The sequence below is a fragment of the Rhinoraja longicauda genome, chromosome 14 (assembly GCF_053455715.1).
Source record: "Rhinoraja longicauda isolate Sanriku21f chromosome 14, sRhiLon1.1, whole genome shotgun sequence".
NCBI classification, from domain to species: domain Eukaryota; kingdom Metazoa; phylum Chordata; class Chondrichthyes; order Rajiformes; family Arhynchobatidae; genus Rhinoraja; species Rhinoraja longicauda.
Window position 1 is genome coordinate 52,676,801 of NC_135966.1, and position 144,179 is coordinate 52,820,979.

The 144,179-nt window shown below is 45.0% G+C and overlaps 1 protein-coding gene across 1 annotated transcript; it reads left to right on the forward strand.

The window, feature by feature from the left end:
- Positions 1-9,229: 9,229 nt before the first annotated feature.
- Positions 9,230-111,208, forward strand: LOC144599790 (serine/threonine-protein kinase 32B-like). The gene is made up of 9 exons (XM_078411025.1): positions 9,230-9,268; positions 12,893-13,041; positions 38,193-38,366; positions 62,127-62,164; positions 79,974-80,063; positions 92,530-92,633; positions 94,908-95,024; positions 108,174-108,296; positions 110,981-111,208. The coding sequence occupies exons 2-9, from the start codon at positions 12,899-12,901 to the stop codon at positions 111,206-111,208; spliced, it is 1,017 nt and encodes a 338-aa protein (XP_078267151.1). The 5' UTR covers positions 9,230-9,268; positions 12,893-12,898.
- The last annotated feature ends 32,971 nt before the right edge of the window (positions 111,209-144,179 follow it).

A 144,179-nucleotide genomic window follows, 5' to 3' on the forward strand; every position in this document is an offset into this window, starting at 1 on the left:
TAAAAAGTACCTTTAAAACCAAGTATTGTAAACAGCCACAAAATCAGTCCGCTGAGTGTTCCCAGCATTTTCTGTTTTGATTCCAAATTTCCAGTGTACAGTAAACTTTTTGCTTTGACTAATTAAATCCATACTAGACATGGGCAGGAAAGTTAAATATAACTAAATCGCAGAGCACAAGTCTTGACTGTTTGCAACTCCAAATTTTGTGTCATTTACAAACTGATAAACTAATCCATCTCCATTGTTGTTTATAAACACAAACGAGCGTCCCAGTATCGATGACTGCGGAGCACCACTGTCCACATGATGTGCGGATAGTTTTCTTTGTAATACTATATCCAATTCTGAAGTAAGATCTTGTGTAATCACACTCTATATTTCAAAACGTTAATGACAAAAATTATTTAACCTTAGAATGTTTTCTATTCTAATTTTCTTGAATAGAATTCCAAAATACTCCCTGATCAAATTGAATGTAAACTTCTTTCAATCAATTTCCATGAATAACATTTTCTTTGACTGAAGCATTGGGCTGTGGAGGTTTGCACAGTTTAGGCTCGTAGAGGCAATATTTTTCATAACATTTTCCAACACACATTTTCCAATCCCATCTCCATTTTGTGACAACGTAGTTTAGTCCATCACACAGATCAAACTCTCCATCATTTACACTTCATGATGTGTCAGAAAAGCTGCCACCTTAATCAAAGACTTGTCCCACCCTGGACATTCCTCCTATGTGCTCTCAGCGGACAAAAGATTCAGAAGCTTGAATGTGCACACCACCAGACTCTGGAATAGCTTCTTTCTCCTTTGCCATTAGGCTTCTAAGCAGCACAATTCTTTTTGATGCTGAATTAGTTATTCTAGAAAGTCAGGGTGAAGAAACATGCTTGAGATGCAAAGTGATCATTAAACTTCAAAGTTGGAAAAACTAAAAATGGATATGTTAAAGAAAAACAGGGACTAGAAATCGGAAACGAAACGATGACTGGTACAGCAGATGACTGCTACAGCAGTTCAATTAGCATCAGTAGACTCTCCACTGACATGCTGAATGTATGTATCCATTCACCATTTTCTATGTTCAACATCTGTCAGCCTTGTTTGGCTTTCAATAACAATACTGTTATGATTTATATCTCCTCACTCACTTTGCATTTCAAGCCATTAATCTTTTTTCGTTTGCATGGAATAACAATATGTTTGTTATTTCTAACTTTGCAATTATTTTCTAGTGAACGCCGGTTAATATAGATTGTCTTCATTTTGTTGCAGAGCATTATCGCATTGTGCGATAACATGTTCCGTCGCATCAAGCGGACCCATAGATGGGTCAAGCGTCATCCGCAATCTGACAGGTATGATTTAAACATATGATTCCTGTTAGCAATTAATTTTTCCATTATACAATACGATATGAAAGAACTTTATTTATCCCAGGAGGGAAATTGATCTGCTAACAGTCATAAAAACACAAAATACATGAAACATGAAATTCAAGTGATGAGTGGGAAGGAATGGGGATGTGCAGGGAGTGGGGGGCAGGGGGGGAAGGTCGAGTCAGTCTCAGTCTACCCTATGACAGAAGGGGGAGGAGTTGTACAGTTTGATAGCCACAAGGAAGAAGGATGTCCTGTGGTGTTCTGTCCTGCCTCTTGGTGGAACCAGTCTGTTGCTGAAGGAACTCCTCAGGTTGACCAGTGTGTCATGGAGGGGGTGGAGCTGTATTGTCCAAGATGTTCCACAGTTTGAGGAACATCCTTCCCTCCAAGATCACCTCCTATGAATCCAACTCCACCCCCAGAACAGAGCCAGCCTTCCTGATGATTTTTTAAATCCTATTGGCTTCCGAGGCCTTCGCCCTGCTGCCCCAAAACAACCGCTAAGTAAATGGCACTGTCTACCACCGATTGGTAGAACATCTGCAGCATCTTACTGCACACTTTGAAGGAGCCGAGCCTTCTCAAAAAGTACAGCCGGCTCTGTCCCTTGTACAGGGCCTCAGCCTACCTGGACCAGTCCAGTTTACTGTCCAGCTATACTCCAAGGTATTTGTACTCCCCGGTAAACTGCACATCCACACTCTTGATGGAGACAGGTGACAGGGGTTTGACTGGATGAAAAGAAAATATATGAATTGCAACTGGGTTTGAAAACTCCCCTTGTATGACAATTTAAATGTAATAAAGGAAAGGATGTTTTCAAAACTAACTTCCCTCAAAGGCATGGACTGTTTTTCAAAACTTTGTACAACAATGATCCCTATCTATATGTAAGCCAGCAACATAAATTGTACAGTCAAATCAAAAGAATTCAACCACTTCTAATGTTAAATGTTTATTAATCCATTTGTGTACTTCAATATTTTCACTGCTTTAATTTATGTAATATCCATCTACATTTGCTTCAGCTTGATCTATTAACATTGCTTAAATGTCTGTGTTAAAGGCAAGTGGATATCAATGAAGAAAAGTATTTATCTCTTAGCAAATGATATTAGCATCTGGCAGCCAAGATATTTTAACAAAGTATTTTGAATGGTGACAATAAATAATATGTGTGTTCTATTGTCTTCATTATATTTGTAACCCTTGAAATCATTGCTTTTTTTTTTGCATTAAATTTGTCAGTGCAGTGAGAAAGATTTTCTGTGGATCGGATGCCACAGTTTATCTCCCTCCCTCCCTCCCTCCCTCCCTCCCTCCCTCCCTCCCTCCCTCCCTCCCTCCCTCCCTCCCTCCCTCCCTCCCTCCCTCCCTCCCTCCCTCCCTCCCTCCCTCCCTCCCTCCCTCCCTCCCTCCCTCCCTCCCTCCCTCCCTCCCTCCCTCCCTCCCTCCCTCCCTCCCTCCCTCCCTCCCTCCCTCCCTCCCTCCCTCCCTCCCTCCCTCCCTCCCTCCCTCCCTCCCTCCCTCCCTCCCTCCCTCCCTCCCTCCCTCCCTCCCTCCCTCCCTCCCTCCCTCCCTCCCTCCCTCCCTCCCTCCCTCCCTCCCTCCCTCCCCCCCTCCCTCCCTTCCTTCCTTCCTTCCTTCCTTCCTTCCCTCCAAAACAATCTTAAGTACTAATCTGGTACAGATATAAGCTCCAATTGTCCTATGTTGCCCTGCCCCTGAAATGTACAGCAATACATTTTTGCAAAGCTGAGACCCAGCCTTGGCATGTTTCTAACAACCTTTAATCATCATATCATATCATATATATACAGCGCGAACACAGGCCTTTTCGGCCCACCAAGTCCGCGCCACCCAGCGATACCCGTACATTAACACTATCCTACACCCACTAGGGACAATTTTTACATTTACCCAGCCAATTAACCTACATACCTGTACGTCTTTGGAGAAGTACGTCTTTAAGGAAGCAAAACTCCCATCGGTTTCCCCTTCTGTCAAGTCAGTAACAATGTTTACATTTGTCTGGTTATCAGAACTCTTAACAGCCTATTTGAATTATTTTAATTCAAAGAAGTTATTAAAAATAGAAAAAAAACAGCATAAACAGAGTAAAGAAAACAAATGTTATATTTTATTTCCAGGATAGGAATCTGTGTTCCATTATTGGGGATTTCCTATTGAGACCTGTTTTGGTTGATTTTGTTCCCCCGAGCTGTGTTGGCGAATTTCAGTCCAATTTGCTAATGCCTCTAATATTTGTTTATAATTAAATATAAACTTCAGCACAATATCTTTTTGTTGGCTCAGCTGATATTCAGGATTTGTGATCCATTGCTGTAGTTCCATCCCAAAAGTTCACCAACTATATTAATAATAACTGGGCTTCTACACAGTAACTACTTTCCCTGTAAAGCTATTTTCCAAAACAAACTGAGCCATGCGTGTTGCCACTGCACCCATTCAATCTGATTTGGCAGGAAAATGGGAAAAAAAAGGTTCTGTTTTGGGTACCTTAAAAGCCGATCTACTAATCACCCTGTAGCATATTTTGGGTGCACTGCTCACTGACAGTACCCTCCTTTACTCCAAGAGCGTTAAGAAGTTAAAATTCAACCATTTTTTTAAAATCAAGAGTTTACATAGAAACATAGAAAGTAGGTGCAGGAAGAGGCCATTTTGCCCTTCGAGCCAGCACCGCCATTCATTGTGATCATGACTTATCATCCACAATCAGGAACCCTGTGCATGCCTTCTCCCCATATCTCTTGATTCCATTAGCCCCTAGACTCTGTCTAACTCTCTATTAAATTTATCCAGTGAATTGGCCTCCACTGCCTTCTGTGACAGAATTCCACAAATTCACAACTCTCTGGGTGAAAAAGTTTCTTCTCACCTCAGTTTTAAATGGCCTCACCTTTATTCTTAGACTGTGGCCCCTGGTTCTGGAATCCCCCATACATTGGGAACATTGTTCCTGTATCTAGCTTGTCCAGTCCTTTTATAAATATTTACGTCTCTATAAAATCCTCTCTCATCCTTCTAAATTCCAGTGAATACAAGCCCAGTCTTTCCAATCTTTCCCTCCATCCCAGGGATTAACCTTGTGAACCTACGCTGCACTGCCTCAATAGCAAGGACGTCCTTCCTCAAATTAGGAGACCAAAACTGCCCACAATGCTCCAGATGTGGTCTCACCAGGCCGCTATACAACTGCAGGAGGACCTCCTTGCTCCTATACTCAAATCCTCTCATTATGAAGGCCAACATGCCATTAACTTTCTTCACTGTCTGCTGTACCTGCACGCTTACTTTCAGTGACTGGTGTACAAGGACACCAAGGTCTTATTGCACTTCCCCTTTCGTAATCCAACACAATTGAGATAATAATCTGCCTGCTTATTTTTGCTGCCAAAGTGGGTAAGCTCACATTTATATGTATTATACTGCATCTACCATGCATCTGCCCACTCACTCAACCTGTCCAAGTCACCCTGCAACCTCCTAACATCCACTTCACAGTTCATACTGCCACCCAGCTTTGTGTCACCTGCAAACATGCTAGTGTTACTTCTAATTCCAGTAGTATGCATAAATGATATGCTTTGAGTAATATTTAAAGATATAATAACAACATTTATTAGTGTAAGCATTTAATTGGTCAAAAACAAATCTGGGTCACATTCACACACCACTTCAGATTTTTATTTTAGTCAATCCTCATTTTAATGCTTCTTCTACATGACTTTGTCATTATATAAGACACCATTCGGACTGTGTGTGCGCCCTAGTGCTGGATACCACTGCACCAATATTCCTAAGAGCAAGAGTTCGAGTTGTTATGAGTTTGTGAGTCTTGACACCATAGTGTTTTGAGAATATGGAAGTGTGCACCTTGAGACGTAGTTGGTGGAAGGTCAAGTGCATTCTCAGGTGCCTTTCTTTTGAGACCCACCAACTTCCAAGAGGTACAGCAGTATTAAATGCTGAAGTGAAGTATGGGCAATCAGTGATGGCATTGCCAGCATAAATATTGACAGAATTAATTATGTAAAATGTTAAAATGACCAAAAATGTGTATATTTTTGTCTTTGAAACGCAGAGAACACGAAGAACGTAGCCAGAGCTGTCTTCCCTGTTATTCGCCTTTACCCAAAATTATTAATGCGGTGGGTAGTGATATATATGCACAAACTTTTAATATCATGCCATTGGAATAACATTCATATCAATTTCTAAACTGATGTTTTCAGTTAATGTTAATGTAATTTATTAATTCTAAACTAATGGTATCAATAATATAACGTAGGTAAAGTTCACAAGTTATAGGAGTAGAATCGGGCCATTTGGCCCATCGAGTCCACTGCCATTCAATCATGGCTGATCTCTGCCTCCTAATCCCATTTTCCTGCCTTCTCTCCATAACCCTTGACAGCTGTTCTAATCAAGAATTTGTTTATCTCTGCCTTAAAAATATCCACTGACTTTTGCAGCCCTCTGTGGCAATGAGTTCCACAGATTAAATACCATTTGACTAACGAAGTTTCTCCTCACTTCTACTTCCTTTCTAAAAGAGCACTCTTTAATTTTGAGGCTATGACCTCTGGTCCAAGCCTCTCCCACCAGTGGAAACATCTTTTCCACATTCACTCTCTCTATGCCTTTCATTATTCTGTAATTCTTATTGTGATCCCCTCAACCTTCTAAACTCCAGCGAGTAGAGGCTGTCAAATGCTCATCACGTGCAAACCCGCTCATTCCTGAATCATTCTTGTAAACCTCCTCTAGACCCTCTTCAGAGCCAGCACATTGCATCTCACCTTATAGAGCCTTATACAGTCTCAGCATTACATGTCTTGCGTAAAGGTTTATAGTTAAGTCTGCCGACAACTCTTTTTCACTTTTATTGATTCGTACTTCGTTCCTTCCATTTCTCATTCCCACTGACTTTTTTTCTCTCGTATACCTGTATTATTTCTTTAAGACAAACTGAAATAAATTATTTAACTTGTCTGCCATTCTCCATCTTTAATTCCCCTGTTTCTGCCTGTGAGGGCCCACACCTGCCATTTTTAGTATTTTCCTCCTGCAGTCCATTTTATGTTCACACCATTCGAGGCACACAGTATGGAAACAGGCCTTTCGGCCCCACCTTATCCATGCCAACCGAGATTTATTCTAGTTCCATTGGCTGACATTTGGCCCAAATCTCTTCAAAACTTTCCTATCCACATGTACCTGTCTGTGCTTTTTAAATGCTGTTATAGTACCTGTTTTAACTATATCCTCTGGCAGCTCCTTCTATATAAGCACCATGTTGACCCTCTGGTTTTTCTTGAATATTGCCCCTCTCACCTGGAATCTATGTCCTCTGGTTCTTAATTTCCCCTACTCTGGGTAAAAGGCTGTGCATCCATCCTATCTAGTCCCCTCATGATTTTGCACACCTTGACTTTATTCCATCTGGCATTTCTTTATCAATTTCTTGTCTCTCCTCTGAGTTCTAAATGCTCCCATTCTTCAGGTCTAAAACTATTTCTGATGACTTATGAGCTTTTTAACACTCCCTTTAATTCCTCATGCCAGCCATGGATAATTCACTTTTTTTTGTTGGGTTTTTGTGCATTAAAATAATTGTCTTTATTGTTCTTGATGTCAGATTAAAGGGAAGATGAAAAGATGGGGGAAGAAAGTGCAGCCTGTTGAAAGATCACTGGACAATGAAGCAGGTAAGGAATTGCATACTTGGGATGGTATTCAACACCTTAAGCAGGTTGAATCAGATGTCGAGTCACAAGATGAATCAACAAAATCAAAACCACCGTGGTAAGTAAACAAAGTGAGTTGCTTAGAAAGTATGAATACTGTTTAGAATCCCTTTGCAATGACTGTTGAAATGTGGGACATGCACTGTTTAAATAAATTGAAGAAGAAGCACTCGAGGAGAAAGAATAGGGTAGAACCAGTGGAAGGAAATGATGAACCTGGCAAACCAATTCCACGCATTGTGCACGGTCAACAAAAATCCTTTTGCCCTGACATATTCATAAGGAAACAGCAATTTATTAGGAACTGAACATAATACTTGAAATGAAGTAGTCACCAAAAAGAACAAATGGATTTGAATTGTGTGCTCAGAGTAAATGAGATAAAACCTTGCAATTGGTGATTAAAATGATAGTTTTATGTGTTAATAAGATTGGCCAATCCAGCTTTACCACTTCCTTTCCCCATCCCCCTCTTTAAAACAATATATTAACCTGACTTCTGTTTGTGTCCATTGAGTAATGTTGGGTGGTTCAAATTCATGCAGAGCATGAAGAACTCCAGTTGTTTTGTGTCTTTGGACCAAATAATAAGGGTGATTAGATAGGGAGGGGGGGAATTCAGACAGGGTGTGATTTCTCAATCCTATTTAATGATCTATATCAGAAAGTGTACGTCATGAATACATTCTCTACCGATACAATAGGAAGAATTAGTATGCGGGTGATTTATGTGTTTGCAAAGACCTAAATAACTGTAGCTTAGCTGAACTTTTTATTTTAAGAATTAAATTTGTGCTGGGGTAGGGGTAAAGAAGGAATGTAGCACTCTAGTGTCCACTAGGTGGCGCTGCATCGGGGAATGCTGCAAGATAGTATTTGGTAATGGAGAATGATCACAAAATAATTAAATGGGTTTTACAAAGGAGTGTGTCACGATGGAACAGCGGTAGACAGGGCCAGAGACCTGGGTTCGATCCTGACTTGTCTGTGTGGAGTTTGTCCGTTCTCCCAGGGCCGTGTGATGGGTTTTCTCCGAGATCTTTGATTCCCTGCCACACTCTAAAGGCGTACAGGTTTGTAGGTTAATTGGTTTGGTATAAATATATAAATTGTCCATTGTGTGTGTTGGATAGTGTTAATGTCCAGCTGGTCGGTGCGGACTTGGTGGGCCGAGGGACCCGTTTCCACGCTGTACAGCTAAACTAAACTACAAGTTAAAAGTACAATGCTTACATATCTGTTGTGCTGCTACAAGTAAGAATTTTTGTCCCGCTGAGTTACTCCAGCATTTTGTGTCTATTTTCACTGTAAACCAGCATCTGCAGTTCCTTCCTACACACCATGCACCTGTGGTGCTGTTGCAAGTAAGACATCCATTGTACCTGCCTCTCACTATCCTAGTGCAGATGACAATAAACTCGACTTGTCTTAACTTGAATGAGCCCGTTCAGTCCACCTAGCCTGTGCTGGTTCTCTGGGCAATCCCATCAATCTCATTCACCCACCAATTTCCATGCAAACGCATGCCCATTTATACCTTCTCCCACCACCCACTTGTGGCAATTTACATTGGACAATTAATCCACTAACCCACACCTCTTTGGGATGTGGGAGGAAACTGGAGAACCCGGAGGGAACCCACCCAGTCACAGGGGGAATGTGCAAACTCCACACAGACAGTGCTGAGATCAGGTTTAAACCAGGGTGGCTGGAGTTGAGATGAGCTGCTCTACCTGGTCCACAATGATGCTGCCAAACTGGTTGGTCTATTCTGGAAGTGTTTGCATTTCTTGTGATCTGTTGTAGGAAGATGCATTATCTTTAAAATAGCAGTTTGACCCACTCCTTGTTTCCAGATGTGTAAGAAACGACTAGTCCTGCAAAACACATGTATCTCCATGGCCCATCAGAAATGACTGGCAAGATCTTTATCTCCAATAAAAAGTTTTTAGTTCATGAAGATGGTGTCTGCATGTGACCACAGCCCATGGTGGGAACAGAAATATTTGCTGATTTATTGTGACCCGGCTTCTTTCTTTCCTTACAGTGAACTTTGACCACTTCCAGATCTTAAGAGCAATTGGCAAGGGCAGCTTTGGGGGGAAGGTAAGTGAACTTTGTAAAATCTTAAGACCATGCCAATATCTACAGAATTATCCATTTGTGCCCTTCAACAGTGTCAGAGAGCTGTTTATGATCTGTTGTTGAGTATTTTTAAGGTTGAGGTCGTTAGACATTTGGACTGCAAGAGAAAGAATTGGTGAACCGAGTGTGAAAATAAGGATGATGGGTTGGTTCAGACCTGATCCCGTTGAATGGGGAGCAGGGGCGAAGGCCTGAATGGCCAGCTGCTGTTCCTGACAGTTTTCTGCTCTTGATGTTGCTTCATTTCTGTTGGCTGTGGTGCATTTTGAATGGGAAAGCCAGCAAATGAATTAGTGGCGATAGACACAAAATGCTGGAGTAACTCAATGGGACAGACAGCATCTCTGGAGAGAAGGAATGGGTGACTTTTCGGGTCGAGATCCTGCTTCAGACTGTGGCTCGAATCTTCACTTCCAGGGGCCCCTAACATTTGCATTATGGATTGATTATGAAGCAGAACGGAAGGTTAATTTCAGCCACATCACATCAGGTCACTTTGATGTGGTAAACTGATATTTAATTGGGTTTCTACTTTGGCAACTAAAATGCCATGATATAAATGTCACAGCAGCTAAACGATTGTTTCCTAACCCTTTAAACTCTACTTTGTGATGCACTAGTATTTCCTGTCTATTGATTTGAAGCCAGTCAGCATGCTGTCAAAGCATGTTAATGCTCTGAGCTTTTGCATTAAGACATGCAATATATCTTGTAATTAGCTTCTGCACCTGAGAGCAAATTGATGTTTGAAGAAGGGCATTTATACCCTGGATGTGAAATGAACTGTGACTTCCGAAAAAGATTAGTTTGTATATTCGCTTTCAACTAAATATCCTACAGAGGTTTCAAATTGATTTGAAACAGCTCCAAAACTTAACAATTTTTTTTTTTCTCTGGTAACTATTTACAAGGTGCGTTATGTTTCATCGAATGATATGGGAGCAATGACACCTTCTGCCATTGTTCAATCTAAAAGACAGTGTCAACATTTAAACGGATGTACGGATAGGATGGATTTAGAGAGATAAGGGCCAAACGTGGACAAATGGGACTAGCCCAGAATGCCAATTTGATTGAAAGTGGGCCAAAGGGCCTGTTTCAATGCTGCATATCTCTATTAATCCATGATTTGAGCAGTGTGGTATCAAAAAGAATGCAAATCCATTCTCCTAGATCTTTGTAAACAACTTTCAGGACTGTAGTCAGGGTAGTAAGAAATGAGATGTACAAATTTCCATATTTTACCTTTGGTTACTTATTGTACTAAATGTAATATTGGCTGTGAACAATAATAGTTAGTCAGTCTCCATTATATCATTTGGAGTTATAGGGATTGTCTAACAGCTCTTTTGAAACACGGTAATAAACACAAAATGTTTCTGGGTGAGTTTTTGAATAAAATGAGAAATTTAGAGTTGCAGAATCATAGGGTCGTACAACACAGAAACAAGCACTTCAGCCCATCATGTACACAGAAAGCTTTTTCCCCATTTAACAACTAATTCTCTGTTATCAAAGTGTAAACTTGTCAATTGTAGATGCTGATAGACACGAAATGCTGGAGCAACTCAGTGACAGCGTCTCTGGATAGAAGGAATGGGTGACGTTTCAGGTCTCGATTCGAAATGCCACCCATACCTTCTAATCAGAGATGATGTCTGTCCTGCTGAGTTACTCCAGCATTTTGTGTCTATCTTCGGTGTAAACCAGCATCTGCAGTTCCTTCCTACACAATTTTAGATGCTGTATGGATTTGTTTTTGGTGCTAACTCATGAGGAATGCCAGTTTAGCTAATCCATGGAAGCATCCTGCCCAAGTTTAGGTAAAGGCAATGGTTAAAATTATTGTTCCAAGAATCTAGAGGCCCTAATGATGGTCACTAACAAAAAACTCAAATCCCTGCAGGACCCTGGGGAGATTAAATCCACTGGATTAAATACTATTGGATGATTTAGTAACTATTGTCATTAAAAAAACCTATCGGTTTTCGAAATACCTTTCCGGGAACAGAATCTTTTATTTTAACCAATTTATCTTACACGTAACTCCAGATGCACAGCAACGTGCTTGACTCTTCAGTATCCTCTGAGAAAGACACCTAGTTGTTTCAATTGCACCTCAATGTAATAACATTTAAATCAGAGGAATACAAAACATTCACTAGATGTGAAGATTATTACCACGGGGCAAGAATTAAGATGGTGGGGCAAATGTACATTTGCCTTGTTGCTCACCCTTGCAGCTTGGATCAACATATATGTTGATATATACAATCCACTCATCTCTCTTCACTCATTGTACCAAAAATCTGTACATTTTCTTATAGTATGGCAATGCTGTGCATGTTTCTTATTTAGTCAAAACACCTGTGAAGTATTTGAGAGCCTTTCGCACAAGACTCAGGTATTTATTGTGGGGTCTGGGTCCTGTGTGTTAGCAGGATCCTAGATTGTCTGACCTCAAATTCTCTGCCTGATGAAAGGATACTTTAAGGAGACTTAAATATGAAGGAGAAGTAAATATGGAATATTAACTAATATTATCCTGATGCAAGGTAATAGTTTCAATTTAATGCAAGAAATTGCACACGATCAGGGAAGATATTTAATTTTAGTCTTTAGACTTTCGAGATACAGCGCGGAAACAGGCCTCTTGGCCCACCGAGTCCACACCGACCAGCGATCACCTCGTACACTTGGTAGTGCACAATGCTAAGAATATAAATAACTCCTTATTCACGATGAATGTGTAAAGGTTATCAAACCCATTTCTTGCATGGAGCATGCAAAATTGCCTTATTTTATCTTACCCCATGTATTTAATTTCTGGAGAGAAGGTTTGGCCAAATGTCACATTCCTTCCAGAAGCAATGAAGGAAATCCCCATGATACTGATCTCACCTCTCCAATTTCTCTCTGGTTTGATTACTTTTAAATAATTTTGTCAGCAGCACATAACTATTTAATCCACAAGCTCTTTAACTTAATGGTTCCTGTTGGGTTGGGTGCAAGCTGGGACATAATTCTGACCCATCTCAACTGGTGAGATATTGATGAAGTTGGATTGGCAATCAAATTCTTGCGCCTAACTAGTTTTACTTTTAAATACCCAATAAACCTTTCCTAATATGTAACTTTTTAAATTAAGTAGTGGTGGCACGGTGGCGCAGTGGTAGAGTTGAAGTCTCCCAGCGCCAGAGATCCAGGTTCGATCCTGTCTACTGGTGCTGTCTGTACAGAGTTTGTACATTCCCCCCATGACCTGCGTGGGTTTTCCCCGGGTGCTCCAGTTTCCTCACACACTCCAAAAATGTACAGGTTTGTAGGTTAATTGGCTTGGTAATATTGTAAATTGTCCCTTGTGTGTAGGATAGCGTTAGTGTGCAGGGATCACTGGTCGGTGTGGACTCAGTGGGCCTAAGGGCCTGTTTCCATGCTGTATCGCTAAACTAAACTAAAGTCAAAGAATTGAAAGTTTTGACTCACCAGATTTTAAGGCAGTCAAACAATTAACATGCATGATTTATTTTTAGTGCATTTATTCATAACCACCTCTCATGTACATGTTTTGTTTATGGTTACTAGGTACACATGGTACAGCATAATGTATCAAAGATGTATGCGTTAAAATACATCAACAAGCACTATTGCATGGAGCATAATAAGGTGTGGAATGTGGTCAATGAGCTGCACGTTATGAAGGGTCTGGAGCACCCCTTTCTTGTAAATCTATGGTGAGTACTTATTGCTTTTAAGGTGTCATCTGCCAAATTTAACTGGAAACTCCTCCATCATGCCATATGGTTTATGCTAAAACTTGGATGTATACCAACTTTTACCCATTTCTATTTTATACATGCTACTTCCGTCCTTTTATTCCATTCATATTCTTTTTCATTTACATCCTAGACATCCTATTTACCCATCTATATTCTATAGATCCAATTTACCTCTACTTACATATCTTAATTATGTAACTTACATTTATTCTAATGCTTAGTGTATTGTACTTTATCCTGATGCAAGGGTTTTGAGCTGAAGTGTCAGCAATTCCTCCCCACCACCACAAATGCTGCTTTACCCTCGCAGTTCCTCCAGCTGAATGTTTGTTGTCCATATTCCAGCATCTGCAGATTCTTGTGTCATCAATTTATTCTATCCTGATAAAATGCTTTTTATGGTTGTTGTCGCCGATCAGCAGGACTCTGACACTTTGCATTCATTTTTCAGACACATTTTATTTACTTGTGTAACAGTCCCAGTTACCTTACTGCTCTGAAATTCTACTCTGAACTGTCAGTTTTCATATAGATTTTGACCCTTGAAATCGTGCGCACTTTCTAATTCCTTATCATCGATCACAATATATTCTCAAAACACTACTAGAAATACAATAACACTAATACAAATATAACTACATGTTATTTAATCATTAATTTGTGTTCAATTTTAGTAAGGATGATTATCAAGAACCTGTAGGAAGGAACTGCAGGTGCTGGTTTAAACCGAAGATAGACACAAAAGGTGGAGTAACAGTGGGTCAGGCAGCATCTCTGGAAAGAAGAAGGGTCTCGACCCAAAATGTCACCCATTCCTTCTCTCCAGAGATGCTGCCTGTCCCTCAGAGTTACTCCAGCTCTTTATGTCCATCTTCAGTTTAAACCAGCATCTGCAGTTCCTTCCTACACAGGTCAAGGGGAGAACGTACAAACTCCGTACAGACAAGCTCCCGTAGCCAGGATCGAACCCGGGTCTATGGCGGCTTCAGGCAGTAATTCTACCATTACGCCACCATGCCGGGTACTTTCATTGCCCACACGACAACCTGCCTCCCTCTACGTTCCTCCCGCAAAGAGCCTCCTCAAATTTATTTATTTATTCCCAAGTCTTTTGTTGCCTTTTAAAAATCCGTCCTCTTGTGTTGATGTTCGGTTTTCCTTGCTATTCCTTTCAAACGTGGTGCTGAATTCTTCACAGTAAAAAAAGGATAATATTAAATAATAGATACTTATTGAAATAATGAAGCGATTCACATGTCAAACAAATGGCTTTGGTGTTGCAGAAACCTGTGATAGTTGCATGAAATGTTCATTGAGATTTATCTCTTGTTGGTGTTGTGTGGAGTTAAGTTGCTACATAGATCCCATAAGATTGTCAACAGCAGCCTTTCTTCAGGCTCTATTGTAATTCAAGACAGACTCACCTTGGAACATACTGAATGATGTATAAACTTCAACACATGATCAGAGAAAACTCCAAATACTACTTACCTGGTCTAATTTAGTCAGTCAAGAAACAGAGTCCTTGCTAATTTTAGTGAGTAGATAGTATTGAGTTTAAAACTTCTCAATTAAAAGAAATAATTTCAGCCCAAAAGTGTCCATTACAGATTCACACCATGGTCTATGTGCAGAAGCTTGCTCCTCTGAAGAAAGGGCTCGACCCAAAACCTTACCTATTCCTTTTCTCCAGACATGCTGTCTGACCATTCTGAGTTACTCCAGGCTTTTGTGTCTATCTTTGCTGAAAGATTATCTGTTAGGAATATAATATAGCACTCAAGACAGCAGTGTTGCTGCCTTACAGCGAATGCAGCGCTGGAGACCCGGGTTTGATCCTGACTACGGGTGCTGTCTGTACGGAGTTTGTACCTTCTCCACGTGATCTGCGTGGGTTTTCTCCGAGATATTCAGTTTCCTCCCACACTCCAAAAGACGTACAGGTTTGTAGGTTAATTGGCTTGGTAAAATGTAAAAATTGTCCCTCGTGGGTGTAGGATAGTGTTAAAAATTGTCCCTAGTGGGTATCGGATACTTCCAATATAGTCCCAGGTGGACTCTTCGGAAGTGATGACAAGATACAAGAAACATTTTGATAGGGTGTTTCTTGACATCAGGATGTTCCAGTGAAGCAATTTTGAAATGTAATCACTGAACTAATGTTGAGATCAACTGGACAATTTGCATTCAACGAGATCCCACAAATAGCAAATGCTCAATTGTAACTGCCCATCGTCATGCCAATTTTACCTTACGGGAATCTGATTTTTAAAACATTCAAATAAATATTGGCAACAGAGAGTTAGATTGCTGTCCCTGATTAGTGAAAAATCTGATTTACATTTCAGATGCTGCTTGAATTATTTTGATGAAAGGCCAGCATTGAAAACATAACTTCACCTTCTTTATAAATGTGCATGGTTCTTGCAGGCCATTTATTCAAAAAGCTTATTTCTTTGCTTTGATTCATCCTTCAATTACTCTGCCAAGAATTGTTTGCAATTTCTATCTTACAACAGACCATTTAATGACTGTCTTCTACAATGCACATAATTGGAAAATAGAAATAAGATACTAGCAAAGTGGAACGATGTTGAATAAGAAACAGACAGGTAGAATGTCAAGTGGCCAAGAGAAAAATAAATATTGCTGAAGATAGAAAAGCTGATGAGATACCGCAGATACTGATTGCCTTTACCATAGGAGAGGGGGTGGAAATGATTAAATCCACGCTTGTCTTTGAAATATATATAATACTAGACCAAGTGGACCTGTTGGGCCCAAACTTCTCCTGCATTGGTGCAGCACCCAGAAATCATGAAAGGTACAAGGAAAAGGAAGCAGAATATGCTAGTTGGCTTGCGAGAAAGAAAAGGAGATTTTAAAGCCAATATTTCCCTATACCTCTTTAACAAAATACATGCAGGATTCAAGGATTTGGATCAATGAAAGGTGAAAGCACATATTGAAGAGCACAAATAACTATTTATGAAAGCAAAATAGAAGTAAAATAGTGAAAAATCTATCAATATAGTAACAGTACAAAATAACATCCCATGCCCCTCTGAGTATTCGTGTCTCCTGGTGGCACTGGCTGGCACCGGCACACACCACGGTCCAAGCTCATCCACTCTCTCTGGGTGAAGCTCTCTTTAATCTCTACTCTAGTGGTGGAAGCATGCACTTATATAATAAGTGTTATCTCTAAGAACAACAGGTGACTCTGTGTCAAGCTAGCTATCCTCCTTGGTACCATTAATAGCATGAGTTATGTGTCCTATCAAGCTGAGCAAGACTCGGATGTCTCTAAGAAAGCAAAGCTTGTCTCCGTGATCTCACTGGGTCCCTTTGAGTTAGCCTAAGCATTCGTCAAAAATATCTACTTGTTTTCCTAATCAAGGTTTGAAATGTGGTGCTGCTAATTTCGCTGACATTTCCACTTTAGCTGACATAGTCTGTTTACCCTTACATAAAAGCCTCCTCCTTCGCCTCCATCCAGGATACCCAGCAGACTTCTCTAACCAACTAATACTTACTTTCCTTCTCTCTCCATCCCTCCCCCATCCTAGTTCCCTGACAAGTTTGACTGTCCTCCTGGTTAAATTTATCTTTGTATGCCTTGTTGTCAACTTCACCCAGCTAACAATGATCTATTCTCCATTTTCCTTGAGCTTTGGCCCCTTTGATCTTTCATTGTCACACCTTGCCCTTCCATATCTCTGTGTCTCCCTCTCCCCTAACTCTCAGTCTGAAGAAGAGTCTCCACCCGAAAAGTCACCCATTCCTTCTATCCAGAGATGTTGCCTGTCCCGTTGAGTTACTCCAGCATTTTGTGTCTATCTTCTATAATAGGCAATTTGCATGATTTACACCCCATCTGCCATTGGCACATTAGCCCCATCGAGCTTGCCATCTCCAAAATGAATTCACCAATGCTTCTTTGACAATACCCCCAAAACCAGCAATGGTTTACAAGTAATTGTAAGCATGTTGGAAATGTATCACAAAATTCTTTCATCAGTGTTGGGTTTCCCAAACTAGGTGCATCTTTTCCTCATGCTTCAAGGAGGAAACTTACCTCCTCAAGGACAATGATGGATACAAACCAATTGGTGTGCCAATGATATCTGCATCCACGTTTCCAGAGAACATTAACACAGGACTGCGATTAACCATTTGCTTCCTCAAAGATATCATATTTTTTACTCTAGGATGGTGTGTAGAAACACTTGAATTATTTATCAATTGGCAAACCCTCAAGGAAGTCCTGTTAGTTGAACTCTTTACATTAATTCCTGTTTGTTCCACACCAATGTGTCTCTCTTGAATATATAGACATAAAATGCTGGAGTAACTCAGCGAGACAGGCTGCATCTCTTGAGAGAAGGAATGGGTGACGGTTTGGGTCGAGACCCTCCTTCTCACACATGTCTCTCTTGAATTATATCTCCTGTTGTTTTTATCTCCCTCATATTACATCTCTCCAGTTGCTCTTAATCAGTTCTCCCTGTATCATTCAAACCTTTCAATCTAGCTCCATACAAGTGTGAATGAAAATAATTCTGATGTCTTGGTAATTGCTCTTAATGGGCAGTCAATCTGCTTTCAGCATTTTTGACAAGACAACAATCAAGTTGTCTTACGTGATCATATTTTATTCTGCTTATCGTGAATTTGACTTAATTAGATCGTGGCGCTCCAGTTGTTTGTAATTAAGCCAACCGAGTAAGAATTCTGCAATCATTGTAGTAGAGTTTTATAGAACCAGAAGATTTGTAAAAGCGAATTCATCATTTGAGCTAAAGATGACTGATGAGATAAATAAAACCGCACAAACCAAATTATTGTGCAATTTCAAAGAAAAATCTATTGTTGCAGGTTTCATCAGTCCCTACAATGTGCCTCAGTCTCAGCTCCAGAAGTGAAACTTCATCTTTGATATATATATATATTTCATTTTCCACAGCCTATCATTGATATTTGAAGGTACAGTTTTGCACTCTGGAGAGACAAATCTGATTGGTAATACTCAAAACTCATATTAATCTGTGGAATTCATTGGCACAGATGGTGGTGGAGACCAAGTCATTGGGTATTTTTAAAGTGGAGATTGATAGGTTCTTGTCCAGGAAAGAACTGCAGATGCTGGTTTACATCGAAGATAGACACAAAATGCTAGAGTAACTCAGCGGGTCAGGCAGCAGCATCTCTGGAGAGAAGGAATGGGTGACGTTTTTGGTCGAGCCACTTCTTCAGACCTTGAATTTTGACCTAGGTTCTTGATTAGTAAGTGTGTCAAAGGGTCAAGAAGGCTGGTAGATTACCTTTTTGTGCTAGCATATTTATTTTCTGAAGATAGTTTTAGTATAGTGGCATTGTGGTATGCAGCATTATAGCTACCATTTATCTGAAATGAAGCTTCCTTTTATTTCAAAGTACAAAGCAAAGCTATTAACTTCTATTTAACCTCTATGGCGGCAAGGTGGCGCAGCGGTAGAGTTGCTGCCTTACAGCGAATGCAACGCCGGAGTCCCAGGTTCGATCCCGACTACGGGTGCTGTCTGTCCAGAGTTTGTATGTTCTCCCCATGACTTGCGTGGGTTTTCTCCGAGATCTTCGGTTTCCTCCCACACTCCAAAGACGTACAGGTACGTAGGTTAATTGGCATGACAAATGTAAATTTGTCCCTAGTGGGTGTAGGAGAGTGTTAATAAATGGGGATCACTGGTTGGTGCGGACCCGGTGGGCCGAAGGGCCTGTTTCCACGCTGTATCCCTAAACTAAACTATTTATAAAATGTTACTCTCAACATTACATCTTTTCTGAATTACATGAAGTCAATGAAAATAAATTTCAGTGAATTTCTACCTAAAATACCACAAACCTGCATTAGTCATAATTCTCATGTTATGAATATTTTTCTCTAACTCTAGGTTCTGGTCACTTCCCGTTTCTTATTCTCACAGGCATGCATCAACACCTTGCACTTTCAATGCAGACAACCCCCCGCATTACAGCCGTTTGGGTTACAAAATCTTACCCTTACAGAATTCACTAATCACTGCCCACCAATTTGAGATACAAACTAAAATTTGCTCACACAGACTTTTTAGTTTAGTTTAGAGATACAGCACCGAAACAGGCCCTTCGGCCCACCGAGTCCGCACCGACCAGCGATCCCCGTGCATTAACACTATCCTACACACACAAGGGACAATGTACGTTTACACCAGGCGAATTGACCCACAAACCTGTACGACTTTGGAGTGTGGGAGGAAACTGAAGATCTCAGAGAAAACCCACACAGGTCACGAGGAGAACGTACAAACTCCGTACGGACAAACACCCATGGTCAGGATCGAACCCGGGTCTCTGGCGCTGCAGGCCAGTAGCTCTACCGCTGCTCCACCTTTACGTGAAGAAATAAATAAATAAACACAAAATTAATTTATTTTTCATGTCACATTTTCTGTCACGTGCAGATAATGTGACTTTGAGTTGTGGACTGTTTTTTTAAGAATGGAGCATCGTTCCTCCCTGTTTCCCAGTAACTTGAAGGCCATCTGTAAAGCTTGCATAAGGTTACATCAAATGGATCTGTGATAATAAAGAGTGAAAATTGTTTTAGTTACTGGAACAATCTTAAACGCGATCGTTTCGCTGAACATCTCCGCTCAGTCCGACTCAACCAACCTGATCTGCCAATGGCTCAGCACTTCAACTCCCCCTCCCATTCCCAATCTGACCTTTCTGTCCTGGGCCTCCTCCATTGTCAGAGTGAGGCCCAGTACAAATTGGAGGAACAGCACCTCATATTTCACTTGGGCAGTTTACAACCCGGCAGTATGAACATTGACTTCTCTAACTTCAGGTAGTCCCTGCTTCCATCTCTATCCCCTCCCCTTCCCAGTTCTCCCACTAGTCTTCCTGTCTCCGATTACATCCTATCTTTGTCCCGCCCCCTCCTCTGACAACAGTCTGAAGAAGGGTCTCGACCCGAAACGTCACCCATTCCTTCTCTCCTAAGATGCTGCAGGAATTCTTTGCCACAGAAGGCCGTAGGGGCCAAGTCAGTGGATATTTTTAAGGCAGATATAGATAAATTCTTGATTAGTACAGGTGTCGGAGGTTATGGGGAGAAGGCAGGAGAATGGGGTTAGGAGGAAGAGATAGATCACAAATGATTGAATGGCGGAGTAAACTTGATGGGCCGAATGGCCTAATTGCATTCCTATCACATGATCTTATGACCTTATGATGATTGGACCACAGTCCCTTCCCCTCCTGTAACTCGGCAAATCAATCTCCCTTGCATGCACTTCAACACTGAAAGTTGATTCTTTTGGAATTTATCTGCACCCACCCCCAGTGCACTTTACTGCTGCTAATTATCCAACTAGCCTGTCCTTTGGATGTGAGAGGAAACTGAAGCACCAGGGGAAGCCCACGCAGTCACGCAGAGAACCTGCCAATTCCAATTAGGATTGAACCTTGCTCTCTGGTTCTGTGAGGCAGCAGCTCTACCAGCTGAGCCTTTGTGTCTTATCCCATATTTTTATAAAACTAATATTCAAAGTCTGAAGAAGATTAAAACACATTTATACTGAGTCTGTGCCTTCCCAGGGCACCATAATCAGCAGCAGGAATTATTCGGCTCTCTAACTGTTCCAAGTGGACCAGCAAATTCATATCAACATTGAATTCTCGAACTTCAGATAGTTCCTCTGTCCCTATCTTTCGCCTCCCCCTTCCCATTTCTCCCACTGTCTTCCTGTCTCGTACTACATCCTATCTTTGTCCCGCCCCCTCCCGGACATCAGTCTGAAGAAGGGTCTCAACCCGAAACGTCACCCATTCCTTCTCTCCTGAGATGCTGCCTGAGATATACCTGGATGAAGGAGGAGGAAGACAGCAGCATAAAACAGCTCAGGGAATAGTGTAACTCATTTCGGATCAATGGTCCAAGCAACAGGAGGAATTAGAGAAGTTTTACAATGAGTCGTGTGGGTAGGAGCTGCAGATGCTGGTTTAAACCGAAGATAGACACAAAAAGCTGGAGTAACTCAGTGGGTCAAGAAGCATCTCTGGAGAAAAGGAATAGGTGACGTTTCAGGTCGAGACCCTTCTTCAGGCTCAAGGGTCAACTGGTGCAGAGAGGATGTGTCCTCGGGTGATGAGGAAAGTGGGATGGAGGTCCCAATGTTGGGGGAGTCCAGAACCAGGGGCCACAGTTTAAATATAAGGGGTAGGCCATTTAGAACGGAGATGAGGAAAAACATTTTCAGTCAGAGAGTTGTGAATCTGTGGAATTCTCTGCCTCAGAAGGCAGTGGAGGCCAATTCTCTGAATGCATTCAAGAGAGAGCTGGATAGAACTCTTAAGGATAGCGGAGTCAGGGGGTATGGGGACAAGGCAGGAACGGGGTACTGATTGAGAATGATCAACCATGATCACATTGAATGGCGGTGCTGGCTCGAAGGACCGAATGGCCTCCTCCTGCACCTATTGTCTATTGTCTATTGTTCTGTTATTCATCTGTGGGATTTGGGCACCACTGTCAACAGCAGCATGTAGACTAGCCTGGGCAAGGACGACACTTTCTGGACAGCAGGCCACTAGTTGTGTGGTTAATGTTATTCATGCCAGATGGAGTCATAGAGTGATACAGTGTGGAAACAGGCCCTTCGGCCCAATTTTCCCACACCGGCCCAATTTGCCCACACCGGCCAACATGTCCCAGCTACTCTAGTCCCACCTGCCTGTGTTTGGTCCATATCCCTCCAAACCTGTCCTATCCATGTACCTGTCTAACAGTTTCTTAAACGATCATTAAACTCTTTCTCAACTACCTCCTCTGGCAGCTCGTTCCATACACTCACCACAGTTTGTGTGAAACAATTACCCCTCAGATTCCTATTAAATCTTTTCCCCTTCACCTTAAACCTATGGCCTCTGGTCCTCAATTCACCCACTCTGGGCAAGAGACTCTGTGCTATTCCTCTCATGATCTATTCCTCTCATGATTTTATACACCTCTATAAGGTCACCCCACATTCTCCTGCATTCCAAGGAATAGAGTCCCAGCCTACTCAACCTCTGCCCCATAGATCTGACCCTCTAGTCCTGGCAACATCCTCGTAAAGATTCCAGGCATTTACTTATATGAATGGAAATGCCCTAATTGCCATGGTGACATTTGAACTCATGTCACTATCAATAATCCATAAATTCAGATGTTGATCCAGCAACAACTTCCACAATACTGGATCCCTATTGCAGAATGGCTGCCAGGGGTGGTGGCAGACAACTGAAGAATGCTAATATGACTGCCATGCTCAAAAAGTGATTGAGGACATGCCCGGCAAATACCTTGCTGGTCAGGTTATCCGATGAAATGGGGGGAGCTTTGTAGAAACAATGATCTGGAAAAAATGTATTAACAGGTAGTTTAAGAATTTGGATTGCAAAGGAGAACCAAGACATATTTGTGAAAGAGCATTTATTCACAAAATGCTGGAGTAACTCAGCAGGTCAGGCAGCATATCGGGAGAGAAGGAATGGGTGACGTTTCGGGTCGAGACCCTTCTTCAGACTGATCCAGCTAGTCTGGGTCAAGATGTGGTCGTAGAGTAGGAGGGCAGGAGAAATCACAGAGGGGGAGCAGCGAGAGAGAGAGCATGTTGCTAAACTCTCGTCGAAGAGAGGAGGAGAACTTCTTCAAAGTGGACATACCTTGAAGAGAAATCGCAGTGGAGCAACAAGTAGTATAAGAAAATAACTGCAGATGAAAGAGCACGCAGGTTGGACTAACCTGATCAATTTTGTTTGGTGAACTAACAGGAAAGGTTAAAGACAGGACTGCATAGATGCGATTTGAATTTCCAGATGGCATTCAACAGTCCCACATAAAAGGCTCTGAAAATTGATGTGCAGAGAATAAACGCCTTCAGCAGATAACAGGGAAAGAGCAATTGAGTGAGCTGAATGAATTGTTTTCCAGCTAGCTTGTCTCCTCAACAGAGAGAGAGAGAGAGAGAGAGAGAGAGAGAGAGAGAGAGAGAGAGAGAGAGAGAGAGAGAGAGAGAGAGAGAGAGAGAGAGAGAGAGAGAGAGAGAGAGAGAGAGAGAGAGAGAGAGAGAGAGAGAGAGAGAGAGAGAGAGAGAGAGAGAGAGAGAGAGAGAGAGAGAGAGAGAGAGAGAGAGAGAGAGAGAGAGAGAGAGAGAGGTCGTGTTTCTCTCTGCTCCGGCGACTGAGAAGTTTTGAAGTAACCTTTCAAGGTTCTTGTCGAAGGAGGAGGAACAGTTGCAGTGAGATTTCATAGTTTGACCGAACGTCGGACTGTGGAAACTTTCCTTTGTTTAAGGATTTCTCCATTTCGTGTGGAATTCCTGAGTTCTTCTGCACCGCGGTGGGAGCAGCCGTGGCTGGCGGATTGCCAAGAGTGCCTGGAGATCGTGGGTAGGAATGATTTCGGTGTCTTTGATATTTATAGCACCGACTCTCTGCCCCAATACCGTTTTGCACAGTGCTGTTGCCTGGGCTTAACGTGAAGAGGGTATCTTTTGCTTCTGTCAGGGCTTTGAAGAGCCTTCCAAAAGCTGCTCTGGATTGTGGAGGTGAGCTTGGGGACTTTCCTTTCTCTGGCTGGAGGAAACTGCTTCTGCTGCTTATTCAGACTGTGACTGTCTGAGGATCGCTTTTGAGCTGAGGTGCTGCTGTCCCTGGAGCTGGGGTGTGCCACTGTCATGAAGGCGGGGGCTCGGCCTAAGGTTCAGAGCTACGCAGTGGCGGCTTCGACGGCGGCTTCGAGGCCACTCGTGGATGAGCCTCATGTTGACTTGGACTGGGATATTTATGGGATCTCGGTTCAAACCGGGTTCGTGTGGAGCAGGGCTGCAATTGCAAAGGGCTTGCATGATCTGTTCAAGAGGGATGTCATTGCCTCTTCCGAGAGTGCAGGAGGGAAGGTTCAGTTGATACTGAAGTCCCGGGAGGATGTGGCCCAAGTGTTGGAGAAGGGGCTCACGGTGGAGGGGGTCCATCTACAGGTGGAACCGTGGGTGTCCAATGTAAAATCGGTTCTCCTACGGAATTGTCCCACGTTTCTCTGGGATGCAAAACTCCTTCCACACTTGGTGAAGATTGGGGAGGTGCGGTCTAAGCTTACTAGGCCTATGCACCCCGGGAATGACCCGTATGAGAAAGGGGTCCTGAGCTTCAAGAGGCGCGTGTTTATGAAGGTGGAAGTGGGGTTGGGTGCCGAGGGGAGCTTCGCTGTGGAGCATAAGGGTCTCTCCAATCGCGTGTATTGGAGCTGGGGAGAGGCACAGTGTCATGCGTGCAAGGAGTTTGGACATCTCCGTAGAGAGTGTCCCAAGAGCCGGGCCGCTGCGAGAAATTCTAACGCAGGGGCCCAGGAATGCAGTGCTGGCCCTTCCGGGGCGGCCCGCCATGCCTCGGTGGCCCGGGGTGGAACTGCTGACTTGGCTGGGGCTGCTAGCTCCGCCTCGGTGACCCAGGACGGCACTGCCAACCCATCAGAGGCTGCAAGTACTGCCTTGGTGACCCGGAGCAGTGAGGGCCCCCGCCCCCTATGCCCTGAACCTGTGGAGGTGGTAGATGGCGAGGCGCAGGGGAAGGGTGAAGGGGGGGAGGGAGGTTGGGAGACGCAGAAGGGGAAGAAAAGTGATAAGGATAAGAAGAAGAATAAGTCCCTCCAAGGGAGTCAATCAAAAGCAGATGGTCTTTTGCCCAGTGGGCCCAGTGAAGTCCAGGACGCACCTGGTGTGGCTCAGCAAGGAGCTGAGGTGAACCGGAAGGGGGCAGGTGGGGGCAAACATGGGAGTAGAAAGGGGGCAGCGGGTGGTGCGGAGGCGGAGGACCCTTCCTCTATGGAGGTCACCGTACCTCCGCAGGCCACCGGGTTAAAAAGAAGGCTGTCGCAAAGCGAGGAAGAGCATGAGCGTGGGCCCAAATTAAGGGGGACGGATATTTCGAGACCTTCCACCCCTGACGAGGTCGGTGACCACGGACTGGTGACTTGTGGGCCGGAGGATGAGCCTCTGGTTCAGGGACCTTTTGCAGGTGTTACCAGATCAGTTACTGGGATCGCCTCCCCTGAAACTGTGTCCTCTGGGTTGGTGGCGGTCCCCTCATCTCAGGGGCCTTCCGAGGGAGTCACCTCATCGGGTAGTGGGGTTGGTGCCCCTGGGAGCGTGTCCCCTGGGTCGGTGGAGGTCCCCTCGTTTCAGAGGCCTTCTGAGGGTGTTGGCACGCCGGTTGATGGGTTTGACTCCCCTGGAAATGTGCCCCCTGGGATGGGGGATGAGCAGAGTCAGCCTGAGGGGGGAGGAGCGGGAGATCAAACGTTCCACTCTGTGCTCTGTATTAGAACCAGCGGAGGTGATGAGGGGTGTGATGCCTCACCGGTTGAGGTAGTAGGGAAGACTCCAAGAACACCAGCTCTTTCAGTGGGTGTTGGTGAGGTGGTGGAGGGTGGAGACTCTCTGGGTGCTGCCAGTGGTGCGGAATCTCTGGGTGCTGTGGGGGGCAGGGCGGTTATGGGTTGTGACCCTCCTCTGGATCTTGTGGGTGCCTGCATACCCGGGACCCCGGGGGTGCCTGCTGTTTTTTCTTCCCCAGGCCCAGATGTGGGGTGTGATGGGAGAGTGCAGGAGCCTAGCCTTTCACCGGACAGCTTGTTGCTGTCAGAGGTATCGGGACCCTCCCTCGGCATTGATCCTGGGGGTGGTGTCATGCCGGAGGAGGGGGAGAGTGATGGGCTCGGCCTGTGCAGTGGGGTGAGTGAGCTTTCAGCAAGCTGTAGTCCCACGGACTCTGACACTGGCCTTGAGCGATGTGCAGAGGAGGCGAGATGGTAGTAGAGCGAGCTTTCGCAGATTTCAGCATTTATCAGTCCTGAGGGAAGGGAAATATGCGGTGTGTTTTCTGCAAGAGATGCACACTGTTGTCAGTGACGATCCCACCTGGCGACTGGAGTGGGAAGGGGGGGTTTACATGAGCCACCTCAGCACAAATTCGAGTGGGGTGGCTTTTCTGTTGGCCCCGACTTTTCAGCCAGAGATCCTGAAGGTACAGGAAGTGGTGCCAGGTCGTTTGTTCTATCTGGCCGTGAGTCTGGATGGCATGCCGTTGCATTTTGTTAACGTGTATGCCCCCAGCAGTGGCACGATGCCGGCCTGCCTACTTCAGGAGGTGACTGCTCTGTTGAGCACTATTGAAAGAGATTTCAACTGCACACTTGAGGTGCGAGATCGTTCTGGTACTCAGTGTGCCCCTGCTGTAGCAAAGAAACTGAGAGGCTTGCTTGATTCCTTTGAGCTAGTGGATGCATGGCGGAACCTCCACCCTGACTCAAACGCATTCTCGCGGAGGTCTGAGGGGGACGGTTCCCGCATTGATCGTATGTATATCTCCGGTGCGTTTGTCTCCCGTGTCTCAGCGGCCTCAATGCGGCTGGTGCCATGCTCAGACCACTGTCTGGTGCGCGTGGACTTCAATCCGGGGCGCACGCGGGCTGGGTCTGCTTACTGGCATTTCAATAACAAGCTGCTGGAGGATTGGTGTTTCCGGGAGTCATTCAGACGGAGTTGGGTGAAGTGGAGAGGGAGGCAGGGGAGCTTTTCTTCACTTAGGCAGTGGTGGGATGTGGGGAAAGCTCACATCCGTCTCTTTTGTAAGGAATATACGTGGGGGTCGACCGGAAGGCGGGACTCAGCGGTTGAGAGGCTCGAGAGGGAGCTATCGGGGGCGGAGTCTCGCCTGGGTCGGATTGGGGAGGACTCCTGTGAATGGGGAGAGTTTCAGGGGAAGAAGGAAGCCTTGAGGAACCTGCTGCTTGAGCGGTCCCGAGGTGCTTACGTGAGGTCGCGGGTCCAAATGCTGCACGATTTGGACCGAGCGTCACCTTTCTTTTTCTCTCTGGAGAAGGGGCGGGGAGCCCGCAAACAGCTCGTAGAGCTGCTCGCGGATGATGGCTCCTCTGTCACAGATCCAGAGAGGATCAGTGCTTTAGTCCGGTCCTTTTATGGGACCCTGTTCTCCGCAGATGATTGCAGCGGGGAGGCTCAGCGGGTCCTGTGGGAGGGTCTACCGACTGTAGATAGGGAAGTGTCCGATCTTCTGGATGACTCCTTATCATTGGAGGAGTTGACACGTGCCCTGTACCAGCTCAGGAGGGGCAAGTCCCCTGGGCTGGATGGGTTGACGGTAGAATTTGTTAGAGCCTTCTGGGATGTCCTGGGGGATGATTACATGAAGGTTCTGGGGGAGAGCCTGGCGACCGGGGAGATGCCCCTCTCGTGGCGCAGGGCGGTCGTTGTCCTGCTGCCCAAGAAGGGCGAACTCCGCCTGTTGAAGAACTGGCGCCCGGTCTCTCTCCTCTGTACAGAGTACAAAGTCTTTGCACGGGCGATGGCAAATCGCCTGGGCTCTGTGCTGTCTCAACTGATTCACCCTGACCAGTCCTATACAGTCCCTGGTCGGTCCATTCAGGATAACATCCACCTGGTTAGGGACCTGATTCATCTATCTCAGGACACTGGTCAGTCAGCTGCCTTTCTGCCTCTTGATCAGGAGAAGGCTTTTGACAGGGTAGATCACGACTACCTACTCGGGACGCTGCAAGCGTTCGGATTTGGACCGCATTTTGTAGCCAGGGTCCGGCTCTTGTACGCTGCAGTGGAGTGTCTTGTGAAGGTTAATGGGGTGTTGTTGGCTCCCATTCATTTTGGGAGGGGGGTTCGTCAAGGGTGCCCCATGTCTGGTCAGTTGTACTCGGTCTGTGTAGAGCCATTCCTGTGTCTTCTTCGGAGGAGGTTGACAGGCCTGGCTCTACCAGGTCCGGGGGTGGAAGTGGTTCTTTCAGCTTATGCCGATGATGTGCTCCTTACGTTCACTGACCCTGGTGACCTGCGGAGGATGCGTGACTGCCAGAGGATTTTCTCGGCTGCATCATCCGCCAGGATTAACTGGAGTAAATGTTCTGGACTATTAGTGGGTCAGTGGCAGGTAGACTCCCTGCCGGAGGAGATGGCGTTGTATGCGTGGAGCACCACGCACCTCCTCTATCTGGGGGTGTACCTGAGTCCCACTGAGGATGCTTGGCCGGCGAACTGGCAGGAGCTGGAGATGAAAGTCGTGGCCCGGCTGGGACGCTGGTCAGGCCTGCTTGGAGTCCTTTCCTTTCTGGGGAGGGTGCTGGTCATAAACCAGCTGGTGGCCTCCATGTTGTGGTACCGGCTGGCTACTCTTGTCCCGCCCTCCATCTTTGCAACGACTTTACAGAAGAAGCTGGTGGACTTCTTCTGGGGAAATAGGAAGCATTGGGTTACCGCAGCAGTCCTGAGTCTCCCGTTGGAGGAGGGCGGCCAGTCCTTGGTATGCGTGCGTTCCCAGGTGGCGGCTCTCCGCCTCAGGACTCTGCGGAGGTATATGTACACGGAGAACCCCCCCAGGTGGCACGCTCTGGCCACGTATTTTTTTCGTCGGGGTTGTTGCCTACGGGGGGTTTCGTGGCTGCCGGTGGCGGGCATCAGTCGACCCGCCTTACGGGGTCTGCCTAGTTTCTATCGGGACGTGCTTAGAGTGAGGAATTTGGTTGTTTTCAGCCGACGTGTTGTTCCACAAAGGGAGGGGGACGTCGTGGCTGCGGGAGCACCCGGTCCTCACCCTGTCATGGCGGGTGTCGAGGAGAGGCGTGCGCCTAGAGTGGTTCTGACTGAGCTTACCCCCGCTCCGTCAGATCTGCTCATCGGGCCTAGGCTCCGGGATTTCTCCCGGGCGCCGGCTCCGCACAACTTGAGCCGCCTTTCCGAGATGCCCAGCGTGCTGTTTCGTGATGCGAAGAGACGCACACTGTACAGAATGCTCCTGCACATTCTACACCTCCTTGTCTTCGTACACCGCCCTGACACATCTTGGCGGTCTGTGTTACCACCTGAAGACGGGGACGGTCCTCAGTGGGGGTCTCTCTATAAGGGAGTCGTTCCCCTTTACATCGGGGACCTGGGGTGGAGAGTGTTGCACAGAGCGGTGGTGTGTAATAAACTATTAAGTCGGTTCACGGGCTCGCCGACCGCCTGTATTTTCTGCGGTGACGAAGAGACCGTGTTCCACGTCTATATGGAGTGTGAGAGGTTACTGCCCCTATACCAATATCTGAAGGGGTTGTTCCTCAAGTTTTGGTTACACTTTAGTCCTACGATTCTAGTGTTTGGACACAAGGCAGGGGGTGGGGGGGTGGGAACTCCCTGTCGGTTTGCTCTTGGGCCTGGCCAAGTTGGCCATTCGCGGGTCCAGGCAGCGGGCGGTCGATGGTCTTGCCAGAGTCGGCTGCCTTCCCCTCTTCCGGGCCTACGTCCGTGTGCGTGTGAACACGCGGAGACCACGGGGACTCTGGAGGCCTTCCAAGGGCGCTGGTCACCGCGGGGGGTTGAGAGCATTGTAAATAATGAAGGCAACATTGTATTATAATGATTACTTGATGATTTGTAACCTCTGAATGTGGTTTTGATGTGATGTATCATGTGAATGTGCTGAATAAAGTCTTTGAAAAGGAAAAAAAAAAGAGAGAGAGAGAGAGAGAGAGAGAGAGAGAGAGAGAGAGAGAGAGAGAGAGAGAGAGAGAGAGAGAGAGAGAGAGAGAGAAAAAGAGAGAGAGACAAAGAGAGAGACAGAGAAAGAACGAGAGATACATCAATTTTTACCTTTCTTTGGTAATTTCCCCCTTCTCTCTCTTCCCCAAGATCACCCCCTCCCCCTTCCCTGGACCTGGCTGACCTTGCACTGACCTTGCACTGACCTCTCCCTTCCCCCTCCCTGCATCCCTTCCAATGGCTCCACAGTTCACAACTTTTCTACCGTCGAGTTTCACAATTTGCATCTCTAGGTTCACACCTGTCTCTTCATATAGAAACAATAAACTGCAGATACTGGTTAATACACAAAAAGCCACAATGTGCTGGAGCAACTCAGGTCAGGCAACATCTCTGGAGAACATGGATATGTGACTATCTGCTCCAGAGATGTTGCCTGACCTGCCGAGTTACTCCAGCACTTTGTGACCTGTCTTTTCATCTCTCACCTTTGTCCAACAATCTGCCTATCAATAAAAACCCTCGCCTTTGATCGCCCATTATTGACCACGCTCTGTCCTGCCTCTCCTTGCTCCCCTGCAATCAGTGTGAAGAAGGATCGAGACTCAAAACCTATCAATGTTCTCTGAAGACGCTGCCTGACCCGCTGAGTTACTCCAGCATTTTTTGTCTTTCAAACTTGTGAGATGTAACTCGGTGCTCACAATCACGATGCCAGAGACAAAGTCGTGGAAACAAGAAATCCGTTTATTCACGAGTCTGCAGAGCCGGGTGCCTCTCCAAACCGAGACACACCGAGACAAAGACAGTGCCTTCTCTTTATACAATACAACTTTGTTGAATCTCCCTCCCCTTTGTTGAATCCCCCTCCCCTTCGGGCTCCTTCCAATCAGAGCACTGAGGAGCACAATCTTCTGAACCGCCCCTGGTACCTCCCAGATCATACATTGCATGTGCATGGTAATTAGCAGTTTCCCCATCAGGGGCATATTTGCAATGTTCATTTACCTCATTGAGCAAGCGCAGTAGTTATCCACATGACTCATTTCAACCCTTTCCTGCCGCTTAGACACTTTCTTAAATTTACGACTGTTTGTGTAGCCTATCTCTGTCCCTGTACCACGTTATCAGTGCCTTAACGAGCGCGGTGGTAGTTTAATCATACTGTCCCTGACGGTTTAATCGTCCTGTCCCTGGTGGTTTAATCATCCTGTCTCTCACAATCCACCCTTTTTCTTTTGCTACGCATCCCCTGATTAAACCCCATTTTCAAACTCCTTTGTCTCCAACTGATGTAGCATTCTCCTAATTTCCTTTCTCTGGGAATCTAGAACCTCCCCTAGTCGCATTATCATGATTTTCTGCACCTCCCCTCTTGTCCCCATTGGCATTGCTACAGCCTGCATCTGACTTATGCTCCTAGTTATAAGCTCCCTAAGACAAGGTATACAACAGGGGATAAAGATCAGCCCAGCCAGTGCACATAAGATCACCTGTGCCACCGTTCTCCACCATGATCCTCCCAGGAGGGAATCCCACCATCCAATGCCCATAATTGAGTTCCACCTTTGTACCGGAACATGCGCCAATTTCCGGATTCCTTCGGATATGTCCATTACTGCCTGTCCGTTATTGTCAATATTCAGGCAACAATTAGAGGTTGAATTTCCCACATACCCCTCCTTCTTCGGCTAGGAGGTAGTCCAGGGCCAATCGATTTTGGTATACTGCTGTTCTCATCTGCGTTTGCTGCTTTGCCAACATCTCTAGTGCGGCAGCCGTCCGATTAGTGATCACCTCCAATACAGCCTGTAAGCGTATTATCCGGTTTAGCATGTACACTGGGGTACAATATCCCCAGGAACCATCCTGAGCCCAGGTGGCTGGCCCATAATATGAAATGATTCGGGCCGGAGGCCACTCATCATCCTCCCAGGTTCCTATCTCCAACTCTCTTTTTCCCTTTGTAGGTCATCAAACACTGGGGTGCCCAGCATTCATCCTCCTCCGGCTGGCAACAAAAAGAATCCCGGCATCACTAACCCAATAAAACACGTTCCACTCCATTTTCCCGGAAGTACTGAGTAGGCCTTATGTCCACAGATCCAGAGTAATCCCTCTGGAGCAGGTCCACTGACCGTGTCCCTCTCCCAGAGGTCCCGTAAAACTGGTAACCCCTGATATGGGTTGTTCCCTGTGCAGTTCCAGACTCGGCTTTCGTTGCCTGTTTTATCTCTGACTGGGGCGATGTTTGTACAATTCCCCCAGTCTTCTTTGGCCAGATACCATTTAGGTTCCTCAGGCCACCAGGTCCGTGTCTGGTTCACCCACAAGGTTAAGATACGTTGACAAGGACTGATGCCTACTTCTTCTCTTCCCTGAGTCCTTGGTCGAGCTATACATTCCGTCCCTATTGGAGCGTCAGTCAAAAGCCATTCCTGAGGCCCTCGATCTCTCCCTTTTGTGATGTTCCACCCAAATAGGTCCCACACTTCGACAGTTGATCCCCTCCAAGGCCATCGAGAACTCATAAGAGGTCCTCCACAAACCCAGCAGTCCTTGACATTCAGCGTCTGAGCAATCCTGGTAGCCAGGTCCACAAAGAGATTCCCTCCCAATTCAGGAATTTCTATCTGCTTCTGTATCTCTTCGTACAAGGATACATGTACTTGAGGTCTCTTAGTTGGGGCTGGTCGGGTTATCCCTTTTGCTCGTAGCCTGTTTATTAAGATTTCCTTTTGCCTGTCTAGATGTTCCTTCCCCAACTGGGACCCCGTCCCCCATTGCCCGGCTTTCCATAAGCAAAGCCATCTCTCTCCTCTGGGGCAGGTGCTACCTATCCTCATTCCTGTGTATCCCAAATTCTGCACTAAGTAGTATTCTACCCCCCCTCCTTACAGCTGGTTCTGGTCCTAAAGGTATAACATGAGTCAGGCGCATCGGAATAATAGGTAAAAGACCTTCTGATTTGTCCGCCATACCTGATGGGGTGGTAACATTTATTACAGCTGTCCATGCATTTACTTACAGTGGCTACCATCATGAGCACCAGTGCCACGCACTGCATTGTAATCTTCTAGTTCAATCGTTCTTTCTCAAAGATCAGAGTCAGTGGTTTCTTCCCTTGCCTTACTGTCCAGTCCTCCTCAGCCGGAGGTTCCACTGGTCCCTTTATTCGTGCTGCGTGTGTCCACCCTTTCTCTTTCGTCTGCACTGCCGTCTCCGTGGTCAACAATACCAAATACGGACCAGTCCAACGGGGTTGCAACTTTTCTTCCTTCCACGATTTCACAAGAACCCAGTCTCCCGCCTTCACAGAATGGATTGGAAAGTCGAGAGGGGGACTCTGTGCCAGCAGCCCCTTGGTTTTTAATTCTGTAATAGAACGAGATACTGCCAGTAGATAGTTCCTTAAGAAAACCACTACCCTCTAGGGTGGGTATTCCTTCTATATTTCCCAAATAAGGTAACCCAAACAACATTTCGTAGGGGGATACTGCTATATCCTTTCGTGGGGCGGTTCGAATTCTAAGCAAGGCTATCGGCAAGCACTTAGTCCAAGGTAATCTAGTTTCCTCCATTAGTTTGGTAATTTGTGTCTTTAGGGTGCCATTCATCCTCTCCACCATTCCCGAACTTTGCGGGTGCCAGGGAATATGCAACTTCCATTTTATCCCTAGGGCATCACAGATGAGCAAATGGCCCTTTGATGCGAAATGGGTTCTTCGATCTGAATCGAGAGATTCGATGATTCCATAACACGGGATTATTTGTTCCAATAGAATTTTGGCTACCGCCTGAGAAGTGGCATTTACTGTGGGAAATGCTTCCACCCAACGGGTAAAGTGATCCACTACCACTAGGAGGTATTTCCATTTCTGTATTCTGGGGAGTTCAGTAAAATCTACCTGTACTCTCTGGAATGGTCTGATGGCTAACTGTTGACCTCCTCCCGGCGTTGCCCTCATCACTTTCTTATTTATCTTCTGACAGATTACACAGCTTGAGACTGCTTGTTTAGCCAGAGTATATATCCCCCTACAAGCATACGTACGTAAAAGAGTATCACATAATGCCTGAGCCCCCCAGTGTGACTGGGAATGTAATCTCCCCAATAATTCTCTGATAACCTCCTTATTTAGCAGTTGCTTCCCATCCGGCGTCCACCATCGTCCATCTTTTGCTATTCTCGCTCCCAACTCATTCATCCTATCTATCTCGAATTGGGAAAACACGGGTATCTTCTCCATCCCTTCCCTGAGAGGTATCAGAGACATCATCTTTACTGTCCCCTGTAGAGCCGCCCGTTTTGCCATTTCGTCCGCGGCTCTGTTTCCCCGGGCCTCTGGAGAATTTACCCTCTGGTGTCCCGCCACATGTACTACTGCTATTTGCTCTGGCTTTGCTAATGATTCCAAGGTTTTTTCAATCAACTGTTCATGTGCTAACTCCTTTCCTCTCGCTGTTATCATTCCCCTTTCCAGATCTTCCCAAAGGTGTGTACTACCCCAAAGGCGTATTTTGAGTCGGTATACACTGTTCCTTCCTTTCCCTCCAATAGTTCCAAAGCTCTCATTAATGCGTATAATTCACAAGATTGGGCTGACCAACTACCAGGCAGCCTGCCGCTTTCAATTTCCTCCATAGTTTCCCCATTCACTATACCGTATCCACTATGTCTTTTTCCATCTATACATCTGGAGGACCCGTTTATAAACCACCGGCTGCCCTCAGCCAGAGGTTGTTCTTCCAAGTCTTCTCTACTTTTTGTCTGTAAATCTATTATTTCACTACAGCAGTGTACTGGGTCTTCTCCCTCATCGCCCTGTGTTTCTGCTGGATACAGGAATTGGGACGGGTTAAGGTTCTTATCCGTAATTATAGTCAAATCGTCCTTTTCCATCAGGATGGCCTCGTACTTTAAAATTCTAGAGTCCGTTAACCATCTGTTGGATTTCTGAGCCAATATTGTTCTCACCGTATGTGGGGTGGAGACCACCAAAACCCCCCCGAAGGTCAATTTCCTGCTCTCCTCTACTAGGACCGCTGTGGCTGCCACTGCCTGTATACAGACAGGCCATCCTCATGACACTGGGTCCAATATTTTTGATAAAAATGCCACGGGCTGCCGGTTTCCCCCCCTCCTTTGAGTCAATACCCCGAAGGCTATCCCATTTTCCGCATTTACAAACAGATGTTGGGCAAGGCGTTTCTCAGCCCCTCTAGGTCTCGGGTCGCCCAAGGAATATACTGGGTTTGTCCTGCCTTTCTCAAAAGTAATGGCATCATTCTCCCCCTCAGCTCCTGTCTCTCGTTCACCATCTCCTGTTGTGGTTCTATCTGTATACTTTCCCACCTCATTCTTCTCTGGGCGTACCCCTGGCTTTCCTTTCTTTTTCTTTCCATATCTTTTTCCATCTCTATCTCTAAGCGCTTTATGGATGCCTCTATTTTCCTTCTACACTCCCTTGTTCTTTCCCCATCACTTTCTAATTCTGCTTCATTCTTACAGTTTTGCCCTCTCTCTGCTGCCTGCTGATTACTCGCCTGTGTTTCTGCATTGCTGCCTCCCTCATACTCCTCATTTGCTGCCTGACGGGTCCTATAAATCTTTCTGTCCCTGAGGTCCCTGAGGTCCTGCAGCCTTTTGATGTCTGATTCTAGTTCCCGTGCTTCTTGCTTCATCCTTTCCTTTTCTCGCTGCCCCCTTCTCTGTCTATATTCCTTTATGTCTTGCTCATCGTTCCAAGTTGTGACTTCTCCCTCTATCTCCACTATTCCCTTTTACCAAAGGGCATTGCTTTGTTCCGTCCTGGCCGGAATAGGGAGGGGGAAACCCCAGGGTCCCTTAGGCTGGGGTACAGAGTTGATTTTTTCTCCTGAAGCTCCTGGCGTTCATGCTGTTTTGGGGGGTTTTCACCCTTGTTTGGGGTGGTACTCTTTTCCTGGTATGCTTTCCTCAGCCTTTCTCCTTTTATTCTAAACAATTTAAGTACGTCCAGTTCTTTTTCTTTTTTCGTTACTCGGGTTTCTGATTTATCCTTAGGCTTATAGTTCTTAATGAACACTCCCATTTCATCACACATATTTATATCAAAATATAAATATATCAAAATTTATATCAAAATTTATATCAAAATTTATATCAAAATTTATATCATTCCGTGGGCCATTTCGTAACCAATTTTTTCGTCCTTTTTTCCCATTTCTCAGAGTGTTTTTTAATATCCTCTTTGGATACGGGGAACTTCCTACTTAGTAGTTCAACTGCAATTATTTTATTCATTGTATTCGTCTTATGTTAGTGCACTTGGTCAGTCAGTTTAAATGCAGTCCTTGTTCTCACTCCGTTCCGTCTCTATAGTCACTATGCTACCTATTACGCTATTTCTATCTTCTATAGTTCTACTATATTCCTTTAATATTTATTCCGAGGCATCGGCAAGTCTGTGATTCCTGCGATTCTTTCAGGATTTATTCTTCGCTTTCCCCTTACAAGCATAACAACTTTCCTCCAGATTAGGGGAAGCTTTTGAATTAACAAACACATTTAGTGCCTGCCGTACCCAATCCTCATCGGAGCCCAGTCGCGGCCACCAGACTGAACTCCCTTTTATTGGTTCCTTTGGCCAATCAAAATAACAGAACTTAATCATAGTCTCCTTATTTTTACCCCCAGTGCCACCTTCTCCCCAGAGTTGCAACATTCGCCCCAACGGACTATCGGGCGGAATGTGAGGACCCTCTTCCCTTGGTCCCTTTTCCTTGGCACATTGTTTATCTCCTGGGTCATTATTCTTAACACATTGATTACCCATCCTCCCTGTCCGACTTCTCCCGTCCAACAGAACCCAATCGCCCGAGTAATACTTAATAGTCACTTTTCTTACCCGGGTCCTGTGCACAGAAATTGCTCGATTGATCCCTTCCTTACTCCGGATTCCCTCTTGTTTCCACGAGTCTCTTGTCCGGATATCACTCGCTCAAACCGCTGATGGCAAGCAAGGAGATCAGAGACTGCTGAAATCAGCAGGGTGCACCTTCTCTTCCTTCCGCGCCTCCGCCAAGCGGCCGAAGTGGCGATCCCGGACGAGCCTCCAAACTTGTGAGATGTAACTCGGTGCTCACAATCACGATGCCAGAGACAAAGTCGTGGAAACAAGAAATCAGTTTATTCACGAGTCTGCAGAGCCGGGTGCCTCTCCAAACCGAGACACACCGAGACACACCGAGACAAAGACAGTGCCTTCTCTTTATACAATACAACTTTGTTGAATCTCCCTCCCCTTTGTTGAATCCCCCTCCCCTTCGGGCTCCTTCCAATCAGAGCACTGAGGTGCACAATCTTCTGAACTGCCCCGGGTACCTCCCAGATCATACATTGCATGTGCATGGTAATTAGCAGTTTCCCCATCAGGGGCGGATTTGCAATATTCATTTACCTCATTGAGCAAGCGCAGTAGTTATCCACATGACTCATTTCAACCCTTTCCTGCCGCTTAGACACTTTCTTAAATTTACGGCTGTTTGTGTAGCCTATCTCTGTCCCTGTACCACGTTATCAGTGCCTTAACAAGCGCGGTGGTAGTTTAATCATCCTGTCCCTGACGGTTTAATCGTCCTGTCCCTGGTGGTTTAATCTTCCTGTCTCTCACAAAACTGAAATTAGCTTTTGCTTATTTAAAAGCAGTCTAATTGGCTCATTAGTTTGGTTGTTGTAGCTGTAGTTCTATTCAAGAGGACTTTTATCTTTGGTTTTGATGGATGCCACATGGGATTAATGCAGAGAACTAGGTCATTCCTTACCGCTGGCTTTCGTATGAACCTCTTCATCAATTCTACCAACAAAATCGTCTCTTTGTTTCTCCCTCGTGCACTGACCTTGTCTTTCTTTGAATGTACTTGAGCTGCTAAACTCAACTCATGGTTTGTGAATTCCACTTTTGAACTACACTCTGGGCAAAGAGGTTTTGCCTGAATTTCGTTGAGAGATATAACATGGAAACAGGCCCTTCAGCCAACCCAGTCCACGCCAAACATTGATCACCAGTTCACACTCATCCTACGTTATTCACTTTCGCATCCACTTCATACACACTCGGAGCAATTTAAAGAGGCCAAGTAACCTACCCAGTAACCAAGGCCAAAACCTGCACGCCTTTGGAATGTGAGAGGAAACCGGAGCACATGGAAGAAACCAACCCGGTCACAGGGAGAATGTGCAAACTCCACACAGACAACACCTGGGGTCAGGATTGAACCTGGGTCTCTGGCGCTGTGAGGCAGTAACTCTACCAGCTGTCCTACTGTGCCACCCATAATTCTCTATTAGCTTAATCTGATTACATTTACAGTGCAGATGTTCATACCTCCATATTGGACCATTTTCTCAGTATTTACTCCCTGAGGTCTTCCCATAAACTTACAGGGCTCTAATCTGTTTTCTGTTCTGCAGATGTCAGTAATCACAGTTTATTCCCAATCTTTCAGGTTTGCGTTCCAAGATGTGGAGGATCTGTGCTTGGTGGTGGACCTTCTTCTGGGTGGAGACCTCCGGTATCACCTACTCCAGAAGGTCCATTTCACGGAGCCAACCGTGCAACTGTACATTTTTGAGTTGGCTCTGGCCCTAGATTATCTGCGGGGCAAGCAGATCATTCACAGGTTAGTCACTCAGGCTGTGGCCGATTATCTTAGTTATAAATGAAGTTCTCCTTTGTTCGGTGCGCTCACCTTTTTAATGTGATGATTTTCACTTTTTATACAATACAATATATCTTTATTCGGAATGCGCTCCCACATGATGCAATAATTTAATTGAATCGTCATTATTATCTGTAGTCAACACGATAGAATGATTGTGTTAGTAACTGGTAAAAATCTAGTTTGCTAAATGACTGATAAGTTACAAGCATTTAAAAGTTACAAGTTAACGAGTTACAAGTTAAAAGCATTGTCCAAAGCAATATATTTTCATGTCACTAATTAAATTACTTTGCTGATTCCACCTTTTCAAAAGTGCATATTATTTGTGCAGTGCCTCAGCATACGCAGGCAAAGGGAAGCAACCTGATCCTGGAAACTATTGTTCACAGTGAAATACACGGGCAGTATTCTACCATTAGGAAATATATATGGTCAAAGGTGATTTCTAAGTTTCAGGTTGATATTTGTGGGCGGCACACTGGCGTAACGGCAGAGCTACTGGCTTGCAGGGCCAGAAACCTGGGTTCGATACTGACTAAGGGTGCTGTCTGTATGGAATTTGTACGTTCTCCCCGTGACCTGCATAGGTTTTCTCCGAGATCTTCGGAATTCCTCCCACACTCCAAAGACGTAGGTTAATTGGCATGGTATAAATGTTTAAAAAAATTATCCCGAGTGTGTGTAGGATAGTGTTAATAATAATAATATATTCCTTTATTTGTCCCACCCTGGGGAAATTTGCAATGTTACAGCAGCAAAGTGGATAGCAGGAGACATTCATTATAAATAAAAATAAAGATAAGGATAAATTGTGATCATTTACTGCGTTATTCCTTTACTGTTACTGTTGACTGGTCTGTTGACCGGTCTGCTGGGAGCAGTGCTGGTTGTGCAGTCTCACAGCAGCGGGAAGAAAGGACCTCCGATATCTCTCCTTCACGCACTTGGGGTGAAGGAGTCTGTCACTGAAGGAGCTACTCAGTGTAGTGACAGTGTCCTGCATGGGGTGGGAGTCGTTGTCCAGCAGCGATGTTATCTTTGCCATTGTCCTCCTCTCTCCCACCACCTGTACTGAGTCAAGGGGGCAACCCAGGACAGAGCTGGCCTTCCTGATCAGCTTGTCCAGTCTCTTCCCCTCCGCTGCTGAGATGCTGCTGCTCCAGCAGACAAACTCCATAGAAAATGGCTGATGCCACCACAGTGTTGTAGAAGGTCCTTAGGAGTGCGGATAACACAAATAATAATGTGTGCGGATGGCTGGTTGGTGTTGACTCGATGGGTCGAAGGGCCTGTTTCCGCACTGTATCTCTAAACTAAGATAATATGGCGAGTCTGGAGGCTCGTTCATTGTTGAAGAAGTTTATTGCGACAGCAATATTTGATCACAAAGTTTACATAATGAGATTACAGACAACCATTAAAACTAACTGTTCTCTTCGAAGAAGTCTCTCAATTCTCTTTTAGGCGCCAAAGCCGCACGTGACCACGCTGTCCAATCAGCGATCTCACTCCCTGGACCAATCCCTACGGTCGCACCCACACGTGACCTCGCTGGCCAATCTGAGGGTTCGACATCTAGGACCACTCTCTATGGTCGCTACAATAAACTAAAAAAAAATTGATAGCTCACCTAATGTCATCCATATCATATAGAAAAAACATGTATATTAATATCGAGATTCATTTGGACATGTTGAAACTTCTCAGTACTACTGTGGCACAGTATTATTTTGATCCATCAGTTTAGAGATATTTGTTTTTATTTCACCTTCAAAACACTGTTGAGATGTGAATCAACATTTACAGAGCCCTTTTAAGTATGACACCTATTGCTGATGGCTAGTATTCAGAAAGATCTGGGTATACTAGGTACAACAAATAATTTGTAGGTCAAACGGAATGTTTACCTTTATTGACAGAGGAAAGGAGTACAACATTTTTAGACATGTACAGGAAGTATATTTTAAAGAAGTGCATCCTTTCTTTTTTAAGAAGCAATTATGTTTGTTTTAGAGGCAGTGGCAAGAGGGTTTAGTAGAGTGATTCACAGGAAGAAAGAGTTGGCATAAGAGGAAAGGCTGAAAAGATTGTGCCTAAGATAGACACAAAAGCTGGAGTAACTCAGCAGGACAGGCAGCATCTCTGGAGAGAAGGAATGGGTGACGTTTCGGGTCGAGACCCTTCTTCTGACCTTTGTACCTAAACTGTCTGTAGTTTAGAAGACCGAGAGGCAATTTACTGAAAACTATAAGATTTTGAAAGGGCATGATGGGGTTGATGCTGTCAAGATATTTCCCAAGGGAACTGAAAACAAGGAGGAATAATTTGGGTTAAAGGCAGGAAAGTGGAGTTGTGGCCAAAGTTCAGAACATCCATGAAATGTCATTGAACTTGCTCAAGGGAGCACGCAATGACCTTCTCCTCCCAGACCTGTTGAAAAGAAGGTGAGAAATGTAGGTCAGCTGGTCCACCATCAGTGGTGGAGAAGATTCATATTACCTGTGTGGTGATAGGACACTTCAAAAAATTTCATGATTCGTCAAAGTTAAAAGAGTTTAATGTAAGGGAGTTTGTGACTATCAATGAATGCAGTGTATTTTGATTTCCAAAAAGCACTTGTTGAAATGCCCTATTTTAATTTAGTTATAGTTTATAGATAGTGCAGAAACAGGCCATTCGGCCCACGGTACGTGCTGACCAGCGATCCCCATTACAATAGCACACACTATACACCTGAGGCAATTTACAATTTTTACCGAAGCAAATTAACCTACAAACCATGTGTGTGGAGTGTGGGACACCTGTGGAAAACCCTTGCAGTCACAGGGAGAACGTACAAACTCTGTACAGACAGCACCCGTAGTCGGGTTCGAACCCGGATCTCTGGTGCTATGAGGCAGCAACTCTACCGCTGCACCACCTTTTATGTAGAATGATGCCACTCCGAATAGACATATGGTATTGAAAATATTTTTTAGTATGGATAGGGCATTGGTTAACTGATTGCAAACTGAGTGTAGAAATAAGTGGACCATTTTCAAGGCAAACTGTAATTTGTGGAAAGCCATAAACTACATTCTAAAACCTATGTTAATGACAAATGAAGGGACTCTATGAGTTGGAGATGATTGTGTCCCCCATCCACTCTTCCCTTGCTTTTCTAAGTGGCAAAAGTTGTAGATCTGCTGTCAAAGGAGCCGGGGATTTGTGGCAGTATAGAAACTACAGCCACATTTTGTTATTAGTGGAGAGGGCAGATGTTCTGTTGTGAGTGCCAGTCTCATTACTGAGGTCAATTTACAAGAATGGGACTTGTAGCCTTAGTTTCACGATTAAGTGAGAGTACTGCCAATGAAGCAAACTACAGTGGAATATTTTCCATTAACTCCGTGTCTCTGAGCAGTGGTAGGAATAGAGGAGCAGGCATCACGTGCAGTTGTTTAAAATAGACAGCACCCCGAGTCAGGATGGAATCCGTGCCTCTGGCGCTGTAAGGCAGCAACTCTACCGTTGCACCACTATGTCACCTACCCGTGTTCTCCAGAGATGCTGCCCGACCCGCTGAGTTACTACAGCACTTTTGTGTCCCAACTTGGATATATTGATGGCAACAGTGTTAATCAGGTGACAAGGGAAACCTAATAGAAGATATTAAAAGGCATGCTAAATCAGAGGCAAAAAATTGTGGTTGGAAGAATCTAACTTTAAAATGTTGACCATTAATTGACCAAGTTTTAAAACCTGACCATGGATCTGCCTTGCAAATTGCTGGTGGCCTTTACTCATCGACCTCCTCATTTATACATCTGCTGGAATACAACAACCACTCTGGTTCGAGTGAATATCACACAATCAGATTTTTGCCGCTTTTTGCAATTAAGTGATTTTATAAGTTTATAATTTGCTATAAACATTGAAAATGCTGGAAAGAGTCAGCATGCCATGAGCATCTGTGGTGGTAGTGAGGCAGAGTTAATATTTCAGGTTTATCTGAAGTTAATCCAACAGTCCTTTACAGAACAGCAACTTCCATTGTGAATAGTAAATTGATTTTATTGTTGGTTTTATCTCACTTTAATCCAGAAATATAATCATCTGATGATTGTGAGCGAGGGTGAAGTAGACATGTTTTGACTAATTATCATCAGGTTTCTTCTTTATGGAAATTCAAAATCATGCATGTGGTTTTACAAAATGCCAGCTGATTGCTGATTCAACCACAATTTAAACGAGTCACACAGGTTAATTGTAAATTTGCTTAACACCTACAACATTGGCATCACTGGAGGATTCTTTACCTCCAGGCCAGTTCTTGTAAGTAAATAATTTCATTTTGCACTCTGTGAGGTTCAGAGATCTTTGTAATTATGAGCTGCTGAGGAGTATCCAAGAACTCCCGGGGTGGCTTCTGACTTCAGTTGCTAGTAAAGCTTCTGGATAGCTCAGAGCAAAATGGTAATAAAATCCTGTCCAGACTTCAACAGCAGGGAGTATTTACTTGCTGCCTGTACATGTATCCTAGTTTCCGAAAGAGCACACACTCGCTCTTGTGTGGGAAGGAACTGCAGATGCTGGTTTACACCATAGATAGACACAAAATACTGGAGTAATTCAGCGGGACAGGCAGCATCTCTGGAGAGAGGGAATAGGTCGAGACCCTTCTTCAGACTGAAGTTAGGGTCAAGACCTGAAACGTCACCCATTCCTCCTGTCCAGAGATACTGCCTGCCCCACTGAGTTACTCCTGCATTTTGTGTCTATATACACTCGTTCTTTATGTGCTCACTGACTTTGGTCACCTCGCTTTGAAAATGTATGTTTCTGTTTTGAAATCCATTCATGGCCTTTCCAACCCCCGTAGGTTCTCCAGTCCACAGCTCCCTGAAATCATTGCATTCCTCTATTGTTTACCTCAAATTGTCTTCCTCTACCATTAACCTTGTATAACACATAACAGAAGGAAGCCATTCAGCCATCAGGCTCATGCTAGCTCCCTGTACAGCAATCCGTTGGATGCTAGAAACATGAAATAAAGTTGAAAATGCTGGAAGCAAACTTGTATTGTTATGTATGGAGAGTCAGAGGCTGAAGGAAGACCTGATAGAAGTTTATCAAATCATGAGAGATATAGATAGGCTCGACAGTCAGAATCTTTTCCCAGTGTTGGAAATGTCACAAACTAGAGGCCGCAGATTTAAGGTGAGTGGGAGAAAGTTTAAAGATGTGCAAGCAGGTTTTTTTCCCGGGAGAGGTTGGGTGCCTGGAACTAACTGCCAGGGGCGGTGGTGTAAGCAGATACAATAATGGTGATGAAGAGTCTTTTAGATAGACACAGGGAATGGAAGAGAATGTGGATTACACTGTAGATTTCTTCATTGGCAGCATTCTCACTTAATTATAAAACTAAGGCTACAAGTCCCATTCTTGTAAATTGACCTCAATAATCTGTCTGTGTTTCAATCTTGTACCATTCTATGTTTTCTGTAATCACTCAATAGACCAAACAGCATCTAGGAGAAGAGAAGCTGATAACATTTCAGGTCAAAACTGTCAGAACTGGGAATGAGAGACTTTCTTTTCCTTCTGAGCACCTTGTTCTCTCTCATTAAAGTCAGAGCCATTCAGCATGGAAACATCACCAGCCCACAATGTCTCCAGTGACCTGGGTTCAGTCGTGGCATTGGGTGCTGTCTGTGTGGAGATTGCACGTTCTCCCTGTGACTCTCCTCTGGTTTTCACCCCACATTCAAAGATGAGCTGGGTAGTAGGTTAATTGGCATCTGTAAAATTGCGCACTATATGTATATGAGTGGTAGAATCTGGAGGGGAGCTAATATGAATGTGGGAAGAATAAAATGGGTTTGAGTAAGATTAGCAAAATAATTGGTGGTTGATAGTTGTCATGGATTTGATAAACCCGAAGAGCGCATTTTCACGCTGGTTCTCTCTAGGACTTTAAGTCCATGACATCCATCAAGCACCCATTTAGTTTAGTTTAGTTTAGTTTAGGTTTTGTTTAGAGATACAACACGGAAACTGGCCCTTCGGCCCACTGAGCCCACACTGACCACTGAACACTTATTCACACGAGTACTATGTTATCCCACTTTTGCATCCACTCCTGACACACCAGTGGCAATTTACAGAGGCCAATTAACCTACACACCTGCTCATTGTTGGGATGTGGAGGGAAACTGGAGCACCGAGAAGAAAGCCACGTGCTCACAGGCTGAACGTGCAAACTCTGCATAGACAGCACCCGAGGTCAGGATCGAACCCGGTTCTCTGGTGCTGTGAAGAAGCAACTCTATCAGCTGCACCACTGTGCCACCCCAAATTTAAACCAGCTCCATTTTCCATCACGAGTCAACCTTCTGTGCATTTGCAATTCATGTGCTTGTCTGAATATTTCATTTATTTGTGCCATTTTTTAATGAGACTGCTATTAAGTTTGGCAAGTCAATATCAGTTTTCAGGATATTCAGGATCACCCTTCCTGCTCCACAGTAAATACTGACACCAAGGATTCAGCATTGTCATCTCACAATCTCAACATTACCCACTGCTTAGTGGCACAAATTGCTCCTGACTGCACCCTTTTTCCATACATTATTGTAAAATCCATTTTGTCCATTGTGAATATCTCGGAGATTTCTTTTCATTTTCTCCTTGTGCAATTCCTATCTCTCAGTCGCCAGTGTCTGCAGAACTTCTTGCCTTTCTTTTCAGCTTTCTGCTCTCCCGTATCTTTTCAGATGTCTGTAACTCTCTAATTCTAGTGACCAGAATCCGTAGTCCCGAGTCGTATCAAAGTGTTCAGTATCGCCACTTATTTTTAAATGTCTTCAACAGCTCTACAAATAAATGAAATATTCAGCAAGCACATGAATTGCAAACGCACAGAAGGTTGACTCGTGATGGAAAATGGAGCTGGTTTAAATATTGGAGTTGCACAGTGGTGCAGCTGATAGAGTTGCTTCTTCACAGCGCCAGAGAACCGGGTTCGATCCTGACCTCGGGTGCTGTCTGTGCAGACTTGCCAAATTTTACAAGATTTGGCAGTTTACCAATGATAGTCTTCATCTAATTATGTGGAACTTTCTCTAATCGGTAGAATTTATTTCAATTTAGAATTTAGTAAAACCATAAGCAATGCATTCACCATTTACTGCTGACACAGCTGGTAGATCTGCCTCCTCACAGTGCTGGAGATCCAGGTTCGATTCTAACCTCAGGTGCTGTCTGGGTTTCCTCCCACATCCCAATGACGTGTGAGTCTGTAGGTTAATTGACCGCTGCAAATTGCCGCTTGTCATAAGGTCAAAAGGAATAGGAGTAGAATTAGGCCATTTGGCCCATCAAGTCTATTCCACCATTCAATCATGGTTGATCTATCTCTCCCTCCTAACTCCATTCTCCTGCCTTCTCACCTGTGTAGGGAATGGATGGAAAAGTGGAAAAATATAGAAATGGGTCATCGATGATCAGCATGGACTTGGTGGGCCGAAGCATCCGTTTCCATGCTGTATCTCTAAACTAAACCTCCTTTAAGGCTCTGGAATGCAGGTCATCAGCCATGGAATTGTAACCACATTTGGTGCCATTAAATTCTCCAACACTATTTTCTCACTGAGACTATTTTCCTTTAGTTCCTTCCCTTTATAAAATTACAGGTCCCTCAACAGTTCTGTAGTAGTGCTTGTGTCTTATTGTGTGAAGGCAGAATCAAGTATTAGTTTACTTGCTCTGCCAATTCCCTGTTTCTCTTTATCAATACTCTCAGTTTTGACTGTAGTGGTCTTATAATCACCTCTAACTTCCTTTTCAATATCTATATCAGTTGAAGCGTTTGCAGACCATTTTTATGCCCCTTCATAACTTTATTCTCATATTCTATTCTTGTTCCCTCAATCAATTTATTTGCTGGAATGTAAGGTACTCCCAATCCTAACACCCTAAGACAGTATAACTCCTATTTGGAACAAATTATTTATTCCGTAAATATTATTTTAATTTTCTCTGCCTCTTCCTGACATGTTTTAGATTTCTTTACTACAATCATTCCGTTGTAATGTCATGGGTGCAGTGGCTGCCATGTCACACCAGGTCAATCTGTTCCTTTTTCTTTACATACAATATATCCTGCCACTGCCATTGTGTGTGGGGTTGTTCTTCATGAATGGCCAATGGAATTCAATGAAGATAAGTGCAGTGTTTCATTTTGGGAGGTCAGGGACCTTCACAGTGTATGGTAGGGCACTGGGGAGTGTTGTAGACCAGAGAGAGTGTTGTAGACCAGAAAGTGGCGTTACAGTTAGACGGGATGGTAAAGAAGGCTTTTGGTACATTGACCTTCAGAATACTGAGTATAGAAGTTGGGACCGAAGATAGACACAAAAAGCTGGAGTAACACAACCGCTCAGATTCCATCTCCGGAGAAAAGGAATAGGTGACGTTTCGGGTCGAGACCCTTTTTCAGACCCATTATGTTACAGTTGTATAGTACGTTGGTGAGGCTGCATTTGGATTATTGTGTTCAGTTTTAGTCACCCTGCTACAGGCAGGATGTGATTAAGCTGGAAAGAGTGCAGAGAAGATTGATGAGGATGTTGCCAGGACTTGGGAGCCTGAGTTATATGGAGAGATTGGGCAGGCTCAATATAGGGGTGTACAATATCATGAGGGGAATAGACAGGGTTAATTGCACAGTCTTATACCCAGGCTAGGGGATTCAAGAACCAGAGGATGTTGGTTTAAGGTGAAAGGGGAAAGACTTCATAGGAACCTGAGGGGCACTTTTCTAACTCATTAGAGGACAGTGGTTTTATGAAATGAGCTGCCAGAGGAGGTAGTTGAGGCAAATACAAATTAAAAAAAAAAAAAGATATTTGAATGGGTTCATGGATAGGAAAGGTTTAGAGTGAAATATCGACAAAATGCAAGCAAATGGGACAAGCTTAGATGGGGCATCTTGGTCAGAACAGACGAGTTGGGCCGAAAGGCTTGTTTCCCCGCTGTGACTTCATTATGCTATTTTAACAAAGCTTGTTTACAGGGCATCACACTCCACCTGTCCTCCCGCTCTATAGTTATAGGCAGGCATTTCACATTTCTCCGGGAAATATAGAAAAATAGGTGCAGGAGTAGGCCATTCGGCCCTTCGAGCCAGCCGCCATTCATTGTGATCATGGCTGATCGTCCCCAATCAATACCCCGTGTCTGCCTTCTCCCTATATCCCTTGATTCCACTAGCCCCTAGAGCTCTAACAAACTCTCTCATATCCATCCAGTGATTTGGCTTCCACTGCCCTCTGTGGCAGAGAATTCCACAAATTCACAACTCTCTGGGTGAAAAAGTTTTTTCTCACCTCATTTTTAAATGGCCTCCCCTTTATTCTAAGACTGTGGCCCCTGGTTCTGGACTCGCCCAACATTGGGAAAAAATTTCCTGCATCTAGCTTGTCCAATCCTTTTATAATTGTATATGTTTCTATAAGATCCCCTCTCATCCTTCTAAACTCCAGTGAATACAAGCCTAGTCTTTTCAATCTTTCCTCATATGTCATTCCCGCCATCCCAGGGATCAATCTCGTGAACCTACGCTGTACTGCCTCAATTACAAGGATGTCCTTCCTCAAATTAGGAGACCAAAACTGTACTCAATACTCCAGATGTGGTCTTACCAGGGCCCTATACAACTGCAGAAGAACCTCTTTACTCCTACACTGAAATCCTCTTGTTGTGAAGGCCAACATTCCATTAGCTTTCTTCACTGCCTGCTGTATCTGCACACCAACTTTCAGTGACTGGTGTACAAGGACACCCAGGTCTCGCTGGACCTCCCCCTTACCTAACCTAACTCCATTGAGATAATAATCTTCCTCCTTGTTTCTTCCGCCAAAGTAGATAACCTCACATTTATCTATATTATACTGCATCTTCCACTCATCTGCCCACTCACTCAACCTGTCCAGGTTACCCTGCAACTTCCTAACATCCTCTTCACAGTTTACACTGCCACCCAGCTTTGTGTCATCCGCAAACTTCCTAGTGTTGCTTCTAATTCCCTCTTCCAAATCATTAATATATATGGTAAACAGTTGTGGCCCCAACACCGAGGCTTGCGGCACTCCACTCGCCATTCTGAAAAGGACCCGTTTACTCCTACTCTTTGCTTCCTGTCTGCCAACTAATTTTCTATCCATGTCAACACCCTACCCCCAATACCATGTGCTCTAATTTTGGTCACCAATTTCCCGTGCGGGACCTTATCAAAGGCTTTCTGAAAGTCTAGATACACGACATCCACTGGCTCCCCTTCATCCATTTTACTTGTCACGTCCTCAAAAAATTCCAGAATTTCCCTTTCATAAATCCATGCTGACTTAGACTAACTTTTAACTTGGATAACCTTTACTGCTATTCAAATGCACCGCTATTACCTCTTTAATAATTGACTCCAGCATCTTTCCCACCACCGAAGTCAGGATAACTGGTCTGTAATTCCCCGTTTTCTCTCTCGCTCCTTTCTTGAAAAATGGGATAACATTAACTATCCTCCAATCCACAGGAACTGATCCCGAATCTATTGAACATTGGAAAATGATCACCAATGCATCCACTATTTCTAGAGCCACTTCCCTGAGGACCCTGGGATGCAGACCATCAGGCCCAGGGGATTTATCAACCTTCAGTCCCATTAGTCTCCCCAATACTATTTCTCACCTAATTAAAATTTCTTTCAGTTCCTCACCTCCTGTAGATCCTCTGTCCTCTAGTACATCTGGGACATTGTTTGTGTCTTCCTTTGTGAAGACAGGTCCGAAGTACCTGTTCAACTCTTCTGCCATTTCCTTGTTACCCATAATAATTTCACCCGTGTCTGCCTTCAAGGGACCCACATTTGACTTTGCTACTCTTTTTCTCTTAACATATCTAAAGAAGCTTTTACTGTCCTTCTTTATATTCTTGGCCAGCTTCCCCTCATACTTCATCTTTTCAGCCCGTATTGCCCGTTTTGTTACCTTCTGTTGTCCTCTAAAGGTTTCCCAATCCTCTGGCTTCCGGCTACTCTTTGCTGTGTTATACATCTTTTCTTTTAGTTTTATTCCATCCCTAACTTCCCTTGTCGGCCACGGTTGCCTCCTACTCCCCTTAGAATCTTTCTTCCTTTTTGGAATGAAATGATCCTGCGTCTTCCGGATTATGCCCAGAAATTCCTGCCATTGCTGTTCCACCGTCAATCCTGCTAGGATCCCTTTCCAGTCTACCTTGGCCAGCTCTTCATAGTCTCCTTTGTTCAACTGCAACACTGACACTTCCGATTTAACCTTCTCCTTCTCAAATTGCAGATTAAAACTAATCATATTATGATTACTACCTCCAAGCAGTTCCTTTACCAAATCTCTTATCAAATCTGGTTCATTGGACAACACTAAATCCAGAATTGCCTTTTCTCTGGTAGGCTCCATTACAAGCTGCTCTTAGAATCCATCTCGGAGGCACTCTACAAACTCTCTTTCTTGGGATCCAGAACTAACCTGATTTTCCCAGTCTACCTGTATATTGAAATCCCCCATCACCACAGTGACATTACTTTTCTTACATGCCAGTTTTAACTCCTGTTGCATCTTACACCCTACATCCCGGCTACTATTTGGGGGTCTGTAGATAACACCAATTAGTGTCTTCTTGCCTTTACAATTCCTCAACTCAATCCACAGTGACTCTACCTCGTCAGTCCCTATGTCTTCCCTCGCAAGGGACTGAATTTCGTCCCTCACCAGCAGAGCTACCCCACCGCCTCTGCTCACCTGCCTGTCCTTTCTATAGGACGTATAACCCTGAATATTAAGTTCCCAGGTCCGATCCTCCTGCAGCCACGTCTCTGTAATCCCCACAATGTCATATCTACCAACCTCTAACTGAGCCTCAAGCTCATCTACTTTACTTCTTATACTTCGCGCATTCGTATACAATACTTTTAATTCCTTACTCATCTCACCCTTCACATCGATGCCTATTACACTTGGCCATACTCTCCTATCCCTTTGTCAGCTTTCTTTCCCGCTAATTCTGGGGTCATTAACTATCCCTTTACTCTCTTTCCCTTTAACTCCATCCTTGTCTATCCCATTTGACCCCCCCCTTATTTAGTTTAAAACCACCCATGTAGCAGTGGCAAACCTGCCTGCCAGAATGCCGGTCGGTCCCCCATCCCTTTTGAACATTTCCCCCTTACCCCAAAACAGATCCCAGTGATCTAAGAATCTAAATCTCTGCCCCCTGCACCATTTCCTCAGCCACACATTCAGGTCCTGTATCTCCCTGTTCCTGCTCTTGCCAGCACGAGGAACTGGAAGCAAACCAGAGATAACCACCCTGGAGGTCCTGCTTTTCAGCATTTTTCCGAGCTCTCTAAAGTCACGCTGCAGAATATTCATCCCCTTCTTTCCGACATTGTTTGTGCCAACATGCACTACTACTTCCGGCTGTTCACCTTCGCCTTTGAGGATTTCCTGCACTCTGTCTGTGACATCCTGGATCCTGGCACCAGGGAGGCAAGCACACCATCCTCGAATCCCATCATGGCTGATCATCTAAAATCAGTGCCCCGTTCCTGCTTTTTCCCCATATCCCTTGATTCCTTTAGTCCTAAGAGCTAAATCTAACTCTCTCTTGAAAACATCCAGTGAATCGGCCTCCGCTGCTTTTTGTGGCAGAGAATTCCACAGATTCACAACTCTCTGGTTAAAGAAGTTTTTCCCTCATCTCAGTTCTAAATGGCCTACCTCTTATTCTTAAACTGTGACCCCTGGTTCTGGACTCTCCCAACATCGGGAACATTTTTCCTGCATCTAGCCTAACCAATTCCTTAAGAATTTTATATGTTTCTATAAGATCCCCTCTCATCCTTCTAAATTCCAGTGAATACAAGCCCAGTCGACCCATTGTTTCATCGTATGTCAGTCCCACCATCCCGGGAATTAACCTGGTGAATTTATGCTGCACTCCCTCAATAGCAATAATGGCCTTCCTCAAATTAGGAGACCAAAATTTCACACAATACTCCAGGTGCAGTCTCACCAGGGCCCTGTATAACTGCAGTAGGACCTACTTGCTCCTAAACTCAAATCCTTGCGCTATGAAGGCCAACATGCCATTAGCATTCTTCACTACCTGTTGTACCTGCATGCTTACTTTCAGTGACTGATGTACAAGCACACCCAGGTCTTGTTGCACCTCCCCTTTTCCTAATCTGACACCTCTCCCTTTTAATTACCGTGCATCTATTATAGACAAATGGAGTTGCATAGCAAGGAAACAGGCCCTTGAGCCCACGTTGTCCATGCTGACTAATTTGGCTTGTTGGGCTAATTCAATTTGTATTTAGTCAATGGCCCTCTAAACTCTTCATACATATATATCTGTTTCAAATGTTGATATTGTTTCCACTTCTATAGTTTCCTCTCATTCTAGATACAGAATAGCCTCTGAGTGAAAACGTCACCCCAGGGTTCCCTCTGAAATCTCTCCCCTCTCATCTTAAGTCTACACCCTGTAGTTTTAGAATCCCCTACCCTGGGAGAAAGACTGAGAGCATTCACTTTAACGATGCCCCTCATGATCATCTACACCAAAATAAAGTCACCCCTCAGCTTTCTATGCTTCAAAGAAACATAGTTGTTCCCTGCTTGTGAAGCCAAACGCATCGTTTCTGATTATTATCCTGATTTTCCCTTTCGCTTTGTCTTATTACAATTATTTTCCTCCCGAGAGCCTCTTCTCACTCAATGTATTCATTTTTAATTCAAGAGCCGTAGCTCAGGCTCAGCTTCAGCCCAGTTCCATCCTTTTGGAACCACTGCCAGCTTCCTGTGAAATCATACCCTCCTTCCCACACCACTCCACACCAGGGTGGAACACAGGCGCAGTGGTAGAGTTGCTGCCTTACAGTGCCAGGGACCCGGGGTTCAATCCCGACTATGGTTGCTCTCTGTACAGAGTTCATACGTTCTCCCCGTGACCGCGTGGGTTTTCTCTGGGTGCTCCGGCTTCCTCCCGCATTTCCAAGACATACAGACTTATAGGTTGATTGGCTTGGGTAAATATTGTAAATGATACCTAGTGTGTAGGATAATGCTAGTGTACGGGGTGATCGCTGGTCAGTGCGGACTCGGTGGGCTGAAGGGGCCTGTTTCCGCACTATCTCTAAACTAAACCACACCTTCACCCATGTGTTTCTCCTCCACACCTGGTCTAAAGTACTTATATCACATTTGCACACCTTCCCTGTGACATAATTGCATGCAATTAGATGTTGCTGGACCTGCAAGTCACAGATATAAATCAATCTGTGAAACCTAAATCAGCTATGTAGATTTATTCTGGGTGTGTCGCTATCAAAGTTGGCATTTTGCTAAAGGTTATATTAATTAACCGTCACCTTATCACTAGACTCAGAACAAAACTGTATACAAATTGCCATTGCCCATAGTGTTGGCAGCAGATGTTCTGAATACACATCAATAACCAAACCTCCATTTTGTTTCTGTTATTAAGTAATCTGGGTGATGCAGGAGTATCTTGGGTAACGGTATTTTTCCAAATATGAACGGGCACATTTTTTTTCAGCAGTCATTATGTAATCATCATTGTAGTCGATGTACAGTGTAGTTTATTGTCACATGTACTGAAGTACAGTGAAAACGTTTGTTGCGTGCTAACCAGTCAGCAGAAAGACAATACATGATTATAATCGATCCATTTGCAGTGTATAGATGCTGTACGTGATAAGGGAATAACATTTAGTGCAAGGTAAAGCCAGCAAAGTCCGATCAAGGATAGTCTGAGAGTTACTAAAGAGGTAAATAGTAGTTCAGCACAGCTCTCTGGTGGTGGTAGGATGATTCAGTTGCCTGATAATAGTTGGGAAGAAACTATCCCTGAATCTGGAGGTGTGCATTTTCACACTTCTATACCTTTTGCCCGATGGGAGAGGGGAGAAGAGGGAGTGACCAGGGTGTGACCTGTCCTTGATTATGCTGCTGGCCTTGCCGAGGCAGCATGAGGTATAAATGGAGTCAAGAGAAGGGAGGTTGGTTTGTGTGATGGTCTGGGCTGCGTGTTTGCTGTCGGCTGGAAGCAGAGTGTAGGTCGCAAAGCTGAAGAATGGGATTTTAACATGCTGGTGAATAAACTATCAGAGCCTTGGTTTAATAGCTCATGAGCAATGGCACAGAAAAACAAATATAACACACTTGCTTATGGAGGCATACAAGGATGTGCCTGTCAATGACAACAACAGAAAATGCTGGAAACTGGCCAGGCAGCATCATTCAATTGATTGAAAGATACAGCAAGGAAACAGGCCCTTTAGCTCACCAAGTCCACGCCAACCTACAGAGTCCAATGAACATACAAAGCTGCACATCTTTGGGATGTGGGAGGAAATCGAGGCACACACAGGAAACCCATGCAGTCACAGGAAGAACGTGCAAACTCCACACAGACAGCATCCGAGGTCAAGATGGAACCCGGGTCTCTGCTGCTGTGAGGCAGCAGTTGATCTGCTGTGCCACTGTGCCATTATTTCCGAATGGAAAGAAAAACAAAGTTGCTATTTCACATCCAAAACCCTTCTTCACTTTTTATTTGCATTTCAGATTTCCAGCATCTGCAGGGTTTTTCCATTTCCTGGTGTCTATAGACTATCTGTTTAGCCTGGAGATGTAGAACTTTTCAGAAACGAGGGCCAGGAATAAAATTAATAAGAGTTACAAGTAATTTTAAGTTAAGAAAAGAGAGGCAGTATTATCTAGGGATGAGGGATTTCAGACCCAAGGTTTGAATGATGACCATTCCATCCACAACTCCCTGGGTAACTCATCCCTTCCCACACAAACCACCCTCTCCCCAGGTACCTTCCCCTGCAGCCACAGGAGATGCAACACCTGTTCCTATACCTCCTCCCTCGACTCTGTCCAGGGAGCCCAACACTCCTTTCAGGTTAGGCAGAGGTTCACTTGCACCTCCTCCAACCTCATCTACTGTATCCGTTGTTCAAGATGTGGACTATTAAACATCGGCGAGAGCAAATGTAGACTGGGTGATTATTTCGCTGAACACCTTCACTCAGTCCGCCTGGGCCTACCTGATCTCCCAGCTGCCAAACACTTTAACTCCCCTTCCTATTACCACACTGACCTTTCTGTCCTGGGCCTCCTCCATTGAGGATTGATTTCTCTAACTTCAAGTAACACTTGCAACCTTCTCTCTCCGTCCCTCCCCCATGCAAGTCATTGTACTAGCTTCAAAGCCATCTTGTTGAGTCTCATTGTATGTACAGGAACTCATTTTCACCTAGGCTACAGCTAACAAAGCCTGTCTCCTTTATCATCATTACATTTTTGCATATCTTTCATTTATTTGTTCTATATCTCTCCATATCACCATCTATAACTCTTGTTCCCTTTCCCCTGACTCTGAAGAAGGGTCTCGACTCGAAACATCACCTATTCCCGCTGAATTACTCCAGCATTTAGTGTCTATCTTTGGTTTGAATGTTGAGGCCGGGATTCAATCATTGTGATGTACGAGATCATGAGGGGTAAATGCAGAGTTGCTGTCACCATCAACCATTGATGATTCAGAGGCCAGGAGATGCAGATTCAAGCTGGTGGCTGAAAAGTATAGGAGCGGTTTGAGGAACATAATTTTGCAGAGAGATTAGTTATCATCTGGAACTCACTCCTTTTAGGATGCTGGAAACAGAATCTATCAGAGCTTTCACTCTCAGGAAATGAAAAAGCACTGAGAGAAAATCATTTTCTGGCTTATGAATAAAGAATGGAACAAAGGGATTGCTAAATTATTCCATAAGGATCCAATATCAAGTTCATGTTGAGATGGTAGGGTGGATAGTTCGTGAGTTGGTACTCTCCCACCATGCTTATGCATGACCTTCAGTTTAGTTTAGAGATACAGCGCAGAAACAGGCCCTTTGGCCCACCAGGTCTGCGCTGAACAATGATCCCCACACATTAACATTATCTTACACAAACTAGGGATAATTTATATTTACACCAAGTCAATTAACCCATAAACCTGTATGTCTTTGGAGTGTGGGAGGAAACCGAAGATCTTGGAGAAAACCCACGCGGGTCATGGGGAGAACATACAAACTCTGTATAGACAAGCAGCCATAGTCAGGATTGAACCCGGGTCTCTCGCGCTGTAAGGCAATAGCTCTATTGCTACCCCTACCGCTACGCCACTGTGCCACCCACTGTTTGATCCTGATGCATTGGCCTCAAGGTCCACAATACCATCCCCGCTTTGAAGGGTCAAGGTCCAGGAATTGCCAGGAGTCCATGGGCCTGTTGCGTTTTGTAAGGAGCCCATAAGCACATCCTTGCATCATTCCATAGTGATCGCATCCCATTACAGGGTTATGGATAGTGTCCCAGGGTGGAGATGTCAAAAACTAGAGAGAATTGTTTTAAAGTCAGAGGGGGAAAGTTCAAAGGAGATATGTTGGGGAAGGTTTTTTACACAGAAAGCTTGGAACGTGCTGTCGGGAGTAGTGTTGGAAGCAGATGTGATAGTGGCGTTTAAGAGACTTCTAGATTGGCACAGCAATATGCAGGGAATGGAGGGTTATGAATTATGCAGAGCCAGAGGATATTGCTGAATTCAAATCGGCCTTCTTGAGAGTAAACACACGGAAAGAATACTGGCCTGGATGGAGTTCTTAGGATCTGCGCGGACAGTGTTCCTGGACATCTTTCATCTCTAACTACTCCGACCTGCACAGATGTACACACCTGATTCATGAAGACCACTATCATCCTGGTGCCAAAGAAAATCAAGATCTCATGCCTTAATGACTACCGTCCAGTGGCCTTGACGACCACCATCATGAAGTGCATTGAGAGGCTGGTTATGGCACACATTAAATCCAGCCTATCAAGCAGCCTTGATCCACTGCGGTTCACCGACCACCACAAAAGGTTTACAGCTGTGCCATCCCACTAGCCCTACAATCATCCCTGGAACACCTTGATAAGAAGGACACCTGCATCAGACTCTTCTGCATCGACAATAGTCTGCTTTCAATATCATTATCCCAACCGAGCTAATCTCCAAACTCATGGTATTGGGTGTCAGCACTCCCCTCTGCAACTGGATCCTTGACTTCCTGACTAACAGACCACAATCAGTGAGGATAGATAACAACACCACCTCCAAAATAATTCTCAACACTGGTGCCCCACAAGGATGCATTCTCAGTCCCTGCAAAACTCCCTATACACTCACGACCGTATGGCCAAATTTGGCTCTAACTCCATCTAAAAGTTTGCAGATGACACCACTGTGGTGGGCCGGATCAAGAACAATGATTAGACGAAGTACAGGAAGGAGATAAAGAACTTAGTTACATGGTGTCAGAATACAAAATGGTGATTGAGAACCTTGCAACTTGATGCCAGGAGGTTGTTATCCTCTTCCTCAATGTCAGGAAGCCAAAGGAGATAGTGATTGACTTCAGGTAGTGAAGCAATGCACACTCTACATCTCTCAATCTACATTGATGGCACCTAAGTAGAGATGGTCGAAAGCTTCAAGTTCGTAGGAATAAATATCACCAGTAATTTGGCCTGGACCAGCCACTACAAAGCAATGGCCAAGAAAGCACACTAATGCCTCTCCTTCCTTAGAAGGTTTAGGAATTTTGGCATGTCCCCAACAGCCCTCACCAGCTTCTACAGATGTGCCTTGGAAAGCGTTTTATCGGGATGCATCACGGAATGGCTTGGGAACAGCTCCATCCAAGACTGCAAGAAATCGCAGAGAGTTGTGGATGTTTCCCAGACCATCACACAAACAACCTTCCTTCCATTGACTCCATCTGCACTTCACGATGCCTCGACAAGGCCAGCAGCATAATAAAGGACCCGTCTCATCCCGGCCATTCCCGCTTCCCTCCCTCTCTCATCGTGCAAGAGATAAAGAAGTTTGAAAATGCACACCTCCAGATTCAGGGACAGCTTTTTCCCCAGCTTTTATCAGCCAACTGAACAATCCACAGACAACTCCTTGCAGTTAAATTACCAGAATATCCCCTTACGCCAATGATTGCAATGAAGCAGATTGGTTCCCTGGTCCATTGTTAGGCATCCTTGACCTAGCCTATCTTAAAAGATAGTACATCAATCCTGTGACCACAATACATCACTATCAGTTGCTTGTTTCATGTTGCTGTTAACATTTGCACATGTATTTAAAAAAAATTTGGACAGGTACATTGATAGGAAAGGTTTAGAGGGATATCATCCATACGTGGGCAAGTGAGACCAATGTAGATGGGGCACCTTGGTCGGCATGGGCAAGCTGGGCATAATGCATCAGTATTAGTAGCTTGTTGCATGTTGCTGTTAACATTTACACTTGTATCAACTCATCCTATTACTACCGAGGTCGCTATAATGTGTTTCCATGGAAGTGTCTCATTTTAAATTGCATTCTATTTAGTTTTACTTCTTTGAGACTCTTGTGGTCTTCTGGGAAATGAGAACACTTCAGTGTTCAGTGTTCTCATCCATCAGTTAACAGCAAATTGCTTTCAGTGTTTCTATGAAATGAAACTGCCATGATATAGTTCAGTATATGAGTAGATGAACTTCACATTTTCTCCATGGCTGCAACCCTGCTTGGCATTAATTGTTCATCCCCACAAAATAACGTGGAGACTGTCAGCCGTGATTGAAGGTATAGATAGGGTAGACAGTCAGATCCTTTATCTGGACGGAAACAGGCCTTTCAGCCCAGCTAGCCCATGCCGACCAAGGTGCCCCATCTACATTGCTCTCACCTGCCCACGTTTAGACGATATCCCTCTAAATCTCTCCTGTTGACGTACCTGTCCAAATGTTTTTTAAATGTTGTTATAGTTTCTGCCCTAACTACCCTCTCCGGCAGCTCATTCCAAAAAGCCACCACCCTCTTTGTGAAACAGTTGCCCCTCAGATTCCTATTAACTCTTTTCCCTCTCACCTTCAACCCATGTCCTCTGGTGATTGATTCACCAACTCAATGTGCAGTGTATAGAGGGATATGGAGCAGGTGCAGGTAGTTTAATTAGATGTAATGTTTGGTACAGACATCATGGACCCAAGGGTCAGTTCCAATGCTGTACTGTTCTACAGTATATTCTATGTACTTAGCATTTCCATTACATTAAATTTCTGATTGTGCCACCTTAAAACGTCAAACAGGACTTAAAGCGTGACTTTGAAAAAATATCGCACTCTGTTACAGGATTAATGCTTTAATCGCTGTGCTGAAAAATTAGTTTCATAGCCTTCCTATATCGGATAAGGGCAGAAATCCTAAAACTAATAGTTATGAATTGAAGTCACAAGGAACCACAGATGCTGGTTTACAAAAACGCCCACAAATTACTGGAGTAAACTCAGCGAGCTGGGCAGCATATCTGGAGGACATGGATAGGCGATGTTTCAAGTCGGGACCTTCTTTATACTGACATATAAGACTTGTGATTGTGCTCAAGTATGGTATGATTCGCAAAACCTTTCAGACTAAACATCGTTTGGTCTAAACTATGCTTTTCAGTGCATCTCAGTGCCTGTGACTGTGATAATCAACTGATAAATGACCAAGCTCGTATCCTGGGATTGTGCCCCTGATACCAGACCTTGCTGCTGCTGGCAAAGTCTGTGAGGCTCTCCTTTGTGCATCCCTCTAAATATTGTATGTCCCAATAGGACGTACTCACATTCTTCTAATCTCCAATGAATACTGTACAATCATACACAATCTCTAGCTATAAAATAACTGCCGTCTCAGACATGAATTCAGTGAAAGCCACTGCAAGCCAATGACATAATTTCTCAGTGCTGAGATCAAGACTGCACACTGTCCTTCAGGTGTGGTATCATTTTAAGGCAAATGCCGGTGACTAGGCTGTCGCAGAACGTTCGCTGGGGTGTCGCGGGCATGATCGTGAGGAGTCTTCAATGAATCGTAGCGGATCTCGGCTTGTCACGGAAAAACTGTCCAGATAGAAATTTCTCGGCGACAGCTGGCTTGTCGCCAGGTATCGTAGCTTATTGTGGGCGCTGTCGCATGGTGTCCCCAGGTTTGCTAGGGCCCAGTTTGATGTGGGAATTTCGTGATGTTTCCGAAGACGGTGTAATCTCTTAGCCAGGTGCTAGTTTCACTAAAAAAGTAACTTGTATCGACTTGACTCAGCATTGTCGTGGTCATTGTCATCAGATAAAAGAAAATTCAGCGACCTGCTACGATTTTGACAGTCGCCGGCAGTCGCCTTGAAAATCGCGTAACTGGGACAGGCCCTTTAGACTTTAGAGATACAGTGCGGAAACAGGGCCTTCGGCCCACCGAGTCCACACCGACCAGCGATCACCACGTACACTAGCACTATCCTACACACTGGGGACAATTTACAATTTTACCTGGTGCCAACTAACCTACAAACCTGTACGTCTTTGGAGTGTGGGAGGAAACGGGAGCCCCCAGAGAAAACCCCCGCGGTCACGAGGAGAACGTACAAACTCTGTACAGACAGCACCCGTAATCAGAATGGTACCTAGGTCTCGGGCCCTGTAAGGCAGCAACTCTACCGCTGCGCCATTCTTTACTTATTAAAATAACCTTTCTCTTTCTCGTATTCCATAGAAATTCTAGTCCTCCTTTCAGCTGAAGACCAATACTTTTTATGCATGTTTTACCTGTGTCCTTGATTTTAATGATCTGTAAGCCTGGTAGCAACAACCACTTTGCTCTTCCATTGTTCTATTCTCTGGACATTCAAGAAATGATTCTGACTGGCCTTTCTTAGATCAAAGAGCATGGCCACATACTTCCCCACATTCAATCTGCCAACGTTGGCCACCTTAACATCCATCCACACAACTTCTTGTAACTCGTTTGTAAGTGTAATCTGTACATTTGGAGGTGCACCTTTATTGCAGTGCATTTCCCAGTGTTTGAATACCGATTTCCTATGTGTTCTGTTTGTAATAACCCAGTTCATTAAATCACCAGCACCACTACCCTAAATTAGCACTACAAACACTTCTCAAGCCCATTTTCATCTAATGCTTCATTAAACTCTGTCCACTCACATGGCCTTGTCTCAATTCCCACAGCCTTTTAAAAATCATCTGAAATTCTGTACGTTTTTTTTTAATCCAATCAATCCGACAAAGTATGTTATGTGTAAGAAGGAACTGCAGATGCTGGATTAAACTGAAGATAGACACAAAAAACTGGAGTAACTCAGCGGGACAGGCAGCATCTCTGGAGAGAAGGAATGGGTGACGTTTCGGGTCGAGACCCTTCTTCAGACTGGTTAGGGATATGGGAAACAAGAGATATAGACGGTGATGTGGAGAAATAAAGAACAATGAATGAAAGATATGCAAAAATGTAGTGATGATAAAGGAAACAGGCTGTTTTTAATTGTAAGCTGTTTTTAGGGTGAAATTGAAAAGCTAGTGCGACTTTGGGTGGGGGAGGGATAGAGAGAGAGAGAGAGAGAGAGAATGCCGGGGCTACCTGAAGTGAGAGAAATCAATATTCATAACACTGGGCTGTAAACTGCCCAATCAAAATATGAGATAAAAAGAACGAAAAATCACATTCACAATCTCAGTGCTAATAATTGCCATGGACCTTTAACATCCACCTGAAATCATGGATAGGATCTGCACTGGAAATGGCCCATCCACTGCAGTAGCACCCACTCATTATTCTATCCTGGTTTATTGAACATATATCAATCATCTGATTGAGAGGAAAGATTGTCTTTATTACAGCACAGCTATTATTTGTAGCCTAATCTGAACTTTATCTCTATTAATCCTAATTGATTATTATTTTGTGATTACAGTCAGTGCCAACCATGTTCCACCTATGATAGACACAAAATGCTGGTGTAACTCAGCGGGACAGGTAGCATCTCTGGATATGCTGCGTGTCCTGCTGAGTTACTCCAGCATTTTGTGTCTATCTTCGGTTTAAACCAGCATCTGCAGTTCCTTCCTACACATGTTCCACCCATGTTTCCTTTAGTCACTGAAGATCTACAAACTGTCCCAGGGTTTTGTATCAATTCCTTCACTCCAGTCAGAAGAAGAACCTCAATTAGATTGTAGGTGAAAGTATGGATGATATAAGACTTTGTCTTACTCCTTATGAAACAGCTCCCTTTCTAATCTGTGATATTACCCAGCTTTAGTCTTTGAAGAAGAAATGATATTTTATGGAAACATTGAAAATACATTGTGTGCTGCTTTGTTTAATTGGATAGATCTGAACTTTGATGGGCAACTTATGAAAACATGAAGGTTAAGATAATTAATTGAAGAGTAGAAGGATGTTTCAATGGAGTATATGGAGCTGTTGGTCCTGATGGCATATTATTATCCTGCACATTCTATATAGTTCCTTCTAATTCCAATGTTTATTAGTGCCTGCTTCTCTTTAGTGCCATCTCAATCTCCATAGCCAGTTGTTATTTACTTCTGAAAATACCTACAAGCTTTAGAAATTGAAAATTATATAATTAGAAACTATTTTGAGAAGAAGCTTTAGTGAAAGATTCGCTTCAACCACTAAATAACAAGGAAGCTACTGATCTAATTTATTCATCTTTGCTTTTTTTTCTTCCAGGGACATTAAGCCTGAGAACATTCTCCTTGATAATTATGGTAAGTGACAAAGTATTTGAGGTGAAAATAAATTAAACTTGTTAACACTTAATTCACGATGCGCCCACTGCTTACTATATAAAATGTAATACAGTGTAAGGTGTTTTTAGATAATGTTAAGATCACCGTATTGGGTTAGCAGATCTGAGATGGGCAATTATGCAGTTACAATAGACCTCGGTGCCTGGAATAGGAATAATGGCAGCTTTAGATGGCAATCCTGGTGGAAATCACATACGCATTGATGCCATGAAGATAGAATCAGAAAGCGGGCAGCACCGTGGTACAGCAGTTAGTGCTGCTGCCTCTCAGCATAAGGCACCTGGAGTCTGTCTGGATTCAGACCTGCAATGATATGTGGATTAGCTCATTAAGAGGAAATTTAGAAGGCAATGTGGTAAACAAGGAAAATCCTCATAGTATAGGCATCTTTGACCATTCTTACAAATTATGCAAATCATCAGAGACACAAGACACTAAAGATGCTGGAATCTTCAGTGAAAAACTAAACTGCTGAAGGATCTCAACGGGTCAGGCAGCATCCATGGAGGGATGCTGGGAATGCCAATTATCCATTTCTCTCCAGATGCTGCCTGACCCACTGAGTTCCTCCAGTAGCTCTGCTAGATACCGGATAATAGAGATATATCAAGGAATGGATAGCAGGTTGGCTGGATGGCAGAAGGCAAAGAGCGGCAGTAAAGGGGCTTTTTCTGGTTGGCTGCCAGTAACCAGCGGAGTTCCGTAGGGTTCGGTGCTGGGGCCGCACACTTCACGGTGTATATCAATGATCTGGATGCGGGAATTGAAGGCTTTATGGCCAAGTTTGCAGATGATAAGAAGGTAGATGATGGGGCAGGTAGTGTAGAGAAAGCAGGGACTCTGCAGAAGGACTTGGACAGGTTGGGAGAGTAGGCAACAAAGTGACAGATGGAATACAGGGTAACTAAATGTGGAGTCATGCATTTTGGTAGGAGGAATATAGTCTACACCTCTAGAAGGCTGTGGAGGCCAAGTCAGTGGATATTTTTAAGGCGGAAATTGACAGTTTCTTCATTAGTTCAGGTTGTCAGGGGTTATGGGAAGAATGTGGGAGAATAGGGTTTAGAAGGAAAGACAGATCAGCCATGATTGAATGGCAGAGTAGACTTGATGGGCCGAATGGACTAATTTTGCTCCTGTAACTTATGAACTTATGAATGTTTGATATCATTCCTTCTCACAGTAAGGTTAAACAGCCAGGACTAAAATATGATTCATTGTTGAAGACTATATGTTCTGGTAGATTTTGACATTCAGAAGTTTTTCTTGCCCTATCTATGTTATATTCTGTGGTGCTGTATTTCCCATTGGTTTAATGTCCAACTACTTGGCATGACTGTCAATATTAACTACACAATGGTCATTTCTCTTTTCACAAAAATCTCCTTGCATTTATTGAATGCATTTCTTGGGTCATGCTCACACTTGCAATGCTGTTTTCATTGTCATTGATCAGCACAGCTGACAGATAGTTCATTGGTGAGTCAAGTTCTTCCAAATACTGACCCAAACCTGGCTAGTGTGCAAAACTGTGAGAAATTGCCTTCACTGCTCCTATATCATTTGTAGCTCTCAGGATCTTTGATCTTAATATAGCATGCATCACAAGACAATCCATTATGTTGAAAATAAAATAGACTGAGCTCTTGCGTAAATCCACGCACCTCCAAGGCTCACCACCAGGTCTTTCTAAGTTGACTATACAATTTATGAAACCGTCACTGGAAAGCATTGTTTACTTGGGTTGGGGTGTGTATAGCACATCAACATCAATGTCTGAGCACCCGTGAGGTAGTCTGGACAATATGCCCAGCACCATTCCACTTCAAGATCTTTTATTCCATTCTGTAGTCAATCTGATAGAGAAAAATGACTTATTGGTGTTTTTACATTGTGGCCATTGGTGGAATAGCTGATTTTGGGCATAATATGATCAGGCCTGAATAATTATATGTCACAAAAGATTGAATTGAACCTTCTAGAAAAACGATAGTGAGTACAAGAGTCTGTTTTACTGTTTTTGAGGAATTTTGGACATTGTTTTGTCGAAGTGTGATGTAAGTCTCAGGTTCCTCCTGACTGTCAACCCTTAAATGTCTGATTACTGGTCCAAGACCATGCCCTGAAGTTTCACCTTAATCCATGGATCAGGTGTAACGTACCAAGATGTTTAACTCCTTCACTGTACCCTTAGACAATATATCCTTCAATAATTGAAGCATTGGTGCTACTGTTGCCAAATCCAATTGCAAATATGCATAATGTTATATCATTCCTAATAATGACTCATGTCAGCTACATTCTCAAGAGTCAAGAGTCATGAGTGTTTTATTGTCAGATGTCATATGTCCCAAGACTGAACAATGAAATTCTTACTTGCAGTAGTACACCAAATATGTAAACATAGTATTCTGTTAACACCGTAATAACCAGCAAAAATGTTCAGTATTTTGCACACACACATCCACACACACACACACACACACACACACACACACACACACGCACACACACACACACACACACACACACACACACACACACACACACACACACACACACACACACACACATACACACATACACACACACACACACATCCACATCCACACACACACACACACATCCACACACACACACACACACACACACACACACACATACACACACACACACACACACACACACACACATCCACATACACACACACACACACACACACACACACACACACACACACACACACACACACACACACACACACACACACACACACACACACACACAATAATAATGTAAAGGAAAAAAACATGCCCCCAAGTCTAAAAAGTTCGGAGCTTATTTGGAGGTTGTAGTGCTTAATTGCCTGATGGTTGCTGGGAAGAAGTTGGTCCTGAACTTGGACTTGACAGTTTTTAGGCACCTGTACCTTCTTCCCGACAGCAATAGTGGAATGACAGTGTGGCCAGGATGGTGTGGGTCTCTGATGATGTTAGCTGCCTTTTTGAGTCAGCAACTCCTGTCGATCCCTTCAATGGTGGGGAGGTCAGAACACGTGATAGACTGGGCAGTGTTCACCGTTTTTTGCAAACTTCTTCATTCCTGTGTGTTTGAGTTGCCAAACCAGGCTGTGATGCTACCAGCCGATATGCTGTCTGCTGTACTGCCTCGAATTTCTGAGAGTTTCTAGAAAAAAAAGATATGTGTGGACCTCTCCTGGTATAGCACTTTATTCTTTGTGGAATGTTAATCATCTCTACTTTAATGCAGGATTATACCCTTATTCAATGTCTAAATAATGACAAAACCAAGAAGCTACCATAAATAAACATGTGTATAAGCCTAGCTTCAGAACATTTGTTGCAACAATTTGGTATGTCAGCCTCAAATTCTCTGTTGAATGTCATCCATTCAACAGAGAATCAGAGGCTGACTTACCAAATTGTTGCAACAAATATTCTGCAGCTAGGCTACGAGATTAACTTCAAATTGGCTCCATCTATAATAATTTTTCAGAGCTGTGTTTTGACCTGTTCAGGACTTGCTGAGTATATCTGATCTTGTTAATTTAACATGCCATTAATCTGCCCATGGTGAGATCTGCCTGAGGAGTTCAGTTTCCCTGTGAGGAGGCTTCATTATCCAGAAAGACTTCAAATTCTGACAACAATGAGAGGAATAGATCAGGTAAAAGCACAGAGTCTATTGCCCAGAGTAGGGGAATGGAGAACTAGGAGGACATAGGTTTAAGGTGAAGGAAGAAAGATTTAATAGGAACCTGCAGGGTAATGTTTTGGAATACGGAAAACCCTGTACGGAAAATACTAAGGGAGAAAGTTACTCTGTGCAACAGTTTTACACAGAGGGTGGTGGGTGAATGGAACGAGGTGCCACAGGAGGTTGTTGAGGCAGGTATTATTGTAATGTTTAAAAGACATTTAGGTACATGGATAGGGTCGATTTAGAGGGATATGGGCCAAAAGCAGGCAGGTGGGGCATGTTGGTCGGTGTGGGCAAGTTGGACCAAAGTGCCTGTTTCCACGCTGTATGATTCTATGACCCTATGACTAACCTTTTGCTGTGATTTGCGATGCACATGTATCTCACTCATGCCACCAATCATGTAGACATAAATCCTCACACTCGCTAAAATATCCCCCCTGCCCATACAAGTACAAAGAGCACTGGGAGGAGAGAGGAATGTCTTGACGGAATGGTTGAATCACATTACAGAGAGGAAGTAATTTATGGATTATGTAAGAAATTTATGATGTGAACTAACTGCTAGTAATGCTCGTCATTAAATGGTGAAGCTCTAAATGTTGAAATTCTCTCTCAAACCCTCTGGGTTGAGTCTGAAGAAGGGTTTCGACCCGAAACGTCACCCATTCCTTCTATCCAGAGATGCTGCCTGTCCCGCTGAGTTACTCCAGCATTTTGTGTGTATCTTCAGTTTAAACCAACATCTGCGGTTCCTTCCTACAACAATCTACCGATCCAAATGTCTTTCAAATTTGTTATTGTACCTGCTTCAACCACTTCCTCCGGCAGCTCGTTCCACATATACTTGGCCTCTGATTGATATGACATCAAGAGGCAGTCGAATTAATTACTTCTCTTTGACAGTCTTTGCAGGAGAGGGGTTTTGGGCACTGAATAATTTGATATGACTTGTACACTGACGTCCACAAATTATTTTTTTGACCATCCGTCAGTTGGCAGTCTCTGCAGTGAGTGGAATCTCGCTCCTTGCAGCCTCACCACCATCACCCATCTCCATCACCAAACAAGCAGCAAAAAGACATGTTTTCCTTTGTTCACGTGGTACATTTCACCTATCTTTAAAGTTACCAGAATTGTGGAAAAGGACTGTTTCCCTGACAGCAACAAACACTCCAATAGGCCAAGCTCCCACACTCCAAACACGTACAGGTTTGTAGGTTAATTGGCTTGGTGTAAATGTAAATTATCCCTCGTATGTGTGTAGTGTGATAGTGTGCGGGGACCGCCTGCCGCACCGACTCAGTGGGCCGAAGGGCCTGTTTCCACGCTATATCTCTAAACTAAACTAAAAGTAAACTAAGGAGCGGAATACAGAATAGTGCTGAACTACCATCTACCTCATTGGTGACCCTCGAACTATCCTTGATCGAACTTTGCTAGCTTTATCTTGCCCTAAACGTTATTCCCTTATCATGTATCTATACACAGTAAATGGCTCCACGGTAAATCTCCCAGATGTTCTAGTGGCAAGAGATCCTAGGGTGACGGAGGAACTGAAGGAAATCCACATTAGGCAGGAAATGGTGTTGGGTAGACTGATGGGACTAAAGGCTGATAAATCCCCAGGGCCTGATGGTCTTGCATCCCAGGGTACTTAAGGAGGTGGCGCTAGAAATTGTGGATGCATTGGTGATCATTTTCCAATGTTCTATAGATTCAGGATCAGTTACTGTGGATTGGAGGGTAGCGAATGTTGTCCCACTTTTTAAGAAAGGAGGGAGAGAGAAAACGGGTAATTATAGACCAGTTACTGGTCCATCAGAGGTGGGGAAGATGCTGGAGTCAATTATAAAAGACGTAATTGCGGAGCATTTGGATAGAAGGAACAGGATCGTTCCAAGTCAGCATGGATTTACGAAGGGGAAATCATGCTTGACTAATCTTCTGGAATTCTTTGAGGATGTAACTTGAAAAATTGACAGGGGAGAGCCGGTGGATGTGGTGTACCTTGACTTTCAGAAAGCCTTCGACAAGGTTCCACATAGGAGATTAGTGGGCAAAATTTGAGCACATGGTATTGGAGGTAGGGTACTGACATGGATAGAAAATTGGTTGACAGACAGAAAGCAAAGAGTGGGGATAAATGGGTCCCTTTCAGAATGGCAGGCAGTAACTAGTGGGGTACCGCAAGGCTCGGCGCTGGGACCGCAGCTATTTACAATATACATTAATGACTTGGATGAAGGGATTAAAAGTACCATTAGCAAATTTGCAGATGATACAAAGCTGGGTGGTAGTGTGAAGTGAGAGGAAGATGCTATGTGGTTGCAGGGTGACTTGGACAGGTTGTGTGAGTGGGCGGATGCATGGCAGATGCAGTTTAATGTGGATAAGTGTGAGGTTATCCACTTTGGTGATAAGAATAGGAAGGCAGAGTATTATCTGAATGGTGTCAAGTTAGGAAAAGGGGGCGTACAACAAGATCTGGGTGTCCTAGTGCATCAGTCACTGAAAGGAAGCGTGCAGGTACAGCAGGCAGTGAAGAAAGCCAATGGAATGTTGGCCTATATAACAAGGGGTGTTGAGTATAGGAGCAAAGAGGTCCTTCTGCAGTTGTACAGGGCTCTAGTGAGACCGCACCTGGAGTACTGTGTGCAGTTTTGGTCTCCAAATTTGAGGAAGGATATTCTTGCTATTGAGGGCGTGCAGCGTAGGTTTACTAGGTTAATTCCCGGAATGGCGGGACTGTCATATGTTGAAAGACTGGAGCGACTAGGCTTGTATACACTGGAATTTAGAAGGATGAGAGGGGATCTTATCGATACGTGTAAGATTAAGAGGTTGGACACGTTAGAGGCAGGAAATATGTTCCCAATGTTGGGGGAGTCCAAACCAAGAGGCCACAGTTTAAGAATAAGGGGTATGCCATTTAGAACTGAGATGAGGAAAAACTTTTTCAGTCAGAGAGTTGTGAATCTGTGGAATTCTCTGCCTCAGAAGGCAGTGGAGGCCAATTCTCTGAATGCATTCAAGAGAGAGCTAGATAGAGCTCTTAAGGATAGCGGAGTCCGGGGGTATGGGGAGAAGGCAGGAACGGGGTACTGATTGAGAATGATCAGCCATGATCACATTGAATGGCGGTGCTGGCTCGAATGGCCTCCTCCTACACCTATTGTCTATTGTCTATTGTCTACTATGGCTCGATTGTAATCATGTATTGTCTTTCTGCTGACTGGATAGCGCGCAACAAAAGCTTTTCACTGTACCTCGGTACACGTGACAATAAACCAAACTGGTAATACTCCCGATGTTTTCTGGGTCAAGGATTCCCAACGAGTGAAGAGCTGGGAAAGAGGAATGTAAATGTGTTTATTTCACCAAATACAGTGGAGTTGTTACGGCACCAGATGTTACTTCATTCCAGAAGGGCGAGCAACCTAGGGCACTGGTAGAGAGCTGGGAGTGGGTGCAGTGCGGTCATGCTGTTGAGAAGGGTGAGAGAGTGCAGGGATGGCTAAGGTGCAGAATGAGTGAGCGAGCATGAGCAGAGGATGCATAATTAGGATAATAGTTTTAGAGTTTGGGTTCACAGGTTAGATTGTTTGTGGGATTGCAGACATTGGGAACATCGATGATTGTCGGGAGATCAGCAGTTTCAGTCTTTTGGGGAAGATTGGGGATTGATGATTTTGAGATCAGTAATCTGGAGAAGACATTGAGGTGATGGGGTAGGGTGATTTACAGAGAGGCTAGAGAGGTACAGGGACCTCCCTGGAGAATTCATTCCATTCCTGAGAATTGTTCATAACACCAACAGGCCACTAATTGGAAATATGACTGTGAACTGTTCCCACCCAGCAGAAGATGCCTGGAGCCCTGCAGCAGCTGGTAAATCTATACCTCCGGTCTCCAAAACGCTTGAGTTCCCAAACATATGGGCTGCACATAACTCAGGCGCGTGTAAGATGGGGATGGTCTGTAATTATGAAGGTATCAGAATCTACTTTAGAGATGACAGGGGGAGGGGGAACAGTCAATAATCACTGGGAGATCAGGTTGAGGGTAATGGGAGGAGTTAGAAGCAAAATGTGTGGTTAGGTATCACAAGGGAGAGGGTCACTGATTGTGGGGAAATTCATATTGGTGGCATGGGGAGGGAAGCTTAGAGCAGTAGTCGAAAGGAGATCAAGGAATGGATTAATCTAGAATCGCCAGTGATCCTTGGTGAATGTGGTGGGGCCCCTTGGTGATTATGTGGGAAATGGAAATGGTGAGGGGGAAGGGGGGCAGTCTTGGAGGGAGACTGGAGATTTAATAAGCGCACGTCCTTTGGGAATGGCTGGTGTTCACAGGGAGGCTTGGAAATGTGGACATTGATGGATCATTAATGAAGACTGGTATTTGGAGGGCAGGGATCATAAAATGTGAAGGCTAATGAACTTGGGAGAGTGGGAAGCCAGTGGAGGCAGAGAGGTTGTAAGGGGTGGTGATCATCGTGATAGTGGAGAGATTAAAGCTTCCATGATATGATGGTTGGTGGGAGGGGAAGAGTAGTGATCTCAGGGAGATCAGAGATGAGAGGACAATGGGAGATCATGGTAGGGTATCTGTGATCAAACGGAGATCAGGTAGAGGAGGTCCTACTGCAAGATGGCTCCAAAATGTAGCGACACTTTGCGTGCTCTTCCCAGAGAAGGATCTACTATCCAACACAATTGTTCTACTTTTCTAAATCTTTTTTCTACCTGTAAACATTGCACCATCTGTACATTTTTTATTGCCAAGAAACTGATGTGCTACAATGTCCTACACTGCCGAGAACTATCTTTTTCCTATTGTACTTGAGTTTGAACTGATTGTGTCTGTGTGTGGTATATCTGATCTGTTTGCAGAGCATGCAAAATAAAGCCTTTCACTGTACCTCAGTACATGTGACAATAATAAACAAACCTAAACCAAAACTTACAGCAGACAGCACTGACAACAGAGAGATCTAATCATGTGCTAACAGACCTGTGGAAATTGAGATCAGGTGAGAGTCCAAGGCAGACCAGGGCATCATGTTGAAGTGATGCAGATTTTGCAGCTGTGCACTTCTCATTGACTATGCCCAGTTGCCACCCTATGTTGGTCCTCACCCTTGTAGTTCTATCCCCATATCTTTTCGAGGCAATATGCAGAATCCTACTCTCAAAGGCTTCTCCATTCTGGAATTTCACAGCCATGCATAACATTGTCATCAGATGCCCATCTTTAAAAGGCCATGGGGAAGTGTATTGAACAGAAAGTCCTGGCTGTTGTGTGCCCACTGGCAGCTGAAGGTGCTAGCCCAAGGCTAGGAGATTAGTTTCTGTCCAACCTAGATCAGCTCTTGGTTTGAGAAACAACATCTGGGCCCCTGTGCTCTTCCAAATCCGATCCAGTTGATTGCACAAGAACAGTGCATTTAGACAAGCATGAGAGGCATGGATAGGTAGATTGCCAATATCTGTTTCCTATGGTAAAGGTATCCAAAACTAGATTGAGAGGTAAGTTCTTCACACTGAGTAGTTAGTAGCTGGAATGAGCTACTAGAGAATGTGGTGAAAGCAGGAACAGTAACAATATTTAAGAACATCTGGACAGGTACTTGAATGAGCAAAGCCCAGCAGGATATGGAATTAATGCAGGCAAGTGGGATTTGAATAGGCAATGATGGTCAGCAGAGATGCAGTGGTCTGTATATTGCACCACTCTGTGACTATGAACCATACTCCTTTAAAGGAGAGACATTATACTGGGAGATTAACACTCTCAGGACATCACAAAGGGCTTTAAGTTAAATACGTGCTTTTTAAATTATAGTCACAGAAAGAACAGTTCACAGCTCACATAGATCTATGAACATTAGTTAGAAACATAGAAACATAGAAAATAGGTGCAGGAGTAGGCCATTCGGCCCTTCGAGCCTGCACCGCCATTCAATATGATCATGGCTGATCATTCAGCTCAGTAGCCTGTACCTGCCTTCTCTCCATACCCCCTGATCCCTCTAGCAAAAAGGGCCACATCTAACTCCCTCTTAAATATAGCCAATGAACTGGCCTCAACTACCTTCTGTGGCAGAGAATTCCACAGACTCACCACTCTCTGCGTGAAGAAATGTTTTCTCATCTCGGTCCTAAAAGACTTCCCCCTTATCCTTAAGCTGTGACCCCTAGTTCTGGACTCCCCCAACATCGGGAACAATCTTCCCGCATCTAGCCTCTCCAACCCCTTAAGAATTTTATATGTTTCTATAAGATCCCCCCTCAGTCTTCTAAATTCCAGCGAGTACAAGCCCAGTCTATCTAGTCTTTCCTCATATGTAAGTTGCATTAGGTTAGAACATCTTAAGGCTATTGGACAACACGAGGTTCTGATGTTGTGCCATATCAAACTCTTCTGCGGTAGTAGATCTAAGGGCAAACCCTCTGGTGCAAGAACAGCTCACAACTCATCTATGAATGCCAGTGAACATGACAGAGAAAAACCCATGAACAGACTATAATTGGGACCAGGAACTGCCAGCAGTCCACAGTGTCTGCATACCACAGGTCATTTGTTCTCCTCACACCATCGAGCTGAAAACTGTAATGTTAGCATCACAGAAAATCCTACTTCCCAGCACAAACTGAGCAGAGAGAGAGATAGTTTAGTTTAGAGTTACAGGGTGACGTTTCGGGTCGAGACCTTCAGACCTGTAACTTCTATACTGTAACAAGTAGGTTCTCAGCCTTCAGGACTTACACTCATGGATGCAGATGATAACATCCATGCTCATAACCGTGATATCATGGCTGAAGTTGGGAAAGGTACAATCCCTTGGAATGTTGGAAGGGATGGGAAAGAGTGGTGGAAAATTTGGAAACCACAATGGATGAGTTGTTAATTGTGGAAGCTGGTGGAATGGATGGCAAAACAAGGGGAGAGAGCAAAAATATGGAAATGCAAAGGCCACTTTATCAAGACACAAGAGACTGCAGCGACTGAAATCTTGTCGACCTGAAGATTGAAGGCCTGAAAGGTCGACAATTCCTTCACCCCCACAGATGCTGCTCAATCTACTGATATAGATAGAATCTGGTCAATCAGGATAGCAAGAGGAGAGGGTTACACTGTGGCAAAGCTCGGCGGAAGTAAGATGTCATTTTCAGGCAGAGATGGAAAAACTGAGAGAATGGAATAGAGTCTTTGTGTGAGTTGGGTTGGGACCAAGCGCAGTTGTTAACTCTAGAGGTTAGTGGCTAATGTTGGACATTGACTGAAACCTGTCTGCAGAAATGATGATTGAGGTGGGAGGAGTCAGAAATGGAATGTGTGATGGTGAATGACATTTTAACTTCAGAGCAAGAACAGGAGACAGCCATCATGTAGGATTGAGATAGCACAAGGTTGAGTTACTGGACTAGTTTCCAGTGGTATGAATATTAATTTCTCTAATTTCAAGTAACCCTTGAATTCCTAGCTGATCTCAGCTTAAGAAGATAAAAATATAATTTAGTTTCAATATTCTCATCAGAATAAAATTCAGCAACTGGAAAGTTATAATATCACAGGCGGATTCTAATGACATTGCTTACATAAGATTGACTTTGCTGATCCTTTTATATATTCAAAACTTCTAATGATGAAGAGAAATCACCCAAGCCTGCAGACTGAAAATTACAGGTGCGTGTTTTAATTGTGATGCCTGTAAATCAGATTTACTCAGCAACCTCATTACATACCAGTCATCGTATCACCTAGCGACACGGTGGCACAGCGGTAGAGTTGCTGCCTTACAGCGCTTGCAGAACCAGAGTCCTGGGTTCGATCCTGACTACGGGTGTTGTCTGTACGGAGTTTGTACGTTCTCCCCGTGACCGCGAGGGTTTTCTCCGAGATCTTCGGTTTCCTTCCACACTCCAAAGACGTACAGGTTTGTAGATTAATTGGCTTCGTATAAATGTAAATTGGCCCTAGTGTGTGTAGGAAAGTGTTAGTGTGCGTCACCCATTCCTTCTCTCCAGAGATGCTGCCTGTCCCGCTGAGTTACTCCAGCATTTTATGTCTACCTACTTGTTATAGACATCTCCTTGGGCCTGGAGAGGAATTTGGAGTGGGAGGGAAATGATGCAGCAATAAAAACCAGCAACATAGGTATGGCTAAGAAAGAGATCCAGCTGAGGGAATGAGCAGCTTGGATCTAAATATGAATTATGAACCCACACAGGTAATGATGTCTGAATTATAATCTGCCATGTGTGGTGGTAGGCAGTACATAGGACTGTTCGGTACTTTGCCTAGAGTGATCACAGTGGTAGAGTTGCTGCCTTACAGCGCTGTCTGTACGGAATTTGTACGTTCTCCCCGTGACCGCGTGGGTTTTCTCTGCGATCTTTGGTTTCCTCCCACACTCCAAACACATGCAGGTTTGTAGGTTAATTGGCTTGGTGTAAGTGCAAATTATCCCTAGTGTGTGTAGGATAATTAATGTGCGGGGATCGCTGGTCGATGTGGACTCGGGTAGCCGAAGGGCATGTTAACGTGCTGTGTCTCTAAATTAAACTAAACACGTGACAGCACTTGTGTACTGCCTAGGTTGTATGCAAAACAAAGCTTTTCACTGTACCTGGGTACCCTCGGTACATGTGACAATAAGGTTTCATTCATTCATTCATTCATTCATTCATTCATTCATTGATTTATGTGAGCTACAAGCAAACTGGTCAATAAGAAACATTCCTCAGTGCATGAGGCATTGGCAGTAAAAGTTACAGGGTGTACAGTTGTCTACAGATTCAGCTGAGTCAACATGGTTTTGTGACAGAAATAGTATTTGACAAATTTTAAAGAGTATTTGAGGATAAAAATTGTATGGTGAATAAAGGTAAATGTGTTTGGATTTCCAAAGACATTTGATGAGGTCACTTCTCTGGATATGATATTTGTGGTGGGTAATAATACTGTATTAGCATGGACAGGGAATTGGAAAACTAACAAAATAAAGTTTGGGAGAAATGGGTTACTTTCAGGTTGGCAAGATGTAACTAGTTGCTGCTGTAAAGATCGATACTGAGACCTCAGCAATTTCTAATCTACATCAATGTCCTAGATGAAGGGATTGAAGCTATTGTAGCCAAAAGCATTGTTCTTTGGTATTTGGGAATTTCTGATGAAGCCTACCATTTTTGCCCATCCCGTAAGCCCAAAGGAGATGGTGGTGAGCCATCATCTTGAATTGCAGCAGTCGTTCAAGAGAAGGTATTCCCACAGAGCTGTTGGAAAGTGAAAATAAGAGTGACAATGTGATTCCAAGGGATGACTCAGAGGGGGATCGGCTGGAGGTGGTGCTCGCATGCATCTGCTGCATCACAGGTTTTGTGTTATGTTTAGTTTAGTTCAGAGATACAATGTGGAAACAGGCCCTTCAGCCCACCAAGTCCACACTGACCAGCGATCCCCACACATTAACACTGCCCTACACACGCTGGGGACTATTTTACATTTATAGCAAGCCAATTAACCTACAAACCTGTACGTCTTTGCAGTGTGGGTGGAAACTGAAGATCTTGGAGAAAACCCACGAGGTCACGGGGGGAAACTCCCGTAGACAGGATCGAACAGACAGGCACCCACAGTCAGGATCGATCCCGGGTCTCTGGGCCTGTAAGGCAGTAGATCTACCGCTACGCCACCATGCCGCCAGTTATGTTATATTAAATTGCAGAGTTGCTGTGAGCAGCTAAATGAACCCCTGCTACTTATACTTCTTATGTTCTTGTCTTTGGGAGAGTAGTCTACGTGAGTAATGGTGGTGCATTTTGTGTATGGTACACACTGTAGCCAAGGTGAATCTGTTGTGGACAGAATAAATGTTGAGGGTGCTAGATGAATGGATTGCTTTGTCTACTTCTTGAGTGGTGGTAGAGCTGCACCTATCTGGGGAAGTGGAGAATATTCCATCACACTCCTTGCTAGTATCTTGTAGATGAAAGAAATACTTTGGGGTGTGAGAACGAAAGCCACTTACTGCAGGATACCCAGCCTCTGACCCGCTCTTGTAGCCACGGTGTCAGCTTCCGGTCAAAGCTGACTCCTAATATGGTGATGGTATGTCTAGGGAGGAACTGTAGATGCTGGTTTACACCGAAGATAGACACAAAATGCTGAAGTAACTCATCGGGACAGGCAGCATCTCTGGATAGAAGGATCTATCTGTGGTGATGGTACTACTTGGTGATGCTAAACCCATTGAATATCAGGTGTAAGTAGTAACTCTCTTGTTGGAGATGATCATTGCTCAGTACTTTTGTGCCTTGAGGACTTTGAATGGACTTTCCAAATGACTTTGTTCATGATTCAAAACAAGATAATGGAGATAATGGGGAATGAGTGGCACAATATTTGACAGAGTGTAATATGGGGATATAAGGTTATCCACTGTTGGAGGACAAATACAAATGCATCAGATTGTTTTAGTGGAGAGACAGCAAAATGCTGCTGTACAGGGGAATGGGAATATTTTCACAACAAATCAGCATGCTGTGAGAGTAAATCAATAGGAAGGAAAATGAATGGTCACCTTTGGTGCAAAAGTGATTCAGTACAAAAGCACATTTGCCTTGCAGCTATAGTTTTGGTCTTATTTTAGGAGCAGTACTAGACAAAGTGAGCCCGTTGGGCCCGTTCCTCGTAGGGTTTCCATTGTGGCCTGGGGAAATCGCGTTTAATTTTTTTTTTAAATGGTTAAAAAAAATTAAATGAACCTCAATGAAGGGGAGAGGAGGGGGGGGGCATGTGGGGTGGGTGAGGAGGGGGGAATAGGGTGGGGGAGGGGAAAGGGGAGCCACTGACATCGTCCTGCCAGCGGCCATCTTCTTTCTCCACTGTGGTGCCGTACTCCTCCAGAGGAGGGGGAGCGCAATTAAAGGCGGAACAGGGAAGGGGAGAAGGTGTGACCGAGGAGACCTGGACCCAAAGCCTCTCCTGTATTGGTGTAGCACCCTCAACCCCCTACTCAAATCCCCCATATCCCCCCTCCCTACCCCCCACTCTCCCATCGTCCCTGACCCCCACTCTCTCATCCCCCACCCATGCTGTCTCCTTCCCTCCACCCCTCCTCCTCTCCACCCTCACTCTTCCCTCCTCCCCACCCAACCCTCCTCCCCAGTACCACTCTCCCTCCTTCCCTCCCTCCCACCCCCACTCGCACTCTCCCCCATTCCCCACCACCCTCCTTTCCCCCACTCTCCACCCCCCATCGAAAGGCATTTACCGAGCGTGCAGGGAGGAGGAGGGAGCGCCGGACTACTCGAGCCTGGCAGCGGAGGTGGGACTACTCGAGCCTGGCAGCGGAGGTGGGACTACTCGAGCCTGGCAGCGAAGGTGGGACTACTCGAGCCTGGCAGCGGAGGTGGGACTACTCGAGCCTGGCAGCGGAGGTGGGACTACTCGAGGCAGGCTGGCCGGTCTGGGAGAGTGGGGAGGGGAGAGAAGCGAGAGGAGGGAGGCGTGCACAAGATGGCGGAGCGTGAGGAGGAGGAGGAGAGCCGCCGCCATCTTTCTGAAGTCGCGACGGGGCCGTCGGTTGCAGTGGCCCTCGATGCACCGCCATCGGTGGAAGCGGCCGCTGAAGGAGGAGGATGAGAAGCTGCCCGCTGCGCTGCGGCCTGTGTGCGGTTAAGGTGCGGCGCGCTGGGCACGGGAGGGACAGGGGACTCGAGGACGCTGTGGCGTGGGTTGAAGAGACGGAAGGGAAGGATGAGTGGACCATCAGTCCGACCATCTCCCTCCTGCCCGGGTGTGGGAGAATGGGGAGGGGAGAGGGGAGGCAGTGTTTGCGGGCGGGCAGCTCCGCTAACGGCGTCCATCTTGTTTGTGTGAGTGAGGAGAGGCCGTGCGTGGTGACGTCATACGCACAGCATGAAAAAATGTGTTTAGAAATGAGAGTTTTAAAGTTTAAAATGTCTGTAACAAAAGATATACGAACAATTTAAATAAAACTTGTTATAAACAGTCGCCAGGATAATAGTGATTAAGGTGGCGCTAAAATTGTGGCGCTATGGTTTACCGTTTTGGCTGCAGGTCCACATGTTATATATATATCTGCATGAATTGTACGGGGGGGGGGGGGGGGTGGGCGCGAGCTCATCTCACAGGCGCACGGGTCCCATTGTGACGTCACACGCTGAAGACCTTCAATAAATCGGATAGAAATTAAATGTTTTCACTTTAAAACCTCTCTAACTTAAAAAATGAACGACCAATTTAAAAGAACTTGTTAATAGGCACCAGCGGCAAGAGTGGTGATTAAGGCGGTGCAAGTTTTAGTATATAGATCGAAGATAGATACTTGCATTGGATAAAGTTCAGAGTCATTACATTCAGGACAAAAATGAAAGTGCTGGAGGAACTCAGCTGGTCAGGCAGTATCAGTGGAGGGAATGAACAAGTGACGTTTCCGGTCAGGATTCATCTTCAGAATGAAGAAGTCTACGGACCCAAAGCATTCCCTCCACAGATGTTGCCTGGCCCGCGGAGTTCCTTCAGCACTTTCTGTCTGGCTCATAATTTCAGCACCTGCATCTCCATCATTACTTTCATGCCACTATTGAAGAGATTATAAAAGTGGAAGGGTTGAGTATATTGTTCCGATACTCGGACTACTTTTTAAGAATGAGAAATGACCTTTTCGAAATGTACAGGCTTGTACATGTGGGATTTGATCAGGAGGGTGCAGAGAGGGATGTATCCTCTTATGGGGTCAGGAACATGGGCTGAATTTACATTATAGACAATAGGTACAGGAGTAGGCCATTCGGCCCTTCGAGCCAGCACCACCATTCAATGTGATCATGGCTGATCATGCTCAAACAGTACCCCGTTCCTGCCTTCTCCCCATACCCCCTGACTCCGCTATCCTTAAGAGCTCTAGCTCATGATATCCATGGAGTGTGGGCTGTGTTTCATAGAGTTGAGTTTATCTATTGTCACGTGTAATAAGGTACAGTGAAAATCTTTAGCACCATTACAGCATTAACACCATTACAGCATTAACACCATTGCAGCATTAACACCATTGCAGCATTAACACCATTGCAACATTAACACCATTACAGCATTAACACCATTGCAGCATTAACACCATTACAGCATTAACACAATTGCAGCATTGACACCATTGCAGCATTAACACCATTGCAGCATTAACCATTGCAGCATTAACACCATTGCAGCATTAACACCATTGCAGCATTAACACCATTGCAGCATTAACACCATTGCAGCATTAACACCATTGCAGCATTAACACCATTGCAGCATTAACACCATTGCAGCATTAACACCATTGCAGCTTTAGCACCATTGCAACATTAACACCATTGCAAAATTAACACCATTGCAGCAGTAACACCTTGGCCAGCATCCTTACAAATGCAGAAAATCAATTCTACCTCTGGAGAGGAATGACGAATTGCTCCTGCTTTCCTCCCTCTTACAAGATTCATCTTTCCTCTTATCTGTTCTTCCTCAACCTCTTCTTGTTCTTGTTCAACCTCCAAAGACGTACAGGTTTGTAGGTTAATTGGCTTGGTATAAATGTAAAATTGTCCCTAGTGTGTGTAGGAGGGCAGTGTTAATGTGCGCAGATCGCTAGTCGGTGCGGACTCGATGGGCCTGTTTCCACGCTGTATCTCTAAACTGAATTAAACTGAACTAAACTCTTTTCTCCACTGGAAATTTTTCATCAGTTCCGGTGAAATATTGTTCATCACTACATTGACACTGTTTATCTCACCAGTGACCTGCTCAGTATGTATTGCATTTCCTGTGCCTTTTATTTAGGATTTACAGCAATCACAAATGTCTCCACATAATGGGTAGGGCAAGGATTGTTATCTGACTACTGTGAGTCCACATAATTAATGCCAATTTCAGGGTGAGATATCCCCAACTTCTACGAAGACAATTTGATCATCTGTATTTTACCAGTTGACATTCTGTGTGTTAATCATCTGTTTTTTAATCTGAACCTTTCCAGGGCACGTGCGCATTAGCGACTTGAAGATTGCGGTTATGGTGAAGGGGGAGAAAGAAACTATGTCTATTGCTGGGACAATGCCGTACATGGGTAAGTGTGGGTGCTTATGGATGGGCAGAATGGAGAAAAGCCCTTGCATTTACATAGTACCTGCCTTGACTTCAGGAGAAAGCATTAAGAATCTGCTGAGAGCTGGGTCGAGCTGGTGCCATTCATTTTGGAGAGTAAAATTGAAGGAAAAATGGGATGAAGGGAAAATTCATTATTTCTATTTTCCAATAATTGATCACCTCAGTACTATGAGTATGCAATACCATGTATTTACTCTTCAATACTATGTGTCATTGTTGCAAATCATGTGTCATTGTTGCAATTTTACATTTCTGACACTGCTCACAGTTAAGCATTTTAATCTGATTTCCCAATTCTCTTAAGGCAGTGTTTCCCAAAGTGGGGTACGTGTACCCCCAGTGGTATGCGATAGGTCTTCAGGAGGTACGCGGCAATTTTCAGCTATGTACCACTGAAGCATAGATTCATTATTAGAAAAAATATACCGTGGTTACGAATTATTTTATACATACATATATGCAAATAAATTATATATTTTGTATGAATTCTCCTCAAGTTATGGTAGCTGCTGCATTTGGGTAGTTTGCAGACTGCCGTGCCACAACTCATAAATTTTCATTTTCTCGTTTTGCGGCAACTTGTAAATCGATTTTCTAGCCCTTGAATTCTCAATTATGGATCATTGGTTATAAACTGGGTGTATAAAATGCACAAAAGAGAGCAATAAGGAAGATAGAAGTAGCCGCAGACAATGAGAAAACGTCGATATATCTGGACCGTATGAATGTAATGAAATTGAGAAGGGTGTGTGTACCACCTGACATCTCTAAAGGACCGACAAAGAAGATGGCGAAGAAACTTCGTAAGTACGATGCAAATTACTTGTAATATGGATTTTCATGGACGGGAGATGAAGATGAACCGGCTCCATTATGTAGGAAAATAACTGCAGATGCTGGTACAAATCGAAGGTATCACAAAACGCTGGAGTAACTCAGCAGGTCAGGCAGCATCTAGGAGAGAAGGAATGGGTGACGTTTCGGGTCGAGGCCCTTCTTCAGACTGATGAAATAGTCCGAAGAAGGGTCTCGACCCGAAACATCACCCATTCCTTCTCTCCTCGATGCTGCCTGACCTGCTGAGTTACTCCAGCATTTTGTGATACCTTCGGCTCCGTTACGTGTCATTTGTCATGAAATTTTAACAAATGAGAGTATGAAGCCTTCCAACTTGAAGCGCCATTTTGAATTGAAACATATCGAGTACAAAGACAAACCTGGGGAAATTGTTTCGAGAATAAACTTAAAGATTTTTTTAAAACTCAGAAAATAATGTGGGCCCTGACAGGAAGTGAGAATAAAAAATCCTTATTAGCTTCATATATGGTGTTGCTCTTAATAGCGATAAATGGCGCACCGGAGACAATTGGCAAAACTTTGGTCAAGCCTGCAGCAAAGATAATGGCAAAAGTTATGATCGGAGATGACGCAGAAAGATCTTTTGATCGTATTTGTCTCTCAAATAAAACTGTTTATCGAAGAATCACCAAAATGGCTGAAAATATTAAACAAATATTGTCTGACATCCGTCAGAATAGTTGTTATGCATTACAGGCGGACAAATCCACTGACATGGTGAATTTTGCAAATCGTTTGGTGTTCGTTAGGTATAAAAAAGACCACTAACTTCATGACGTCCTTTTAATTTGCCAACCTTTGCCAGAATTTACAACTGGAGAAGAAATCTTTAACATTATGAAAGAATTTATACAACAAAACAAACTTGATTGGAAGCGTTGTGTTGGAATGAGCACAGACGTAGTGAAGGCCATGGTCGGATGTAAACAGGAGCTTGTTTCAAGGATTAAAACTATTACACCAGATGCAAAATTGACACACTGTTGCATACACAGAGATGCTTTGGCTACACATATGATGGCTGCAGACCTAAAAAAAGATCTAGGCCAAGCAGTGAAAATCATAAATTATATTAAAGGACGTCGGTTAAATGCCCGACTTTTCGCACAACTGTGCAGAAATGGGTAGTAATCATACTCAACTTCATTTCCATACTGAGGTTTGTTGGCTTTCTCGTGGAAAAGTGTTGACTCGTTTGTTTGAACTCGTAATAAAAGTTGTGAATTGAAAGAATGTTTACAAGACTGGAGATGGCTGTCAACTAGCATATCTGGCAGACTTATTTTCTGTGTTAAATAATCTTAATTTGGCCTTACAAGGCAAGGAAATTTCTATATTTCATGTTCAAGATAAGGTGAGCGCCACAGTGGCTAAATTGAAGTTGTGGCAAAAGCGAGTTGTTCATGGAGAAGTGGACTCTTTTCCATCTCTTCATGAATTACAGACAAGTTTGAGTGAACAAATTGAAGACAGTGTGATGATTATTATAATAGAGCATTTACAGAATTTACAGATGAATCTAGAAAAGTATTTCCCGAAATTGGACATAGATATTGAGTGGATAAGATACCCATTCAACATCAATCAATCAGTGCCAAAAGGTCTGTCACAAACAGAAGAAGAACAACTTTTGGAACTAGCTTCTGATGGATTCTGAAAAAACAAGTATAAAGAGAACACATTATCTTCATTTTGGTTACAAACACAAAATGAATTTCCAGAATTGTCAGATAAAGTCCTGAAGTTCATGTTTCCATTTCCAAGCTCATACCTGTGTGATGTTGGATTTTCACCCCTTGTGGACATTAAGACGAAGAAGAGTCTGAAGAAGGGTCTCGACCCGAAACGTCACCCATTCCTTCTCTCCCGAGATGCTGCCTGACCTGCCGAGTTACTCCAGCATTTTGTGAAATAAATACCTTTGATTTGTACCAGCATCTGCAGTTATTTTCTTACAAGACAAAGAAGAGGAACTGCATATTAGATGTCGAACCGCAACTGAGGTTGAAATTAACAACTACAGGGCCAAATTTTGCCAAAATATTTTCCCAACATAAGCAATTTCATCCTTCACATTGATGATAAATTATTTTAATTAAAATTGTATTTAATGGATACTTTATTAATTTTATTCTAGTAATTATACATTATATTATAGAAAACTTTTGTTTACATGCAAACCTTAATCCAAAATAAAAATGTATCCAATTTTTATCGACTTTTACAATGAAATACGATTGTTTTTAACGAGGGGTACAAGATGCTTATGAAAATTTACGAAGGGGTACACGGCTATCAAAAATTTGGGAATCACTGTCTTAAGGGAATCTTCCATCACGCTGTGTCACTGTCCTTATTTACACTCGTTCCATACCTAAATTCATACATCTGAAACAGGTTTTGAACTTCATCAAGTTAATATCACTCTGTTACCCAAAACTCTCCCTATGCAGTTACTTTTCAATCATGAGTCATGAACATTATTATATTTTAAATCGTCCAGTCCATTCACAGCACAATGTTCTGCTCAGTTGCCTCAAATATATTTTATGCTCATTTTAAAACCCATATTTCCTCATTTGACTTTGCAATTGTGTAATAATAATAATAATTCATTTATTTTATATAGCGCCTTATCACATGCTCAAAGCGCTTTACAAAAACAATTAACATAGAAACAAACAGACAAACTATCCTGACGGAAAAGCGGCTAATACTCAACGCCAGCGTCCTCTCACGTCAGGGTCCGGCAGTAGACATTAAAAAGCACAAGACACACAGATATAATTTTTTACACAAACAGCCATCACAGTGATTGCTCTAGGCATACCCTCACTGTGATGGAAGGCAAAGTCCTATCTCCTCCTCGTTCTTCTCCCGTGGTGCCACGAGGTGATCGAGGCTCCCAACTTTTTGAAGCCCCCACCGGGCGATGGAAAGTCCCAGGGCCGAGCCGAGCAGGCCGATGAAAGTCCTGAGCCCCCACCGGGCGATGGAAAGTCCCAGGGCCGAGCCGAGCAGGCCGATGAAAGTCCTGAGCCCCCACCGGGCGATGGAAAGTGCTGCGGCCGAGCCACGCAGGGCGATGAAGGGCCTGCGAGCGGGTTGATCATACCTCGCGCTTCGGGGCGGTTGAAGCTGCTACGGCTGGAGCTCCCGAAAGCCGGTCGCCAGCCAGGGACCTGCGAACTCCCGATGTTGCGGTCTGCAGGGCCCACGGCCGAAGCCTCCGAGATGGTAAGTCCAGGCCATGCGACCGGAGTCTTTGAGGTCGATCCCAGCTGGAGGCCGCCGACTCCACGATGTTAGGCCGTAGCGTGAACGGAGATACGACACGGTAAAGGTCGCATCTCCGTTGAGGAGGAGATTTGAAAAAAGGTTTCTCCCAACCCCCCCACCACCCCCCCACATACACAGAGTTAAAAATAAAACAAAACGTACATTTAACGACGACAATGACAAAAAACAGAAGATTAAAAGTGTAAGAAGATTAAAAGTTGTCCATGATTCACGCATCGTCTCTTTTCACAAAATCCCTTTATTCCTTGGCTGTCTCTTTGTCCAAAAGTGTAATCATTGTTCAGGCACTCATAGACTTCTACCACCAAAGGTTTATTTCCATCAATATTTCATAACTCCACACAAACTGATCCTCCTTGCTGATTTTCTGGGCCAGGTCTCTTTTCCATTGCTTATTCAATGCCATCCTTTATTTTCAGAGCTACCCACCTTATTTTCCCTTCAAGCCTTCCTGTTGAAATATTAAGTACTCCAGAATATTTGGTTACCAGTGTGGTCATCTTGCAGCTATGCTTCTGTAAAGACTATTAGGTCCACACTTGTGCACATTAAACATGACCTCTTCTCCGTTGTTATGAAAGCTATGCACCTTCAGAGAAATAGCTTTTAACTTTGACCCTTCCTTGTACACTCCAATTATCATTCGCTGTGTCACTACACCGCAGTGTATTATTAACCTCTTTAAGTTCCTAAAATTCCCCTTACTTGAACCCTACTTCAAGTTGGGGTTCAACTTCAACCCGACTCCCCTCAGTCTATCACCCACCACCACCCCCACCCCCAATCATCACTTTAATTTAAAGTTGCAGCACGATGGATGTAAGACCCATTCATATGTTCATGTGATAGGAGCAGAATTAGGCCATTTGGCCCATCACGATGGCTGATCTAACTCGCTCCTAACCCCATTCTCCTGCCTTCCCCAAACCCCTGACATCTGTACTAATCAACCCTACTATTCCAAGGAAGCACTTCCCTCCTTCCTCACCTCTGGCCCAGTGACTCGAACCTACTAGCTCTCACACATCTGAGCTATGCATTCAACCCTTTGATCTCCATCATCCTATTGCCGATTTGCAAATGGCCAGAGATTTTTTTACCAATGTTTTTCTGCTTGTTAATTGTAGATTGTAGATACTCATTCTGCCCCAGTAGATTCTCTTAGTTCTATCTCTTGAGTTGGTTCATATCATATCATATCATATCATATATATACAGCCGGAAACAGGCCTTTTCGGCCCTCCAAGTCCGTGCCGCCCAGTGATCCCCGTACATTAACACTATCCTACACCCACTAGGGACAATTTTTTTTTACATTTACCCAGCCAATTAACCTACATACCTGTACGTCTTTGGAGTGTGGGAGGAAACCGAAGATCTCGGAGTAAACCCACGCAGGTCACGGGGAGAATGTACAAACTCCTTACAGTGCAGCACCCGTAGTCAGGATCGAACCTGAGTCTCCGGCGCTGCATTCGCTGTAAAGCAGCAACTCTACCGCTGCGCTATGCATGGACCCTAATGGCAGGATCCTCCCCTTCCCATTCCTGCTTTCTGTCGCCACCGTGAGGAGATGTTGTGAACCCTGACTGTGGGCAGCCACCACTGTCTCCAGCACAGAGAACATTTTCTGTCACCTTGGTAAGCTAGCTCTGACACTGTGACTTTCCATTTCACTACACCCGCTGGTGTGCCCTGCTCCACCTGCTAAGTTACTGCTCATACTTTGCACACAGCTGTCTGCATGTCTACTCAACTCAAGCTGCCTGCCCACTCTAAATCTACACAAGACTAGGTGCCGTTGTGCTTGAAGGTTGCAATTATACAAAATGCGAAGGGCTGTTGGAAGCAGGAGAGCTCTAAACCATTTCAATATTGTAAAGACACAAGAATCAGCAGTTGCTGGAATCTGCATTGTTTTTTTTGCTGACTATTATACATATCATATGACGGGCCGCGGCTGTGGACGGGGAACGCGGCTGGAGGCCTTTATCGAGGCGCCGCGGTCTCCATGCCTCCTGGATCGCCGCGTAGAAGCCCGGCTGGGCCCCGCGGGTCGGAGTCCGGGTCGGCGGAGCGGCCAATGGAGCCCGCGGCTTGGGCCCGAGTCGCCACCACGGAGGTGTGAAGACCCGTGACGATGGGGCCTCAGCAGTGATGAAGCCTCGCGGCGGCGGCGATGCCTCGCGGGTCGGCCTGTGGTCGATGGGAGCATGGGGGAGCCGTGGGGGGGGGGGGGGGGGGGGAGAATGGACAATGGAGACCCGGCGTGGGGAAACTGCTGTGGGGGGGGAACAATAGTAGGAGCCGGCGTGCTTTGTAACTTTGTCAGCAACGTAGGCGGCTGCTATTTGATACATTGGGTATGCAGCAAAGAATCTCACTGTGCCTAGTCACATGTGACAATAAAGTATTCCATTCCATTCTATTCTATTCTATATTGCCACGCAGTTATGCTTAATGCAGACAGGCAATGAGATAGTCAGAACAATGCAAATGCGGCTCCTTTAATTGACTGATCCTAAAGGGTGTTCCCTCCACCAGCACAGATCCTGCTCAGTATTTCTCTGAACTGTCAGAAGGGATTATTGCTCAGTTCAGCCGAATGGAATCATGGAAGGAGAAGACTGAGCCAATTAGCCTAACCCACAAGCTATAATGCATAAGAGAGATTGATTGATTTTGTACCATTGGCGAGGATATATGCAGTCGTATTGTGAGCACCATATCTGAGGAAGGAGAAGGTCCAGAGGAGGTTTGGACCCGTTAATGGGTTCATGTATGATGAGCGTTTGACGGCACTGGGCCTGTACTCACTGCAGTTTGGAAGGATGAGGGGAGGCCTCATTCAAACTTAATGAATAGTGTATCACCTACCACTCTATCCACTCTTGGATAGAGTGGATGTGGAGAGGATGTTTCCACTAGTGGGAGAGTCTAGGACCAGAGGCCATAACCTGAGAATTGCCACAGAAGGTTGTGGAGGCCATCAATGGATATTTTTAAGGCAATGGGAGAGAGATTTTTGTTCAGGGGTTCAGGGGTCATGGGAGAAGGCAGGAGAATGGGATTAGGAGGGAGAGATAGATCAGCTATGATTGAATGGCGGAGTAGACTTGATGGGTCGAATGGCCTAATTCTGCTCCTATCACTAATGACCTTATGACATGACCACATAGCATGGCTAACTCTAGATGCCAACACATACAACTCTAAACCAAACTCATTTAATCTCTTCAGGTTCGCTGTGTCCAACCCTTTGTGCTGAACTCGTTTTAATCTTCTGTCCCTGACCTGGTTATTGTTTTACAACCCTATGCACCTGATAGGTCCAACGCTTTCCACTTAACATGTCCAACCATCCATGCTAGCTGCACCTCACAGGGAGGAGGACCAAGACCAGCTTAGAGACCGGTCTAATTCCTGAGAGCTCCTGCGATCAATCAGCCGATCAGGCTAAACCGTGTCTTGTTCCAGTAATTTCACCAAGAGCAGCCTCTGCCTGGCCATCTTGCTAAGCAGCCAAACCTGTCTGAAGAAGGGTCTCGACCCAAAACATCACCCATTTCTTTTCTCCATGGTGCTGCCTGTCCCGCTGAGTTACTCTAGCATTTTGTGCCTATCTTCAACCAAACTGCGAGATGGTTTGGTGTGAGCATCAGCCAGGCCCAGGACTTAGGACTCCTATGTTTCTTCTCAAAGGTATATAGGATAAGAAAAGTTGTTGCAGCATGTACATGTGAGGGCAATCATAGCTGTGTGACACTGCAACCATTGCCGTTTATGCAATCTCCTGGCTGACTATTCCTTGTATGTAACAAGCTAGGTAAATCGTATTCAAAAGGGCGGCATGGTGGCACAGTGGTAGAGTTGCTGCCTTACATTGCCAGACACCCGGGTTCGATCCTGACCACGGGTACTATCTGTAGGGAGTTTGTACGTTCTCCCTGTGACCTGCGTGCGTTTTCTCCAGGTGCTCCGGTTTCTTCCCACACTCCAAAGCCATACAGGTTTGTAGGTTAATTGCCTTGGTAAAATTGTAAATTGTCCCTAGTGTGTGTAGGATAGTGTTAGTGTGTGGGGATTGCTGGTCGGCATGGATTCAGTGGGCCGAAGGGCCTGTTTCCATGCTATACCCTTAAACTAAACTAAACAAAATTTAAAAAAAAAAAAAATAACAGCCTTTTGCAGCTGTTTTGGTTTATCTTGGTACCTTACTTAAATGAGCAGCAACCCAGAAGACCCCAGTTGAGAAGATGTAATTAGCAACTTGAAGGGAATACCTCTGGTTGAAGCATCGTGGGCAAGTTAGGACAAGCAGGTGAAAATGATTGTTCCGAGCTGAGAAGCCTTAATCTCCGAGCCTTTCCCATTGACACCAATGCAGGAGCATTGTATCCAGAGACTGCTTCCATACGAGAGCTGAGGGGGAAAAAATGGGCAGGTCGATCAAGCTGGAAAAAGTGCAGAAAAGATTTGCGAGGATGTCACAAGAATTTCAAGGGACTGAGTTATAGGAATGGGTGAACTGGCTAGGACTTCAATTCTTGGAACGTAGGAGACATAGAAGTGGTCTGACAGAGGTGAATAAAATCATGCAAGGCATAGATAAGCTGAATGCTCAGTCTTTTTCCTCAGGTAGGGGAATCAAGAACTTGCAGGCAGAAGTTTAAGGGAACAGGAGAAAGATTTAATAGGAACCTGAAGTGCAACTATTTCACATGCAGGGTGGTGGGCATATGGAAAAAGGTGCCTGGCAAAGTGATTGAGCAGGTAAAATACATACAAAGGATGGGTTCCAAGGGATATAGATCAAATGCGAGAAAATGAGACAAGCTTAGATGGGCACTTGGTCGCAGAGAGGGCTTGGGCAAAAAGGACTGTTTTCATGCTATGTGATATCTCTGACTCTAATTCAATCTGCAGCAGAAGAAGGGTCTCGACCCAAAACGTCAACCATTCCTTCTCTCCAGAGATGCTGCCTGTCCCGTTGAGTTACTCCAGCATTTTGTAGCTACCTTCAACAACATGTTGTCCAAAATGAAGCATACTCTATATCCATCCGCAAGGTTTCCACACGAACAGAGAGGATTTAAGGTTAGGGAGTGTTCATAAGTTCATAATTGATAGAAGCAGAATTAGGCCATTTGGCCCATCAAGTCTACTCCACCATTTAATCATGATTGATCTATCTCTCCCTCTCCTAACCCCATTGACATGCCTTCTCTCCATAACCCCTGTCACCCGTACCAATCAAAATTCTGGAAATGTGTAAGAAGGCACTGCGGATGCTGGTTTAAACCAAAGATAGACACAAAAAGCTGGAGTAACTCAGCGGGACAGGCAGCATCTCTGGAGAGAAGGAATGGGTGACGTTTCGGGTCGAGGCCCTTTTTCAGACGGATGAATTCTGGAAATGGCAGTGATAATTTCTTCTATACATGTCAACCTTAGTGTCAACCTTAATGGTGACACTGAAACTGCTCACCACATGTTTAGTGAGCTCAGCCCACCATGCGTTGAAGAGTGGACTACATTTTTTTTGCCTCAGAATGGTCAAGTGAAATATGAGGTGCTGTCCCCCCAATTTGCATTTGGCCTCACTCTGACAATGGAGGAGCCCAAGACATAAAGTCCGCTGGACTTAACATCGCCGGCGCGGCTCGGCCGTGGGACGTTTCAGTGCTCGGTGCGGCTCGGCCGCGGGGCCTTCCATCCCCTTGCGGGGGCTGTGCGTGTCGGTCGCTTCGGTAGGGGTCGAGCTGCCTGTCCGTGGGCGCGGGGGGAAGAGAGTGGAAGAGAGTGGAAGTTTTGTTGCCTTCCATCACAGTGAGGGGGTGTTTGGAGTCACTGTGATGGATGTTTGTGTTGGGGTCGTGTGTCCTGTGTTCTTTTCTTTTTTGCTGTGTCTTGTGACTGCTGAAATTTCGTTCGGTATTTATACCGAATGACAATAAAGTTCTGTTATGTTATTGTGGGAATGGGAAGGGGAGTTAAAGTGTTTGGCAACCCGGAGATCACGTTGGAGCAGGTGGCCTCAAGTTTCAGTGATTCTGTACAATACTGTTAACCATAGTTGCTTCAAGGACTGCTTCACCAGTGATGGGAGAGGAAAAGGTACGTACATTTTGGGTTTCATACAGCAACCCGGGTACCATATGTGGCTCCATGTGCAATCACAGAAGGTTAAAAATTGCAATGAAAATTGTATTAAGTCATTGTCTGCAAAGACAATGCTATTGGAAGTGCAGTTATGCATATGTCTCTGTAAACTATAAATGGGAGCACTTATATTAAAATGTGCAAATAAACATCAAGTGTTTAACCCATCCTGTTTGGGATGTTTTGTTTATCATTGTCATGTGTACCAATATACAGTGAAAAACGTTGCTTTGCTTGCAATCCAGGCAAATCATAGTGTACATGAGTACAAGCAAGTACTTATCATGTTGATGTGACAGCCAAGAAAGCACACCAATGCCTTTACTCCTGAGACTGAGGAAATTTGCCTTGTCTCCATTGACTCTTGCAAACTTCTCAGACGCACCATAGAAAACATACTGTCAGGTTGCATTAAAGCTTGGTTTAGGAACAGCTGTGCTCAAGACTGCAAGACATTGCAGAGAGTTGTGGATGTAAACCAGTCCATCACACACTCCCCACCATTGATCCACTTACACTTCACGCTGCCTCTTCTTGGTCCTGTTGAGTAGAAGGCACAGAAGCTTGAAAGCGCGCACCACCAGACAGGAACAGCTTCTTCCCCTCTGTTATCAGGCTTCTGAAAGGTCCTTCCATAAGCTAGGGTACTGCCTGATTCACCTCTCTCCCATTGTGGGGACATTGGACTTTGTCTATGGAACTATTGTGCTCCGATGCCAAGAACTATATTCTGCACTCAGTATCTTCCTCTTTGCTCTACCTACTACACTTGAGTTTGATATGATTTTATTTCAAACTATACATGCCTACATCGCCATTCAATAAGATCACAACTAATCATTTAACTCAGCCCCATTTCCTGTACTAACCCCATATCCCTTAATTCTCTTAATATTCATATGCTGAAAGTTAACTCATACATTATGCAGATGGTGCTGCACGCTATGTTAGTTGCCTGTGGATATACCTTAACAGTTTGTAATTAAAAACTATTAAATAAAAATATTTAAGACTTACAGTGAGATAAACACATTGAAATACTCCACAGTTGCTCTCCACCTAAAGAGAAATAATAGTTGATATGCCATGTTACATTATTTATTTTTATTTTTAATAAACTTTCTTACTTATTTCGATGTTGTGCGAGTGTCACATTACCTTGGAATGCTTGACTGGGCACAAGCCCAAGACGGGACCCTCTGATAGATGGATAAACCTTTCTCTGCCTTCACTCATATCTGTAGTTAGTTAGTCAGTTTAATTTATTATCACATGTACCGAGGTACGGTGAAAAGCTTTTGTTGCATGCTAACCAGTCAGCGGAAAGACAATGCATGATTACAATCGAGCCATTTACGGTGTATAGATACATGAGAAGGGAATAACATTTAGTGCAAGATAAAGCCAATAAAGTCTGAGGGTCACCAATGTGGTAGACAGTAGTTCAGTACTGCTCTCTGGTTGTGGTCGGATGTGGTCGGATGATTCAGCTGCCTGATAACAGCTGGGAAAGGGAAGACGAGGGAGTGGCCAGGGTACGACTCATCCTTGACCATTCTGCTGGCCTTGCCGAGGCAGCACGAGTTATAAATGGAGTCAATGAAAGAGAGGTTGGTTTGTGTGATGGTCTGGGCTGCGTCCACAATTTGCTGCAATTCCTTGCAGTCTTGGATGGAGCTGTTCCCAAACCAAACTGTGATGCATCCTGATAAAATGCTTTCTTGAATTTTGTTACAGTGGATTATTTCCAGCCCCATTACTGTCATTTCACGGATTAAGCCAAGAGGAGTTTAACGCATGTGATCGACCTCTTCTGCTCTGAGTGGTGAAATGCTGTAAAATGTACTTGGAGCTTCAGTGAAGTTTCCAATCCAGATAATGGAGCAGTCAGAGCAGCTGGAAATACCAAATGATCAAACTTCTGTTTGATACTGCTGCTAGTTTACATTTTTCCTTAACTTTCCTCTGTGGAAATATACGTCTGTCTAACTTGTCAAAAAGGACAAGATTAGTATACTTGCTTCCACCAGTGCAACCAAGCATGGATTATTGACTGCATTAAATAACTGTATTCATTGTAATGTTTTATTTTCATATTTCCCCAGCTCCTGAGATATTGCATGCATCTATATATGGGTGCACTGGCTATGACTTTGCCGTCGACTGGTGGTCTCTTGGGATCACTGCTTACGAGCTCCTCAAAGGACAGGCATGTTAAACGGCTCTTGCACTTATGTATTCATAGAGTCATAGAGTTATATAGCGTGGAAACATCCCTTTAGGCCCAACTTCCCCACACTGGCTAACATGTCCCATCTACACTGGCCCCACCTGCCTGTATTTGGCCCATATCCCTCTAAATCTGTCCTATCCATGTACCTGTCTAATTGTTTCTTAAACGTTGCCACAGTCCCTGCCTCAACTACCTCCTCTGCCAGCTCGTTCAATAACCCACCACCCTTTGTTTGAAGAAGTTACCCCTTAGCTTCCTATTAAATCTTTTCCCCTTCACTTTAAACCTATGTTCTCTGGTTCTCTTGCCCCTACTCTGAGCAAGAAACTCTGTGCATCTACCCAATCTATTCTTCTCATGATTTTATACACCTCAATAAGACCACTCCCTCATCCTCCTGCGCTCCATGGAATAGAGACCCAGCCTACTCAACCTCTCCCTATAGCTCAGACTCTTGAGTCTTAGCAACATCCTCATAAATCTTCTCTGTACCCTTTCCAGTTTGACAACATCTTTCCTATAACATGGTGGCCAGAACTGAACACAATACTCTAAATGCGGCCTCATCAACGTCTTTTACAACTGCAACATGACTTCCCAACTTATAAACTCGATACTGCTGAAGGCCAATGCGCAAAAAGCCTTTTTGACCACCTTATCTACCAGTGACTCCACCTTCAAGGAACCATGCACCTGCACTCCTAGATCCCTCTGCTCTACAGCACTCCCCAGAGCACTACCATTCACTGTGTAGTTCCTGCTTCAATGTTTCACAACCATCTTCACTCTCTGCAATACCACCCACTTTTGTATTATCTGAAAACTTGCTAATCTTGCCAAATCATTGGTATAGATGACAATCAATAAGGGGCCCAGCACCGAACCCTGAAGCACACCACTAGTCACAGGCATCCAGTCCGAGAAGCAACCTTCCACCATCACCCTCTGTTTCCTTCCGTGAAGCTAATTTTCTATCCATTCATCTATCTCTCATTGGAACACATGCGATCTAATCTCAGTGCCCATTTGTGCCCCATATCTTACAAAATCAGTCAATAAGCATACATCATCATCTTGTTCCTAATTTCACTCTTCCCTTGCCTGCACCAACACATTAGTAGCTTGATAGATAGGAATCTGTAGCTGCACTTTGGTTCCATCATTCAATATAAGGTATAAATTGGGGAGCTTAACACCCTCTGCAAAACTCTTGGTTTATGCACCAGTTGAGTCAACAAACAGAGTGCCAGAGAAGGATTGGACCAAATTACTTGCTCCACCTCTGATCCATGCCTGGATGCCTGTGACTAGTGGTGTGCTTCAGGGTTCGGTGCTGGGCCCGTTATTGTTTGTCATCTATATCAATATCAGGACATCCTATTGACACTGAAACATTGGTGATATCTGGAACATTTATTCCTGAAAATCTGAGAGTCTAGTCTTGATTGCCTGTCCAGGTAGCCAAGGCAGTGAGCAAATTTTATAATTCTGTGTGCTTGATGGAAGAACTGATGGGACAACATGCACGTGGCCTTTCCTTGCAGCTTGCCCAGCCCTGCGATGTTGAAGTCAGCTATTATCCCTTTCCAATCCTCTGCCACCATTACCTCCGATCAGAAGTGGGAACAAACCCAAGTATGTCCTACTGATGAACTAATCCCACAACTCATGTTACATTACATTTAGCCATCCTAATTTGGCTAAAGTGGTGAAGCCCTTGTTATTTTAGCCGAATGATAACCTCTTTAAGCAATTCCTCCATTGGTGCTTTGCCCATTATTTTTTTCTTCACTTTGATTATAGAATTGAGATTAAAAGAGGTTTATTCAAAATATAATGGTTTGGAGGAGTTGCAGACAACGATGAACACCGTCAGAAGATACAGCGTGATATAGATCAGCTGCAAAAATGGGTGGAGAAAAGGTGGAAATGTTCAACACTGGAGGGCACAGCTACAAGGAAAGAGGGGGAAAGTCTAATGGAGATGTGCGGGGAAAGGTTTTTACACATAGGGTGTTGGGGCCTGCAACGTATTGCCAGGGGTGGTGGTGGAGGCAGATATAATAGTGGCATTCAAGAGGTTTTTGAAGGCACAAGGAAATTCAAGGAATAGAGGGATATGATTCACATGAAGACAGATGAGACCAATTCAGCTAGGCAGCGAGCTTGTCACAAACATTGTGGGTCAAAGAATTTTGATTGGATTTTACCTCTGATGTATAGTGCTATGAATGCATTGTCTTTTCACAGAGACCATATAAAACCACCAGGACCACCAGGATGACTGAAGCACTGGACCAGGTTACTTGTGTGAGGGTTGTCTACCCCTCTGCCTGGTCCAGTGCAACGGTGTCATTGCTTCAGGAGGTAAGGACACATGCAGAGCTATTACATCTGCTTGGATGTATTATGGTAGATTTAGTCAGTTAACATCCTGCCCCTTGACTACTCTAATCTGCCACACTGACACTTACTGGCCCATTCCTGGAGACTACCATCTTCCCAGGGAAGTTGGGAAATGTTGATTCCTTAGTCCCTGACTGTTAAGTTTTGACCATCAACTGCAGCAATATTTTTTATCAGCATCAAGCCTTCAAGAAACATTAGGTTGCTAAGAACTGCGTCCAAGAGATTCACTTTTAATTATTGAAACTGTGGTGTATTATGATAAGAATTGACGAGTGAGACAGGTTAGCATACAACATATGGCTGCTTTACTTCAACACCACCAGAGAGTGTAATCAGGTATCCCACAATGCTTTATACCCGGAACTACGGCAAGGCTCAGCTGCCAAAACACAAAACTCAAAATGGTAAATACACCACATTACCCCCTTTTTAAAATGAAGGTAATCTTAAATAACTGAAATTAGCAAGTGCCTTATTACTAACAATAACCATTCCCAAAATTACTACTATGCAAAGTTACTTGTTATCACTAGAGACCCTCTTGTAGTTTTAACAAGTCTCAGTCCATCTGTGTGTTCATATTAATGAAAACAACTTAAACAACTAAACAGTCCTTCATGCCGAACATTTCCCCTTTTAAAAAAAAAAATGAAGCTTAAGGGACATAGCGGTCTGGAGGCTTCCTGACCCTTGATGATCGGCGTGGACTCAGCGGCGCAGCAGCTGCAGCTGTACGGTCCACAGTCCCTGGCTCGCTGCATGATGACATGTCCTCCGGCTGTGCGGGTTGGCTCGGTGCAGAAGTGTCAGTGGTTGAGTTTTCAGTGTCCTGATCCAGTCCATCTCCCATGACTCTGAATCTCAGCTGATCTCCATGTCTCCTGTAGGTGATGTCGGTGTCTCCTCCTTGTACTTTGTAAGACACCGGTCCTGTTTGATCCACTATGACTCCAGGAATCCATTTGCGTCCTCCCCCAGCCGTATTGTATAAATACACTGGGTCATCCACTGAGAAACACCTGTCTGCTGCACGGAGGTCATGGTGAAACTTCTGATTGTACTGTTTTTTACGAACAGCGGCTGCTGTGTCCGGACGGATGAAATCCAGACGGGTGCGCACGTGTCTGTTCAGAAACAGGTCAGCAGGTGACTGACCAGTAGTGCAGTTTGGTGTGGTGCGATACTGCATCAAAAAGATGGAGATCCTGTGCTCCACATCCATTGTGTCAGCTTTTTCATTCCACCCTTGAATGACTGAACGTACCGTTCTGCCAGGCCATTCGAGGCAGGGTGACCAGGAGCACTTGTAGAATGAAGGATTCCATTCTGCTGCATGAAGTTTTTAAACTCCTCTGACGTGAACTGCGTTCCATTATCCGTGACAATGTGCTCCGGCAATCCATAAGCTGCGAACAGTCTTCTCAGTCGTGTGATAGTGGCTTGTGATGTGATGCTAGACATTTTAAACACCTCCAACCACTTGGAGTAAGCATCCACCACCAACATGAAAGTGTGTCCCAAAAATGGACCAGCAAAGTCTATGTGTAGTCTTTTCCAGCTCTGGCCAGGAAATTCCCATGGATGCAAAGGCACCTGACGAGGCATCCTTTGCTCCAATTGACATGACTCACATGCTCTGCAAACTTGCTCCACCTCTGCATCAACTTTAGGCCACCATACGTACTTGCGTGTTAGTGCTTTCATTTTCACAATTCCTGGATGGCCAGAATGCAGCTCCTTTAAAACAGTTTTTCTCAACTTTTCAGGAATCACCACTCTGGTGCCCCACAGGACACATCCTCGCTCTATTGAAAGTTCACATCTACGCGTGTGGAAAGCTTTCAGAGTCTCATCCACTTCAGCAGGCCAGCCATCCATGACAAATTTCAGCACCTTTGACAACACGTTGTCTGTGCGTGTTGCACGTGCCACTTGGTCTGCGTTCAGTGGAGCCTGCTCAAGATGTTCAGTTAACAGTGTGTATACGCTGTCAGTGACGGCTGTGGTCCCTGTGTCGTTTGTGTCAGGCAGCGGAACTCTTGAGAGGCCATCTGCATTACCATGTTTCCCTGAGGCACAGTACTCAATGTGATAATCATAGGCAGAGAGAATTATTGCCCATCTTTGGAAATCGAGCTGCAGCCATGGTAGGCAGGCTTTTGTGTTCTCCAAACAGTGTTAGCAGGGGTTTGTGATCAGTCACAAGTTTGAATTTCCTCCCCCACAGGTATTGGTGAAACTTCTTTACACCAAAAATGAGCGCCAGTCCCTCTTTCTCAATCTGAGAATATTTCTTCTCAGCAGGGGATAATGTGCATGATGAGAAGGCGATGGGGCGCTCCTCCCCTGTAGGCATTTTGTGTTGTATGACAGCTCCAATGCCATACGCTGAGGAGTCACAGGCCAGAGTGAGAGGAAGCTTTTGGTCATAGTGCACCAGGATCTTGTCACTTGTGAGCAGCGATTTGCACTTGTCAAAAGCTTTCTGCTCTCGACTTTTCCACTCCCACGACACCTGGTCTTTCAGCAACCTGTACAGGGAAGCAAGCACAGTGCTTTGGTTGGGCATGAACCGTCCATAATAATTCACTAGTCCCAAGAAAGCTCTCAGCTCTTTCACACAGGTGGGGGCTGGTGCATCCTTTATTGCTCTGACTTTCTCCGGTGACGGCTGAATGCCCTGGCTGTTTAACACATGACCCAAGTATTCGATTTGTTTCTTTCCAAACTCACACTTTGCGTCCCTGACTCTCAGTCCGCTCTCCTGCAGTCTCTGTAGCACTTTATGCAGGTTTTGCAGATGCTCTCGTTCAGTTTTTCCTGTGATGAGGAGATCATCCAGATACACCACTACATTCAGATCTTTCATGAGGTTCTCCATGATTCTTTGGAAGATGGAGGGTGCTGCGCTCACACCAAAAGCCAGTCTGTTATAGACAAATAAGCCTCGGTGTGTGTTAATGGTCAACAGTTTTTTTGATTCTTCCTCCAGAAGTACCTGCTGGTACGCTGAGGCGAGGTCAATCTTTGAAAACACCTTTCCTCCACTGAGGGTTGCCATCAGCTCCTCTATCCGTGGCAATGGATAAGTCTCTGTAGTGGCAGCTTGGTTTACAGTGAGTTTGTAATCTCCACACAGACGAATGGTATGGTCCTTTTTTTCAACCGGAACAACGGGTGCTGCTCATTCACTATGTTTGACTGGAGTAATTATGTTGGCCTTTTCCAGTCGGTCCAATTCAGCCTCCACTCGTGCTTTCATGGCATATGGCAGTGGGCGGCTTTTGCAAAACTTTGGGCGGGCCCCTGGTTCCACCAGAATTGTTGCTTTGACATCACGCAGAGTGCCAAGTTCATCTTTAAACACTTCAGCGTGTAACTCCAGTACATCCTGTATTGATGTCAGGTGAGGCATCTCCTTAATATGTTTTATGTCTTCCTGATAAGACTTGTCACTGGCATGTTTAATTTCTTTCCAGTTTAAGGTGAGCTTTTTTAACCAGTTCCTTCCACACAAAGCTGGTCCTGCTCCCTTTACCACAATCATTGGTAGCTGCTCACTCTGACTCTCATATTTGACAGTGGCTTCAAACTGTCCCAACACAGGAATAACCTCCCCTGTGTATGTCTTCAGTGTGACTTCAGCAAGCCCTAGTGGTTGCTTTAAAAAGGTAGTCTGAAACAACTCCTCTGAGATAATGCTCACGGCAGCTCCGGTGTCAATTTCTAGTTTGACTTCTTTGCCATTAACCACAAAACATGCCCGGTATGCTTGTTTACAGTTGTTGCCATTTACTAATGAAAACATTGGCAACACTATTTCTTCTGCCTCCACATACTTTGTGTTTTTATCAGTCTGTCGTTTATATCTGCTCTGTGTCGGTGCCGCCGCCACTTTTTCTCTGCATGCCCTTTTAATATGCCCGGTTTTACCACAGTTGTAACACTTTGCATCTTTAAAGCGACACACCTGTGGGCTGTGATTTTTGCCGTTACATCTATGGCAGTTCCTCCCCGTTTGCTTAACCGTGTGCGCATCCACTTTATGCACTTGGTTCGGACGTACCTCGTGTCCCCGCAGCTGCTGCGTGTCTCTCTCCGCAGTCTCCATGCTGAGGGCGATTTCAAATGCCCGTGCAAAAGTCAGGTTGGACTCCGACAACAGCCGTCGCTGTCTCTGTCTTCGGGGCGAACTCCCCTATGGAACCTATGATAGGCATTTTCTGCTTGTTTTATCCTCGTCGCCAACTTTAACTGTGGTGTATTATGATAAGAATTGACGAGTGAGACAGGTTAGCATACAACATATGGCTGCTTTACTTCAACACCACCAGCGGTAGCGCAGCGGTAGAGTTGCTGCTTTACAGCGAATGCAGCGCCAGAGACTCAGGTTCGATCCTGACTACGGGTGCTGCACTGTAAGGAGTTTGTACGTTCTCCCCGTGACCTGCGTGGGTTTTCTCCGAGATCTTCGGTTTCCTCCCACACTCCAAATACGTACAGGTATGTAGGTTAATTGGCTGGGTAAATGTAAAAATTGTCCCTAGTGGGTGTAGGATAGTGTTAATGTGCGGGGATCACTGGGCGGCACGGACTTGGTGGGCCGAAAAGGCCTGTTTCCGGCTGTATATATATGATATGATATGATATGATATGAGAGTGTAATCAGGTATCCCACAATGCTTTATACCCGGAACTACGGCAAGGCTCAGCTGCCAAAACACAAAACTCAAAATGGTAAATACACCACAGAAACTTTGCAAGTAAAAGCATGAAGCATGACAGCTTTGATGAGGTATATTGTTTCCTTCTGTGGTGAGAACTATGGATAGAGGCATAGTGTCACAGAGTCATGGAGCACGCAAACAAGCCCTTTGGCCCAACTTTCTTTCTTTCTATCTTTCTTTCTATCATTTTATTTCATACATGTTAAAAGACATCAATTAAAAAAACAAAATAAACCAAAAAAACAGAAGAAATACAAAGAATTTCATCCATTACTTAACGTCTTTACATGTGCGAAAAGGAGTAGGAAGAAATGTGAACTTATTTAATCCTACCCCCATTCCCTAATCAATATTTATCAAGTATTATCTATAATAACTAATACCTAAAATACATATATAACTACATATATACTCACTCACCCCTACAATCATATGAATATACCTATTTACACAATAATGTCTATATTAACTACATCTAATATACATCTAATATACATCTAATATTTGGTAGGACAAATCAAAATAGGACGTACAGGGTAAATGGTAGGGAATTGAGGAATGCAGTGGAACAGAGGGATCTGGGAATAACTGTGCATTGTTCCCTGAAGGTGGAATCTCATGTGGATAGGGTGGTGAAGAAGGCGTTTGGTACGCTTGCCTTTATAAATCAGAGCATCGAGTATAGAAGTTGGGATGTAATGTTAAAATTGTACAGGGCATTGGTGAGGCCGAATCTGGAGTATGGTGTGCAGTTCTGGTCGCCAAATTATAGGAAGGATGTCGACAAAATGGAGAGGGTACAGAGGAGATTTACTAGAATGTTGCCTGGGTTTCAGCACTTAGGCTACAGAGAGAGGTTGAACAGGTTGGGTCTTTATTCTTTGGAGCGTAGAAGGTTGAGGGGGGACTTGATAGAGGTTTTTAAGATTTTGAGAGGGACGGACAGAGTTGACGTGGGTAGGCTTTTCCCTTTGAGAGTGGGGAAGATTCCAACAAGGGGACATAGCTTCAGAATTGAGGGACAAAGGTTTAGGGGTAACATGAGGGGGAACTTCTTTACTCAGAGGGTTGTGGCTGTATGGAATGGGCTTCCGGTGGAAGTGGTGGAGGCTGGCTCGATTTTATTATTTAAGAGTAAATTGGATAGGTATATGGATAAGAGGGGATTAGACGGTTATGGTCTGAGTGCAGGTAGATGAGACTAGGTCAGGGAGAATGGTCGGCGTGGACTGGTAGGGCCGGACAGGCCTGTTTCCATGCTGTAGTTGTTATATGTTATATGTTATATGTTATACATACATTAGGCCAATCATATATATACATATATATACCCGACCATTTACATACAAAATATAAATACAAATATAGTCACCCACCCGTATAATAAGTCAGATATTAATACAAAAATACTCATACACCCTTATATGTTCATATAGATATACTTATTTAAATAATGATGTGTTATTATATGTAGACCCCTGGTGACTGTTAATCCCCCCTCCTCACTACCTAGAAAAAATCATGTGTTTATATTTGTTTTTAAACTGGATGATGTTTGAACATTGTTTTAATTCCGCATTCATTCTGTTCCATAGCTTTACTCCACTGATTGATATAGAAAATATTTTCATTGTTGTGCGAGTATTGCGAATCTTGAAATGTAATGTTCCCCTTAATTTATACCCCCCCTCTCTTTCATAAAACATTTCTTGTAAGTTACTTGGTAGCAAATTGTTTCTCACTTTGTACATGAATTGAGCTGTTTGATATTCCACAATGTCATAAAATTTGATTATTTTAGACAATAAATAATGAGTTGGTGTGTTCACAAAAACCGACATTATGAATTATTCTAATGGCACTTTTTTGCAGTATGAATAGTGGTTGTAGTGAACTTATATATGTACTTCCCCACACCTCTATACAGTAACTTAAATATGGTGAAACTAGTGAACAGAACAGAATGCGAAGTGATTTGTTATCTAAGAAATGTTTTGCTTTGGCCAGAACTGAAATGCTTCTAGATACTTTACTGTGGATATGTTTAATGTGAGATTTCCAGCAATTTTTTTCATCTATTATCACCCCAAGGAATTTAGTTTCATTTACTGTTTCTATGTTAACACCCTCTATCTGTACCTGTGCTTGATTGTTTATTTTACTGTTCCCAAATATCATAATTTTTGTTTTGCTCAAGTTTAGTGATAATTTGTTAATGTCAAACCATTTTTTAATTTTGCAAAATTCTGAGGTGATACTGTCCAAAAGTTGCTGTAAATTTTCACCAGAACCAAGAATGTTAGTGTCATCAGCAAATAGGATGAATTTCAATATTTTTGATAATTTACATATATCATTGATGTAGATGATGAAGAGTTTAGGACCCAACACTGACCCCTGGGGGACTCCACACACAATGTCCAAACATCCAGACCGATATTCTCCCATCTTCACGAATTGTTTCCTGTTCTTTAAATAACTTCTAACCACTCTAAACCCTAATCCCATATAGTTCCAATTTATTGATTAATATTTCATGATTTATTGTATCGAATGCTTTTTTTAGATCAATGAATACCCCAACAGCATATTTCTTTTTATCTATAGAATTTGTGATTTGTTCAATGAGTTCAGTTAAAGCTAGTGATCATATCATATCATATATATACAGCCGGAAACAGGCCTTTTCGGCCCTCCAAGTCCGTGCCGCCCAGTGATCCCCGTACAATGACACTATCCTACACCCACTAGGGACAATTTTTACCTTTACCCAGCCAATTAACCTACATACCTGTACGTCTTTGGAGTGTGGGAGGAAACCGAAGATCTCGGAGAAAACCCACGCAGGTCACGGGGAGAACGTACAAACTCCTTACAGTGCAGCACCCGTAGTCAGGATCGAACCTGAGTCTCCGGCGCTGCATTCGCTGTAAAGCAGCAACTCTACCGCTGCGCTACCGTGCCGATGTTGACCGGTTACTTCTGAATCCATATTGACTATTAGAGAGTAAATTGTGCTTATCTATGAAATTGTCTAATCTGTTGACGAAAGGTTTTTCCAGAATTTTAGAGAGCTGTGGGAGAAGAGAGACAGGTCTGTAATTTGTGAAGTGGTGTTTATCTCCAGTTTTATACAGCGGAATAACTTTAGCTATTTTCATATTATTGGGAAATTGACCGGTTTGTAATGATAAGTTAAAAATGTGTGTTAGTGGTTTAGAAATCCCATCAATTACCTTTTTTTACTATTTTCATATCTGTCTCATTATAATCAGTGGATGTTTTATTTTTGCATTTATTAACAATATCTACAATCTCCATTTCTTCTACCGGTTTAAGAAACATTGTACTTGGATTCGTTTCTATAAGATTATCATTGGATGTCACCGGATCTGGGATTTTTTATCTGTTCCCATTGCGGCAAAGACTGTCACTGGAGAATTGGGTCGGTCAGCCACAGCAGACGCTGCCAATATGTGCAAAGACCCTGGAGACCTCAGCGTGGTGCAGAAGCATGGCCTTTCCAGACTGAGAGCTGCCAATGACCCCTCTAAACATTTCCTATCCATGTACATGTCCAAATGCCTTTCAAATGCTGTTTTAGTACTTGCCTCAACTACCTTCTCTGGCAGCTCATTCCATATACCCATCACCTTCCGAGTGAAAAGGTTAATCCTCAGGATCCTGTTAAATCTTGCCCCTCTCACCTTAAACCAAAGTCTTCTGGTTCTTAATTCTCCTAAACTGGGTAAAAGAGTTCAATGCATTCACCCTATTTATTCTCCTCATCACAATAACTGCTGAGACATTGCAAAACACAAAAAGCATTCCCAAACAAACTTTATAAATGAAATGCTATTTTCTAGTCAAATGTAAATTGCCTGCCTTTGTCCATACACTTAGTGCCTGTGGTGTCTTCCTGCTCAGACCTGCCCCAGTGGGTATGGTGCAGCTGGTGAAAGACTGCTGTGTATCAGAGGCAGTGGCCACAGATGATGTTAAGCTGCAATGGGCTTGATGTCCAGCCTGCAAACAACACTTGCTTCCTTGATACCTGCTGCAGCAGTCCAGGGCTTCTGGAGACCATGCAGCAGGAAGGACATTGGCAGTGTGGCAGGGCAGGAGGTCACATTCTGACGGAGGCTTCCAGCGTGTGTTGCATGGAAGCAATGCCAGTCCTTTAGGATGGCACTCCAGCAATCCTAGTAAACCGTGGGAGAGCAGGAGCAGAGCCAGGGGCAGGAGAGAAAGAACAGAGAGGGGGGTTCTGGACTGTACAATATTGACATCAAATCCTGCATTACAGTTGATTCCATTGCGTAGAATAAATATAGTTTTTATAATAGGCAGCCAAATACACAGAGCATTTCATTGTGCCTACTGTTCAGCGTTCTTCCCTGGGCTGCCACCACAATCCTCATAATAATAATAATAATAATAATAATATTCATTTATTGTCATTGCAACGAGTACAACGAAATTAAAAAATAGCCAATCCTGACGGTGCGTACAAACATATATGCAATAAATGCAAAAACAAATAAATACATAAATACAATTATATTAAGTACAAGATTTTTTAACGGTGTTGCCTAGTGCAAAGGTAGTGTTCAGTTCTCGTATGGCCCTGGGGTAAAAACTGTTCTTAAGTCTGTTTGTTCGGGATTTGATCGACCTGAAACGTCGACCAGAGGGCAGATGAACAAACAGACGGTGGCCGGGGTGGGATGGATCTTTTATTATTTTGCCTGCTCTACTGAGGCAGCGTAGGCTGAACAGGTGCTCCAGGGAGGGCAGTGAGCAGCCGATGATCTTCTGGGCCGTCGTGATGACCCTCTGAAGGGCCTTCCTGTCCTTTTCTGAGCAGCTGGCATACCATGTGGTTATACAGTATGCCAGCACACTCTCGATGGAGCAGCGATAGAAGGACAACATGAGCTTCTCCTGCAGGTTGGTTTTCCTGAGGATCCTCAGGAAGTGGAGTCTCTGCTGTGCCTTCTTTACTGTGGTGATGGTGTTGGTAGACCAGGTAAGATCCTCTGCGATGTGCGTACCCAGGAACCTGAAAGCGGGTACCCTTTCCACACAGACCCCATTGATGTAGAGTGGGTCGTATTCTACACTGGTTTTTCTAAAGTCAATTATAAGTTCCTTTGTTTTGGAGGAGTTCAGGACCAGATTGTTCACTGAACACCATGCTGCCAGCCTTTGGATTTCATCCCTATAGGCTGTCTCATCTCCTCCTGAGATGAGTCCAACCACAGTCGTGTCATCCGCGAACTTGATGATGGTGTTGGTGGGATGGGTGGGGGCGCAGTCGTGAGTGTAGAGGGAGTAAAGGATGGGGCTCAACACACAGCCCTGTGGTGAGCCGGTGCTCAGTGTAATGGTGGAGGAGAGGTGAGGGCCTATTTTGACGGTCTGGGGGCGGTTGGTCAGGAAGTCCTTGATCCATTGGCAGATGGTTTGGGAAAATCCAAGGTCGGAAAGTTTGGTGACCAGTCTGCTCGGGATGACCGTGTTAAAGGCAGAGCTGAAGTCGAGGAAGAGCATCCTCACATAGCTCCCCTGGTGTTCAAGGTGGGTCAGTGCAGTGTGAAGAGCAGTGTCGATGGCATCCCCTGTAGACCTATTTGCTCTAGGCAAACTGGTGTGGGTCGAAGGTGGGTGGGAGGCTGGCTTTGATGTGCTGCAGGACCAGTCTCTCGAAGCACTTTGTGATGACCGGTGTGAGTGCTACCGGACGGTAGTCGTTAAGACCGCTGATGACAGACTTTTTCGGCAGTGGGATGATTGTGGCGGACTTCAGGCAGGGAGGGATGGTGGATTTTAAAAGGGACAGGTTGAAGATTTTTGTGAAGACCTCAGATAATTGGTCTGCACATTCCCTCAGCATTCTGCCCGTCACACCATCGGGGCCTGCAGCTTTCCTGGGATTCACTGCTCTGAGCACGCGCTTAACATCATACTCCTGCACAGTGAAGGTGTTGCTGTCAGGTGCTGGAGAGGGTGTTATGTCTGCCACTGTAGCTTTCACCTCGAAACGAGCAAAGAAACAGTTAAGTTCCTCTGCCAGCGAGGCGTCGCCGTCGGCAGTCGTGCGGTTGCTGGTCTTGTAGTTGGTGATGTGCTGGATGCCTTGCCATACCCGCCGTGGGTCATTGTTGGTAAAGTGGTCCTCAATCTTCCTCTTGTAGGACACTTTGGCATCCTTGATGCCTCTCTTCAGGTTGGTTCTAGCAGCACTGTATAGAGCTCTATCACTAGACCTGAAGGCGGTGTTACGGTCTTTGAGGAGAGACCTGACATCCTTTGTCATCCAGGGTTTCTGATTGGGATACAACCGGATGCGTTTGTCGACGGTGACATTGTCAACACAGTTTTGGATGTAGCAAAGTACAGTTGATGTGTACTCCTCCAAGTCCTGATCCTCAAAAATATCCCAGTTGGTCCTTTCGAAGCAATCCTGCAGCTGCGAGGAAGCTCCTTCAGGCCATGTCTTAACAGTCTTTATGGTGACTGGAGCTTTCCTCCTGAGTGGGGTGTATGCTGGAGTTAGGAATATGGACAGGTGATCTGACTGCCCCAGGTGTGGTAGTGGTGCTGACCTGAAACCCTTCTTAATATTTGAGTAAACCTTGTCTAGTGTGTTTTTCCCCCTGGTAGCACATCTTATGTGTTGTTCAAGTTTCGGGAGAACTGACTTTAGGTCTGCATGATTGAAGTCCCCGGCTATGATGTGGGCTGCTTCTGGATATGTGCTCTGTTGTGAGTTTATTGCACCAAGCAGGTAGCCTAAAGCAGTGCTAGCGTTAGCATTCGGTGGGATGTAGACTGCTGTTACTATAACCCCTGTAAATTCGCGAGGAAGGTAAAAAGGCCTGCATTTAACTGTTAGGGACTCCAGATCAGGAGAACAGTGGCTATCTATGATTTGGATGTTAGTGCACCAGTTGTTGTGCACGTAAATGCATAACCCCCCCCCCCCCCTTGCTCTTGCCGGAGTCGATGTTTCTGTCCCAACGAAACGCTGTACGCCCGGCTAGCTCAATGGCTCCGTCTGGGATAAGTGGATGAAGCCATGTCTCTGTTACTAAGAGAATGCAACAGTCCTCCACGGGTTTGTTTGCTGATATCTGTAGTTTTAGTTCGTCCATTTTGTTGATGATGGATCTGGCGTTGGTGAGAAACATGCTGGGTAGCGGTGGTTTGTGTGGCTGTCTCTTTAGCTTGGCAAGTATACCGGACCGGCATCCTCGCTTTTGCTTCCTGTTTCTCCTCCGCCTGCGACGCCTGTTCGCGCCGACAACTATCCACGGAGCGCCCGGTGTCCTGGCTATCTCTTCCGGTATATTTCGCGGGTGTGGAAATTCGCGCACAAGGTCCCGATTGCACTGGAATCCTATGATCAGAAGATCCTTTCGGTTGTAGGTAGGATTTGCCTGATTTGCCTGGTTTGCATGACTAAAATTGACTAACAGACATAACACAGATAACACACATAAAACGCACCGAAAGGGAGAGCTGTGAGCCGCTGCGTCCGTGCGCGCCGCCATCTGTCCTCTCTGGTCAAACCTGTGTGTACCTTGCCCTCTAGCTAGCCAAGGCCTGGATTAACCACAATGTTACACAGTGTGCACATCCCCGGACTGATCTGCTGTCTGACATTCATTCAGTGTCAGTATCTGAGCTGGTGACTGTAAATGGCATCAATGTCGTCGAGCCATACAGTTATACAGTCCCTTCGGCCCACACAGTGCATGCACTTCTCCAACCACCCGAGTTCTCCTCCCCATTATGGTCACTTTGTGGTTCTTCCACTCTGTTCTAGTTGCATCTCCTGGATGTTTGGAAGGTAAAATGTGCAATTGTAGAATTATGTTGGGAGTTAGAGTCATAGAGTCATAGAATGATACTGTGAGGAAACAGGCCCTTCGGCCCAACCTGCCCACACCGGCCAACATGTCCCATCTACACTAGTCCCACCCTCCACCATTTTGTCCAATAGAGTCATAGAGTTAGAAACAGGAGTTAGACAAGAGGTATGTGTGAGGCGCAGACTAAAAGTCAGAAGACATTGTGTGATGAGGCGATGTGTAGGAAGGAACTGCAGATGCTAGTTTACACTGAAGATAGACATCAATTACCGGAGTAACTGAGTGAGACAGACAGCATCTCTGGAGAGAAGGGTTGGAAGCCACGAGGAAGAAGGTGGTGGCGCAGGCAGCATGTCTGAAGAAGGGTCTCGACCTGAAACATTGCCCATTCCTTCTCTCCAGAGATGCTGCCACTGAATTACTCCAGCATTCTGTGTGATGAGGCAGGTTGGACGTAGATAATGTCCTCCTGCCGTGAGTAATTTCTATGTATTATATTTCAGCTACTTACGGTTAGCCCGGCTGTAAGACTGTCCAGCCTGGCCAAAATTAAAGAGAAGTACGGGGCAGATATCAACTGGGATGCTGTCCTGGGGATGAAACACGCAGCAGGATTCATCCCCAAAGTAAATCCGTTCCACAAAGACCTTTGACGAGCAACTGTATATCATGAAACAGTGAATTCTAGCCAGCCACATCACATGTTGATCACTTTCCATCTCTCAATGTTTAGTTTAGTTTAGAGATACAGCACGGAAACAGGCCCTTCAGCCCACTGGGTTCCGGACCGACCAGCGATCCCCACACATTAACACTATCCTACACACACATGGGACAATTTACACTTATACCAAGCCAATTAACCTACAAACCTGTGCATCTTTGGAGTGTGGGTAATGCCGAGTCAGGTCGCGATTACAATGTCTTCAGAAACATCGCGAAAACACCCACGCTGTCAATGCTTCTCCTGCGTTCCTGATTTTCACTGAAATCACGGACAAGTCGGTAAGTACTTGAGAGTTTGGAACTATAACACCTTGTACAGGTTACTTAAAAACCAAGCTTCACTGTAACAAGGCATAAACTGGATTTACTTCCAGTTTACTAATAGCTGTATTAAAAAAAAAAATTATAAGTGGTTAAGTGGATTTTTGTGAAACGTGTGTGGGCATTCTTTGAAAATGTAAGGGAGATGCCTATATGGTTTCTGGGTTGGGAGCCCACTTTAAATGCAATGGCTGATGGCCATAAACATCGCGAAAATTCCCACGCTTACCTGACCGTCAAACTGTCGCCTCCAATCTACCTGTCAAATGTCCTGAATCTACCTGTCAAATGTCAAATGTCCTGATGGTAAATAAATTGGTTAAACACAAGCATTGTCGAGATGCCTCCTTTAGATTGAAATGTTCGATGGAAGCCAACACCACTATTTCAAGGACAGGTATTTTTATGGTATTTTGAAATGACTTTACTTATTTTAATATTATGTGCTTCTAAATGCATCTAAGAGAACCTATCAAACCTGGGGACAGCAGGCGACAGCGCCCGCAATAAGCAACGATACCTGCCGACAAGCCAGCTGTCGCCGAGAAATTTCAAACCGGATGATTTCTCAGCGACGCGCTGAGATCCACTATGATTTTTGGAAGACTCCTCACGATCATGCCCACGACACCTGGCGAACTGTCGGCGACAACCTAGTCACCGGCAGTCGTCTTAAAATCGGCTAAAGTGGGACAGGCCCTTTAGTCCAATACACGGTTCAATACATAATGCATAGAAAAAGCCCACTGAGTCTATGCAAGAGTCACCAGATTTCCGGGCCATTTCACAGTCCCAACTACAGCTGGCACTAAAGGTCCGTTGCAGCCGTCACCTCCACCTGCTCGTCCCACGAACCGTCATCCCTCTCATTGCCCAGCCATCTTCAACCTTCATGCCCCGGGGGCACCTCCCACTGCCATTCTGAGGGCCCGGAGGTAAGCATTATAAACAACCACTCCACCATTCCAGCAGTTACCTGTTTATGCAGCCTAGAATAAAGTGTACAATTCATCCCTAAGAAAGAACAAACTTGCATTTGTACCAATTCTCTCACTTCCCAAAATACATTGCAGCTGGATGAAATTAGGGTTGCTGTTACGTCAGCACCAAAATTCCCCAAAGTGTCAATGAGATACTGGCTATGTGGATTTATAGGAGCCACCAGCGGGAATGCAGAGACTGTCCTTGAAATAGTGGTGTGGGCTTCCATCTAACATTTCAATCTAAAGGAGGCATCTCTACAATGCACTCTATCTAGACTTGACTGGAATATTAGTCAAAGGCTGAAGAACAGGGCGTGAATTGACAGTTGATTCGAGGAAGAAAGATCTATGCATTAAAATGAGACAGACTGTTTATTTGGTATTTAGTTTCCTGGACATGGGTTATGCAGGCGATTGGTACCTATCACCCTGCTCTGCTTATTAATAAATATCTTTGTTCCTTTGATACTTTTGTGACCAAAAGGGATGAATTTACCCTAGGTAATCAGCACAAGGCAAGTCCTTTGATCACAAGAATCTCCTAGATTGGGCATTCAGATTAGATAACATAAATAGTAATATTGCCCACCATTTCTTCTCATTTGTGGAAACAACTGTAGCATTTCACTTTACCAAAATCCTAATTCAACATAGATTACAGACATGGACTTTCTGATCTTTGTGACTTTAGCCTACAAAAGGGATTCCCACTGAGTGCAGCGTGGGTTCACTAGATTAATTCCCGGGATGGCGGGACTGACATATGATGAAAGAATGGGTCGACTATGCTTGCATTCATTGGAATTTAGAAGGATGAGAGGGGATCTCCTTTAAGACATGATTGTGGATCCTCGGCATTGCTCTTTGAAAGTATTTTAAAGTCAACAATCAGCTACGTAATCTTGCTGACATTGAGAACAAGGATGTTGTTCTGGCTTCATTCAATCAGATGATCGATCTCCCTCCTATACACTGATTCATCATTGCCCGTAATTCATCCAACAATGAATAGTAGAAAGCTTATGTGAAGCACCAAGACCAAACATGGAGCCGTCATGTTAATTGGTCCTTGTCTCTTGTACATTTTATGTAATTCTGAGTATTGTCATAATTCTTTGATCAGTTACAAGTGGATTGCAGGTTTCCCAATCAAATTCCAGTGCAAGTCCCGTGTTTATGACAAAATTGAAAGCCATGGTACAACACAGACCATTGGCTTTATGAGCCCATTGTATCACAGCCTGCCTTCCCTGACATATATTTTTTTTCTTTGTATGTAGAGAGGCCAACTGAATTGTGACGCAGGATTTGGGCTCGAAGAGCTAATTCTCGAGCCAAACCCACTTGCCAAAAAGAAAAGGCGTCTTCTGGCAAGAAAAAAAACCTCATCACTGGTCAGTAAAACCATATTGTTTGTCTTGGATGAGATAAAGAGTTGTAAGATGGGTTACAGCAATGCTTCCCATTGCACTGGGTGTTTATTTCAGATATACTGTTGTGAACTGTGATGTTATCAGATTTTCCTGCAAAGACATACCTATTGTTAGCAGTTAATCTCACATTAGGCACGGTGGCGTAGTGGTTAAGTTGCTCGTTGTCATTGAGTTCTGGACTCTGGATCCAGAGTTCAAACCACAATTGCTGGTGGGGAAGGGTCTCCACCCAAAATGTCACCTATTCCTTTACTCTGTCTCTAGAGATGCTGTCTGACCCGCTCAGTTACTCCAGCTTTTTGTGTCTATCTTTGGGGAATATAAATTCAATTGATTAATAGTTGGATTTTTTTTAAAGTCTCAATAAGCATAAACTACTGATTTGTTGTAAAATCTCATCTGGTTCACTAATGTTTTTTGGGGTAGGAAATCTCCCGTCTTTCATAAGTCTGACCTGGCAGCATATGTGGAAAGAAAAAGAGTTAACATTTCAGGACTGAAATCATTCAACAGAACTGGTCTAACATTTCCTGGCAGTTCATAGATGGCATTTTGATTCTGGCTAATTTAGTGAAATCAAATCCAATCGTTAGCAAAAGTAGTACTATGAATCAGAGGAGAACAAAATGTGTCCAAAACCAGGAACGATAACTATTTTCTTTCAACAAAGACTGGCTGACCAGCTGAATATTTCCTGCAATTTCAGTTTTAATTCCGGTTTCCTTACCCAGTCTAGCCTAAATGTGATTGCTGTTACTCACCGATGCAGGTGTCGCTAAACTACCTCTTCCATTCAGGAGGTGGTGCCAGTCGGCATTTAATGTGACATGCACTTCCTCTGAATAAATGAAATAAATACACAGTAATCCCCTATCCACTGTGAGCATCAATGCCACGGTTAGTATAGGTCCCTCGAGACCAATGCGCACCAGAAATCCAAGTGGAAGACTGGACAGGCTGTGAAAGTATTTTTTTTAACTAATGGGATCCTGGGCTGTATATCAAGTGAAGTCGTGTCTATTGTCATACACAGTGAAGGAGAGGTGCAATGAAAATAGTAAGATTAAATGAGAACTTACCAGTTCGAAGTTTGATCTGTATTTTATGAGGAGTTACGATGAGGGATTACGTGAAGACCCCGTCCAGCACGCATGCGCGACATTCTTCAAAGCAGCGGTGTGGATTCACAGAAAAAACACAACGATTGAAATAAATATAGTAAAGAAAGAATAAGAACTTAATTACCAGTTGATCTGTATAAGAGAGGGTGGGAGCGGAGGGCACGTAATCCCTCATCGTAACTCCTCATAAAATACAGATCAAACTTCGAACTGGTAAGTTCTCATTTAATCTTACTATTTTATTTCGGAGTCACGTGAGTGACTACGTGAAGACTTCAAAGCTCTGTGATTCCGAACCGTGTACCAGCTCATGCTTCACTCACTGTCTGAAGACCTTAGAGGGAGGAAGTATGTTATCGCAATCAAGAAACCTGTTTGTGAGCAAAAAAGGTTTATTAATGACAACAAAAAACAGAGAGCTCCCCAGGGCTCAAATTAAATATTATCTGCAGACTCTAAAATTCTGTCTGCAAATGTAGCAGGTTGCGCCAGCGGTTTATTATAAAACCTTTGGAAAGTTCTTTCCGAGGACCATCCTGCTCTGGCCAGAATATGGTCCATAGGCACGTCCATTCGACTAGCCGCCGACGTAGATGCAGCCCTGGTGGAGTGAGATTTGTAAATATTAGTATTGACTCCCACGGACTTAAGCACCTGCTTGAGCCACCTTGAAATGGTTTGGCTCGTCACCTGACCGTGAGGCTTCTTGTGGCTTATCCATAAGGCTTTTTCTCTCCCTCTTAAGTTATATGTTGTGTCTATGTAATTGGCGAGATGGGTCTTGGCACACAGCCGTGGGTCAGATGAATATGCCCAGAACTCCATGACTGGAGGCGTGGTACCTGGTCTAGTTTGTTTGACCAGTCCCTGAATATGGAATGTGAAGCAGTCCAATGACTCTGTCATGCTGTCCAGCCTCAGAAGGTGGAGGGACTGTACCCTTTGAGCTGACACTAGTGCCATGAGCATGACTGATTTCAGTGTAAGTTGTTCCAGCGTGAGTGCCCTGGGCGGTGGCCATCCCCTAAGGTACGTCAGCACAATGCTGACATCCCAGATCTGAGTGTACCTTGGTCTGGGGGGGTTAGTGTTAAAAATGCCCCTCATGATTTTGATTACTAGTGGATGGGACCCCAAAGCCAGTTGTCCTGCTGCTGGAACCAAATAAGCTGACAACGCACTCCTGGCTGTATTTATGGCGCTGTAGCTGAGTCCTTCCCGATGTAATCCAACCAGGAACTCCACAACACTGGTGGGTGTTGCTGTAGTGTAGGTAGTTCCTGTTTTGGAGCAATACCGTTCCCATTTCCTTATGTTGGTCAGGTATTGTCTCCTGGTGGACTCCCGGTGGGATGCGGTCATCATGTTGATGGCGTCCTCAGACAGTCCCAGGCCCAGTAGAGGTCTTTTTAGAATCTGCAAGCCAGGAGATTGACTCTGTCATGGCACGGGTGACTAATGCCTGACACTGGGTGGATTAATAATTCCGGACTGCTGGGGAATTCCAACGGTGTTTCGACAGCCATGTCGAGGGCCACTGGGTACCATGGCTGTGTAGGCCAGTCGGGTGTTATCAAGATTCCTGAAGCGGAATCCAATTGAATCTTGCGTAACACCCGACTGATGAGGCAGAAGGGAGGAAAAGCATAAAAGAACATTTTCCCCCAATACAGCGTGAATGCATCAACTGCTGCTGCCTCAGGGTCTGGTTCCCAAGCGACATACGTTGGTACCTGGTGATTCAGCCTGGATGCAAATAGATCGATATCTGGTGTGCCATATTGCTTTGTAATTTCGGCAAATACTTTGGGATTTAACATCCATTCGATGTTATCGTTAAATTTGCGTGACCTGGTGTCTGCCACTGTATTTTGCTTACCTGGTAGGTAAGTTGCTGATAACCAAGTATGTCTTTCGACACACCATTGCCAGATTAGGTTGACCAATTTGTCACACGATATTGACTTTATACCACCCATGTGGTTGATATAAGCCACCACCGTGGTATTATCTAATTGCAACCGGACATGTGCATGATGCGTATTAGATGAATATGCTTTTAAACCATAAAACGCACCCAACATTTCTAAATAGTTGATACCCCGTGTCTGTAGGCAAGATGATTCAGAATTAGTCCATCTGCCCCCTGTGCTGGATTGCATGTTAGTTGCTCCCCAGCCCAAAGCACTGGCATCCGTTTGAATGGTTAATACTGGGTTGGTGATTATTATGGGACTGGAACTGAGCCTAATGTTCCTTGTCCACCATTGTAACTCTGTAATGGATTCAGCAGTTAAATACATAGCTCGGTCAAAGTGACCTGAGTTTTGCTTTAGTGCGTGCACTTTTGCTCTTTGTAAATTTTGGTAGTGCAAAGGCCCAAATTGTACAGCTGGAAAAGCTGCTACCATTTTACCAATAACTCTAGCTACCTGCCGTATGGTTGGCTGACGTTTATGCATTAGTTCGTGGCATGATAGTGCCAATTGTGATGCTTTTCCCTTTGGCAGAGTTACAACCATGCGAACAGTATCAATCGTAAATCCAAGATAGTCCATGGTAGTGGACGGTGTAAAATTGGATTTATCTGGATGTATGACAAACCCCAAAGTTTCAAACAAACGTTTGGTGGCTGCTACTGCCAAAATAGCTGTCTCCAAGGTTTTCCCTACTATTAAAATGTCGTCTAAGTACGCCATGACTATATGCTTTTGTTTTCTCAATACCGCCAAGGCGGGTTTTAAGATTTTAGTGAACAACCTTGGAGCGGAGGTTAGTCCATTTGGTAAGGCTTTAAATTGCCATAGCTGTTTCATCCAGATAAATTTTAAGTATTTACGGTGCTCCTTGTGTATGGGTACTGAGTAGTAGGCATCTTTTAAATCAATGCCTGCTAGAAAGTACCCTGTAGAAATCAAAAGTCTGGCGGTTTGAAAAGTTTCCATCTTAAAATGTGTATACTTAACTGACTCGTTTAACATAGTTAAGTCAATGATGATGCGACATCCACCATCTTTTTTAGTTTTAGTGAAGATATTAGACACAAATTCCAAAGGTTGATGTTTTGTTCTTTCAATGACACCTTTTGCTAGTAGCCTCACAAGTTCAGCTTGACCCTCTTGTGTCTCTTTGACTGAGAGGGTGAATACCCTTTGGGGTATGTGCTGAACTGGCGGAATGTTTTCATGAACAAAGTCAATTTTATAGCCATGAAATGCAGCTTAGTATGTATTTGTCATTAGTAATGGTTTCCCATGCATCCAAAAACAAGTGCAATCTCCCCCCTGATAGTATAGAGTCCCTACTGCTCATATGCCGAGAGGTACCAGACCCACCTACCTCCATGGTTACTGGTGTTAATTTTTCTTCTGCCTCTTCGCTGGACGATGAGGTGTCTGCTGGGCTGTAGAGGGCTGCTGTTGACGTTGATGTTGTTGGGGGTGGCGCATTTTCCATGGGGTCCGCTCTGGGCCCTGGCCTAAAAAAGGCTTACGGGGAATGGTTGCGGACCCCGAGCTTTCACCAGTCCCATATGGTGGTCTATGACTGGTGGACGCCGTGAGGTACTGCCGCCTGGGTTTGTTAGGTCTGCTCGGTCCCAAACCTGCCCTCACGAGACCAAAGGTCTTGGATTCTTCCTCTAGGTCTTTCACCTTTTTTGGAAGATCCTTTCCAAAAAGCAGAATTGGAGGTTCTGAACCCGGTGTTTTGCAGAGTCCCGCAAACTTAGGGTTGAGGGCAGGCTTGATGATTTCCTTCCGTAAAATATTTATCTGGTATTGAGTGGTGCACAGCAGAGCTAATGTATCTTGCTGATTTGTGGAGATGTCCACACCATCAATGGACCGAGCATATGATGTTATCCCTGCAGTCAGGAGATTAAGGATTTTCTGGAGCTTCAACTCCAGGTTCCTGATGTTCTGCCCCAAATGTCCCCAAATTTGGCTGTTTACAGCTGGTACATTTAATGATGTACAATTTTCTGGGGCTGTATATAGCTCAAGAGCCTCATTGACCACCCGTTCTTGTAGGGGTTTTGAGGACAGGTGGTCAATGCTGGCTGCAAGTTTCGGCTCTAAAGGCCGACCCCCTCGTGGAATGACCACGTAGCGGTTGACCACACCCAGCAGCTCTTCCTGATCCTGTACACTCTGCGTACTCCGGACATCTTCAGCCAACAACCCCTCTTCTTGACCAGCCCAGACCTGGTCGCCAATGCTGCCTTCAAAAGAAGGTGAGGCAATGGCCAGTGCCGTAAAGGGCACTGCGGGAGTGCCTGGGCTCCCTTGGCGAGTCTGCTGCTGCTCTCTCAGCAGATCTCGCTGGAGCATTTGCTCCATAAGCCGTTCCATTCGGCTTAGGCGGCTGCCAGTGCCGCTCTGTAGCGGTGTGGCATCTTCATCCGAATCGTCGGATACTACCGCCCGGTTCTGGCTGCAGGTACCTCCAGCTCGCTGCTCAGGCTGCACTAGCGGTGCTGGGCTCGGCTCGGTAGTTGCTGCCGCCTCTTGCCCCCCCTCCAAAGAACGTTCCTCAACGGAAGACGAACGGGGGCGAGCTGCAAATTTCTTTCCTCTGGTCTTGCTCATCTTGGGACCTAAAGCAGACCACAGAGAAAATACTCACGGCCACGGTAGAACTTACCTGTCGGCCCGACTTTTTAAATTGTAGCGGGAGCACCTTGAACTCCCGTTCGTCGCGGGTGCACTGCATGAACGCTAATGTCGCGCATGCGTGCAGGACGGGGTCTTCACGTAGTCACTCACGTGACTCCGAAATAAAATCTTGTTTGCAGCAGCATTGCAGGCTCAGAATACACCCAAAAATATACATTATACAAAAATTATACATGCATTTTACAGACAGCAAAAATAAAAAGACAGCAAAAATATTTTTTTAAGTGAAAAGCACAATTATACAAGTTCATGGTAGTGCAAAAGGTGGTGTAAAGTGTTCCAGTGCTGAGGTAGGATTAGGATTGTATGTGTCAGTTCAAGAACTGGTCATTTGTTGGAAATGAACTGTTCCTGAGCCTGTTGGTGTAGGTCTTCAGGCTTCTGTACTTCCTACCTGATCGTAGTAGCGGGAAGAGGGCATGGCCCAGATGTTGAGGATCCTTGATGATAGATTTAGTTTAGGTTAGTTTAGTTTAGAGATAGAGCATGGAAACAGGCCGTTCGGCCCACCGAATCCGTGCCGACCAGCGATCCGTGTGCACCAACATTTTCCTACGCACTAGGGACAATTTAAATTTTTTACCAAAGCCAATTAACCGACAAACCTAGTTGTACTGTGGGAGGAAACCAGAGCAACTGTAAGAAAACCCATGCGGTCACAGGGAGAACATACAAACTCTGTACAGACAGCACCCGAGGTCAGGATCAAACCCGGGTCACTGGTTCTGTTAGACAGCAACTGGACCGCTGCCCCATCCCGAATGACGCCTTCTTGAGGCAGTACTTTATCCAGATGTTTTCAAAGATGGGGGGGGGGTGGTTTGTACCAATGATGGGCTAGGCTACATCCACCACTGTCAGCAGTCTCTTGTGTTCCTGTGTGTTGGAATTGTTGTATCTGGAAATGATGTAACTTGTTAGGATACTTTCTATAGTGCATCAGTCAACGATTGTCAGTGTTCAGTTCCTAAATCTCTTTAAACTTCTCAGAAAATAGAGGCACTGGCACGCCTTCTCTGTGATCACATCTATGTACTGGGCCCAGGACAGTTCATCTGAGATGTTTACAAGCGTAGCCGTTGGTGTTCTTCGTGCTCCTCGGCCACTGTAAACTGTATCCAGTCCACGTGCTTAGCCTCTTGGTCCAGCCGAGCCCCAGCGGCCCACTCTCCCTTCGAGGCACTGCACTCCTCCCTCCCACAGCTGGTCTGCTTACCGGCCCTCCAGGTGGGTTCCCGTGGGTAATGGCTGGCTAAAGGGACGGACTACTTTCTGCTGATTAAAGCTGGAATGGGTTCAAATCCTTTCCATGGCAGTTCTATCTACCATCTGTGGCACCTGGTGATGGATGGGATGGAAGGAGGGGATGGGTAAGAAGAGGGGATGGGAATGTGAACTTCCAGTGATGTCGTCTGTCGACTGTTTTCCATGGACCTCTGGACCATTTACAAATTGAACGTTGCTGTGATGCCTTTATTTATGTCAGTAGACTGCTGGGCTAACTGTTGCGAAAAGTTCAAGTTGTCTGAAGAAGGTGACTAATTCAGTGGTGTCAAATCTCATTGCCAGCGGGAATAGGCACTATCGACCAGAGTGAGACAAATGTAAGTGAGGCAGAGGAGCGGAGGGGGAGGTTTATGGTGCAGGGCCAAAGACCACTACAAAAAATGATATGCCTAACAATTATTTTAGCCGAGTAAATAATAACTCTAATTATCAAATAATATTTTTATAATTAAAATATTAAATCATAGGAATGCCTTGTATATTCTGTACACATTGGTGCAGTTCTTTGTAATTACAAACAAATAACATAATTAAAATTAAATGCCAGGTAACAGCAGAAGTATTGTTGATAATTAACACTTAATTATTGGGTTATTGCTTTATAATTACATCTCTACTTAAAGAAGGTTAAAAGGTCATTAGAAAGTTCTAAAGGTACAGCTAAAATGAAATTATTTTGATGCACACTGATCAAGATATAACTGATCTAGACTGTTCCAGGTGTGGACTCCTAATTATCAGCGAGACTAAGTGCAGGCTTGGCGATCGTTTCGCTGAACACCTCCGCTCAGTCCGCTTAAACCTACCTGATCTCCCAGTTGCTAAACACTTTAACTCCCCCTCCCATTCCCACACTGACCATTCTGTCCTGAGCCTCCTCCATTGTCAGAGTGAGGAACAGTGCAAATTGGCGGAACAGCACCTAATTTTTCGCTTGGGCAGCTTACACCCCAGGAGTATGATTATTGAAGATAGACACAAAATGTTGGAGTAACTCAGCGGGACAGGCAGCATCTCTGGAGAGAAGCAATGGGCTCAAACGACCCGGCTTCGGGTTGAGACCCTTCTTCAGACTGATCTATGGTATAGATCTATGAATATTGTTTTCTCTAACTTCAAGTAACCCTTGTTTTCCCTCTCTCTCCCTTCTCAGTTCTTCAACCAGTCTGACTGTTCCCCTGATCACATTTTATCACTGCTTGTTTTGTTGTCACCTTCTCCTAGCTAACAATGATCTATTATACATTTTCCTTGAGCTTCATCTCTTGTGATGAAAGGAATAAACGGGTCCTTTTCGGAATGGCAGGCAGTGACTAGTGGGGTACCGCAAGGCTCAGTGCTGGGACCCCAGTTATTTACAGTGTATATTAATGATTTGGACGAGGGAATTGAATGCAACATCTCTAAGTTTGCGGATGACACGAAGCTGGGTGGCAGTGTTAGCTGCGAAGTGGATGCTAGGAGGCTGCAGAGTGACTTGGATAGATTAGGCAAGTGGGCAAATGCATGGCAGATGCAATATAATGTGGATAAATGTGAGGTTATCCACTTTGGCGGCAAGAACAGGAAAGCAGAGTATTACCTGAATGATGACCGATTGGGAGAAGGGGAGATGCAACGTGACCTGGATGTCATGGTGCACCAGTCATTGAAAACAAGCATGCAGGTGCAGCAGGCAGTGAAGAAAGCGAATGGTATGTTGGAATTCATAGCAAGAGGATTTGAGTTTAGGAGCAGGGAGGTTCTGCTGCAGTTGTACAGGGCCTTGGTGAGACCGCACCTGGAGTATTGTGTGCAGTTTTGGTCTCCTAACCTGAGGAAAGACGTTCTTGCCTTAGAGGGAGTACAGAGAAGGTTCACCAGATTGATCCCTGGGATGGCGGGACTTACATATGAGGAAAGACTGGATAGACTGGGCTTGTACTCGCTGGAATTTAGAAGACTGAGGGGGGATCTTATAGAAACATATAAAATTCTTAAGGGGTTGGAGAGGCTAGATGCGGGAAGATTGTTCCCGATGTTGGGGGAGTCCAGAACCAGGGGTCACAGCTTAAGGATAAGGGGGAAGTCTTTTAGGACCGAGATGAGAAAACATTTCTTCACACAGAGAGTGGTGAGTCTGTGGAATTCTCTGCCACAGAAGGTAGTTGAGGCCAGTTCATTGGCTATATTTAAGAGGGAGTTAGATGTGGCCCTTTTTGCTAAAGGGATCAGGGGGTATGGAGAGAAGGCAGGTACAGGCTACTGACCTGGATGATCAGCCATGATCATATTGAATGGCGGTGCAGGCTCGAAGGGCCAAATGGCCTACTCCTGCACCTATTTTCTATGTTTATGTGATCTCGTATACTTCCTTATCTCTGTTTTTCCCTCTCCCCTGACTCTCAGTCTGAAAAAGGGTCTTGACCCGAAACGTCACCCATTCTTTCAATCCAGAGATGCTGCTTGTCCCTCTGAGTTACTCCAGCATTTTGTGTCTATCTTTGGTGTAAACTAGCATCTGCAGTTGCTTCCTACACATTATGATCTAGAAAGGATCTCTTTCCAAAATGTTTCTTTAAAATTCAATAATTCAATTTGAGGATGTAACTAGTAGAGTGGATAAGGGAGAACCAGTGGATGTGTTATATCTGGACTTCCAGAAGACTTTCGACAAGGTCCCACATAAGAGATTAGTATGCAAACTTAAAGCACATGGTATTGGGGGTTCAGTATTGATGTGGATAGAGAACTGGCTGGCAGACAGGAAGCAAAGAGTAGGAATAAACGGGTCCTTTTCAGAATAGCAGGCAGTGACTAGTGGGGTACCGCAAGGCTCAGTGCTGGGACCCCAGCTATTTACAATATATATTCATGATTTGGACGAGGGAATTCAATGCAACATCTCCAAGTTTGCGGATGACACGAAGCTGGGGGGCAGTGTTAGCTGTGAGGAGGATGCTAGGAGGCTGCAACGTGACTTGGATAGGTTAGGTGAGTGGGCAAATGCATGGCAGATGCAGTATAATGTGAATAAATGTGAGGTTATCCACTTTGGTGGCCAGAACAGGAAAGCAGACTATTATCTGAAAGGTGGCCGATTAGGAGAAGGGGAGATGCAATGAGACCTGGGTGTCGTGGTACACCAGTCATTGAAAGTAGGCATGCAGGTGCAGCAGGCAGTGAAGAAAGCGAATGGTATGTTGGCATTCATAGCGAGGGGATTTGAGTATAGGAGCAGGGAGGTTCTGCTGCAGTTGTACAGGGCATTGGTGAGACCACACCTGGAGTATTGCGTACAGTTTTGGTCTCCTAATCTGAGGAAAGACATTCTTGCCATAGAGGGAGTGCAGAGAAGGTTCACCAGATTGATTCCTGGGATGTCAGGACTTTCATATGAAGAAAGACTGGATAGACTCGGCTTGTACTCGCTGGAATTTAGAAGATTGAGGGGGTATTTTATAGAAACTTACAAAATTCTTAACAATTGCAGTAATACTGCCTCCACATCACACTCTATTCACTTGAAGTAAGGGGCAATGCACCAAGCCTTCCAAATTCATGATTAGAATTGTGAGATAGGAAGTAGAATTTGCTGTTGGTTTAAACTGTGATCCTAATAGGAATTTATTCTTTGTTTGATTTAAGTCAACACACTCTGCAACTAGCTTGAAAACATATTTGATAGGAATGGCAGCATCAATGTTATTGCATAAATGTAAAATGTGGGAGTTGGCCGTCGACAATCCAGTGGCTTCTCCAGCAACCACACATCTGCAGTGTGTCTGAATTTTGAGAGACTTTGGCTCAGCCCTGTTAATCTGGCGACATGTGAACATTCCAGAGCATCAAAGAGGGGGAGTATGGAGCTATTAGAACTGCTGTAACACTGAAGGTTTTATCAGTCAAAGTCAAAGTCAATTTTATTGTCAATCCTCAGCCAGTTCACACAGACAGAAAATCGAAATACCGTTTCCCACAATCCCGAGGAACAAAGTGCATAAAACAAAAGGCACAGCAAACAACAATCAACATAAAACATAAAATATAAAATATAGTCACTTCAAATTTTTTTTTAAAAAAAAGTGTCTGGTGCTGGATGTGCGTGTGTGTGGGGTGTTAAAGTCCAGGTCCCATAGGGGCAGGGGAGAGAGGAGGAAGGGAGGGGAGAGAGTTCAGCATCCTGACAGCCTGGTGGAAAAAACTGTTCTTTAGTCGGGTGGTGCTTGACCTCAGGCTGCGAAACCTTCTCCCTGAAGGCAGGAGGGTGAAGAGGCTGTTGGAGGGGTGGGAGGGGTCACCCACAATGCTCAATGCTTTGCGGGTGAGGCGGGTGGTGTAAAGGACCAGGAGTGTTGGGAGTGAGGCGCCAGTGATCCTCTCAGCAGTGTTCACTATGCGCTGCAGGGTCTTACGGCTGGAGGCTGTGCAGCTTCCGAACCACACAGTGATGCAGCTGCTGAGGATGCTCTCGATGGCACCTCGGTAAAAAGTGTACATGATGGGTGTGGGGGCTCCCGCTCTCTTCAGTTTGCGGAGGAAGTAGAGGCGCTGCTGGGCTTTCTTGGCGATGGACGTGATGTTGTTGCTCCAGGAGAGATCCTCGGTGATGTTCACCCCCAGAAATTTGGTGCTGCTCACCTGCTCCACAGCAGCACCATTGATGGTCAGTGGGTGGGGGTGTTGGGTGTGCGTTCTCCTGAAGTCGACAACAATCTCCTTTGTTTTCTCCACATTCAGGAAGAGATTGTTGTCTGTGCACCACGCGGCCAGCTGGTCCACCTCCTTCCTGTAGTGGGTCTCGTCGTTGTTGCTGATGAGACCCACCACTGTTGTGTCATCCGCAAACTTGACGAAGTGGTTGGAGCTGTAGGTGGGTGTGCAGTCGTGGGTCAGCAAGGTGAAGAGCAGGGGGCTTAGCACACATCCTTGTGGGGCACCCATACTCAGCGTGATGGTGTCCGATGTGTTGCTGCCGACCCGTACGGACTGGGGTCTGGCAGTGAGGAAGTCCAGCAGCCAGTTGCAGAGAAGGGGGCTGAGGCCCAGATTTGTTAGTTTACAAACCAGCTGCTGGGGGATGATGGTGTTAAATGCTGAGCTAAAGTCTATGAACAGCATCCTAACATATGAGTTTTTAGTGTCCAAGTGGGTGAGGGCTGGGTGTAGAGCAGAGGAGATGGCATCCTCAGTGGACCGCTTAGCTCGATATGCAAACTGAAACGGGTCCAGGGAGGGGGGGAGGTTGGATCTGATCTGCTTCATGACCAGCCTCTCGAAGCACTTCATGATGGTTGAAGTCAGCGCTACAGGGCGGTAGTCGTTGAAGCAGGATGGAGAAGACTTCTTGGGCACAGGTATGATGGTGGTTTCTTTGAAGCACAAGGGAACAACAGCCTGGCTCAGGGAGATGTTGAAGATGTCTGTGAGGACATCTGTGAGCTCAGCTGCGCAGTCTTTTAGCACACGACCAGGAATGTTGTCAGGTCCAGAAGCTTTCCGGGTGTTAATCCTTAACAGTGTGCTCCTCACACTGCCTGGAGACAGACAAATAGCCTGGTCGTTGGGGGGAGGAGTTGTTTTCTGCGCAGGTGTGTTGCTCTGAGCTTCAAAGCGTGCGAAGAAGCCGTTGAGGTCGTTCAAGAGAGAGGTGTCACTGTCACAGGTCTGTGGTAAGGGTTTGTAGTCCGTGATAGTCCTAATACCCTTCCACAGGCTCCGTGTGTCTCTGCTGTCACTGAAGTGGGCTGTGATGCGCCGGGTGTAGTGTTGTTTGGCTTTCCTGATGCCACTGGAAAGGTTGGCCCTGGCTGCTCTGAGACCGGCTGGATTGCCCTCTCTGAAGGCACTCCCCTGTCAGCCATGGCTTCTGGTTAGCCCGGATGGTGATGGCTCTGGTGTGGGTCACATCGTCAATGCATTTGGTGATGTAGCCTGTAACTGTCTCTGTGTATTCCTGAATGTTGGTTGTGTTGTTGTATGTTGCTGCCTGCTTGAACATGTCCCAGTCTGTAGTCTCAAAGCAGTTTTGGAGTGCAGCTGTGCTGTCCTCTGACCACACACGTACCTCTTTTGAAACCGGTTTGGTGACTTTCACCCGGGGTCTATATGCCGGTTTCAGCAGAACGGTGAGGTGATCAGAGAGGCCGATGTGGGGGAGGGGGGAAGCCTTGTATGCTCCTTTGATGGTCGTGTAGACAAGGTCCAAGGTGTTGTTTTCTCGTGTTGGGAAATCAACATGCTGGTATACTTTGGGCATGACAGTTTTTAGGTTAGCATGGTTGAAGTCCCCAGCTACGATGAGAAAGCCATCTGGGTGTGCTGTCTGCTGCTCAGAGATGGCCCGGTACAGTTCGCAGAGTGCCTCCTCTCTGTCCTTGTTGTTGGAACTGGGAGGGATGTAAACAGCGACTAACAGGATAGCTGTTAGCTCCCTCGGGAGGTAGAAAGGCCGGCACTTCACAACCATAAACTCCGCCAGCGGTGAACAGTGTTTGTAGACCAACACAGCGTCCCGACACCAAGCATCACTGATGTAAACAATCACACCGCCGCCGCGAGTCTTCCCCCCGCTAACCGTAGCTCTGTCCGATCGGTAGCATGTTAGCCGGTCGAGCTGAACAGCGGAGTCCGGGATGTTGTCATTAAGCCATGTTTCCGTAAAAACGTAAACACAGCATTCCCTCACCTCACGCTGGGTCGACCGGAGAAGTCTTATAGTGTCCATTTTATTGTCCAGTGAGCGTACATTAGCCATTAGCATGCTCGGAATAGCCGGTCTGTGTGGGCTAGCCGCTAGCCTAGCCCGGATGCCTCCGCGCTTACCCCTCTTCTGCTTCCTCTCACACCGCCTGCGGCGTCTCCTTTCCAGCCGGGGGGCAGCACTCGAGGCCAAGGTCGAGGTCAGGCAGAGTATTCTGAGGCCGCTAAGTTCCTCTGCAAGCATAGCGTCCAGTGTTGATGATGTTGTTTTCTTGTCCAGCAAGAACTCACGACTATACTGTCTACTGCTGACTGTCCAGAGTTGTTGAAGTGACAAACATGACGAACTTGATAAAACATTAAAAACACTCGAAAAATCGGGAGAGTGTGGGGCCGCTGCGTCTGCACGCGCTGCCATCAGTTTATTGTCACGTGTACCGAGCGAGGTACAGTGAGAAGCTTTTGTTGCGTGCTATCCAGACAGCAGAAAGACATTACATGATTACAATTGAGCCATTCACAGTATACAGATACATGATAAGGGAATACCTGAGAGGAGTTTAAGAAGATCATAGTTAAAGTAAGAAATGTTGCTATAGGAATAGAGATTTAAGAGTGAGGAGCGATGGTACTATGTGATTGTAGATCTGCTTCTGTGGTTAGCACACAAATGGTCACCTGGGTTGGGCACCATCTTGGGAGCAGGTACATCTTCAGTTTGAGGCAGAAATTTGGAATTGGGCAGTGGTCAAGTGCTGAGGAGGATGTGCCTGAATCTGGCACATACAAGGACAAAGAGTGTGACCATATCAGAGCCTCGGACACCAAGACACCTCACACGCCCTACGTCTCTACAATGACTTCTGTTTTCCAGGCCCCCACTCACTGATCTTTACTATGGATGTTCAGCCACCCTACACATCCATCCCCCACCAGGAAGGTCTTAAAGCCCTCCATTTCTTCCTCGACCGCAGAACCAGCCAATTTCCCTCTACCTACACTCTCCTCCACCTAGCAGAGCTGGTGGTCCTCACGCTTAACAACTTCTCCTTTGACTCCTCCCACTTCCTTCAAATCTAAGGGGTAGCTATGGGCACTCGCATGGGCCTCAGCTATGCCTGCCTCTTTTTAGGGTACGTCGAACAATCCCTATCCCAGGCGTACACTGGCTCTATCCCCGAACTCTACCTCCGCTACATTGACGACTGCAACGGTGCTGCCTCCTGCACCCATGCAGAACTCACTGACTGTTAACTTTACAACTAATTTCCATCCTGCACTCAAACTCACTTGGACCATCTCTGACATCTCCCTACCGTTTCTTGATCTCACCGTCTCCATCACAGGAGACACAGACTATTACAATGTCTGTGCTGAGTATAATGCCAAGACCGGGGAGGCATGGTGGCCTAGGGGTGGAGTTGCAGCCTTACAGCACCAGAAACCCGGGATCGATCCCGACCAACGTACTGCCTGTATGGTGTTTGTATGTTCCCCCCATGACCTGCGTGGGTTTTCTCCAAGATCTTTGGCTTCCTCCCACACTTCCTCCGACAAAGACGAACATGTTTGTAGGTTAATTGGCTTGGTATAAATGTAAATTGTCCCTAGTGTGTGTGGGGTAGTGTTAATGTGCAGGGATGGCTGGTCAGTTCAGACTCGGTGGGCCTGATGGCCTGTTTTTGCGCTGTATCTCTAAAGTAAACTAAACTCATCTGCCTGCACATAATCCATATCAATTCATTCCCTATATATCCATATCTCTTAAATGTCAATATCATATCTGCCCCACAGACCACCCTGCAGTGCATTTCAGGCACACACCACCCTCTATGCAAAAAACAGCTTGCATCACACATCTCCTTTAAACTTTATCCAAATCAACTTCAAGCTATGCCCTCTAATAGTTGAGATTATCATCCTGACTGTCTATCCCATCTATCCCACTCGTATTGTTTATATACATCAGGTCCCCCCGCAACCTCTGGCATTCCAAAGAAAACAATCCAAGTCTGTACAATCGTTCCCTTTAGCTGACACACCCTAATCTAGGCATCTTCCTAATAAATCTCCTTTGCACACTTTCCAAAGCCTTTACATCCTTCCTGTAATGGGGCGACCAGAACTGCAAACAATACTCCAAATGAAGCCTAACCAAAGTCCTAAACAGCTGCATCATGACTTCCTGACTCTTTTTTTTTTATTTATTTTTTTATTTTTTTTTTGAAAAGCATATGTACAAATCGAAATTTTAAAAAAAAACCCATTTGTTTCAAAGTTCTTACATAGCTTCAATTTTTAAATTTTTGAAGAGAGAAAGTAAAAATAAAAATATAAAACTATAAACTTGGGGAGAGAGAGTAAGAGGGTTAAAAAAAAAAAAAAAAAAAAAAAAAAAGATCTAACAATAAAAATTAACGGGAGTAGATCCGGGAGACAAAAACCACAGCTGTACATCCAACCCCCAACTCAAGTTTCAACTTTTTATTTAAATTTTTTTTATTTTTTTTTATTTTAGTCCTGTGCCAAACCCATTTACTTTTCTAAAAATTCAATAAATGGAGACCATATTTTTAAGAATAACTCAGGTTTGTCGATTAAGGCAAACCTTATTTTTTCCAAATGCAGGGTCTCTGTCATTTCCATAGTCCACATTTTAATTGTGGGGGTTATTGGGTTTTTCCAAAATTTAAGTATTAGTTTTTTCGCAGTTATTAGACTGTAATCAAGAAAATGTACCTGACTTACAGTAAAATTTGTAGTATGTTCTGATAATCCAAATATAATTAATTTTGGGTCCATATCTAATTTTTTATTAATAACTTTAGAAACTATTTTAAAAATCTCCAACCAGAAGTTTTGCATTTTTATACAAGTTACGAAAATATGAGTTAAATTAGCTTCTTGAAATTGACATTTATCACACATAGGAGAGATACTAGGAAAAATCCTATTTAATTTCGTCTTCGAATAATGTAATCTATGTATTATTTTAAATTGTATTAAGGAATGTCTAGTATTCAATGAACATTGATGTATATGTTGTAAACTTTCATCCCATATATCTTGCATTATAACTTGATTCAATTCGTCCTCCCATGCTCGTCTATAAGATTCTGATGACGGAATGTCAATGTCAAGGAGAATATTGTAAATAAAAGATATTAATTTATTTGAGTTATAATGTCGATTCAGGCATACATCAAGTATTTCTGGACCTCTAAACTTATATTCTTGCATGTGTGATTTTACATAATCTTTAAGTTGTAAATATCTAAAATAATTATTAACATGTAATCCGTACTTCTGCTGTAACTCCTGAAACGAAAGAAAAGCCCTTATGATAAAGATCTCCCACCCTTTTGATTCCATAACTTTTCCATTGAGCAAAGCCTCTATCTAAGACAAACGGTTTAAAAGAAGGATTATTCGCAATAGGAAGGAAAACAGATAATTTACTCAATTTTAACGTAAGCTTTAATTGTTTCCAGGTACGGATAACACTATGTATAATGGGATTACCTCCATATGTTTTTTTATTTAAATTTATTGGAGCTAAGAGGATCGCACCAATATCAAATGGTAAACAATCCTCTTTCTCCATCTTTAACCAATCCGATTGTTGATCAGAATCATCCAACCAGCAGGTTATATTTTTAATATTAACCGCCCAATAATAAAATAAAAAGTTAGGTAAAGCAATTCCTCCATTAATTTTAGACTTACATAAGTGTCTTTTATTTATTCTATGAGTCTTGTAGTCCCAAATAAAATTAGTAACAATTGAATCAATTTTTAAAAAAAACTTTTTTGGAAGGTAGATCGGAATTGCTTGAAATAAATATAATAGCTGTGGAAGAAAGATCATCTTTATAGCATTACTACGACCAACTAATGATATAGGAAGTGTTTTCCAAAATTGGATATTTCTGTGTAATTTAGCAAGTAAAGGAGGAAAATTTGATTTAAATAAAGAAGTATATTTCCTAGTCACGTAAATTCCAAGATATTTAAACTTTTCATAGGCAATTTTAAAAGGAAATTGTTGAAGTATGGCCGGATTATGCTCCATTATTGGCATAATTTCACTTTTATACCAGTTAATTCTATAACCTGAAAATGAACCAAATTGAGTTATGAGATTTAATAAATTCGGAATGCTAATTTCTGGCTTTGTAATATATATTAATACATCATCCGCATATAAAGAAATTTTATTGGTTGTATGTTTAGTGTTGTAGCCATAAATATCTGAATTTGATCTAATACTCTCAGCAAGTGGTTCTATAATAAGGGCAAATAAAAGTGGTGATAGTGGACATCCTTGTCTACAACCCCTAGCTAAATGAAATTTAGATGACAGCATTTGATTAGTTAATATTCTAGCTGTTGGGGATGTATATAAAAGTTTCACCCATGCACAAAATTTTTCACCTAGTTGAAATTTTTCCATCACTGAGAAAAGATAGGGCCATTCTACTTGATCAAATGCTTTTTCAGCATCTAGCGAGATGATTGCTAAATCTTCATTTAATAGTCTATTTGAATAAATTATATTAAACAAGCGTCTCAAGTTGAAAAATGAATATCGTTTGGCTATAAAGCCTGATTGATCGGGGTGTATCAATTTGTCTATAACTAGACTTAATCTCTGAGCTAAGATTTTCGCTAATATCTTCTGATCAGTATTTAAAAGAGCTATCGCCCTATACGAACCAGGGTCTTCAGAATCCTTATCTTTTTTAGGAATGAGGATTATTGTTGATTCAGTCAGAGTTTGTGGCAATCTCTGTTGTTTAAAGGCGTGACTATATACAGTTTGCAAACGTGGAGAGATCAAACCACTGAATTTTTTATAAAACTCATTATTTAAGCCATCAGGGCCAGGAGTCTTCCCATTTTTCATGGATTTAATAGTCTCTTCAACGTCTTTCATAGTTATTTCTGCGCCCAGTAAATTTCTATCACTCACATTCAAACCAGGAAGGTTACATTCCTGCAAAAACTTTTGCATCTGCGCAGAAGTATCTGTTATTTTTGATGAATATAATGACTGATAAAATTGCAAAAATCTCTGATTAATATCCTTAGGTAGTTTAAGCAAATCTCCATTTTCTGATCTAATTTTTTGAATTGTAGAATCATCTTCTAATTTACGGAGTTGACGTGCTAGCAATTTCTGTGGTTTATCTCCAAATTCAAAATGTTTTTGTTTAGTATATTGAAAAAGCCTTAAAATATGAGCTGAAAGGATATAATTTAACTTATATTTGAGAACTGCAATTTTATTATGTACTAGACCGAGTGTGCCCGTTGGGCCCGTCCTCGTAGGGTTTCCATTGTAACTGGGAGGATGGGAGGGGAGGGAGGGGGGAGGGAGGGAGGAGGGAGGTGTGGAGGGAGCAGGGGAGGGGGAGGGAGGGGGGAGGGGAGGGTGGAGTGGAGGGGGGAAGGGGGGGAGGGAGGGGGACCTCCCCTTTTCCCAGTACCCCTCTTTCCCCGTTGGGCCCGTCCCCGTAGGGTTTCCATTGTAACGGGGAGGGGGGAGGGGAGGGAGGGGGGTAGGGGGGAGGGGGAGGGAGGGGGAGGGAGAGGGGAGGGGGAAGGGGGGAGGGAGGGGGACCTCCCCTTTTCCCAGTACTCCTCTTTCCCCGTTGGGCCCGTCCTCGTAGGGTTTCCATTGTAACCGGGAGGGGGGGAGGGAGGGAGGAGGGAGGTGTGGAGGGAGGTGTGGAGGGAGGAGGGGAGGGGGAGGGAGGGGGGGAGGGGAGGGGGAGGGGGGAAGAGTGGTAGGGGGGAGGGGAGGGAGGAGGGGAGGGAGGGGGAACTCCCCTTTTCCCAGTACCCCTCTTTCCCCGTTGGGCCCGTCCCCGTAGGGTTTCCATTGTAACCGGGAGGGGGGGAGGGAGGGTGGAAGGAGGGGGGAGGGGGAGAGGGGTGGAAGGGTGGAGGGATGGGGGGGAGGGAGGGAAGGGGGAGGGAGGGAGGAGGGAGGTGTGGAGGTGTGGAGGGAGGAGGGGAGGGGAGGGGGAGGGGAGGGGGGGAGGGGGGAAGGGGGGAGGAGGGAGGGAGAGGGGAGGGAGGGGGGTAGGGGGGAGGTAAGGGGGAGGGAGGGGGAGGGGAGGGGGGAAGGGGGAGGGAGGGGGATCTCCCCTTTTCCCAGTACCCCTCTTTCCCCGTTGGGCCCGTCCTCGTAGGGTTTCCATTGTAACCGGGAGGAGGGGAGGGAGGGAAGGGGGAGGGAGGGAGGAGGGAGGTGTGGAGGGAGGAGGGGAGGGGAGGGAGGGGGAGGGGAGGGAGGGGGGTAGGGGGGAGGGGGAGGGAGGGGAAGGGGGGAGGGGAGGGGGAAGGGGGTAGTGAGGGGGACCTCCCCTTTTCCCAGTACCCCTCTTTCCCCGTTGGGCCCGTCCTCGTAGGGTTTCCATTGTAACGGGGAGGGGGGAGGGAGGGTGGAAGGAGGGGGGAGGGGGAGAGGGATGGAAGGGTGGAGGGAGGGGGGAGGGATTGGGGGAGGAAGGGATGGAGGGAAGGAGGGAGGGGGGAGTTAGAGGGGAGGGAGGGGGGAGGGAGTTGGGGAGGGAGGGGGAGGAGGGGGGGAGGGAGTGGGGATGGAGGTGGGAAGGAGGGGGGATGAAGGGGTTGAGGGGGGAAGGGGGACCTCCCCTTTTCCCAGTACCCCTCTTTCCCCGTTGGGCCCGTCCTCGTAGGGTTTCCATTGTAACCGGGAGGGAGGGGGGAGGGAGGTGTGGAGGGAGGTGTGGAGGGAGGAGGGGAGGGGGAGGGAGGGGGAGGGGAGGGGGGAAGGGGGGAGGGAAGGGGGGAGCGGGTAGGGGGGAGGGGAGGGGGATCTCCCCTTTTCCCAGTACCCCTCTTTCCCCGTTGGGCCCGTCGCCGTAGGGTTTCCATTGTAACCGGGAGGGGGGGAGGGAGGGTGGAAGGAGGGGGGAGGGGGAGAGGGATGGAATGGTGGAGGGAGGGGGGAGGGAGTGGGGGAGGGTGGGATGGAGGGAAGGAGGGAGGGGGGGAGTTAGGGGCCGAGTGGTGATGGAGGTTGGGATTGAGGGGGGAGGGAGGGGGGGAGGGAGTGGGGATGGGAGTGGGGATGGAGGTGGGAAGGAGGGGGGAGGAAGGGGTTGAGGGGGGAAGTGGGACCTCCCCTTTTCCCAGTACCCCTCTTTCCCCCACCACCAAGCCCCCTCCGCAACGACCCCTGTTGTCCCCAGTCCCCATTCACAGACCCCCCCCCCCCCCCCATTCTCTCTCTCCCCATACACACTCTCAGTGCTTTTTTCGAAACACTTGCCCCGGTGGCCCACGAGCATATGGGCCCAATGCTGATCTGTGTATGTTAAGTAACTTGCAATAAAAAAAAATACTTTAAAAAGAGATAAGTGCTTTTTAAGTGCTTGTTTTGAAACATTCGCGGTCACATAGTGCTTCTCACTGTAGCACCCATCTCAAGTGTGCCCGTTGGGCCCGTCCTCGTAGGGTTTCCATTGTAACCGGGAGGGGAGTGCGGGGGAGGGAAGGGGGAGGGAGGGAGGAGGGCAGGGGAGGGGGAGGGAGGAGGAGGGGAGAAGGGGGGGAGGGAGAGGGGAGGGAGTGGGGTAGGGGAGGGGGAGGGAGGGGGAGGGGAGGGGAGGGGGGAGGGGGGGGGAGGGAGGGGGGGAGGGGGAAGGGTGAGGGAGGGGTACCTCCACTTTTCCCAGTACCCCTCTTTCCCCGTTGGGCCAGTCCTCGTAAGGTTTCCATTGTAACCGGGAGGAGGGGAGGGAGGGAAGGGGGAGGGAGGGAGGAGGGAGGTGTGGAGGGAGGAGGGGAAGGTGAGGGGTGGCGGGAGGGTGGATGGGGGGAGGGAGGGGGATAGGGGGAGGGAGGGGGACCTCCCCTTTTCCCAGTACCCCTCTTTCCCCGTTGGGCCCGTCCCCGTAAGGTTTCCATTGTAACTGGGAGGCGGGGAGGGAGGGGGGAGGGGGATGGAGGGGGGGGAGGGGAGGGGGAAGGGGTGGGAGGGGAGGGGGAAGGGGGAGGGGGGAAGGGGAGAGGGAAGGGGGGGAGGGAGGAGGACCTCCCCTTTTCCCAGTACCCCTCTTTCCCCGTTGTGCCCGTCCTTGTAGGGTTTCCATTGTAACCGGGAGGAGGGGAGGGAGGGAGGAGGGGAGGGAGGGGGGGAAGGGGAGGGCGGAAAGGGGGGAGGGGGGGAGGGGGGAGGGAGAGAGGGGGAGGGTTGAAAGAGCATCCCTCTCCCCATCAGGACTGCCTCCTCCATCGACTCCTTTAAGTCCAGGCTCAAAACCTATTTCTACTCCCTAGCTTTTGAGGCTAATTGAGGAGGTACTGTGAACTGTTTGGGAGGGGAGGGGAGGGGGGAAGGGGGGAAGGGGGGAAGGAGGGGGACCTCCCCTTTTCCCAGTTCCCCTCTTTCCCCGTTGGGCCTGTCCTCGTAGGGTTTCCATTGTAACCGGGAGGACGGGAGGGAGGGAAGGGTGAGGGAGGGAGGAGGGAGGTGTGGAGGGAGGAGGGAGGTGTGGAGGGAGATGGGGAAGGAGGGGGGAGGGGAGGGGGTAGGGGGAGGGAGAGGGGAGGGAGGGAGGGGGGTAGGGGGAGGGAGGGGGAGGGGAAGGGGGAGGAGGGGGACCTCCCCTTTACCCAGTACCCCTCTTTCCCCGTTGGGCCCGTCCTCGTAGGGTTTCCATTGTAACCGGGAGGAGGGGAGGGAGGGAAGGGGGAGGGAGGGAGGAGGGGGGAGGGAGGGGGGGAGGGGAGGGGGGAAGGGGGGAGTGAGGGGGTAGGGGGAGGGATGGGGAGGGAGGGGGAGAGGGGAGGGGGGGTAGGGGGGAGGGGGAGGGAGGGGGAAGGGAGGGGGCTCTCCCCTTTTCCCAGTACCCCTCTTTCCCCGTTGGGCCCGTCCTCGTAGGGATTCCATTGTAACCGGGAGGAGGGGAGGGAGGGAAGGGGGAGGGAGGGAGGAGGGAGGAGGGGAGGGAGGGGGGGAAGGGGAGGGCGGAAAGGGGGGGAGGGGGGAAAGGGGGGAGGGGGGAGGGAGAGAGGGGTAGGGTGGAAAGAGCATCCCTCTCCCCATCAGAACTGCCCCCTCCATCGACTCCTTTAAGTCCATGCTCAAAACCTATTTCTACTCCCTAGCGTTTGAGGCTCATTGAGGAGGCGCTGTGAACTGTTTGCATGCTACTGTATGTTTCATTTTTTTCCTTAGTACCTAATCAGATGTACAGCACTTTGGTCAACGTGGGTTGTTTTTAAATGTGCTGTACAAATAAAATGGACTTGACTTGACAGCTCTTCGCAACAATGTAGCACAGGGGCATTGTGACGTCACACGCTGAATACCGCTGGGGTGGGGGGGAAGGGGGGTCAGCTCGAGTTCATCTCACAGGGGCATTGTGACATCACAATCCGCACCGCAGCGCCCCCCTTCTGTCAAAACTTCGATAAATCAGGGGGGGCAGCACTTTTAAACCTCTGTAACTTAAAAAATATGCGTCCGAATTAAATAAAAATATCATTTTCCAGCAGCGAACCGCATGCTGATTAAGGCGGTACAAAAATCGTGGCGCTACGGTTCACCGTTTTGCCGGAATTGCCGTATTCAGCCGACATCAGTGTTATATATATATATATACACAACATCTGAGTTTTAGTAGTATACTAGAACAAGTGTGCCCGTTGGAAGCGGGCCCTTTGGGCCCGTCCCCACTCCCCCCATTCTCTCCTCCCCCAGCCCTACTCTTACCCGTTTTGTGATGACAGATGTTGCGGTATTTGTTGAGGGGGGAGAGAGTGAGTTGGGAGGGGGGGGTGGTTTGCGGGGAGATGTTCTCCCGGTTTTTGGAGAGAGGAGAGAAGCAAGGGGAGAGAGGAGAGGTGTGCCGGTGATGGCGGGCTTGCTCCGCTAACGGCGTCCATTGTTTTTGTGCGTGCGAGGATATTCCGCGCATGCGTGTTGAGTACTGAGTGTGGAGATTCCGCGCATGCGTACTGAGCACTGCCGGACCGCAGCGCCCCCCTTCTGTCAAAACTTCGATAAATGAGGGGGGGCAGCGCCTTTAGACCTCTGTAACTTACAAAATATGCGTCCGAATTAAATAAAAATATCATTTTGCAGCAGCGAACCGCATGCTGATTAAGGCGGTACAAAAATCGTGGCGCTGCGGTTTACCATTTTGCCGGAATTGCCTTCAGCCGACATCAGTGGAATATATATACAAAAACGTTACAAGATCTGAGTTTTAGTAGTATACTAGAACAAGTGTGCCCGTTGGAAGCGGGCCCTTTGGGCCCGTCCCCACTCCCCCCATTCTCTCCTCCCCCAGCCCTACTCTTACCCGTTTTGTGATGACAGATGTTAGTGAGTTGGGAGGGGGGGTGGTTTGCGGGGAGATGTTCTCCCGGTTTTTGGAGAGAGGAGAGAAGCAAGGGGAGAGAGGAGAGGTGTGCCGGTGATCGCGGGCTTGCTCCGCTAACGGCATCCATTGTTTTTGTGCGTGCGAGGATATTCCGCGCATGCGTGTTGAGTACTGAGTGTGGAGATTCCGCGCATGCGTACTGAGCACTGCCGGACCGCAGCGCCCCCCTTCTGTCAAAACTTCGATAAATGAGGGGGGGCAGCGCCTTTAGACCTCTGTAACTTACAAAATATGCGTCCGAATTAAATAAAAATATCATTTTCCAGCAGCGAACCGCATGCTGATTAAGGCGGTACAAAAATCGTGGCGCTGCGGTTTACCGTTTTGCCGGAATTGCCTTCAGCCGACATCAGTGGAATATATATACAAAAACGTTACAAGATCTGAGTTTTAGTAGTATATAGATAGATAGATTTCAATAGAGGGAGCGATGGCATTTGTTATGTCTAACTGTCTTATCTGACTTTCCAGGTCATTCTGTTCAGCTCGGTTCTTCTTGTTTTGAGACGCTTGAAAAGCAATAATACATCCTCTCACAAACGCTTTAAATGTTTCCCAAAGCAGGGACGCAGGTGTTTCAGGAAGGTCATTTGCGTTTAAAAAAATCTCAAATTGCGATTTAAGATAATCATAACATGCTTTTTCATTTAAGATTTGCGGATTAAATCTCCAATTAGTCTGTTTCCCCGTTACTCCTTGGAGTTTTACCCTAAATGTTAAAGGGGCATGTCCAGCTTCAAGTTTCTGGGCACTCACATTTCGGAGGACCTAACATGGTCCAATAACACTGCTGCGCTGGTCAAGAAGGCACAACAAAGACTGTTCTACTTAAGAACACTGAAAAAGTCTGGTCTACCCCAACAGCTGCTGACGACCTTCTACCGCTGCACCATAGAGAGCATCCTAACGCATGGAATCCCTGTGTGGTACCTCAGCTGCACGGAGGCAGAAAGGAAAACTCTACAGCGGGTAGTCCATAGAGCTCAGAGGGCCATCGGAACACAGCTACCAGACTTGGAGGGCATCTACAACACACGATGCCTCAGAAAAGCCACCAGCATCCACAAAGACTCTTCACACCCCTGCAACAGTCTGTTCGAACTCCTTCCATCGGGCAGACGATACAAGGCCTTCTATGCCCGCACCTCCAGACTCAGGAACAGCTTCATCCCCAGGGCCATAGCTGCTATGAACCGGTCCTGCTGAGCCGGATGGCCACAACGCATAGATCAACTTGCACTTTACCCTGTCCAAAACTGTTACAACTGTTCGTTTCGTTGGGTTGCTGCTGTCTAAATTACCTAAATTAGTGCATCGTATGGGAGGCGCATTCCCAATCTCGTTGTACCCCTGGGTACAATGACAATAAAGATATATTGTATTGTATTGTATTGTATTGTATAATATTATGATATTTTGAATTATACGTATAAGGAATAAGTTTGGAGTCCACCAAGAAATAATCAATTCTTGAATAAGTTTTATGCACAGGTGAATAAAATGAATACTCTCGGCCTGAAGGATTATCAATCCTCCAAACATCTTTTATATTTGCATTATTTATATAAGAGTTTAATAATTCACACGACTTGGATTTTGTTTTCCTTTGAGTTGAAGATCTATCCAAATAAGGATCTAATGTACAATTTAAATCTCCTCCAATTATCAAGTTATATTGTCCAAATTCTGGAATGGTATTAAATATTTTTTTAAAAAATAACGGATTATCAAAATTTGGTGCGTAGACATTCACCAATATCAATTTTGTAGAATATAGTTCTCCCACTAATATAACATATCTACCTTCAGTGTCGACTATAGAGGAAGTATTTATAAATGGTATACCCTTACGAATTAAAATAGCAACACCTCTTGATTTAAAGGGAAACGATGAGTGAAATACTTTATCAATCCATTTGCCTTTCAGTCTATTATGTACTACATTTTTAAGATGAGTTTCCTGAAGGAACATTATGTCTGCATCAATAGATTTTAAATGTGAAAGTACTTTACCTCTTTTAATTGGTTCATTAACACCCTTGACATTCCAACTACAAAATGTAATACCTTTAACCCCTGTTTTCCTAATAGAATCTTGCATCTTAACCGATAAATGGTCTATAATAAAGCAAATGGTCTGGCACCCGGACTACAACATTTTTCTTGAATGAGGGGTGGATGATCTTTTGTACAGCGTAGAGTGCCTCCCGGAAATATCTCCCAAAAGTATATAATTTCTGAAAATGGGGCGACCAGAACTGCAAACAATACTCCAAATGAAGCCTAACCGAAGTCCTAAACAGCTGCATCATGACTTCCTGACTCTTATACTCAATGTTCAGAGCTATGAAAGGATGCATACATGAGCTTTCGTTACCACTCTATCTACTTGTGTTGCTACTTTCAGGGAGTTAAGGACTTGGTCTCCCCTCTGTACAACAATTCTGTTAAGGGTCATGTCATTGATTTTATATTTTCCCCTTGCATTTGATCCCCCAAAGTTCAACACCTCACAGTTGCTCCGATTAAACTCCATCTGCCAATTCCCTGGCCCATTTCTGTAGTTGTGTTGCAATATTTGTAATTAATTCTACTAAGTAGCAGTTTCATCTTATCAAACTGTTACAAAAGTCACTGGTGGCTCGAAGTGAATAAGGAAATAAATTGGTACATCGTTCAAGAAGTGTTATTTCGTACAAAACTTTTCAGCAAATTATAAATGTAGAGCTGCCAATTAATCATTGCCAGCTCATGTGATTAACAAGATCAGAAATTAATGTATCTTTAATATATTAAATGTATGCTCCAACTAAATGTTAATTGCACTAGTCTTCAAATAGGGCCCAGCAGATTGCCTTGGATATTAGCCCACAAACCCTTCCACTACTGAGCCACTAGCCACAGGCAAGGTGGAAAGGGAGGGGGACTGAAGAAATGAGTTTGAGTCCAGGTGGGGTACAGGAGAGAGGGAATAAAGGGGAGTGGGGTGGAGAAGGAGGGTGTTTGTGTTGGTTAGTTACCTAAAATTGGAGAGTTCAATGTTCATGCCATTGGTTTGTCAGCTACCCAAACATAATATGTGGTACTCTTCCTCTAGTTTGTGTGTGGCCTCACCCTGGTAGTGGAGGAGGTCCGGGACAGAAAGGTCAGTGTGGAAATGGGAAGAAGAGTTAAGAAGGTTAGCAACCAGGAGATCCACTAGGCCTTGGCAGACAGACAAATGTGCAGCAAAACAATCGCTGAGTCTCAGCTTGGTCTCACCGACGTGGAAGAGGCCACACTGGGAACATTGTGGGGAGGTGAGATAGAAACATAGAAAATAGGTGTAGGAGTAGGCCATTCGGCCCTTCGAGCCTGCACCGCCATTCAATATGATCATGGCTGATCATCCAGCTCAGTAACCTGTACCTGCCTTCTCTCCATACCCCCTGACCCCTTTAGCCACAAGGGCCACATCTAACTCCCTCTTAAATATAGCCAATGAACTGGCCTCAACTACCTTCTGTGGCAGAGAATTCCACAGACTCACCACTCTCTGTGTGAAGAAATGTTTTCTCATCTCGGTCCTAAAAGACTTCCCCCTTATCCTTAAGCTGTGACCCCTGGTTCTGGACTCCCCCAACATCGGGAACAATCTTCCCGCATCTAGGCTCTCCAACCCCTTAAGAATTTTATATGTTTCTATAAGATCCCCCCTCAGTCTTCTAAGTTCCAGCGAGTACAAGATGAGGTGTACGTGATCTTTGATCTCACCTGGAAGGACTGCTGTGGACTCTGGATGGATGAGAGCATTACAGTTTAAGGAAAGGTTCCAGGGGAAAGTACCTGGGGAAGGGCTGATTTTGGTGGGAAGAGATGAGTGAACCAAAGAGTTGTGGAGAAAGTAGTCTCTGTACAAGATGGAAAGGGGTGGGGTTAGGAAGATGTGACTGGTGACACGTTGGAGGTGGCGGAAGTGTCTGGGAAAGATGTGTAGGATGCGGAGGCTGGGGGGTGAAAGGTGAGGACCAGGGTAACTCTATCCTTGTTCAGTCTGTGGGGAGTCTGGGGCGAGAGCAGAACTAATGGACACACAGGAGACACAGGTGAGGAATCCATCAATGATAGCTGGGGGAAACCACGTTTACTAAAGAAAGAGATGGGATGGAATGGAGAGCCTCGCCTTTTCAGCAGATGTGCTAGAGATGGAGACATTTGAGAGTAGTGGATAGTGTTTGTGCAAGAGGCAGGATGGGAGGTGGTGTAGTCCAGTTAGCTTTGGGAGTCCAGTTAGCTGTGGGTTTGCTCTTCACAAACCAGAGGAAAAGTACCACATATTATGCTTGGGTTGCTTACAAACCAATGGTATGAACGTCAGCTGATAATCTGTTACCTATGATGGAGACAGAGAGATCACGAAAGGGAGTCAATTCCTATTAGGTACAGTCACCATGGTCTTGTCATCGGCAGGTCATTGTAAATTTCCCCGGTGCGGGACGAATAAAGGAATATATTATGTCTCACTAACTCAGAACGGGTTTTTCGAGGAGGTGATGAAGGAGAACAATTGGGACAGTGCTGTGGATATTGTCTACATGGATTTTAGTAAGGGATTTTTGATAAAGTCCCGCATGGTAGGCTGATCCAGAAGATTAAAGTACAAGGGATTCATGGTGATTTGATCGTATGGATCCAGAACTAGCTTACTGATAGGAAACAGATAGTCGTGGTAGAAGGGGATTATTAGACAATAGACAATAGACAATAGGTGCAGGAGTAGGCCATTCAGCCCTTCGAGCCAGCACCGCCATTCAATGCGATCATGGCTGATCACTCTCAATCAGTACCCCGTTCCTGCCTTCTCCCCATACCCCCTCACTCCGCTATCCTTAAGAGCTCTATCCAGCTCTCTCTTGAAAGCATCCAACGAACTGGCCTCCACTGCCTTCTGAGGCAGAGAATTCCACACCTTCACCACCCTCTGACTGAAAAAGTTCTTCCTCATCTCCGTTCTAAATGGCCTACCCCTTATTCTCAAACTGTGGCCCCTTGTTCTGGACTCCCCCAACATTGGGAACATGTTATCTGCCTCTAATGTGTCCAATCCCCTAATTATCTTATATGTTTCAATAAGATCCCCCCTCATCCTTCTAAATTCCAGTGTATACAAGCCCAATCGCTCCAGCCTTTCAACATACGACAGTCCCGCCATTCCGGGAATTAACCTAGTGAACCTACGCTGCACGCCCTCCATAGCAAGAATATCCTTCCTCAAATTTGGAGACCAAAACTGCACACAGTACTCCAGGTGCGGTCTCACCAGGGCCCGGTACAACTGTAGAAGGACCTCTTTGCTCCTATACTCAACTCCTCTTGTTACGAAGGCCAACATTCCATTGGCTTTCTTCACTGCCTGCTGAACCTGCATGCTTCCTTTCATTGACTGATGCACTAGGACACCCAGATCTCGTTGAACTCCCCCTCCTCCTAACTTGACACCATTCAGATAATAATCTGCCTTTCTATTCTTACTTCCAAAGTGAATAACCTCACACTTACCTACATTAAACTGCATCTGCCATGTATCCGCCCACTCACACAACCTGTCCAAGTCACCCTGCAGCCTTATTGCATCTTCCTCACAATTCACACTACGCCCCAACTTAGTATCATCTGCAAATTTGCTAATGGTACTTTTAATCCCTTCGTCTAAGTCATTAATGTATATCGTAAATAGCTGGGGTCCCAGCACCGAACCTTGCGGTACCCCACTGGTCACTGCCTGCCATTCCGAAAGGGACCCATTTATCCCCACTCTTTGCTTTCTGTCTGTCAACCAATTTTCTATCCATGTCAGTACCCTACCCCCAATACCATGTGCCCTAATTTTGCCCACTAATCTCCTATGTGGGACCTTGTCGAAGGCTTTCTGAAAGTCGAGGTACACCACATCCACTGACTCTCCCTTGTCAATTTTCCTAGTTACATCCTCAAAAAATTCCAGTAGATTTGTCAAGCATGATTTCCCCTTCGTAAATCCATGCTGACTCGGAATGATCCCGTTACTGCTATCCAAATGCTCAGCAATTTCGTCTTTTATAATTGACTCCAGCATCTTCCCCACCACTGATGTCAGACTAACTGGTCTATAATTACCCGTTTTCTCTCTCCCTCCTTTCTTAAAAAGTGGGATAACATTTGCTATCCTCCAATCCACAGGAACTGATCCTGAATCTATAGAACATTGAAAAATGATCTCCAATGCTTCCACTATTTCTAGAGCCACCTCCTTAAGTACTCTGGGATGCAGACCATCAGGCCCTGGGGATTTATCAGCCTTCAGTCCCATCAGTCTACCCAAAACCATTTCCTGCCTAATGTGGATTTCCTTCAGTTCCTCCATCACCCTAGGTTCTCCGGCCCCTAGAACATTTGGGAGATTGTGTGTATCTTCCTCAGTGAAGACAGATCCAAAGTAACGGTTTAACTCGTCTGCCATTTCTTTGTTCCCCATAATAAATAAATTCCCCTGCTTCTGTCTGCTGGCCTCTTCCACGCTGTAGAAATGACTTGCAAAGTTGGAGTTATGTTGTCAGATTTATTAAATGGTACAATGTTGCCATTATATAAACACCTCATGCTCCATGCAGTTGCTGGTTATTTGTTGCAGTAGTCCACATCACTGTGCAAGTGAGGTGGAAGTTTACACTTACCAGTATTTGTGTAAACAAGTTGCCCCTCAGGATCCTATTAAATCTTTCCCCCCTCACCTTAAACCTTTGACCTCTGGTTCCTGATTCTCCTACTCTGGGTAAAAGACTCTGTACATTCACCCTATCTATTCCTCTTATGACCTTGTACACCTTCGTGAGATCAGCCCTCATCCTCCTGCACTCCAGGGAATAAAGTCCTGGCCTGTAACATGCAGCTGTAACTTTGCTTGTCAGTGGGTTTGGGTTTCCAGCACTAAATATGCTAGAACCACAGCTCGGCTCATTAATCATAGGTAACAGGTTTCCCCAGGGGGAAACAGTTATACATCAAACTGTGTCAACACAGTCCATTCAGGATTAAAGCTACACAGCATGGCTCACCAAGTCCACGCCATCTATCGACCACCCACTGGTTCTATGTAGAAACAAAAAACTTCAGATGCAGGTTTACCAAGGAAAGATACAAAATGCTAGAGTAACTCAGTGGGTCAGGCAACATCTGTAGAGAACATGGATAGGTGAATGTTTTGGGTTGGGCCCCTTCTTCGGACCCTTCTGCACTCTGAAGAAGAGTCCTGACCCAAAACGACACGATCCATGTTCTCCATGAATGTTGCCCTAACCCACTGAGTTACTCCAGCATTTTGTATCTTTCCCACTAGTTCTATGTTATCCCACTTTTGCATCCACTCCCTACACACTTGTGATAATTTATAAAGGTCAATTAACCTACAAACCTGCACATCTTTGGGATGTGGGTGGAAAGTGGAACACCCGGAGGAAACCAATCCGGGCATAGGGAGAATGTGCAAACTCCGCATAGCACTCAAGGTCAGGATTGAACTGGGGGCGCTGGCAAAGTGAAGCAGCAACCCTACCAGCTGTGCCAACAGCTGAGCTGCTGTGCAACTGTTGCTGTGTATTGACTGATACACTGTCATGACTCCTTTCACCAGCCGCATGGATAAGATTATATGCTAGTGCTTCCCTTCCTGTCCTAATTCACCCCAACACCCTTCATCTGAATTATTTACGCTGTGTTTACTTTCTGAAGTAACCCCATTTAACATGAAAACTGGGGATCTGAAGTGGGTCAGACATGATTTCATTCCATTTCTGAAAATGAGCTGGATTGTTGGGAAGGCTGAGGGAAATAAAGAGTGAAACATAAAGAATAGTGAAAGGCTTGGATAGAGTGGATGTGGAGAGGATGTTTCCAGTAGCTCGAGAGTATAGGACTAGAGGTGCATAGGCTCAGAATTAAAGGACGTTCTTTTAGGAAGGAGATGAGGAGGAATTTCTTTAGTCGGATGGTGGTGAATCTGTGGAATTCTTTGCCACAAAAGGCTGTGGAGGCCAAATCAGTGGATATTTTTAAGGCAGAGATAGATAGATTCTTGATTAGTACAGGTGTCAGAGGTTATAGGGAGAAGGCAGGCGAATGGGGTTAGGAGGGAGAGATAGATCAGCCATGATTGAATGGCAGAGTAGACTTGATGGGCCAAATGGCCTAATTCTGCTCCAATCACTTATGATCTTATCACCTTCAATGATAGGCCGTAAAGACTTATAGGGGATAACAAGGGCAATTAGGTGGGAGCTGAGATATTTGGATATTTTTAGCACTTTCCTTTCAGTTTAACCCCAAAGAAAAGCAATATTACAAGTGTCTTCAACACCCTCCTCATCGTGTCCAGTAATTATCCCTCAATCAACATTCATTAATACATACTTTCTAGTTAAAATTGCATTGCTGTTTGTGAGACTTTGTTTAAATTTGATACCATCCATCCTCGGTTACACGGTCACTACACATCTGAATGTATTTCATGAGTTATAAATTGCTTTCAGATGAATAAAGGTTATGCAGTTGCAATTCCAGACCTGTGAATCTAGGAATCAGTAACACTGCCAACAATCGGGTGAAAAAAGTTGAGCAAGCAGCAATGGCCATAATTTCAAGTACAACTTTAAGTATCACATCATATCATCATATTATATATATACAGCCGGAAACAGGCCTTTTCGGCCCACCAAGTCCGTGCCGCCCAGCGATCCCCATACATTAACACTATCCTACACCCACTAGGGACAATTTTTACATTTTACCCAGCCAATTAACCTACATACCTGTACGTCTTTGGAGTACAACTCTGCAAGTACAA

Bases quoted from the DNA above. Each gene is read 5' to 3' on its own strand.
- LOC144599790 (XM_078411025.1), top strand. From the start codon at position 12,899: ATGGTACAGCATAATGTATCAAAGATGTATGCGTTAAAATACATCAAC. The intron at 62,165-79,973 runs GTAAGTGACAAA...GAACCTTTCCAG, and splicing joins CATTCTCCTTGATAATTATG to GGCACGTGCGCATTAGCGAC. The intron at 92,634-94,907 runs GCATGTTAAACG...GTCTTTTCACAG, and splicing joins ACGAGCTCCTCAAAGGACAG to AGACCATATAAAACCACCAG.